The sequence below is a fragment of the Bos javanicus genome, chromosome 18, assembly GCF_032452875.1.
Source record: "Bos javanicus breed banteng chromosome 18, ARS-OSU_banteng_1.0, whole genome shotgun sequence".
Taxonomy (NCBI): Eukaryota; Metazoa; Chordata; class Mammalia; order Artiodactyla; family Bovidae; genus Bos; species Bos javanicus.
The window spans coordinates 11,298,671-11,436,718 of record NC_083885.1 but is presented as its reverse complement, the minus strand read 5'-3'; the positions used below and the strand labels follow the sequence as shown (position 1 = coordinate 11,436,718).

Here is a 138,048-nt window from a genome sequence, read left to right as displayed (position 1 = left end):
AATGGACACATGATAACAAAATTGACCCCTTCCCTTTTTTATTCCTAATGATTGTTATGAAAAAACTGAATTCCTATTTTTCTTATGTTAAACAGTTTATAGAGAATGCCTTTATATTTGGCATCCTGTTGTTAAACAGAGAAGAGCAAAACTTAAAATTATCTATTGGGGAAGAGGTGGTTCTTCCTAATGAGCCTGGGCTAGATCATTTGCCTCTCTGAGCTTCAGTTTCCACATCTGTCTTATGGGCCTGATGGCCAGTTCCTTGCAAGGATGTGTGCAGGGAAGCCTATGGAACACAGTGGGTGCCCAGCAAGCTGTATTTGTGGTCATTCCCCCCCCAACATGCAGCCCTCCTGGAAACTCACTCTGAAAAGTGAAGGCACCTTGATGCCTCAGTTTACCCTCCTCCCAGCCCCAAGAAGCAAAGGCAGCTGGCCCCAGGACCAGCGCCGGGGGAGGGTGTTCTGCCTTTACAGACAGTCTCGTTCCCTCCTGGGCTGAAACGCTTGCCCATGAGTTTCTCCAAATTTGGTCCTCCCCAGACTCTCGACCCTGTTTCCCGCCCCCACCCCCGCCACCGCCCCTCTGTGCTGGCCGCCACTGCTGGGGGCCCTCCCTTGAGCCCCCAGAAGCCGCCCACAGAGGAAATCCTCTTCCTTCTTACAGGCTGGAAACTACAGAATGTTTCTTTTGGAATTTTTTGACTTTCACATAGCAGAATGTTCTAGCCTCATCAGCCACAGGCTCCCTTTCCCTGCTGGCCGGCAATTCTTCTGCCAAAGACGTGCTTGGATCTTACCTCCCCTTACACCACCCCCTTCGCCTATGTTTGCTGCAAGCCAAACAAAATATGCCAAGGAGCCCAGAAGAACCAACCGGAAATGACCCAAACACGCCTACGACTGATCCTTTCCAAAACTAGAGAGGCCAGGGTAGCAGGAACATGACAGCTGCGGCCCCCGACATGACACAGGGCGGGAGGACAGGGGGAAATCAGAAGGGCCAGATCGGATTCTGCTGTGGCCTTTGAAAAGAAAAATCCAGTTCTTTATTCATTTAGCTTCCAACCCTCCCCTCTTGGCAGCAGAATAATTAAATATTCATGCATTTTCTCCTTCCCCTAAGAAAGTGATAAGTCAGATTTCTGCACACACACAGAAAAAGTGCCCCAAGGCAAGGGGCTGGAGCCAAATTTCAGTTGAAGACAAAGCCTCCACTTCAATTTACGAATGAAAACACCCTTCACCTTTGCTGCTGTGAATTTCTTAGATACACATGGTCAAGACAATCTGAGAATTATGAGGCTCCAGGACCAATTAGGGCTGTTTGTGTTGACGTAAAGTCTGGGGGAGTTTTTTTTCTTCCCTTTGCAAGTATTTATGATACTGACAGATGCAACAGGAAAAAAAAAAAATTCCCGAATGAGAATAAGCTTTGTGGGACAACGAGGATAAGGATTCAAGATGAAGAGCAGCCCAGGGCTTTGTTTAAGCCACCAGATCTATGCGCGCTGCCACGTGACGTGAAGGTGGGGACACAGCCACTGCCACGGGTGCCAACACCCCCCAGGCGCACTGCAGAGGGGTGGTTGAAGCTGCACAGCAAACCTGCAGGCAAGGTGTTCCTACCATTTCGCAGGTGAGGAAACTGAGGTCCTAAGCAGCCAAGCGTTTTCTGAAGGTGGCAACGCCAGGGGTGGGGTTTGAACACTGGCTCTCCCAGCGGCAGAGATGACCATGCAGTCTGGAATTCAGTCTATTTAGGTCCTACTACTGTGTGCAAAGCGCTCTGGGGTGAGGGGAGATGCAGTTGTGGGTCCTGCTCCAGAGGGGCCAGTGGGAGGCAAAGGCTGGCGATCTTGGGACTCTGTCCCAAAACAAACCTCTTCTGGGTACCAGCAAAGTCGGAAAAAGAGGGTGAAGGGGTGAAGGCTCCCATAAGACTTCGTGACTGACTTGGCCTCCCAGGGAATGTTGTCTCCCCACCGCCTCTCACAAAACTGCCTGGAGAGGAGCGCACAGGCACAACCCAGCACCTACTCTGTGCATGGGCACGTGCGGTGGCATAATAGGGTCTCCTCCTTTCCTGGACAAGCAAGCCATTGAACCCTCTGACCTCAGTGCACAAGGAGAAAAGCCTCGGGGAGGGGGATCTGAAGGACTCCCTGAGATGAGGCAGCACAGGATCCCATGGGTTTATGCACCCAGAGGCTTGGGTTCAGATCCAGCCTCTCTCATTCACTGTGTGACCTCAGGCCTGCAACTATTCCTAGCTAACCCTCTGCATCTCAGTTTCTTCATCTGGAAAATGGGATAGTAACAGTGCCCACTTGTGGGGCCGCTGTGAAGGTTAAAGGTTTCTAGTTTGTTAGTACATACATGTTTGTGCAGTTTTCTGTATCGTGCTTCGTAATGTGAAGACTGCATGTGACAGGGGAAGAGGGAAGAGGCATTGCACACAAACTCCTTTAGCACAGTCTGGGCATACAGTAAATGGTTAGGAAATGTAAGGGCTATTATTGTTATTATTCTATCTTGTAGGTCAGTGGGAGCCATGGAGAGTCTCAGAGTTGTGGTGGGGTGGTCCTCACTTAGCAAAGTTCTGCTTTAGGCATATAAGAAGTAAAGATACAGGAGCCAGGACCGTGGGTCCAGGTGGTCCTTGGTGTGTGTGAGGAAAAGCTGCCCGCTGAGTGGCAGAGCCCTGTGCCAGGGCACTCGGCGTGCAGGACACAGCCAGGTCCTCTCCAGAGTGAACCTGCCCAACAGCCCCCAGCAGCGAGGAAAGAAAGGGCTGGTTAGTGGAGGGGGTCCACCTCTGAGTGTCTTTGCCTCTTGGGCCAGCACCCGCCCCCTCCGCAGTGCAGGCAGTCCACACAGCAGATGGAAAGGCTCCCCAGCTGGCATGTGTGTGGGTGGGTGGAAAGGGGGCGGAGCAGCCACTTCCTGTGCCCCAATCCCAGCTTACTCGCTCCCTGACCACATTTTTCCACCTCACTTTTTTCCTTCTAAGATCTAGATTGTTTTTTGTGAATGGAATGTAACTGGAGAGCTGGAGAGGAAAGTCCCGGGAGGCCCTGCAGATGGAGAAGGTCCCCTCACTGTGAAAGGCTCCCTGGTGGCCCGGGCAGCCGGTGAGATGGACGGGGCCAGGTGGGGAAGGTCACGGCGCCAGCAAGGCCGAAACAGGAGAGGCCAGGACTCGCCCCCGCCCCCCTGCTCCCCTACCAGGCCAGAGGCCCCTCCAGCCCTGTTTTCTGGGTTTTGTGCTGATCAGACCCCAGCGGAGGACCACCCACGGAGAATCTGACCTCTGCTAGGATGGGGCACCTGGGGGCTGTGGCCTCTTCTATGAGGGGTCTGGTGACTTCTAGGGGCCCATCTTGCAGTCTCGGTCCAGCCTCCAGCACTGAGTAGCACTCATTCATTTATTCACTCATTCTTCAAGAAATATGAATTACATGCTTAGCACATGCCAGGCATTGCACTAGGCACTGGTACTGCTCTGAAGAGGACAGCTAGGCCCCTGCCGGCATGCACTAAGGGGGAAATACAACCAGCACAGGACTGTGAACCAGAGAGCTTCAACAATTTGCACAAGAACAGAAACAGCAAGGTTGGACATAGGTCCCGTTGACACCTGGCGCAAGCATCTAACCGCTGTGCTGCCCCAGGCTAAGGCCCCTCTACGCCTGGGGAGGCTTGGGGTGGTGGAGAATCCCCTGCTCCACCCAGCAGTCAGGCAGGGCCTGCTCTACAACAAGGCCAGGCTCCTGCCAGAGTTATACCGCTCCCAGCAGAGCTGTGAAAGGAGCGGAGTTCTCTGCAATCATGAAACTTCCCAAGGCCCTTGCCTTTATACAGTGAGGAGAACAACTCTCACCCAAGGGTGAGTGTGAAGATTGAACAAAGTTTATCATAGAAAATGAGCTCAGTACAGTTTCTGGTATATTGCAAATGTTCAATAAATGCTGCTTACACAGTGAACAACCTCCAATAGTACCTGGCAGTACCCTCGCTATTACCTTTCACTAAAAGGCTATATATACATTTAAATGGAGAGGGTCCAACAAGAGCTGGCTTTGAGGGGCAGAAAGATTTGAATGGTATTTTGACCTCCGAAGAAAAGCAAAGATGTGACTGCCTTAGACACCTCCACAGCTTCTGATATGACTGACTTTTCTGAGCACTTACTGTGCTCAAAATGTTCCGGCAACTTCTATGGACCACCCAGGCCACAGAGATAACCCCTAGCAAGAAGCAGGGGGCCACAACTCTGTGGGCTGCAACATTCTGGAAAGCTAAAAAGGGATGATGACTATCTTACATACTTTCGAGGACTTACAAGGGGGGAGATCCTTGAAAGATTGAAAGCCCTCACTTCCCAGCCCTTCTCTCTGCTTTTTTTTTTAATGTTGAGATATAATTCATATACCATAAAATTCACAATTTTAAAGCGTGCAATTCAGCAGTTTTTTTTTTTAACATACTCACGAGGGCATATAATCATCAGCACTGTGTAACTGCAAAACACCTTCCAAAGAAACCGTATATCCTTTAGTGCCACCCCCTCTGATCTCCCTCCCTCCAGCCCTGGCAACCGTTGATCTACTTTCTGTCTCTGTGAATGTCTCTGTTCTTGACATTTCATACAAGAGGACTCATACAATATGTGGGTCTTTTGTGACTTGGCTTCTTTCACTTAGTAGGATGTTTTCAAAGTTTACCTGTGCTTCATCCCTTTTCATGGGAGAGTAACATCCCAGTGCCCAGACAGACCACGTTTTGTTTACTCATTCATCTACTGATGGATATTTGAGTTGTTTCCACTGTGGGGCTATTGTGAAAGTGCTGCTGTGAACATTCGCGGACACATTTTTGTGCGGGCTTTTCCATTTGTCTTGGGTAGATACCTAGGAGTGGAATGCCTGGGTCACATGGTCACTCTATGTTTAACCTTTTGAGGAGCTGCCAGGCCATCCCTCCAAGCAGCTGCACCAGCAATGCGTGCGAGTTCTGATTTCTCTGCATCCTCATCAACACTTGTGACTGTCCATCTTTTTGACTGCAGCCATCCAGGGGGCGGGGGCGGGGACAGGTGATGTGGGTTCTTTCTGCTCTTAACTCTCTCTCCTGCCAGATATTCTGAACATAGTCTTTACCACCCACAAAAGTGCCAAGTAAGTTGCTCAGTTGTGCCCAACTCTTTGCAACCCCATGGACTGTAGCACACCAGGCTCCTCTGTCCATGAGATTTTCCAGGCAAGGATACTGGAGTGGGTTGCCATTTCCTTCTCCAGGGAATCTTCCCAACCCAGGGATCAAACTCAGCTCTCCTGCACTGCAGACAGATCTTTACTGACCGAGCTACAAAGGAAGCCCCCAAAAGTGCCAAGCTCTTGTTTAAATGGAGGCTCCCTCTAGACTGAGATACCAGGAACCTGGGGCACACACCTGTCCTGTCCACCGTGGTCCTCCAGGGTTTAGTCCAGAACAGCTGCTGAATAAGAATCGTCTTGAATGAACGGATGGCTTTATGACCATCCTAAGCACCCACATGGGAACATGGATCCTAATCGCATACTTCTCTGAGTTCTAAAGACCTTTGATCATTCAGAAGTCCAAGGAACCAAACCCAAACTGGTGTTCTATGGAAATTTCCAAGTTCTCATCAGGTTCTCCTCTGACATCGTATGGTCACTGAAGGCCCCACTGGAGTAGATGGCATCCTCAAAGTTACTGCCCTGGGAGGAACTTGGTCTCAGGCCACATTCCCCGCCCCACCTCCAATCTGAAGTTCTGCTCCTGAGAAGCACCCATCCCCCGAGTCTTGGCCTCTGCAGTGTCCATCCCAGCCAAACGTGGCAGATGTGCAATGCTGCCTTGGGAGGGAGGAAGCACAGGAACTCAGCACTTATTGTTCAGAGAAAAATGTTCTACAGAGGCAAGGAGGACACTGAGTTGTCCTTGTGGAATCAGGGCACCCAAAGAGAACTCACCCTCCAGTGCCTTGTACAGACGTGGTACAGCTTCACTGAAGCCTCAAGACAGTAGAGTTGATCTTGGCTGTCTTCCCACTTTGCTGGCTCATGTTCCCCCTCCTCCCCGTCCCAAGCCCAGCCAGGTCCCTGCTCCAGGTCTGAGAACAAAAGTGGCCATCACGTCCTGGGAAGTCACCCTCACCACACCCTTTCAAAGGGCTATCTTACTGTTCCTATTTTACAGATGAGGAAAATTTTACAGATGTGGGGCAGGTCAGACCTGGGCCACAGTCTCAGGGCTGGGAGGTGGAGGAGCTGGGATTCAGACCAAGCAGTTTGGCTGAGGTCATCCCCAAAAGGTAGACCTAGGTCATAGGGAGCTCAAAACAGAAACAAAACAGGGATCTGAGCACTTAGCACCTGTAAGTGTGAAGGGGCAGCTGGCACCTCGCCTGAGGCCATCTGTGTGTATATACGCAACGTACATCCGCGTGTATATACGCAACGTACATCCGCGTGTATATACGCAACGTACATCCGCGTGTGTATACGCAATGTACATCCGTGTGTGTATACGCAATGTACATACGTGTGCATGTGTGCTGTAGTATTCTTTCCTTGAACAAAATGCTGTGAAAGGGAGATCTCAGTTTTCTGGGCTTTTGATAAATGTTTCTGGCTGTGCCAAATAAAAAGGTGTCTTATCTGCATTCATTTACCCTAGATTATTATTTTTTAATTGTCCTGATTGGTGAAATCAAGATGCTATATGGATAGAAGGCACAGACTTTGGCATCCAACTCTGATTTCCCTGGGCACAGAACACAAGCCCTTCTATGCCTCAGTTTCCTCATTTGGAGAGCTGGAATAAAGGTGCCCACATCACATGTCCTAGAAAACTGTATCCCTGCAGCCACAAACATCCTTTCCCCTTCTCCCTCACTGACCCTGATGGCTCACCTGCCTCCCAGGTGACACTGCCCTTCCCCTTCAAAGTCTGGGGCCTGTGGACACTGGGACAGGCTGGACAGGAAGAAATTTAAGCTGCACACTATTCACAATCACTAAGACATGAAAACAACATTAAGTGTCCATCAACAGAGGAATGGATAAAGAAGATGTGATACCTATATACAGTAGAGTATTACTCAGCCATAAAAAGAACAAGATAATGCCATTTGCAGTAACGTGGATGGACCTAGAGATGCTCATACTAAGTGAACTAAGTCAGAAAAAGAAAGACGAACACCATACGATATCGTTCACATGTGGGCTCTAAAACGTGGCACAAATGAACTCACCTATGAAACAGAACGACAACAACAACACGAAACAGAAACCGTCTCACAGACACAAGAGAACAGGCTCGTAGCTGCCAAGGCAGAGCAAGGTGAAGGAGAGATGGACTGGGAGTTGGGGTTAGTTCCTGTGAAAGTCGCTCAGTCGTGTCCGACTCTTTGCGACCCCATGGACTATCCAGCCCATGGAATCTCCAGGCCAGAATACTGGAATGGGTAGCCTTTCCCGTCTCCAGGGGATCATCCCAACCCAGGGATCGAACCCAGGTCTCCTGCATTGCAGGCGGATTCTTTACCAGCTGAGCCTCACGGGAAGCCCTTGGGGTTAGTAGATGCAAACTATTATATATGCGATGGATAAACAACAAGGTCCTGCTGTAAGCACAGGGAACTCTATTCAGTGTCTTGTGATAAACCATAACAGAAAAGAATATGAAAAAGAATGTATACATATATATATATGTATGTATATATGTAACTGAGTGTGCCGTACAGTAGAAATTAACACAACATTGTAAATCAAGCATACTTTCACAAATAAAGGGAAAAAAGGATTCAAATTACAGATCAGAAAGCACGAAAGGGTCACCATGCCTTACTGTCCCCATCCTCTGTGAGTGTATGAGATAGACCAGATGGCGGTTTTCAGCTCTAACACATCATAGATTGATAATTCTACCTTTTCCCTAATTTCAGGAACCAGCAGAGGGACTGCCAACTCTTTGTTTTGTCAAGGAAGGACAAATTTTAAAGTACCACTTACAACCACTGGCATTTTGTACCAAACAAGAGACATGTTGGCACCAAAAGCAAAGGAAATCAACAGTCTTGGAAGTTTTTTAAAACGGGATCGTCCCCACTTTGTAAGTATGTTTCTGCATCTCCCATGTCCCTTCCTATTTGCTTTGGACTCCAAATGCTAACCAGGCCTGCTTTGGCATGTGTTCAGCCTTCGGGGACCACTGGCTGGACCCCACAGTGGTGGTGTCCTACACACAGCTGGTGGCTGTTGTGGAGATGTGGCTGAAAAAATTTGGGGACCATTTGGCACTCACTTCCCACTGGCTGGAGCATGCCCTAGTGATTCCATCCTGCTGAGGAAATCAGCCTCAAACTGATGGGCCAAAAGTCCCTGAAAATATATATAAAATAGATAACAAGGACCTACTGTACCGCACAGTGAAATCTACTCAATATTCTACAATAACCTATATGGGGAAAAAAATCTGAAAAAGACTGAACATGTATATATTATAACTGGATTTATAACTGAATAACTGTACACTATGATGTACACCTGAAACTAACAAAACTATATTGTAAATCAACTATATTCTGATAAAATTAAATGCACACACATACACACACATGAAAACCAAAAGTCCCTGTAGAGGGCTCCATCCATCCTGAGGGTGCTCTGAGCTCCCAGGAAGGCTGGGCTGCATGTCAGAAATCCTACTTCACCTGCTGGCTATTGGTTCCCTGACCTGGCTGTGCTCCCCCTGGAATGTCCACTCGGCAAACGCAGGGCTACTGCTCCTTGACGTGGCTCCAGTGCCTAAGAGATGACTGGGCACAGAGTAGCCACTTAATAAACATTTGTTCAGTCGCTGACTGAGTTCAGTACACATACTCTCGTGAAATAGTATACAGCCATTAAAACAAGGTCAGTGACTGGCAAACAGTAACAGAGTCTGAACCTGGATGGCGGGGACACAAACTATACTGTCCTATTTTTTTCCACTGCTGTGTATATTTCAAATCTTTCCTAATAAAAAGCTGGAACAAATAACCCCAAAATTATACCCATGCAGAGTTTATAAGAAACAACATGGACAGGCCTGTGATATGTAGAAATTATGAAATCATACAAATTATTTAGCAAAGAGATTATAAGGAAACGTACTCCAATGCAACTAATGGAAATTTCTGGATGTGGGTTACTGCCTTTTCCTCTGCACCTTCTACCTATGTTTCAGAATTTTGTATAATTAAAGAGGAAAAGCTTTGCAAGAAATATAAATAAGATGCATCTCAGGGTTTTCTTTTCCCACCACTCTTCCCTTTCTCTCTTCTCCTGGGGAGTTGCTAATTGCTCCCAAATTGTCTTCTCTTTGCCTAGGAAGGAACAAGGCTTTCCTGTTCTGGAAATGTTTGTGCTGCCAGGAGTCCAGAAGATGAAAGAAAATGGAGAGAGGCCCCTTTACATGGAGCTGGGGCTGGGCTCCCAGGAACCATGGGTTCCCAGGACAGTGCCGAGCTGTGGGCTGAAGGCATCTCAGAAAGCTATACAGGTCAGAGGGCAGGCTGTTCTGGCATACGGAACTGATGACAAGGCAGAAGAGTTAAGGGGATGCTGGGTCCTACCCTCCAATTATACAGATAGGAACACAAGATCTAGAGAGGGGAAGTGACCTGTCCAAGGTCACACAGCATCCAGCAGCCAAGGCAGGACTTGATCCCACAACTTCTGAGTTTTCCTCCCAGACCCCTCTCCCCATCCTCCAGGGCCCTCTCCCAGGAGTGCTCCTGAACTTTTCTGTTTGGTGGACCCACACAACAACTACTCCAACCCCTCCCAACATCCTGCATCACCAGGTTTCAAAATCACTCCTGGCTTTCCAAGGGAAACATAGTTTGGTTTTGGTTCTTTCTTTTCTCCCACTCATATAAGGAAATCTGAGAGCCCTTTCTAATTGTTTGGTCAAGACTGCAGACAGGCAACAAGGCATGCCACAAATAATATCCTGAGCCTGGGGAATCCAAGGCCACCACTGGCCTGGGGAAAGATGGGACACCAGGCCTGTCCCTGGTGCTTGCTCAGCACATGAGTCCCGAGTTCTTGGAACACAGCGGGGTGTTTGCCAAGCTTCCCAGATCCCTGATGTGGGGCCCTGTCAGGGAAGACTGAGGGAGTCTATACCGAGCCCCCGGAGGCTGAGGCTTTAGTGGCTGCAAGTGCAGACTGAGTCTATGCAGACTTGGCACCTGTGGGCCCTCCCAGAGTGGGGCCCTGCAGTCTAGCCTCTCTTGCAGCTAGGTGTGGTCATGTGACTAAGTTCTGGTCAGTGGGATATGATCACAAAGTGATGTGCTCAACTTAAGTAAAGACAGGGGCATGGCCTTCTTTGCTCCTCCCTTCTTGCTGATTAGATAGTAGATGTGATGACCAGAGTTCCAGCAGCCATTTTGGAGCCTGAGGTGACTCTAGGAATAGCAAGAACAAGATAGGAGAAATCTAGGCCCTGACATTGTGGAGTACCCCACGTGGGAAATGAATCTCCATCTTCCTTTTTTTTCTTTTGCCACACTGTATGGCTTGTGGCCCTCAGCACTGAAAGCTTGGAGTCCTAACCACTGGACCACCAGGAAATTCCCAATTTCCATATTCCTAAAGCCACAATTATTTGGCGTTTCCTTTGATTTGTGGACAATACTATTCTTAAGTAATGTACCATTTTTTGGCTGGGAAGTGAGTTGCGGTCATTTGCAGAGGGTCTATGTGTAAGAGGCTCAAGGAAGCTCTGTGATGAAACTGATAATTATTGTGTGTAAGAATAATCGCTGACGTTTATCAGTGTGTGTGTGTGTGTGTAAAACACTCAGCCCAGTGCCTGGCTCACAGGAAGAACCCAATAAACGTTAGTAACTGTACTGTCACTGTAGGTGATGAAACCATGTACCCTGGTGCACAGGACACAGAGCTGTCCGGGGAGGCAGCATCTGAACTGGGCTCTATAGATGGGACTCAGGAAAGCAGAGACTGGTGAGCAGTGATGTCACCAGGCGCTGGGGCCATGACACGATTTGGATTGTATTACAGATATAATTTCACATAATGCCTGCAGAGGGCTTCCCTAGTGGCTCAGCGGTAAAGAATCTGCCTACAATGCAGAAGCCACAGGAGACGTGGGTTTGATCCCTAGGTCGGGAAGCTCCCCTGGAGGAGGACACGGCAACCACTCCAGTATTCTTGCCTGGAGAATCCCACAGGCAGAGGAACCTGGCAGGCTACAGTCCATAGGGTCGCAAAGAATTGGACATGACTGAAGCAACTTAGCACAGCATGGCACGGCAATGCCCACAGAACCAAGTGGAGTAGGTGCGCGCCACCCGCATTACATGGTGAGGTAGCTGAGCCTGGGGAGGACAGGTGGCCCCCACCGAGGTTACCCGGCAGAGCCGAGTTGGGCTCTGCATTCTGGCGCTGTCTGTGGTTGTCCCCACTGAGGGTCTGTAGGCTGAGAACCAAGGCTCAGGCAATGGGAAGGACAGGAACAGAGGCTGCCCAGGAGAGTGCTGGGGTCCAGTCCAGAGCTTAGGCCCTGCGCCCAGGAGAGGGAAGTGTGAGAAAGGCCAGTATGTGTGGAAGGCGGGGTCAGTCAGCACCCCCATGAATCCTCTGTTCCCCCAGGGTTCACACTGGCTCTGTGTCCTCTGTGATCAGCCCCAGAGGGTGGATGAAAGGCCAGGATTTGAATTAAAAAGGAGTTTCCTGGGACTGCCGTAACCAAATGACCCCAAACAGCACACGTTTATTATCTCATGTTTTGGAGGCCAGGAGTCGGATCGGGAGCAGAATCTGGGGGGTGAGGGGTGAGCAGGATAAGTCCCGCCCTGCCCCCAACGCCTCCCATTGTGTGAACTTGGGACGCTGTTTGGCTCTTGACTGCTCTCTGCCATTCTGAGGCCTGGCACAGTTCAGGAACCTTTCCCATCTCCCCATCTAGCTGTAGCCCTCCCAGCTGGCCTGATGCCCCCCAGTGCCAGCCTGGCCAGGATGGAGCCATTTTCGGGGCAGGGGTCATCCCATTGCTTTCACCAAGCAGGACCCAGTGGGGCCCTCCCTGATCCCAGTCCCCCTGGGGCCTCCAGGCATATCCCCCAAGCTGGGTTCAAAGTCAGGAGAAACGCCAGCCTGGCAGGGCTACAAAGTCACTGCCACTGTGGGGTCTGCAGCAGCCCTGACTGAGCGCTCCTTTCCAAGTTTACATACCCACCTGCTGGCTTCGTGAACCCTGTGAAATGCCAGCTTGGTGTGACACGTCGGCTAAGAAAAAATTATTATTCAATCTTGAGCAGCACTAAAAGTGTCAGGGATTAGATCTGGGAAGGCAGAGCTCCCTGGAGGCAGGCGTAGTCAGACCTCTCATGGGAATGGGGCACTGGCAGCCACCCCCATCCCACCCAGGGCTACTGTGGCCAGACATCAAAGATCCCTCCCCAGCACCATCTCATGTCCTCCCTGAGGTTACCCTGTGAGGCTGGATGACGACTTACCCCACTGCCCAGATGAGGCTCAACAGAGTCCTGGCCTGCCTGGGGCCCAGCTCGGAGGAAAGGGCCTGGACTTGGCCCCTGGTCACAAGCTCCAGGAGACAGGGACCCATCTGCCTGTGTAGAGATGTGTCTCTATCCAGCCACCCAGGGCCAGGGGGCAGAGACACTAAGCAAATGCCCGATGAGGGATGGAAGATGACTGAACCCAGATCCTGGGCTCCCCAGGCCCTAAAGAGGCACAGATGGTGAGAGCCGGCGTCATGTGGGGAAACAGCAGAGGGAAAAGAGTCAGCTATGAAGACAGTCTCATAAAATGGGGCAGGGCTGTCTCTCAGTCCTCATGTCCAGGTGTGAGACCTGCATCCAACCCCACAGAGCTATGTGCCCCAAAGTAACTGCCCCCCACATCCAAAAGAAACATCAGAATTGTGCCAGCTAAGGACAGAGAGTGACCCTGGACTGGACCCTGGAGCAAGAGAAAATGATCTGTTTGCTTACGTACCAAAATGACATTTCAGGGACAAGTATGAAATCTGAATACAGTCTGCAGATTAGATAATAGAAGGAAAGAACATGTAACAGTGCAAATGGTCTGGTTTCAAGATTTGTCTGTGGCTGTGTGTGAGGCTGGTCCTGCTCTTAGGAAACATATAGCGAGTATTTGGGTAAAGGGGCATCGGGTCTGCAACTTGCTCTCAAGTGGTTCAGAAAATAAAACAGAGAGAGGGAGGGAGGGATGGAGGAAGAGAAGAGAATGATAAGGCAAACTCAGTAAAACGTTAACAACTGGAGAAATCAGGTGAAGGAATTCTTGTACTATTTTTGTACATCAGGAATTATTTCTGTTACAAACAGAAAGTCCATATCCTAAAAGGAAAACACCTGGGGTGCCATTCTCAACTCAACGAGAGCAAACAGACTCAGCAGGAATTGCAACACACCCCGAATCAGCAGGAAAACCAGCCACCAGTGACTTTGGTGGGACAGCTGGGGAAACATGATGATGCAGAGTGTTGGTTGCCAGCACCGCATCCCACTTTCCTGGGTGTGAAGGTCACACGAGCTCTTGCAAGACGACGTATTTGCTCTCTGGAGGTGCACACTGCATTTGGGGGCAAAGGGTCAGGATGTCTAGAACCGGCTCTCATGCGGCTGAGGATACAGCAGAGAGAGGGAGAGCGTCGTGGGCTCTCAGCAAGGGGCACACAGGGTTCGTGCCATTTTTCTCAAGGACACAGATATGCTTGCCCCTGCAGCCAAAGGCAATGAAGGAGTCTGTGCCCCAGCTTCTGCCGCCCAGTCTCTTAGCTTTTCTCTCTCTGGCCACAAGATGTCTCTGTTTGGCCCTTTCTAGAAGGCAGTTTCCGTTCTTTAAAGTTCATAAACGACCCGTTGCCCTTTCTCTCTGACCTGCGGCTCCTTCTCCCATCCTGCCTGAAGGCATGTTCTTCCTCTGCTGCGTTTCCTGAGGTCACAGCCCACTCTGCCCACCACGGGGGAATTCCTCATTAGGGGGTCTCTGCTGCCCTCTGGTGGTGTTGCTGAAAATATTGATCCCCCCCATCTTCCAGGAGCCCCAGAAACCTGAAATGGCTTTGTAGCCGGTCCTGCTCTCCTGGTCCTAAAAGAGCTGGGGGCTCCACAGAAACAGAATCAATCGAATGTATGAGGAGACTTATTTTCAGGAACTGGTTCACATGATGTGGGGGCTGGCAAGTCTGAAAACCACAGGGCAGGTTGGAAACTCAGGCAGAAGCTAATGCTGCCGGTTTGAGGCAGATTTCTCCATCTCCAAGAAAGCTCACTTCGCTCTTAGGGTCATCCAGTGACTGGGTGAAGCCTCCCCTCCGCCCCCTAGTCTCCTAGGGTCAGGTCATTTACTTAAGGGCTGTGATGCCCACCACATACTCCAAGGCCTTCCCAGCAACCCATGCATGTGTGCTGGAGGAAACCACAGGACGCTAGGGCCCAGTCAAGAAGACACAGAAGCCCGGCCATCACAGTCAGCTAACTGCAAAGGCTGCATTTTAAAGTGAAATGTCATGCCTCAAGTATGTTGTCCTGCTGATTCCCAACTCCCACTTTAAAAAACAAACAAACAAAAAAACCCCACCCTTTTGAGTGTGTGAGTCAATCAATGCAGGGCTCAGAGTAGGACGGGCCCAGGGCTGCCCCACAGGTATTGGTGTTATTGTTGTGACAGGAATTACCTCCATGAGTTGTTCATGAAGCTGGAAACAGACGAGCAGAGGGAAGGAAGGAGGGAGAGGGAGGGGTAGAGACAGCGTACGTCAGGGAGAGAAAGAGGCCCAGGGATGGAAATGAAGCTCTTCTCTAAACGTGCAGGGAGCGAGGGATGCCAGGCCTGGCTTGTGGCCACACCCCTCCAGGCTCGGCTCACTGTCACAGGGCTGTCTTCCCTGTGTGTGCCTCTGCTTCCTCTTCTTCTAAGACCCCAGTCATGGGACCACAGCCATCTTGCTTTGCTCCAGGAGGGCTCACTCAGCTAACAACAGCTGCAAAGACCCTTCTTCCTAATAAGGTCACTCTCTGAGGTTCTGGGTGGACATGCATTTGGGGGGACATTATTCAGTACCATGCAGCCTCCACAAGAGATGGAGCCGACAGCGTGTCAGCACAAGGAGGATGTGACCCCCCACATACACCCCAGCATGATACAGGCAAGACTCGCACAGTGACCAGCAGAGCCTCAGGGCAGCGCTGGTCAGAGGCACCACCTGGGGAAGTCGGGGAGGTGACTTGCTCCAGAAAGGAATAAGCCGAGGTACGTGAATGCATCGCTCAGGACCCACGGGGAGCTCTCGGCTCCCATGCAGAGAGACAGCTGGAGTGATAAAGGGACCATACAGGGATGCGGGGGAGGGCAGGTACCAGCACAGGACCAGCCACAGTAGCGCTGTCACCACCAGGGCCGGCAGACTCAGAATCGCCCTGGGGGCTGCCTGCCCTGTCCCTTTACTGCTGCACCAGGGACTCAGTTCTCCTAACAACAAGGCAAGGAAAGAGGGCCCTGATCCAGTTTCACAGGGGAGAAGACTGCTGCCCAGTGAGGTCAGGTGACTTGCCCCAGGCCACACAGCAGGGCTGGGGGCTGGGATCTGAATCTGTGTTTAGCTGACTCTAAAGTCCTCACTTTCAAGGTGTGGAGAAAAGGGAACCCTCGTACACTGCTGAGAGGAATGTAAACTGGTGCAGATACCATGGAGAATAGTATAGAGGTTTCTTAAAAACTAAAAACAGAGCTACCATATGACCCTGCAATCCCACTCCTGGGCATATATCTGGAGAAAACTATGATTCAAACATATACATGTACCACAGTGTTCATAGCAGCACTATTAACAATAACCAAGACATGGAGGCAACATTAGTGTTCATCAACAGATGAATGGATAAAGATGATGTGGTATACACACACACACACACACACACACACACACACACACACACTGGAATATTACTCAGCCATAAAAAAGAATGAAATCATGCCACTTGCAGCAACATGAATGGATCTAAAGATCATCATACTAAGTGAAGTAAACCAGACAGAGAAAGACAAATACCATATGATGTCACTTATATGTGAACTCTAAAATATGGCACAGAAGAGCTTATTTACAAAACAGAAACAGAGTCATAGGCATAGAAAACAAACTTATGGTGACTGAAAGGGAAAAGAGGGGAGGGGTAAATTAGGAGTTTGGGATTAACATATAGACATCACTTTATTTCTGAGTGCCAAAGAATTGATGGCTTTTGAACCGTAGTGTTGGAGAAGACTCTTGAGAGTCTCTTGGACAGATCCAACTAGTCCATCCTAAAGGAAATCAGTCCTGAATGTTCATTGGAAGGACTGATGCTGAAGCCGAAACTCCAATACTTTGGCCAACTGATGCAAAGAACTGACTCATTGGAAAAGACCCTGATGCTGGGAAAGAGTGAAGGCGGGAGAAGGGGATGACAGAGGATGAAACGGTTGGATGGCATCACCGACTTGATGGACATGAATTTCAGTAAGCTCCGGGAGTTGGTGATGGACAGGGAAGCCTGGCATGCTGCAGTCCATGGGGTCGCCAAGAGTCAGACACGACTAAGCAACTGAACTGAAAGCTGAATCACTCTGCAATACACCAGAAACTAACATACCATTGTAAACCTACTATGTTTCAATAAAAATGAAGTCCTTACTTTCATATACATTTTTAAAAAGATCACTCTTCATTATGAAGACCTCCAGGCATATACAAGTGAAGACTTGGGCAGTGGGTCCCCCATGGAAAGAGTTACCAACATTCTGCTTTTCTGCCTTCACCTCTTCCCATCCAATCTCTTATCATTGTTGTGGTTGTTAGCGTCATAATTCTTTAGGTAAGAATGGCAACCCACTCCAGTACTCTTGCCTGGAAAATCCCATGGATGGAGGAGCCTGGTGGGCTGCAGTCCATGGGGTCGCTAAGAGTCAGACACGACTGAGCGACTTCCCTTTCACTTTTCACTTTCACGCATTGGAGAAGGAAATGGCAACCCACTCCAGTGTTCTTGCCTGGAGAATCCCAGGGACGGGGGAGCCTGGTGTGCTGTCTATGGGGTCGCACAGAGTCGGACATGACTGAAGTGACTTAGCAGCAGCAGCAGCAGATGTACTGAAATGCACAAATCTAACAATTAGCAAAATGTATTTTACTTAGTACAACTTAATGTGTGCTGCTGTATCTGTTTCCTTTTGTGTTATCTTTGTTTTCTTACTTTCCTAACAGTAAAAGTAAGTTCTTATAAAGCTAAAAAGTGAGTTGATAACAAGGGGGAAACAAGCAGCAAACATGAGAGTTAACATGTTTAAGACATATTTATACCTCCCCTCCATTCAGCAACAAGTCCTCAGGACCCCCACATTCCCTCTGTGCTTTTTCACACACCTCTCCTGAGTAGCCAGGTCTCTCAGGAGCCTGGGAGGGCTGGGCGGCCTTCTCGTGGAGGTGTCCCAGCAACAGGACCCATGAACACAGCTAGGCCCAGGGCTGCATCCCAGGCCAGCAGCCCTAAACCCAGTCCCTGCACCTCTGGGGGAGCCCGCACACTTCCAGGTCCATAAGAACCTCTGTATTCACCACAGCAGGGGCCTCTCTGGGACCCTACCTGGACCAGTGCACGGCAGGGTGAGGCCTCCTAACCCTGCCTGGGGAGGCTGGTCCCAGGAGAGGTTGCCCTGGTGACCAGCAGAGGCTCCTCCCAGGGTTACTGTGGGCAGCCACGTTGCCCAGCAACCAAGTGGCAGCGTCCCTTGAGCCAGGACCACAGCTGCGCCCAGCCCTGTGCGACTTCTCCCAGGCCTGGGGGACCCCTGGGGCCCTGCCCTTATTCCCCAAGACCAGGACAGCTGCTGCCTCTGATCACAATGAACATCATTCTCTCCAGGTAAGCAGCTCCATGCTGGCCCCAGCTGAGAGGGAGGGGGGCGGCCAGGTTCTCAGGGCCAAATTAACTGAGACAGATGAGGCTGCCTGGACTGCTGAGGGGGTGGTGATAAGGATGCTGTCCTGCCCGCACCACACCCACCTCAAGGTCAAGGGACCATGGGGGCTTCCAGACTCGGGCCTCCATCTACTTCTCCAGCATTTTTGCCCACAGACCTGGGGTAGCTAAATTTACATGGTCCACTCCAACTTCTCTAGCTCATCTCTACCTAGGAAACCCCTTTATGCTTCAAAACCCACCAGGCATCATCCCTTCTGTGGAACTGTTCCCAACCCCACTGCCTGCAGCCTGATTCAATCACTGCTTTCTCAACTGCCTGTCCCTTAGCCAGCTGTTTCCACACCTGGATCCTCTGGGGATTGCAAACTCTGGACCACCTGATGTGTTTATTTACAAATGTAACCCCTGGGCCCCACTCACAGGGAGTCTAGGTCACAAGCCTGGGGGAGGGTGGGCTGGGATTCTGCAGGCTTAACTTGTGCCCTAGGTGATTCTGATTGAGGGGTTGAAGGACTCCACCTGGAGGGACAGAGAATGCAGCTGGCTGTGTGACCTGGAGCAAGGTGCTTCACCTCTCTGGCCTCCATGTACCTTGCTTGCAGGATCATGCACATGATGGGTACTGCACCAATTAGGGTTTCTGGGGAGGACAAAAAGCCCTCCTCCCAGCTTCCAGCCTTAGAGATATCATTAGAGGAATGCTCGGCTGGGAGGTTTGGTCAGAGGCGGCTAGGGCAGCAACCACCTGGGATGAGGGATGAGGACAGGGTGCAGTGGGGTGAGAGGGAGGTGAGTGAGGCTGTGCCACTCAGCTGTCTCAGGAAGACAAAATCCAGCAGGTCCTCACTCACTCCGCACTTCTTCATGGAACACCTTTGATGGGCAGGCTGCTGGCTAGCAGCACATAAAAAATGAGTCAGCAAGCCCTCGCCCCCCACCCCTCTGCACAACAGGAAGTGATAAGTACTGGAAAATGGTGCACCACAAGGACAAACAAGGTCCAGGGCTGGGAGAGGCAGGAGGGACCCAAGGCAGAGCACAGGGTCTTTAGGGCCGTGAAACTTCTCTATGATGCTGCGATAGTTGGAGACAGGGCATCGAGCATTTGTCAAAACCTATGACATATACCACACCAAGAGGGAACCTTCAGGTAAATGAGGGACTTTAGTTAATACGGATGTATCGCCATGGGTTCGTCTTTTGTAACAAAGGTCCTGCAGAAAGGAAGGCTGTTAATAATAGGGGAAACCACGTGCTAGGGAACGGTTTGCGGGAACACTCTGTACTTTCCACTGTTTTTCTGTAAACCTAAAACTATTTCCCCCCCAAAAAAGTTTATTAATTCCAAAAATAAAAAGCTTTATGATGCAGAGAAGGCAGAGAATTTCAACAGCTCAGGAAAAAGACAGAATCAGGGAATTTCATAGAAGAGAGGTCACTGCCCCTCAGGATGGCTGGAATACAGACCAACTCTACCAGGAAGATAAACCCCCTCTAAAGGATCTCACGGTGCGAAAGGCCAAGTTAGGAGCCAAACCCACGCTTGCATGCCTGCCTGGCCACTGACCAGTCCCATGGCCCCTCTGGCCTCTGGCATCTGCCTTGCTGACCTGACCCAGAGACTGTGGGTATTATCTTGGGGAGCAGGCACCTGGGCCAGGCCTGCCACTGAGGAGGAGGGCCGTGGGTGGGCGATCCCTGTGTCACCTGTGTGGGTGTGACCTGGCTGGGTGTCACTGCCCAGAACGGCCCCTCAGGCCCCTGCCTCCCCAGGGACAGCCAGGTGCGGGTGATGGAGGACACAGTGACCAATGCTGAGAAGTCCTTCGGCCAGTTCTGCTCACTGCTGGCCGCCTACACCCGCAAGACAGCCCGGCTGCGTGATAAGGCCGACCAGCTGGTCAAACAGCTCATCGACTTCGCCAATACAGAGAACCCAGAGATGCGGGCCACCCTGAGGAACTTCGCTGAGGACTTGGCCAAAGTGCAAGATTATAGGCAAGCTGAGGTGAGCAGGTAGCTCCGGAGGAGCCACTTCCCAGGGTGGGGGCCAGTCTGAGGGTTGGCACAGCCTGGTGGGGTTCACAGTTAGTGGATGCATCTCCTGCAAAGACAGCCCCAGAGGAGCCAGGGTGAAATCTTAGTTTATAGAACTGAGAGCCTGGAGGCTTGTGCAAGACAAGAAAGATGCAGGGAGTCAGGAAAAGAATTAACAATGGAAACTCCATGTGGTGTATATACAACGGAACACTACTCATCCATTAAAAACACCAATAACGCCATCTGCAGTAACACGGATGGACCTTGAGATTATCATACTAAGTGAAATCAGAAAGATAAAGGTAAGTGTCATAAGATACCACTTATATGTGGGATCTAATATATGACACAAATAAACACCTATGATAAAGACTCACAGATACAGAGGACAGACTTGTGGTTGCCAAGGGGGAAGACGTGGGAGAGGCATGGATTGGGAATTTGGGATTAGCAGAGGCAAACTATTACATATAGGATAGATAAACAACAAGGTCCTACTGTAGAGCACAGGGAACTATACTCGATATCTTGGGATAAACCATAACGGAAAAGAATGTGTAACTGAGTCACTCTGCTGTAGAGCAAAAATTAACAATATTGTAAATCAATGTTTAGGGATGGACTAGGAGTTTGGGTGGAGAAGGCAATGGCCCCCACTCCAGTACTCTTGCCTGGAAAATCCCATGGGCGGAGGAGCCTGGAAGGCTGCAGTCCATGGGGTAGCCAAGAGTCGGACACGACTGAGCGACTTCACTTTCGCTTTTCACTTCCATGCATTGGAGAAGGAAATGGCAACCCACTCCAGTGTTCTTGCCTGGAGAATCCCAGGGACGGGGGAGTCTGGTGGGCTGCCGTCTATGGGGTCGCACAGAGTCGAACACGACTGAAGTGACTTAGCAGCAGCAGTAGCAGGAGTTTGGGATTAAAAGTAAAATGAAATAAAATAAAAATAATAATCTCCAGCCAGCCCAAAAAAAATCCCCTCTGCTATGGTAGAGAAGACTAAAACAGCTTTTCTATCGAATAAGCATTAAACCAGAAGACAATGCATGTTGCAGGTGATCAGATAAGTGATGGCAAAAACAGAGAAACCTTACTCCCCACCAAGTGCACTCTCTGGAGATAGGAGATGACTGTCCTCAGGGAGGGGATGCCCTGAGAACAGGGAAGGGGACAGTGCCTCTGTCACAGAGGACTTCCTAATTCCACCCGGTGATTAGGGGGCCAACTGGGCTGGCCAATCATCTTTATCCAGAGCAAACTAAAACCTGTTTCTAACAAACAGGTAGGTACAGCCTGGAGCCAGGTGCCAGGCAAACTTCCTGGAGACACTGTCCTCCTGATGTTTACAGTTCAGAGATGACTGGCCTGGCCTGGTTATAAAACCAGCCAGAGGCTTCTTTAGCTTTTAAAAGGTTTACATCCATCTCAAAGGGACAGAGAAAGGATCTGTAACTGCCAAGTTTTTCCAAAGAAATGCTGTACAGAAAGGGAGGGGAAAATGTTCCTTTCCCTTTTGGCATTTGGGGAAATTATTATTTTTTTTTAGATTTGCATTTAGAAGAGCCACAAGCCTTGATGGAGGAGGAGGAAGGGGTTGGGTAGGGATTCCAGATCCCCTGGCCCATCTGTCAAGCCAGACTCAGATCTTATTAGAAAGGCATATTTGGGGGCAATGCCCTGGATGTGCTGAGTCAGAACCTCTGGAGAGGGGGTGGCTGGCGATCAGGGTTATAAGAAAAGCCCTTGGAGGGACCCCTATGCCTGCTTAGTGTGACATTCACAGGGTAAGCACTTAATCCATGCCAGCTTTAACTGGACTGTTACTATTACCGATAATGTTCACTTAAGTGTCAAGCGTTGGGCTTGCACACAGACACTGACCCAGGGGCGTGAAGTGTCCCCTCACCCACCCTGCCAGTCCCTGGGGCTTCCCAGCGCGGTCCACTCTGGGTTCTCTGCTAGTTTGTGTTCCAGGTGACTCTGTCAGCCTCCCTGGTGACAACTTAAGGCAGTCTGGAGAAATAAAATGCACTGCGTCCCACCCAGTTGCTAAGAAACCCTGGGCGGGTACACTCCTTATACCCATTTTACAGGCCAGGAAACGGGCTCATCAAGAGGAAATGTGTGACTGTGCTCTTGGGAGGCACAGCTCTGAGCCCAGGCTGGTGCTTGAAACCCCAAGGCTGGGGGATGGCCCAATGTACAGTCCTGGGTATGCAGTCAGAGCACTATAAATGCAGGCCAGGGACCGCACAGCCTCTCAGCATCTCTCTGGCTCCACCTGTTCTGACTGTGTGTGTGTTTACGTGCCCCCAGGTAGAGAGGCTGGAGACCAAGGTCGTCAACCCCCTGAAGCTCTACGGGGTGCAAATAAAGCAGACCCGGGTGAGCAAGGGCAAGGCGCTGCGGGGTGGGCCCCCACTCCCTGCGGGGTGGGCCACAGGGAGGGAGACACTGGCTGGGCTGGGCCTCGGGAAACCACCCTCCTCTTCCTTAGGCTGAGATCAAGAAATTCAAAAGTGTCCGGAACAATGAAATCAAACAACTGGAAAAACTGGAGAAACTGAGGCAGAAATCCCCTTCGGATAGACAGACCATCGTATCCCTCCCGAGGCAGGGGCTGGGGGTGGGGGTCAGGGCAGTATGTCACTGCACCCTCTGGGTGGGGGCTGCGTGGGCCACCCCAGGGGATGCTGGTTAACCTGGATCCCTAACAAAACCATTCTCAGTCTCAGGTGAGCGTCACAAATCTGTGTGAGGAAGGCAAGCTCACATGCAGGTAATGAATAGACTCACAAAATGGCAAGGTGAGCTCTACCTGGACAGGTGTGTGCAGGGCCCTGGGCTCAGGATGGGAGGATCAGAGGTGTTGGGAAAGCCATTGGTTGGGACTTGGGAGACCTGGGTTCTGTCCCATCAGCAATGCTATTCAGGCAAGTCGAGGAGTCACTCCTCACCACAGCCTGCTTCCTTGGGGTTACCTACTTACTGCTTGTAGAAGGCAGGCACTTGTAGATGAGAAAATGGAGAAAAGTGACTTGCCCAAGGTCACAGAGAGCTAAGGGGCCAACCCCAACTCACCTCTGTGTGTTCCTTCACGTGCCAGGCCTGCCATGGAGTCAGGCCATAGAGATTAAATCAAAGCAACCAATAAAGTAATCAACTAAAATCGTTCCACATATAGGAATTAATTATCAGCAAATGTGGAGTACCTACGGAGAAGGCAATGGCACCCCACTCCAGTACTCTTGCCTGGAGAATCCCATGGATGAAGGAGCCTGGTAGGCTGCAGTCCATAGGGTCGAGAAGAGTCGGACACGACTGAGCGACTTCACTTTCATGCATTGGAGAAGGAGGTGGCGACCTACTCCAGTGTTCTTGCCTGGAGAATCCCAGGGACGGGGAGGCCTGGTGGGCTGCCGTCTATGGGGTCGCACAGAGTCGGACACGACTGAAGCGACTTAGCAGCAGCAGCAGCAGTGGAGTACCTAACAGGTTATAGTTAGAGTAATAGCTCAGCTGCACCCACTCTTTCATTCTTGGAACAATCCTGCAAAGCAAGCCTTATTACTGACCCATGTTTGCAGGCAAGTACATTGAGACTCTGGGAGGTTAAGCCACTTGACTGAGGTCACACAGCTAAGTGGGTCTGTCCAAGTGGCAGCTGCCCCTTTTGCTGTGGTCCTACTTGGCCATTCCTTCGATGACCAAATTGGCAAGAGGTGCCCATTACACAGGACAGCTGGCCCAAAAGTAGGGCAAAGGAACAGAGAATGATCCAGAATGGAGTCCCCATGACACTTTCTATCTCTGGGGCCAGGCAGAGACCAGCGTGCAGAGGGCCTCAGTGGATGCCAGCCGCACCTCCCACCAGCTGGAGGAGACAGTGGACACCTTCCAGAAGCAGAAGCTAAAGGACATTCAGGTAGGGGTGATCGGTCCCTGGTCAGAAGTCCTCGGGCTGTTTCATGTGTGAACTTTGGTGTGTTTGCTCATGTATGTCTGTGCATTTGTGTTTGCACCTGTGTGAGTACACATGTGTTCCCTGTGACAGTGTGTGTGTGACCTTGTGCCCGCCCAATTCTCAGGGCCCTGACTCCCAGAACAGTAAATCCTGGCTTCATCCTGCCGTGGGTGGTAAGAGGCCGGCTGCTTGGGCAGCTGTCCTGCACAGCTGTCTGCCCGGAAGCCAGCACTGGCAGCCCTGCCTCTCACACCCGGCTGGCTCCCTGCCTGCCAGGAGAATTGGGCAGTCTGTCTCTTCCAGGCCTCTGCCTTTCCACACAGGGCCCTCAGGGCTCACCCTGACTGCCTCCTTTCCTCCGTAAAGCCAGCATTCCTCCTTCCACCGAGACCCCACCCAGAAAGGTCCAGCACCCCAGCTCTTACCAGAGGCCCCAGGGAGTCAGGATCTTTAAGGGCAAGATGGTCACAGAGGCCCCTGCACCCACTCTTGGCCCCTCCTTTAATCCATTTTCCAAATTGCAGCCATAGGAATCTCACAAAAGGCAGCTCTGATTGGTCACTGGTACGGGTTTAACACCGTTCTGTGCTTCCCTTGTTCCAAGAAGAAAAGCTGAAATCTTCCCAAGGTCCCAAAAACCCCAGTCCAGACGTCCAGCCTCATCTTGGACACACCACTCCAAGCCCACCTGCACCAAGGCCTTTCATAACTCAGGGCCTTTGCACAGGCTGTGTCCTCCACCGAGGAGCTCTGGCATTACTCTGCATCGAGCCCACACCTCCTTGTCCTTCAGAGAAACTCACCTGCACCCTAGACCTGGTTCGATCAACTGTTAACACACATCGATCCCCCCCTGGCCTGGGCAGGGGGCAGCACAGTTATTCCTGAGGCTGCGTTCATTGTATCTTTAATTCACTGGTGAACCTAACACATGTTGAATACGCACTATGTGCCAGGCACTATGCTTGAGGCTGGGACACCACAGCCAGCCAAGAGGGGCCCTGTCCTGACAGGGATGACACGTTGAGGGAGACAGATCATGCGGAGCCCTGATGGGGTGGTGGAAATGTCTGGGAGAACTTGCCATTCCATGCCTGCCTCCCATACAGGCAGGGCCCCTCCTGGGTCCTGGGCACCACCAGCTCCAGGGCAGGGCACTCGGCGAGTACTCGTAAACGTTTGGGAAATGAATGAAAGAACGAACGAATGAAGCGAGTGAAGCACTAATGAGGACTGCTCAAGCATGCGCGTTGCAGGCAGAACCTAAAACCATCAGCACGCCGCTTTTCAATACCTGATGCGGCCGCGACCGGCGCAAGCGCACACGTTTCTCCACGGTCAGAGGCCAGCAAAGCGCGCGGGGCGACGCGGGCGTCCTTCACATCTGGGGGATTCCATCTGTAAGACACTTCCCCGAACCAACAAATTTTCCAGAACTGGAAATAATCAATACCATTCTGTCGGTTTTACGTCACACTTCTAATGAAATATTTACAAATGAACTCTGACGCCGAGAGAACAGAAGCCCCGCTTCCAAGCAGGAGGGTTCGCTTACCAGAGCGGGCGTCAGAAATCTCCTGGAGGGCTCCTTAAAACGCTGCCGACGGGCCCGTCTCGGGGTCGCAGCCAGTGGGCCCCGGTGGACCGGGAATCTGCATCCCTGACAGGCCCCCAGGTGGGGCCGGCGTCGACGAGGTGCCCACGGGTCGAGGGCCGCGGCCCTGACAGAACCTCTCACAGGTCTCTGTGACTGGGACCACTCCTGTCCCTCCCGTGCTGACGAAGAAACTGAGGTTTGAGAGGGAACGTCATTCCCTCGGGGCCAAACGCCAGTGAAGGGCAGGAGGAGGCCTCGCCTGACCGCCAGCACTGCCTCCGGCAGGGCACGAGGGAAGGAGGCGGGAAGCAGGGATTTCCAGCCCGCTCTTTGCCTCCCCAGGCCTTTCTTCTCCCAGGTGGCTTTGTGGCCCCCGCTGGCCCTCCGCCTTCTCCCAGGTGGCTTTGCGGCTTTCTCTGGCCCGCCTCCCCCAGGTGCTTCCCCTGTGATCGGAAGAGGAGAGTTCCCAAACTGCAGAGTTCCTGCCTATACCAAGCATGTGCCCTGATGATGCTTCCCTCACAGTGGGAACTTGTACTGAACACAGCACGTAGGAGGGGCCTGACACACAGTAGGTGCCTCCTCTCGGGTCTGGTGCACAGTAGGTGCTTGTGCTGGGTTCATAGCACAGCAGAAACCCCCACTGGCGCCTGAGACACAATAAGAGACTGTGCTGGACATGACATGTAGTAGGAGCTTATCTGGGCCCTGCACAGAGGAGGAGCCCCCACCAGAGCCAGCAACGCAGCAGGAGCTCTGTGAGAGTTTACTGAGCCAAGCTGAACCATCTGATCTAGAGAAGCAAAACTCTTTATTACTAATAACATGTTGACAAAGTGGGGCATCAGGTTGTGGGGCCAGTGGGCCTGGCAGTGTCTTACCAGCAGCACCCCCTCCCCATCCTGTAAGGCCCACTTCCAGTCTGTGGGTGACAGAGGCTGCAAGTTTGTAGCTGTCAATTTGCAAACACCAATCCTTGGAGATAGAGAAACAAGGGCCGAGTGAGGAAGCCCAGCTGGACAAGAGCTGAGAAAACGACACCCTTCAGAAAGTTCACAAGACCTCACACATTTCTTGAACAACCCCTGTGCAATTTTTGAACCATGGGAATGCATTAACAGTTCAAACAAAAATAATTAGAAATAATGTATTGAAATTCCCCACCTAGGACTTGTCCCCTGGTTGGTCCACATCTGAGGTGAGCCCAGAACAGCCCCTCTGACAGTGTTACTTACGTGATCTGGGTTTCTCTCCCCACAGAAGATTTTTTCTGACTTTGTGACCATTGAGATGGTCTTCCATGCCAAAGCAGTGGAGGTGTATTCCAGTGCCTTCCAGACTCTGGAGAGCTATGACCTGGAGAAAGACCTGGAGGTGGGTCACAGACACCCCATCTCCTATTTATGGGGTGGGGCTGAATTGGGGGTTGTTTTTGTCTTTTTTTTATTGAAGTATAGTTGATTTACAATGTTGTGCCAATCTCTGCTGTACAGCAAAGTGACTCAGATGTACACACACATACGTTCTTTTTTAAAAATACTCTTTTCCCTTTTGGTTTATCCCAGGAGATTGGATACAGTTCCCAGTGCTATCAGTAGGGCCTTGTTGTTTATCTATGCTATATATAATAATCTGCCTCTGCTAACCCCAGACTCCCCATTCATCCCTCCCCCCTCCCACTCTCCCTTGGCAACCAGTCTGATCTCTATGTCTGTGAGTCTGTTTCTGTTTTGTGGATAGGTTCATTTGCGCCATATTTTAGATTCCACAAAGAAGTGATATCATATGGTATTTCTCTTTCTGGTTTACTTCACTTGGTATGATAATCTCTAGTTGCATCCATGTTGCTGCAAATGGCATTATTTAGTTCTTTTGTGGCCGAGTAGTTGGTTTTGTCTTGATAGAATCAGTTTTTGTTGGCAACATTTTGTAATTTCTCGAACTTTGAAGGCTTGTTTTAATGAACTCTTTTAAATATCTGCCCCTGGGCACAGAACCAGAGGTGGAAAATTTCCCCAACACCATCTTTATGGACTATTCGTATCACCATCACCTGGGTGCTTAAAAACAAATGAAACAACAACAGCAAAAAGCATCTCCAGGCTGATGCCTGCTGTGCTTTGCATGTAGACTAAGTGCTTATGGTCCTTATCTGATGTAATTAAGATCTAACATTAGCCTTCTGAGTTATCTACAACGTCCCGTGCCATGCCTCGTGGTCAAAGCAGCGCAGCGATTGTCTTCCACGATTATCTTCTGTGGTTCTAGGGTTGGCGGGTTCAGCTGGGTTGTCATCACTTGGGTCTTTCTGCCACTCTGTAGCTGGGGCTGGAGTGGTTTCAAAGGCTTTCTGGCTCATGTGTGGCTGTCATCTGGGTCCAGGACATGATTCACAAAGTTCAGGGCAAAATGAAGACACTGGCCCTTTGTTCAGTAATCATTAAGACTTCCAAGATAGCCGAGTCCTTCCGAGCTGGGAACCTTGGAATAGTGCATGAGCTGTACCCCTACAAGGCCCACCCTGTGTGGTCTGCAGTGGGGTCTGCGACCAAATAACTGCCCATGGCCCCTCCATAGGCCATAGGCTTCCTCACATCATGGTGGCTGATCCAAGGGTGAGTATCAGAGACAGAGCCAAGTGGATACTGTGTTGCTTTTATGACAGGTCTGCCACATTCTGTTTCTTAGAAGTGTGTCACTAAGGCCATATTCAAGGGGAGGAAAATTGTAGTCCAGCTCCTGATGGGAGAAGTCAAAGAATTTGTGGATGAGCTTTAAAACCATCATAGGAGGGTCAGTGAAGATTGGCCTGGCTCTGATGCCTTCACTCATCTCTATTTTGGTGATGGGGGGAGTGTGATCTCTAATCTTCCTGTGGGACTATGGACTTGTTACATAGCCTCTCTGAGCCTCAGTTTTCCCATCTGTAAAATGTGATGATAATACCCACTAATACCAGTCTGCTGCAGATCATATGGCTCCCAGATGGACCTGGTGCAGGTGGATGTCCTAGCAGTGACCTCTGCACCAGCCTTTGGGTTCTGCTGTCTTTCCTTCCCGCTCCCACCACTTTGTTCCCTGACCAGATCCAACCCTCCTGACAGGATTTTAGAGCCAAGATGCATGGAGTTTATGGGCGTTACGATGCTCGGCCACCACTCATGGATACCACCCTGTCCCCAGCTCTCCCATGGTCTCTTGCCCAGGTGAGTACTGGGTGGGGTGTGAAACCTGTGACAAGGTGAAGTGACTAGAGACCAGAGGCCGGCTGAGAATTCAGGTCTGAGAAGGAGGTGCTGCTTGCGGGGGTGGGAGGGTGGCCCTGAGTCTGACCTGGACCATCCTGAAGCAAACTCAGGGAACCACAGTGTGGGGACAAGGGGTGTCTCATGCTTTCTGAATAATTCTCTCCAAAGGCAGTGGAGGAAGTATGGTCCCAAGCCAGACTGCCTGGGTCCAAATGCACTGCTCCCAAGCTGTGTGACCCTGGGAAAGTTCCTTAACCTCTCTGTGCCTTAGATCCCTCACTTGCAAAGTGGGGCTAATGATAGTAACCCCTCAGAGGGTTGTGGTATTAGGTGAACACATCTACCTGAAGCACTTAGTAAATAATACTTGTCACCATTATTATTATTACTGCTATTGTTGCTGTGATGATGATTTTATTATTGTTGTTACTGTTATTCTTATTAAGAGTGCTCAGAGCACCATACGGAGCCAGAGAAAAGAAGCAGTGAGTGAGGATGACTCTGCTGAGGAGGACCCCGTGGAGGACCTCAGGGGACAGGCACAGAGGCTCCATCAATAGGACAAGAACTCCCCAGTCGGGAGATGGGGCTCACACTGGACCCTCAAAGGCTCTGCCGTGTGCAAGTCACATGTTTTCTGAGTCCCGGTTTCCTCATCTGTATGACAGGGATCATATCCCTTGGCTCACAGGCTGCCCTGGGGACCAAGGTGCCCAGCAGGTGCTCAGTAAACATGGCTGCCTCTCACCCTAACTTGTACTGGGTCTCATTTCCTGTCTTATGACCAGGGCTCCAGCGTGTTTAAGCCTGTGTTAATGTTGAGAGTTTGGTGTTACCGAACCAAACTCAGGTTCACTTGCCTGTGTGCGGTAAAGTCACTTTACTGACACCAGGCGGTGGTGAAGGAAAGTGAAGTACTTACTGCAGGTGCTTGGCAGAGTCCTGGGCAGCTGGTGCTCAAAAGACCTGAACTCCCCATGGCTTTCAGAGGAGAGTTTTTAAAGACAAAGGGAGGGAGGGTGGCTGTGGGCTGTGTAACCTTGGGACCAGGGACATATCACCAAAGTAGAGGGTGGGGTGAGGTCCACAGACTCGGCTGGCTACCTGCCAGAGCCCTCCGGGTATGTACATTTGGGGAGAAGACCCTTCATAGTGCGGGGGGGTCATCTGAGCGCTGGATCACTCAGGGCTTAGCATACCTCCTGCTGCCTCCTGGAGACCTCTGCTGGGGAGAGGATATCCTGCAGTCTCTCGGGAGAGACGCTTGGCTCTGCTGATTCGATTCCCCATAGGGGTACCACAAGCGCCTTGTCAGCAAAGTGGGAAAAATAAACCTTCCTTGTGGGTGTGAAGAAAAGGGTGGGAATGTAAGCTGGTGCACCCACTGTGGCAAACAATTTGGAGTGCCTCAAAAAACTAAAAGTAGAGCTACCAAAAGATCCAGCAATCCCACTCCTGGGCATATACCCAGACAAAACTCTACTTCAAAAAGATATATGTGGGGACCCCCTGGTGGTACAGTGGTTAAGAATCCGCCTGCCAATGCAAGGGACATGGGTTCAATCCCTGGAATATTCCAGATGCCACGAAGCAACTAAGCCTGTGCTCCACAACTGCGGAGCTGGCGCTCTAGCATCCAAGCTCCACAACAGGAGAAGCCACTGCAGTAAGAAGCCCACACACCTCAGGGAGGAGTAGCCCCCTCTTTACCGCAGGACTCTTTACCACACACTGCAGCTAGAGAAGTGCTGCGCACAGCGACTAAGACCCAGCATGACCAAAAACCGCAGAAGGTACATGCATCCCTACCCCAGCAGGACTGCTCGCAGCAGCCAAGTCAAGGAAACACTCTAAAGGTCCGTCGACAGAGAAATGGATAAAGATGTGGTACACATATCATCGATTGTATTATATATTATATATCATCACATTTTACACAGTGGAATATTATTCAGCCGTAACAAGGAATGAAATGCCATTTGTATGGCAATATGGATGGAACTAGAAGTTATCATACTATGTGAAGTGAAGTCAGACAAAGACAAATATCATATGATATCACATATGTGGGATCTAAAATATGATACAGATGAACTTATTTTATACACATATGTATAACTGACTTACCTTGCTATATGCCTGAAACACATTGCAAATTAACTATATTTCAATTAAAGTTTAGTTTAAAAAAAAACTAAAACCCTCCTCATGAGATCACCACAGGATTAACATCCTCACTAGTGACTTTTATTACCCCAAATCCAGCTTCAGGACACCTCCTTGGGGAAGCCCACCTTGATACCCACTCCAAAAATAACCAAAACATTCTGTATTTCCTGCATTACATGATTTATAAAATATCTTATCAGTTGTATATAACATCACACTTTACATGTTATCTCATACTTTTATATTCTGTGTGTGCACGTGCACACACAGACACACACACACACACACACATGCACCTTTTTTAACCTCAGCTGTCTCAACCCCACTTAGAGTTCCTGAAGGAAAATGACTTTGCTTGTTCATCTTGTGGTCCTGGAGCCTGGTGGTACCTGGTACATGGTGTGAGCTCATTAAAGGTAAATTGATGGCATAAGGGGCCTCTCCCCTCCCCTTCTGGCCCCAGTATGCCCGGAAAAGACCAATCGTTCCTAATTCCAGAGTTGGGCATTGGACAAGCTTCATGGGCTCTCTCCTATGAGAATAAAATTCCTAGCTTCCCTCCTTTGGGCCCAGGAGGTGGGAGGAGGGGTGAGCAAGGGCAGGAGCATAACTTTCAGGGTCTCTTATAATCAGAAAGTTGACCACTTCACCAAACACGCCTGTTGAACCGAGCTGTAAGAACCGACACGAAGGTGTCCTGCTGCTGTCAGGCAGGAGCGGTACCCATAGCCCTTCAGCCCCAGAGGCAAACAGTGAGGCAGCTGGGGCTCAAAGGCAAGACCAGTGCCAGCTGGAAGCGGGTGGAGGCATCCCGGGGGCCAAGGCTCCTCTATTCACTCACGCACGCCTGGCGGCGACGCAGTGAACACTGCTTCCGCCCATTACCCTTCCCACGAGACACACACACGTCTGTATGATACTCAGCTGCTCGACCTAAATGGGGAGAACGACTATTTGACCCCAGAAAAAAGTGTTTTCTTCTGAAAAGCCACTGCTGTCAGTGACAAGATTGCAAATTCCATTTTTAAAAGGTGCTCATGGGTATGTGAGAACAAAAATTCAACATCAACAGACTGACTTCCTTTTTAGAGATAATTTATTTCAGTTTCCACCTTTTGACAATCTGAGGTGCAATATATGGACTTTTTTTTTTCTTCACAGGAAACAGCTTTGATTTTAGCGCTGTTTTCAGAGCTCAATCTTGAAACTTTCTCCACCTGAAAACACAGTTTGTAGAACACAACCTCATGGGATATAAAACTGGGAAACCATACATATAACACACTCGAATCACTGACCCTGATTTCTGGGTCACTAAGGGCAATGTGTGGAAGTGGCCAATGGGATGTTTGGGTCCAAGACCAACGGGCGCGAGAGAAACAGGGAAAGCACGCGGGAGACCCTTCTGCAGCCCAGAGGCCATGGTTAGGGCCACGAAGCTCTCTCACCTACACATTTTAAGGCGAAGGGCCTGCCATCTGAGTGTGAGCATCTCCTTCAGTTGGCCTGTCCTTCTCAAGGTGTCCATGGGACTCCCAAGCCTCCAGCACAGGGACAGACCAGGGCCCTCATGTGGGGCCCGTGCATTGGAACAAAGCCCATTGAGCACTTCTGTTTCCACAAGCGTATCATCCTGGACCAAGGAGAGGACAGATGTAGCCCCGCTAAGGCTCCAAGGGGCATCACCAGGAGCCCTCCTCCGAGCTCAGCACACCACTCAGGAGGGTGATGAGAGACAGCACCCTGGTCTGACCCTGCAGGACATGTCAGGATGCAGGTCACCCCTCCTGCACAGAGATCCTGTGAGAAGTGATGGGAACACAGAAAACCCAGACCATTCTAACTAAGAACTCTACAACAGGAGCAGGGCCCCCTTGAATCCTGGGGACACAGCCAAGGGGAGGGTCCTCTCCCCAGCTTTCCACTCGTCTCAAGCTCAGACCGATCAGCCGACTTGGGGACACAGGCCAGAGCCAGGCCACCTAGGGACAAGGCAGACCGTGTCTGAGGCGCTTGCTTGGGGAGGGACAGCGGGGAGACAGCAGCAGAACAGGCCTGGGGAGCCATGAGGAGCATCTTGACGCTCCTGGATAGGTACCGCTGGATGGGAACCATCTGGAAATGCTCCCCATGTCTGCTCTCTGGATAACCCTCACAGCCCTGCTCCTGGCCACATGGCCACAGGGAGGTACTGTGGTGCGGCTCAAGGGAATTAAAGGGCTCTGGACGGGGGAACAAGAACAACCCTGGGGCAGTGGACCCCCAAACCCGCAGCTCTGTCCCTGGCTGAAGAAGTGAGTAGCCAATGGGGTGACCAGCCTGGGATGGCCCAGCTGCTGCCCCCTCCCCCGAGGCTGCTGCAGGGCCCTTCCCCTTCCCCTTCCTTCCCAGTCTCCCCACTCCTCTGGCAAATGACTCCGCCCCCTGGCTTCCCAGCTGTCTCAAGTTGTAGGTAATTTGGCCACACAGCTTATCTGACCACACACACGGGCCTGCCGGATGCTCCCTAACTGAAAAGCCAACCAGTCAGGGTGCAGTGAAACCCACCCAGGAAGGTCAGGCTCAAAGCTGCGGCCCTGACTTCTGGTTGTGGTCACCTGGGTTCAACAAAACCTCTGACAAACTCCTTTGTGGTGTGAACACATCTTTTTCTCACATCAGGAGACTGGGATACAGTGCTCTGGCTGATAAATTAACCCACTTAAAACAGCCTGCAGAAAAACACACCTCAAGGCTGCCACCTTCTCTCCACGGCAATGGACGTCACCATCTAACTGGGGAGGGACAGGTGAGCACGGGCTCCGGGAAGGAGAAAGAGGTCAGGCGGCGTCTCGAACTCCATCCTTGGGTCTCCATCCTTGACCCAGCGTGGCTCACCTGTGACCTTGACCCTCCGAGGTTTCACTGGAGCACAAATCTCAGAAATTGAACTCTCTTTCTAGTCCTTCTTTTGGTAATTTAAGAGCTCCTTGGCCTGGTTGGTTTTTTTTTTTTTTTGGCAATAGGAAAATCACGGTCTACTTCATTTCACTGTACAAATAACTTACAGTATAAGAACTTGGTTCTCCTGCCTTTGGTTAAACATGCATGCACAGCAGATACAATCTGAATGTTAGCATGTCCCTCTTAAACACCTATCAATATTGCTAGAACTCTTAACAAAGGCTGAAGACACAACAAAGCCACATCTCAACAGCATCCTGTTTGCAAAGCAGGGTACTTTTCACTTGGGAGAATCAGCTATTTGGGCTCATTGCATTCACAGAGCCCTGAAGGGCAGACAGCAGGAGACCCGCCATGTCATTGCTAACGCAGGCCTTTGAAGCTCCGGCTTGGAACACTGAACATGCTGGGATGGGAAACTCTCCTGTGGATGTGACCCGATGCTTCCTGCCCTGAGCCTAAGTTTACAGGAAGTCCCTGAGTGTACAGGAAGGGCCAGGAGAGCACTTTCAGCAGAGCCTCCTGGGCATGTGGCAGGTGAGACTTCTGCACACGCTGGCACCTCTGAGCACCCGCCTGGGGCTATCTGTTCTGGCCGGGCCTCACAGGGAAGATCAAGACAAAGAGAGGAAGTGTCAGCGAGGCAGCCGGCTTCTGCTAGGGACACTGTGCCTCCTCCGGGTGATACTGGCCAGACACCCTGAGGTGACATGCTCAGACAAAGACAGTCACCAAGAGGAGACAGCAGAGTAGCCTCCCAGTCACCTTGACGTCGGCCACTCCGTGAGGCCTGTGGTCTCTGGTGATGTCCCCTCATGGGGCTTAGTGTTTCAGGCAGCAGTTTTGGGGTCAGACTTACTCTCAGGAGTGAGATCTATTAATATATGAAGGGGAAGGGAAAAGACCCAAAGCCACCCTTGTTTCTACCTTCAACTGCTATTGCAAGAGACCTATACGGAAAAAAGAAAAAGGTCTCAGGATCATCCTGAAGTGAAAGTGCTTGGAAAAGCCTGGAGAAGTCAAAGCTGCATTTCCTTCCTGGTTTGCGTGGGTCCTCCTGCCCCACCCGGGATAAAGAGCCCTCCACTCCCCAGAACCCCTGGAAAGACCCAGAAGCTACTGTCTTCCTCCAGAAATCAGAGTGAATCACACTTCCACACAAATCTTATATATACAAGGATAAGTCTTTTGGGCACCTTAGAATAAAATGTTAATGCATTTCAACTAACCACTAAGAAAAAACTAAGAAAGCCAATGACACACAGTGGAGAGATGGCCCGTCGAGGGCCTCAGACAAGCTGGTCACTGGGCATGGCCCTGACTTCAATGGGGGTGCGGCACAGAGCATCAGGGGATTGTTGAACGTCTTAGGAGGGGCAGCATCACCCCAGGAGGCATTTGAGGAGGGCCTGCACACTCATGAGCTGGATGTTATTTCTCTGAACTGCATTCAGGAAAGACATATCTGATCACTGGGCCGGTTTCCAGCTGGCGTGACCTACCCCCACACAGGACAGGCAAACCAGCCACACGACTGTGCTTTGTTTAGTGATGTGGCCAGAGAGACTGCCAGCATACACACACAGACACGCACACACGGGTGTGCATGCCATCATGAACACAGCAGGGCTCCTGGAGCCCAAGCCCCCACTCCCTGACTCCTGGCAGGACATCTCACACCAGTGCACTCGAGTCCCGCGTGTTTCCCATCGCCTCTCTTAAGATCACCAGGACGTGCGTTGCTCAGCTCAACTAACACTCACTCTTCTCTGCAACGTTCCAGGGAGGCATCCCCCATGAGGGGACCTGTGATGTGCTGCCTGGAGGGCGGAGTCTCAGACATGTTTGTCATGTTACAGGAGGTGGAGCGAGAACACAGGATGGACGGCCAGGGCAGGAAGGACAGAGCCCCGCCGGCCTTGCAAGGCCAGCGCCCTGGAGCCGGGCTGGCCAGGGCAGCCAGCATGCTGGAGGCTTGCTGCCAGACTGCAGTCCCTCGGGCTAGGTGGCTGTGCCTGGACAGACCTGCAGGGAGGACCCCTGGTTCCCAGCACCTGCGACGGTGAGGGGGGTGTCTGCAGAGTCCTCGGGAAAGCAGCCTGAGGGCTCAGGCAGCGGAAGGTGCAGACTTCCCAGGTGGCTGGGGTGGAGGGCCTGACCCTGCGAATCACACAGTCCCCACCAGAAGCCACCTGAGCCACGATGCCTGTAACTGACACAGATTTTTCTGTCTTTTAAAAATAAAGAGCAGCACTGTTTGCTTAGAAAGGGCAGATGTCTTGAAGCTGCTGAAGAAAATTCTCTTTTCTGGGCTTCATCATGGAACAGATAGCCCCAGGGAGTGAGTGGTGGAAGTCTCTCTGCCCCAGAAGCAAGCAGTCAGCTGACCAAGGACATCTCAGACGCTTCACACAGACACCTGAGGGCCACGTAGGTCCAACACAGCCACTTGGAGCGTGACATCCCCGGAAGCCCACACCCCGACTGTGGCTGGGCCTTCTGCAGCCAAGAAAGCCGTCCACTGCCTCGGTCTCTCTCCCGCCCTGAAACAGAGGGTGTCTCTCTCCTCCTGGAGCTTCCTGTCACACGGAAAGGGCACCCAGTACCAGCCCAGACTGACACTGAGAGGCCGTCCCCTCTCTGCGTGGCTGTGGAAGGAACCCAGTCCCGCCCTGCAGGGAGGGGCCCAGATCCTCACTCCCAATTGCCCCGTGTCACTGGCATGGGACTGATGTATGCCAGCTCACATCTGCCCTTCCCTACCTTCCCACACTCCCCGTCTTCTCAGCAGGAGGCTGTGATGGACACGTGCCCACCTGGGACCCAGCATCCTTCCTTCTGTGCCCCCTCAGTCCCAGGTCGCAGGCCTGCCACTCGAGGGTATGGACAGTCACCTCGGTTTTAGCTGTGTAATCCCAGGGGCACTTTGGCACGCAGGTGGGGAGCAGACACAGGCAGAGGGAGGTGGGGAGGATGGGCAACCAGATTCTTCTAACCGCTACTTCTAGGGCGGCGTAGGTGCTGCCGATGTCATGCAGGGGGGGTAACAGCCAGCTGCAGTCCTCTGGGGGAGTCTCGGGCCACCTCCTGTGGCCTACTCGGCAGCCATCTGCTCGATGTGGTCGCTCAGCAGCTTGTACTGCTCTGCAAGAGAAAACAACATTATTCCTTATGAGGGAGAGGGCGACACAGACAGGCAGGGTCTTCTCACAGGCACGGTGAGTGCAAGCTTCCGCAGGTGTGCCCGCAGCCTGGAGGTGGGCTCCTGGGAACCAGGCTGCATCTTCCCACAGAAATGACGCTACAGAGGGTGGGCCAGTAGGCCCAGCAGCCTGGTGTGGGCGGAGGAACGTGTCACAGGAGCCAGGCTTGGGTCCTGGGGGGCCATGTGGTAGGGGCACGGTGCTATGCCCTGTGCTGGGTGACAGGGCTGGTGACAGCACCGTGAGGCTGTCCAGGGCACCTCCTGAGGCCGCCTGTCCTTGGCCCTCTTTGACTTGGTGCAGGGTGGAGTTTTGGACAATACTGGTCTAGCCAAATACATGTCTAAGTGGAAGGCTTTTCGGGGGACAAGGAAGAGGCATTTGGTACCCATCATGTGGGATGATGCAGAAAGGCCAGCTGTTTATTAGGGAAGTTGGCATCAGCAGTGCATCTCCTTTCATTACAGAAGTCAGAGATTCTAGAAAAACCAACCTCAGGACCTCCGCCCCTCCCCGCCCCCAGACCTCCCAGGGCAGTGTGGTTCAAGAAATCAAGGTAGGTCATACGCTGGTCACTTAGAAGGAGGGCAACTCGGGGCCAGAGTCTGTCCATTTTCTAGGTCAGAGTCTGAGTGCCAAGTTACATCTTTACTTGGACCCTGTCATTAAGCACTGACTGGGCAGAACCCTCCCCCACCCCCCACCAACTCCTACTTAGCAGAACTGGGTTTCCAAACAGAAGGACAAGTGTCCCACGCACTTAGGCAGGCAGGAACATTTAACGTCCCATTTCTAAGTAAAGTAGGGATAATTCTCTGATTGGGACGGGGATCCCACGTGCAGCCCACTTGGCTCCTGAACCCCCAGCTCCGCCGGCCTGGCCGGCACTCACCCTCATCCAGGTTGCCGATTACCGCCTGCTTCTTCAGAAAGTCATTGCACAGCTTCTTGTTCAGCCCGAACGCCAGCATGTTGTGCGTAAACGTGCTGGGGGAACATGGCCATGAGCTGGCACCCCTCCCACCTCCCGGGGCGGCGGGGGGCGAGGGGGAGGGAAGGGAGATGGGGCCCAATAAGCAGCCTGCCAGGAATCATTAGAAAGAAGGAAAAACTAAATCGCCTCCTCAGCCAGCCAGCTTCGCTCACCGTGAAACGGTGTGGAGGCCAAATGGAGTGAATAGTGTGCTTCTGAGACATTTAAGAACTCATGGTGGTAACAACCCTGAGTCAGGGGCATGTGACATCATAAGGGTGGCACTCCCCCAGTGGAGCCCCCGCCAGGAGCATCTTACCCGGTGACCCCTCCTTACTGAGTCTGGGCCTCAGTATCAGCACCCAGCCCCGCCTGCCCTGCTTTCTCGTCCCGGGGTGGTAGCACTCACCCCAGCTGCCCGAAGGTGATGTTCTCGTTGAACCGCAGGCTGTCATCCCGCTCCTCCTGGGTCATGTGGCACCACCGCTCCCTGCAAGCACAGAAGGGGCAGCAGGGGGCTTCAGGCCCGCGTCCCCGCCGCTCGGCCCTCCCCTGCTCTGACCTACAGGTGCTGGCCTCCCTGACACAGAGGGGACTCCTGGGCCAAAGAGCTGTTGGTGCTGCTTCTAGGAAGCCTACCTGAGTAGGGGGGAGCGATATATACACACTCATCACCTTGTCCTGGCGGAGATGAGACCCAGGGCCCTGAGACAGTGTGCACTTAGCGGTCACCTAGAACATTTGCTAGGAAATGAGAATCCTGTCCCCCACCTTTTTGAAGGTTCAAGGACAAAGGAGGCCACAGCTCATGTTACAGGCAGGGACAACTGCAGAGGCCAGGGCCCCATCGGTATCTGAGAAAAGTGGGAGTCAAGAACCCAGCAAGGAGGCCCTGGGGCTCCCCTCCCACTGTCTCCAGGCCTCCAGCTCTCCGGCGGGGTCCATAGCCTCTGACCACATGCCGCCTGCCAGGCTGGCCCAGCTCTGCCACTCACTCTGCTCCTGGCTTCCTCGTGGCCAAGGCCCGCCCTGCATGGCCACCCCAGGGCCGGTGACTGCTATCCTGTGACCTCAGTGAAGATGGCGCAAAGCCTCTATGCAAAGATGGGAAACTCTACAAGGAGGGACCATGGTGCAGGAGCATAGGGTCAGGGGTCAGGGCTCAGTCAGGGAGGGTGCTCTTCTGAGCCTAAGGAGCTGTGTCCACGAGAGAGAGCCCAGGCCACCTGACCCCGCAGGGCATCGGCCCCTCCCCTTACAGCAGAGCATCGCTAGTCTCCATGGGAAGTCAGCACCCCCCATCCCCTAGGCATGACAGCCCCATGGCCATCTGGGAAATGAGTAGATGCCTACTTCCCCTTAAGAATTACACTCTGGACAAGGAGTCTGATTAAAACAGGGTTGAGAGAAAAAAAGATAAAAGGGAGAGAAGAGGGAGTATGAGGAGGGTCAGGGTAATGGAAAAGCCAAAGGAAGTGGAACAGAACCAAGAACATCAACTCTTGACTCCTCTCCCTCTTCAGGCCGAGGGAGGCCACTGGTGCTGCTGCAGCTGAGTGGGAACCACAGGACACCAAGGCGCAGCAGAGGCAGGAGGAGGTGTCACTCCAGTCTCCTCAGGCTCGCAGAACAGCCACGAAGACACCTGGAAGGCGCTTCCAGGCACTATACTAATCCCATTCCACGCTCCTTCCCATCCCCTTTCCCCTGGTGGACACCCTTAGGACTGTCCAGGCATTAAATCCCCACACCACCACCCGGCTCGCTGGGTACAGTTGCACAGGTTGTGCACTGTACAACCCCATCCCATGTGGAAGTGGCTCCCTTGCAGTTGTGCAGCACAGTAGTCCTGACAGTAGATGCAGAGGTGACTTTTTTTGCTGTGGTGAGGACTAGAGCTGGGACATTTAATCTGATCTCTGACAAAATAGGCAGAAGGTCAATCAGGGGATGCCTACAATCAAATCAATTCTTTAAAACTGAGTCCGACGTCCAATATTGGTGGAAGTCTAATACCACAAGAGAGCAGGTCATGTGTCTAAAATGCCACAGTGAGAATCTGGATGTGACGAGCAGGTTACAGAACAGGAGGCCTCCTGAGAACAGAGAGGATGCTGATGGCATTGTCAGCCGACTTTGCCAGAGAGAAATCACGCTGGAGACGCAAGGTTGCCCAAGGACCCAGAGCTGAACTCTGGTCCCCCGTCTCAGGGCGTCGGGGGGCAGGTCTAGGAGGTGCATGGCCAGACCACACCTGCCACAGGTGAGGAGGCCTGTGAGGCTGAGACTCACTCGCCCTCACGAGGCTCAGAGGCCACGACGCTCTGACCCGCTCAGACCTCGGCCACGGTGCTGGGAATCCTTGCTCCGGGAAGGCTGGCTAATCACCCTATCCCTTAGAGAGACTGTGGGAACGCGGGGGCTTTTTATGAACGGAGGTAGCTGCTGTGCTTAAGTGCTCCTTTTAAAGCCATAATAAGGCTGTGTTGGAAAAAAAAAAAAAAGACAAGATTTCACATAGAACAATAAGCACTAAAAATACATCACTGATTAAAGGAAGCATGCTTTGGGAAATTTCCACCAAATTTAAAAAAAGCACTGTTATCAGAAATTATATTTTGAATAGGCAGGCCTTTAACTCTAAAAATATCTCAGGAAGAAATCTAACACATATCAAGTTCAAACAAAGTCAGAGCCCATCGTGGGCTTGCAGGAAGCAGCCAGTCCTCGACATTTGCCTTCAGAGGCCCCTTGACACGCACAGGCCCCACATCACTCAGTGGCCGGGGGCACGGAGCAGCTGTCCTTTCTCTGGGACCCTCAGACTCGTCCAACTGGGCGAGGGTCTGCCAGAGCCCGCACGCCTCTGGACATGACTATAGAGACAGGTCCTCTGGCCGCATTGGCAGCTCCAGCCAGGATCAATAACCAAGTGGGCAACAAGTGACCCCGAGGGTGTGGTTTCAGGGTCTGCTTGGAGAGCCAGAGCAGCCTGTGGAGGCTGGCTCACTCACGGTCAGAGCTGACCTTCTAGACCTCACCGTCCTCTCCTCTCAGGACACACACCAGGCCTTGCAGGGTTCTTGGGGGTTGTGTCTGCCTCCTGTCCATTTCAAGGTCTCTATCGTGGGTGAGCTCCCCACCATCACCAGCCTGTCCCAGCGCCGGGCCCACCAGCTGAGAGTCCCAGCTGCACCTGGGTGCCCTCCCCCAGTGGCCCTAGAAGGGGCCCCGCACTGTCCAGGGACAGGCACGTGGACACACACCTCTTCTTCTCCTCCTCTCCAGCATCCCCTCTGGAGCGGCAGCAGAAATAGGTAAACAGAGGAACATGTCAAACTCATGCAAGATATGTGGATGGAAAAAGAGAGCAAGCGCGGAAGGAGGGTTATCACAGCAGAGACGGAGATGGAGATGGGGTTCCGGGCAGGTGGGGGGCGCTGGCCGAGATGTCGGAGAGCAAAGCAACATGAGATCCCCCTCGCCTACAGGCGTTTCCTGCGTCTGCGTCTCCCAGCAGAGCAGAGAATTCTGTCTAGAATCCTAAGGAACGGTCCAGGACCTCTCCCGCCACGTGCTTCCCTGCTTACCAGGATACACAGCCACAGCAGGCCATCCCGCCCCCATGGAGGTTTACTGACTCTCCCCCCAAAAGAAAGATTTCACTCAAGATCCCCTAAGTGCCAGTGGACTGAAGTATTAACCAGCAGGCTCTGCCCTCTCTCCTGCTGGGAGAAAGGTTCTGAGGTCTCCCAGTGTTCGAGAAGAAAGGGGTTCATCTTATTAATGAGAAGAGATGCAGAGACTTCAAAGTCCTATGACTGGAGGGGCAGATAACGTGACCCAGGCCTGAGAGGCTGCTGCCCCTTCCCTGCCCTATTGCTGCACACAGCAGGCGCCAACCTTGGCTCGCTGAGCCCCAATGTACACTCCTCGCTGCTGATGGTTTACAAAGTGGGGACTCCAAAGGGGCCCCGGGGAAGCTGCAGCCCAGAGGAGGCAGCTGAAAGTAGCGACTGCCTTCCCCAGACATGAATCCTGCAGCCAGGGTCCCAGCTCAGGAGCCTGGGTTCTTACAGAGAAAATCAGAGTGGGTCCAAGGGAGCCCCAGGGGCTTCGTTCAGTGGGAGTTCGCATTTCTGAGGAGGGTCAGGCCAAGTCATGCCAGAGCCCCAGGAGGAGAAGCGCTCATGCAAGCTGGGCCCCCCAACCCGGAAGCTGTGCGCTCAGGACCCTTCAGGCAGCTTGCAGGGCACCGGAGCCAGAAGGGTTCAAGGAAGAAACACAAGACGCGAGGACTCAGCCATTCCGTCCCTCTGCTGTCCTCTTCAGAAACGGGACCAAAAAGCCTCTCCCTGGTCCTCTTCCCTGAGGCAAGGCAGGCCTGGACTTGGCTCCTACCTGGTCGTGGGAGACCGCTTTCTCCTCTCACAGTGGACGGCATCGAAAAAAGCTGCATTCCAGAACCTCAGCGTGTGCCTGCAAGACAGACAAGATGGGAACGCAGTGGGTCTCAGGCCCACGTTGTTGTTCAGTTGCTAAGTCATGTCCGAGTCTTTGCGACCATGGACTGCACACGCCAGGCTCCTCTATCCTCCACTATCCCCTGGAGTTTGCTCAAATTCATGTCCATTGAGTCACTGATGCTTTCTAAGCATCTCATCCTCTGTCGCCCCTTCTCCTTCTGCCTTCAGTCTTTCCCAGCATCAGGGCCTTTTCCAATGAGTCGGCTCTTAGCATCACGTGGCCAAAGTATTGGAGATTCAGTTTCAGCATCAGTCCTTCCAGTGAATATTCAGTGTTGATTTTCTTTAGGATGGACTGGTTGGATCTCCTTGCAGTCTGAGGGACTCTCAACAATCTTCTCCAGCACCACAATTTGAAAGCATCAATTCTTCAGTGCTCAGCCTTCTTTACGGTCCAACTCTCACATCCATACATGACTACTGGAAAAACCATAGCTCTGACTATATGAATCTTTGTCAGAAAATCAACATCTCTGCTTTTTAGCATGCTGTCTAGGTTTGTCATAGCTTTCCTTCCAAGGAACAAGTGACTTTTATTTTCATGGCTGCAGTTACCATCCGCTGTGATTTTGGAGTCCAGGAAAATAAAATCTGTCACTGTTTCCACTTTTTCCCCTTCTATTAGCCATGAAGTGATGGGACTGGATGCCGTGATCTTAGGTTTTTTAACATTGAGTTTTAAGCTAGCTTTTTCACTCTCCTCTTTCACCCTCATCAAAAGGTTCTGTAGTTTCCTCTTTAGTTCCACATGGACCGTAAAGGCGTATGTGCCTTCATCCTCAGTGGAGCTGGTTTCCTGGGCCTCGGCAGTGTGTCCTGGGGTCATCTGCATGTCTCCCAGGACCTATAATCTGGGAAGGCGGAACCTTCACCTATAGGACACGGATGAAACCACTTCCCCTTCTCAGTCTCCCCTGAGGCTCCCAACAGGAAGCAGAGGCCTCAAGGAGACTTGCTCTTCTAGAGCAGCGTCTACTAACGGAAATGGGAACCTGGCAGGGACAGGCCATGCGCAGAGAGCAGACACGCTTATAGGGTCGCACAAGACAGAACCATTCTTCCCAAAGATCAGAGTCGGCAAACCTATGGCACATGGGCCAAACTCAGGCCTCTGTGTCTGTGTAAATCAAGTTTTAAGGGCTCACAGCCATGATCACCCACTTACATCCTGTCCATGGCAGCTTTTGCACTATAGAGGCAGAGTGGAGTGGTTGCTGGCAAAGCCTAAAAGATTTATCACCCAGCCCTCCACAGAAAAGTGTGCTGAGCCCTGAAGCAGAAGGTAAGACAGTAGCCCAGCTGAGCCCAAAGGGGCCCGAGTTAAATCATGGACGTGGGCCCCAGGCTGGTGGGCTTCTCCCTGCTGCCACCCGAGCCTGGCCCTGCAGCCCGGGGCCACAGGCTTCCGGACAGCTGCAGCCCAGCTCTGGCCGGCCACATGTCTCCCACACCCTGTCCTGTTGTGCCAAGCTCTCATGCCGCTAGACTGTAATCCTCACGGGAGGGGAGCGTCTGACACCCTTTGGGTTCCAGATGCTAATCTGCCTCCAACTTGTGAGTAAATAAAATAAAACACGTGGACAGAGAGGCTTTGGAGGGATGAGGGTGTGCTCACAGCAGAGGGTGGGGTGTCCCCTGACCATGGGTCTCCCACTCCATGGCCTTCGAGTGCGTACGTTATTTATATAGGTAAAACATCTGGCTGCTGCTGCTGCTAAGTCGCTTCAGTAGTGTCCGACTCTGTGTGACCCCATAGACAGCAGCCCACCAGGCTCCTCTGTCCCTGGGATTCTCCAGGCAAAAATACTGGAGTGGGTTGCCATTTCCCTCTCCTAAAACAGCTGGACTAGGACATAATCACATACCAGAAAACCCACACTCTTAAAGTCTACAGCTCAGGGGCTTGGGCTGTGGTCTATTCGTGGACTTGTGCAACTGTGCAACTATTACCACTATCTGTTTCTGGGACATTTCATCATCTCATTCCCTGCTTCCCCCGGATCCTGGCAACCACCAATCCACTCTGTCTCCAGGGCTTTGCCTCCTGGACACTTTATGTAAATACACTGCGTGGTCCTTTGGGTCTGGCTTTGGTCATTTGGCAGAATGTTTTCCAGGTCCACCCACACTGTGGCGGGTGTGGGCGCCCCATTCCTTTCCGTAGCTGAGTAACAGCCCACAGTTTGTGCATCTGCATGGACGGACATCAGGTTGTTCCCACCTCTGGGCTCCTATGAACAGCGTGTCATGAACGTATGTGCACAGATTTTGCCTGAGTACCTGTTTTCAATTCTTTTGCTCATCTACCCAGGAGTAGAATTACTGGGTCATGGGGTAGAACTCTGTTTAACCTCTGAGGAACTGCCAGGTCGTCTTCCACAGTGGCTGCTGCCTCGGACAGTCCCACCAGCAGTGTATGAGGTTCTAATTTCCCCGCATCCCCGCCAACACTCGCTATTGTTATTTCTAATGGGGACGCAGGCGCTGGCAGCTGCTGCCCTCCAGGTGGAGGGTGGCCTTACCAGATAGGCTGCTGCTTCAGGTGTGTGTACAGGTAGATCTTCTCTCCTTTCCTCTCCTCCTCCGGGCTGCACACAGTCACTGTGGGACGGGGAGGGAGACTTGAGCAGGGCAAACCGCCCCAGCAGCCCTCCCGGCAGGCCCCATGTGCCCCCAGAGTCACACAGACACGCAGGGGAAATTCCAGGGCCCACACTGAGGCCCACATCAGTAACGGCATGCTCAGGCCTGGCCCTGAGGACTCAGTCCAGGGAGGGTCCCAGGAACGGCTCCCCCACCCTGGAAATGGTCCTTGACGTCCCTGGGATGAGAAGTTGGTCCCTAGAGAAGTGGTTTTTCCGTGGAAATTCAGTAAGAAATTACAGGCTGGAGCAGGAGCAACTGGAGAATCACACAGGACAGTGTCTCCTGCCATGGGGAAGCTCGAGCCCCAGATGTGTGGTCACCTGCCCGGAGGGTTGCTGGTTCGCTGTGGACTGAACTAAGGCCCCGAGCGGCTGCAGTGGTGCCACCCGGGCGCCCACAGCCCTGGGGCCCAGGGAGGCACTCACCGGTCTTCCGCGGCTTCTCCTGGGGTCTGCGCTCTTCCTCCCTTGGGGAGAGAAACCACAGAAGTGACAAAACAACCCCCAACCCCCGGTTTCCCAAAGAACCCTTCAAGATTGCTTAAACAGGATTATGTACATGTGTACATTTGGGTGGTTTTCTGAAAGCATGTGCATGAAATCAATGCTACGTTCACCAATCGCTAGTCTTTTAGAACTGAGATGTGGAAAACTCTGGAGGGCGGGGAAACAGCTGCGCTTCCCAAGAGTGGCTCTCAGGCCCCAACAACAGCCGAGGAGGCTGAGGTGCTTCTACCACCAGGCCAGGGAGCAGCCTCCTGGTCACACTCGTGGTCAGGGAGGGGCGCACACGGGGCACACTCACTCGCTCCTCCTGGCTGGGGGCCCCTTGGGCTTGGTCTCCAGCCCGAAGAAGCCCTTGACATTCTCTGTCTTGACCGATGTGTTCTTCAGCAGCCGCTCGGCAATGTCCTTCTTTTCTGCCAACCAGCTGTTGGCTGACTTCAGGTAGGAGTCGATGCTCCCAGTTGGCTTCTCCTTGGACTCTGTGGGGAGCGGGTGCGGTTTACCTGGAGGTGGGAGAGTAGGGATGAGAACCGACTGGAACCACAGAGGCTGGGTTCGCCGCCTCTGCCATCGCTGGACATGCTGATGGGAAGCAAGGGGCTCAGGGATGCCCTCGAGAAAGCACAGGGCCTGGGCCCCTGTGCTCTCAGATGGCCCCTAAGCACCTACTGTGTCCAGGTCAGCCAGGTGTCACCAGGGATGGAAGAGGAAACAGGCAGGGACCCAGCCCCAAAGAAGCACTGAGTCCAGAAGGCGGGTGTGCAGCGCACATAGGTAGAGGGTAGCACACAGAGTGTGCTGCGTGGCCGGGCTGGGCCTGAAACAGGAGGGTGTTGGGCACGGGAGATGGTGGAGGAGGGCAGCCAGGAGAAAGGAAGAATGTCTTTCCCCAAGGCCGCGTACCAACCAAGGTCCAGGCAGCCCCATAGGCCCAGGTTGCTCTCTCAGGCCAAAGGGCCCCAAGCTGAGGAGTCAAGCCCGCAGCTATAGCAGCGCAGAGGGTGGGGAGGACGGAGTTGAGACACAAGGAAGGGGATGCTAGAGTGAACCCACGGTGCCAGTGCTGCCCTGACCCAGCTCCAGCCCCTGGGTGGGCTCCCAGAAGCCCTCTCCTTGAGGAGGCCTGAACAAGTGTCTGTGGTTGCAGCTCAAGGAGCTTACCAGGGGAGCCCTCCAGCTGCGATGCACCGGGAGGCCCCAGGGCCACGAGCCAGCACAGGTCAACCTGCCCTCTGCTCAGAGGCAGCTCCAGCCCACAACCCAGCTGCTCCTCTTCACCCTTGTCACAGCTGACCCTGCATTCACGTTCACCGGGAACATGAGACCTGCACATCCTCACACCAGCCATCCGGCATCCACCCTGAAACATCCTGCCCCGTGTGTCCACCTTCTCGTTTCCTCACAGCTGGACCCTCAGCCTCCCGACCCATGCTGTGGGCCCTTCTCCTCCTGTTCCAGGAGCCTCCCTCTTCCTCGTCCCTATCCTAACACCAGCTCCCTTTGTTTTCTGGACACCCCGCAGCTTTGCCTTAAGAAATCCCCACCTGGGGACTTCCCTGGAGTTCCAGTGATAAAGATTCTGTGCTTCCACTGCAGGGGCTGCGGGTTCAATCCCTGGTCAGGGAAGTAAGATCCCACATGCTACGCAGTGCAGCCAAAAAGTAAAAACTAAGTAAAAAAGAAATCTCCACTCGATGGGCGTTGGAAGGTGAGGGTCTGCCCTCCCCGTGAGCCGCGCTGGGGCCTCACCGATGTGGTAGTAGGTGAAGCACATGGTCATGAGGTTCTTGGCGGGCCCAAAGTCGTCCATCTGGTGACACCTGAAATGAGAAGAGCGGTAACTGGCTAACGGGTCCTCCCACCCGCTTCCCTCTGCACCTTCCTGAGAGGACCAGCATACTCACAGGCACGTCTGTTACCTCACCCACCTGATGCTCTGGAGAAGCCACAGAAAGAGCTCCCCGAGTCCAGGGACACGGCCTGGGAGAAGGTCTGATTCTGGGTGGGAAGGCCCTCGCCATCCAGCTACCAGGCCTCTTTCACTGTCAAGGTGGGACAGCCAGGGCCCAGGAAGCTCGACCCCGCCCCGAAGGGCAGCCCCAGAACTGGAGGCTGGGCCTCGCATCTCAGGCCTATATCTGCGTCTGGCCCTACTTCTCGGGAAGGAGCGTGGGCTTGGGTGATACGCAGACGTGGGCAGCACCAGGACCACCTGGAGAGCGTGTTAGGATGTGGATTGCTGGGTCCACCCTGGAGTCTCTGGGTCATCAGGTTTCACGCAGGGCCCAAGAACATGCATTTCTAACAAACTGCCTTGGGAGGCTGATGTTCTGAGGCTCCTGGCCCAGAGACAGCACTTTGAGAATGACTAGGGATATGAATACCTGCCTACCCTATACCACTTGCTGAAAATCAAAGTAATCAATTACATACCAGAGCTTGCACTAGGCTAGAAGATGTCCTACAAATGTAAAGGACTGTACTTACTATATTGAGAGTATGAGATACACATGGATCCATTCAACTTAGCAAACAAAAAAAGGGGAAAAAACTTCAAAAACAGGACCTGCCTGCCCCTGGCAATCTGTAGTTGCAAAGCTATAAGGATGTCCACTGCTGCTGCTGCTGCTGCTGCTGCTAAGTCGCTTCAGTCGTGTCCAACTCTGTGCGACCCCATAGATGGCAGCCCACCAGGCTCCCGCATCCCTGGGATTCTCCAGGCAAGAACACTGGAGTGGGCTGCCATTTCCTTCTCCAATGCATGAAAGTGAAAAGCGAAAGTGAAGTCACTCAGTCATGTCTGACTCTTAACGACCCCATGGACTGCAGCCTACCAGGCTCCTCCATCCATGGGATTTTCCAGGCAAAAGTACTGGAGTGGGGTGCCATTGCCTTCTCTGGATGTCTACTGCAGTACCATGAATTAGAGAAGAAAAGGAGGAATCAGCTAAAGCCCGTTAACAGGGCAGATGCTGAGTAAATCTTGGTATAGTCATGCATTCATATATTACAACACCTCATAGCCATGACAGATGCAGCACTGGAATGCAAACGCACGGGACTGCATTTTTAGAAGAAGTATATCCTTGCTGGTGCGTGCATTATTAAGAGTGGGGTTATCACTAGGAGATGGACCAGAAGTGAGAGAGCCTTTCCGTTTCCTCTTAGGCTTCTGTGTCTTTCCATTCTGTTCCTTCATGCACTTTCTTTCCTGTTTAGTTTTTCACTTCAGATAAGCATTACTTCAAAAAAGAAAATCAACAGACATTATCTAAATAGTGGGATGCTACTACTACTACTAAGTCACTTCAGTCGTGTCCGACTCTGTGTGACCCCATAGATGGCAGCCCACCAGGCTCCCCCGTCCCTGGAATTCTCCAGGCAAGAACACTGGAGTGGGTTGCCATTTCCTTCTCCAATGCATGAAAGTGAAAAGTGAAAGGGAACTCGCTCAGTCATGTCTGACTCTTCGCGATCCCATGGACTGCAGCCTACCAGGCTCCTCTGTCCATGGGATTTTCCAGGCAAGAGTACTGGAGTGGGTTGCCGTTGCCTTTTCCGAAACAATAGGATGAGGGCCACTTTATCATTTAACATAAAAATAATCCAATAAATCTAAAAAGCTACATTTCTATAAATATTTTTTGCAACCATAAAAAAATATATGCTCACAAACAAAGTCATGGAAGGAGTCTGTGTTTAAAATTTAACTCCCCCAACCACCCAGTGTACTTATTTAAGGAATAATTGAAAGAAAAATGGAGAATCAGATAAGCATGTTATCATACGGGGCATACCATATATGACACTATCTATAAAAAGTATACATTCATGAAAGTTCCTATAGATACAAATGTCTGGAGGTTGAAGTGTCCTCAGGGCAGGAGAGTGTGCTGACCCCTGACCTCCTGGGGCTGCTCTGTGCAGCTCCCGACGCACCCCCAGAGAGTGTGGGCCCTCGACTCCCTCCACAAGGCCTCTCCACCCAGGCCAGCTCCCAGACCTGGATTCCTCCTGAGCACACCCGGAACTTAGCACATTCCGAGCAAGTGTAAGAAAAACAGGGGCTCTTTCTTTTGGCAATTTTCCTCCAGTCCATGCCCTGTGTTCATGGGGAAGAGAAAAAGGTGGGGAGACACGGGAAAGTGGCTACAGCCTAAGCCACAGACCAGGACCTGCTCCAAGGCCACACTGAGTTGATGGGGGCAAGTGGGTTTAAATGACGGTCAGATCAGAGTCAGGGCTTCCCTCTGTCCCCAGTTTCCCATGCACCCACCCCATGATTAAAGTCACTGCTTAGTTACCCCCAGGCAGACATGGCTCCTCCTGTTCATACTGCGGAGGGCATGTCCAGGGCGTCTGAATCAGGTCAAGAGTCCTAGAGCCCCAGGCCTCAGGAGCAGGAGCCCCACGAGTCATCGGCCAGCCTCCACAGCCACACGTTGGCGGGGGGCTTCCTCCCCAGCCCACATGGTTCAGGACACCCTCTGAGACAAAAGGCCCCAGCAGTGCCTCACTAGGACTCCGGGCAGGTGACATCATCCAGCCATCTCATTAGTGGGTGGTGAGAGTGTACAGCACGTCACTATAGGAAGTCCAGAGAACCCCGATCTGGGCTGGAGGAGGGCAGGGAGGGCCGTGGAATCACAGCCTGTCTCCAGACAGGCAGGGGGGACTGACTCACACCCAGCTGTGGCCCTCTCCCCTCCTGCCGGTGGGGGGGACTGTGCACTCTCCCTCGAGATGCTGGTCACGACTCCTAGCAGAGGCTGGGGAGCGCCAGAGCAACTGAGCTCACGACGCATGTGTGGGGCCGGTACTCATGACTGGGGTCTCTTGGGCGGGGATAGAGGAAAGATGAGCAGTTAGGACGGAGGCTCTGAGCTGCGATATCACTTACTCAAACAGGACCACCGCGAAGGACTGCACCAGGCGGTAGAAGGTGGGCTCCGAGACGCACTTGGAGTTGCAGCGCTGTCCAGGAAGAGGGCAGACAGTCAGGCAGCCGCTGGCAGGGCTGTATTCAGCTCAGAGGGGCTGCAGGTTCACCACAGTGTCTCCAAGTGCCGAGCATCTCTAAATGCAGCCCTACTCGAGCCCTGCACGAGCCCTGCTCCACAAAAACCCGGACTCAGCGAAGGGCTGCCCTGCCCCCAGACTGCCCCACATCATTCCCTGTGTCTCTTTGTGAGATTTTAAAAGCTAGGAACTTCACCCGCTCACCCACACATATGCAACCCCAAGGTGGCAAGGCTGGCTATTTTTTGGATGGGGGATTTATGGGCAGTTTTTCTACTTTTGCTTACCAGCATTTTCTAATTTTTCTTGTAAGAATAAATTAGTTGTGATAAAAAAAATACTTTTTAAAAAATTTTATTATCAGAGCATAATTGCTTTGCAAAGTTATGTTAGTAAAAAGTACTTTAAAAACTAAGAACTTCATCCATTTTACAGGAAAAACAAAAAAAGAACCTGTTGGCTATTTATAAAACTTCTCATCTGAGCTAACACGGCTGTCATTGTCTTAAATACTTTATCTTTATGAAAACTGAATGTTGTGGGTTCTTTAATAAAAACACGCAGGGACACAGCCTACGTGCTTGTCTTTAAAAAGACGAACATATCTGGAATTTCATGTGGCTGAGAGGCCAGGCTGCATCTTCCACTATTCTAAAAAGGCCTTTTCGAAACATTTCTAGATGAGTTTCACATGTTTTTCCTGTGGGGTTGTTTCTCCTGAGCAGGTGGGCTGCCCCACCCCACAGCCCTGTTACCCCCTTACCTGGGCGCTCACATACCGGGCAAACCATTCCCGGCCTTTCCCATTCTCACTGCTGCAGTACTCGCCAAACTTGGCTTTCTCCTCCTGGTCCAAGTCCTCCCTGCAGAAGAGGGCAGAGGGGAAAGACAGGAAAGCTTTAATCCTCTGGAACTAAAAGGACTACAGTCGGGGAAGAGGAAGGACAGGAAACCCTAAGTGCAGGCGACGCTGGACCCCGGATCCCCATCCTCGCCTCGGCTCCCCGATGGTACTGCACTCCATCAAGTGCAGAGGCACATCCCAGCCTCTGGGCAACCCCGAGAGGAAATGGGGTTATTGCTGTTTCCAGGATGAGGAGCCTGGCTCAAGGATCAGACACAACTGGGGAACAGCAAGCAGAGCCCCATCTAGACTTCCTGGCTCCAAAGCCCATGAGACTGCCCGTCTCAGTGAGGTTTGGGCACTCACAAGGTCCACAAGCCTCTGACAGCTGGGCTCTCCAACTCACCCGACTTCCCCTCATCTTTAGAGCTGATGAGGTATGGAGCCACCCACTGGAGTTAAGAATTCCTAACCTGCTCAGTTTCAGTATGACATATGGAGCCCATGGTCTGATGCCCCTCCAGCCATCAGAGGGCCTCGTTGCTTATTCCACTCACTTCTGAAGGGCCAGTCTGCTCTCTGATGCTCCCCGGCTCTGTGTGTGAGGGGTGAAGATCGGAGAGGGGGCCTCAGGCCTGCGAGTCACCACCCCCAGGGTGGACAACACGCTCACCTGATCTAAACCACTTCTAATCACCTTAGTTGGTGAGGGGGGCAGTACTCTACCTCCAATCTAATGACTAAAATAGGGTAGCAGAAGGCTGAAGGTCAATTGGCTTTTGCAATTTCGTTTATTTAAGGTTTCATAGAAAACATCTTGGCCTCATTGATCCCAAAATACCAACACCAGATGAAATGTGAGAATTTGCCAGGCATGTGCATGCAGCTTTGGAATGACTGCTCTTGACAAGGCATCTGACTCAGTTGTCCAGGTCCCATACTGCCCACAGACAGGCTGCCACAAATCGAACTGGCCTTCCTGGCAAGTCAGTGAGCTTCTGAGCTTTCTCCCCTTTTCATTAACTGGGTGTACTTGGAGAAAGCTGACTAATTTCAGTGTGAGTCAAACAAAATAAGTAGGAAGCCATCTACTGCTCTCCCAGAATGCACTCAAAATCACACATAAAAGCATTTGGGGGATGGACAATTATTAGGATGCTAATAAACTCTTTCCCTCTCCAATCGCAGAGAAAACTGAGCCACATCTGCAGGAGGTGGAAATCACCCTGCCAGTCAACCACTGAGGGGCTAAAGCACACAGGAAACAACATCCTGGCTGTGTGCGGTCAACAGGCAGAAATCCTTCTTACGCTGTAACGAAGCTGGAAAAGGGGCCCTTTGGCCAGAGCTCCTCAGGCCACAACATGTGCCCACCTCAGAGGCCTTGTTAAAATGCAGATTCTGACTCAGTGGGTCGGCTGGGGCCCAGGACTCTGCGTTTCTAACAATCCCATGGTGCTGATGCTGCGGGTCCTGAGGAGGGACCTTCAGCATTTCACGTGCTGCTGTGCAAAGATGTAAGACCAGCATCGAGACCTGAGGCCAGAACTGACCCCGTGTTTCCCTTTCCCCTGCTGAGCTGGTAACAGCTGTGAAACAGATTCCCAGGTCCAGCCTCTACTTCCGTGCAGCTATCAATGCTCCTGGTTCAAACCGTCAGGAGCCACCAGAGCGAGGCCGGGGAAAGGTGCGAGGGCAAGTCCCCATCCTAGCAGCTCTGTCAGGGTTACCAAGAGGATTGGTACCTGAAACCTTCTGGCCTTGCAGCACCCCTAATTCACTGTCAGCTACAACACTTGGAAGGCATGCCCATGGGGGCTCACCTCAGATGCAGAGGAAGCAAAGCCAAGCCCTGAGCGGGGGGATCTTCCCAAGGGGGTCTGCAGGCAGCGGGTGGGGCTGAGCCCAGGAGGTGCCAGCCGCGGGTGAGGGCTGGGGCTTACCCTCCAGAGAAGATCTTCTCCACGTAGCCGCGCATGAACTCGCGGAGCTCCAGCGGCTCCTCGTCCTTGGCCGAGTCTGCGCTCTGGTTGGAGGAGAAGGACTCGTTGGAGGAGGAGCGGCGGTACTGGCCCCAGGACGGGTGAGAGGGAGACTCGCCCATGTCGTTCTCGCTGTCCGCGGACTCCGTGGTCTCGCTCTCCGAGGCGCCCTCTCCTGGGGAGCTATCCCCATCCTGCAGCTTCGGGGGCGGCGCCTCCAGCGGTGAGGAGGCAGACGGCTGGGCCCCAAAGTCAATCAGCGAGCCCACAGGGACCTCGGGGGCCTCCATGGCTCAGGCGGGGGGCTGCGAACCAGGACGTCGGGTGGGGAGGCTGGGGTACGGGGCTCCCAGGTGCGTCAGCAGTAGCCCGAGGCTGAGCGGGAGCCCGCCGGGCGCATGTGCGCTGCTTGGGAGCTGCTGGCCGCTGGGACCGACTCCTCCAGATGGCCCAGGGGGCCCTAAGGCATCTGTAATGGAAGCAGAGACACATCATCGTTCTCACCATGACAGCTTCCCAACTTAGATGAAGGAATTAGGGCACTCCTGCCCCATCAGAAGAAGCTCCCAACTTCCAGAATTTGGGCCAGCTCTCTGCTGATGTCCTCTGCTGCTCCCTCACCATTAAACATCCGCCATACGATGGTCAAACAGCGAACAAACACACCAATCAGGCTTTCTCCAGACTAAGCAAGCAGACCTCAAGAGGGGCTGCTCCCGCCGGCCCGCTCCCCACTCCAGCTGACCAGGCCGAGGCCGATAAAACCAGAAATCACCCGCCACGGGCTGTCGCTAGATCAGCAGCCATGGAAGACGGTGTCCTCAGGCACAGGCTACGCACATGGGCTCCTCACCTCCAAGGCCCGAGGCTCACCCTTCCCGGTCCCCTTCTCAGCTTTTGCCGACTTAAGACCCAGGGCCTCCCTGGCTGTCACACGTGGGGTCATCATGACCCCTCAAACCCTTCCATGGTTTCTAAGGGGCATTTGCCAACCAGACCCACCTCCTCCTCCCTGCCCGCTCCCTGCACCAGGGCCACCCTGGACAACGGCACCCACCTCCTGCTGCCCATCCTTCTGACCCTTAGGCTGAGTGGTCCTCTCCTTTCCCCTCCATCTTCCTCGCCCCACCGGGAATTCTATTCATCCCTCTAGACTTGGCTGAGTACCACCTCTTCACAGACCCTTTGCTCAAACCCTGTGCAATCTATTTACTGATTCCTGTGTGGCCACACTGGAACCTTACTGACACTCATTTAATAAGTCTCCTTGTTTGACAGATAGATATTAGTATTCCTGCTTACCCCACTAAAGTATAATCCCCTGAGGGGTGGACCATGCCTCAGCCACCTTTGTAGCAATACGCGAGCACCCGGCACAGTTCAGTTCAGTTCAGTCCCTCAGTCGTGTCCAACTCTGCAACCCCATGAACCGCAGCACGCCAGGCCTCCCTGTCCACCACCAACTCCTGGAGTCCACCCAAACACATGTCCATTGAGTCTGTGATGCCATCCAACCATCTCATCCTCTGTCGTCCCCTTCTCCTCCTGCCCTCAATCTTTCCCAGCATCAGGGTCTTTTCGAAAGAGTCAGCTCTTCACATCAGGTGGCCAAAGTACTGGAGTTTCAGCTTCAACATCAGTCCTTCCAATGAACACCCAGGACTAATCTCCTTTAGGATGGACTGGTTGGATCTCCTTGCAGTCCACGGGACTCTCACGAGTCTTCTCCAACACCACAGTTCAAAAGTATCAGTTCTTCATTGCTCAGCTTTCTTTATAGTCCAACTCTCACATCCATACATGACCACTGGAAAAACCATAGCCTTGACTAGACGGGCCTTTGTGGACAAAGTAATGTCTCTGCTTTTTACTATGCTGCCCGGGACAGAGTCCTAACTAAGTGTCCACTGTATGTTTGCTGGATGGATGACCAGACCTGACTGTGAACATGCGCCGGGAGTCGGGAAGCTGATGATGCAGGCAGAACTGGGATTAGGATCTCTGCTTCTAACCAGGTCTCCACCAGTCAGTTCAGGGGTCACCTGCCAGTTCTGGGGTGCCTCCCCAGTGACAAGAGAGGAGCCCTCCTGATATGAGTCCACCTTGATCCTGGGCCCCTGTCCCTGTCCTCTGCCTCTACAGATCCCAAATATCTAAGACAACACCTGGCAGAGAGGTGGCTTCCCGTACCGTACAACTAACGTATCTTGTGAGGCAATTCAGTATCAAAACTGCATTTACTGCCTCTTAAGAGCTTAATGTCCATGGATCGATTACGGGCTCCTCCAAATTCCCCAGCCCAGGATATTTTCATATGTCCTGAGTCAGAAGGATGGGATGGCTGCCTCCCTGTCAATACAGAGGCAACAGCCCCCTTCAGGAGAGTCCTACAAAGACTGCCTTGGTCCAAAAAAGAGATACAGCATGAATCCCAGCTCGAAAGAACTTTCTGGGCCAGAAAAACAACACAAAGTGTGCAGAGAGTCTGAGACTATGGAGCAGTGGGCTGGGGTCGGGCCAGCCCCAGGCACTTCGTGCCAGCAGGGTGGGTGAGCTGTGGCCTCTGCTCCCTGGGCCGGGGCCTGGTCAGAGACATCAAGGGCAGGGGAGGGCTCTAAGGTCCTTCGGACAACCATGCTCTCAGCTCTCCAAAGAAGAGAAGATCACGCCTATAACGACTCAACAGATGTTAAAAATGGAAAATCACACTACTAGGGAAAATGTGTGCAGCTACTATGATAAGAAAAATTGAGTTAATTATACTTATGTGAGAAATTCACCCAAATCCAATTTTTAAAAAATCTATAACACTACTCAATTAGGCAAGGCATACAAAAGGAAGTTATTAAATTCTTAGACAATTCTTCAACCCATACTAATAACCACACATATAGACAGGCAAATCAAAACAATTAGGTACCAGCTTACACTACAACGTAAGCAAAAATTAGAAAACTATAAATTTTCAAAGCAGATGAGATTATAATAAAACTAATATTTTCAAACAATTCCAGCAACAGGGATAAAATTAATAAGACTTTAGAAAGAAATTTCAATAATTTTTAATTTTCTTTCCTCTGATCCAAGAATTCAAATGCTTGAAATTTATTCTAGGAAAGTAATTCCAAACAGAAAAAACAGTTATGTGGTCTGTAACAGTATTTATAATCCTCATAAATTAGGGGAGAAATCTAAATACAGTGAAGTGGCAAATAAAATCTAACAACTTGGTGCAATGGTAATCAGTGTATGATGCAATTAGAAGAATTCACTTTATACTCACATAAACAAATATTCTACAATCAACAAACGTTTACTAAATCCTATTGCATGCCAACCTCTGTTCTGGGTGCTAGAAATACTGAAGTGAATGAGTTTTAATTGTACTATAATTACAATCACGTCCACGTATGGAAAAGGACTGAAAAAGCAGACAGAAATGTATAATATGACAGTGCTGGCACTGAGAGCTCCCTTTTTTATTTTGCTATCATTAACCATGTAGTTTACAATGAATAAAAATTCAGAGGAAAAGGAAACAAGTATCTTGACACATTTCAGGATTCAGTCTGAAGGCTGCATCTTTTACCAAAGTAGAACCCGACAGCACAGAAGGGCAAGATCAGACCCTACTGTCACAGCTATTTCTGGTCAGGCCCGAGGCGCTTTCAGAGGCTGGTGGGAGCTCTCCTAGCGCCTTTCTAGCTTGGAAATTCGGGGCGTGCATGAGTCATTTTTTCCCAGAAGCCTCCTCGGTGGGCTCAGGAAGGAGGGGACAGGGTGAGGGGCCTGGCCCTGCAGGAGAGGAAGCAGAGGTGCAGGAGGGTCCTGGGTGCCATGCGGGCACCACGGGCTGCAGGGTGCAGGCCCCTCTGCCCGGGAATCTCTTCTCTCAACCAAACCTGCTCCCAGGGCTGAGATGCAGATGAAGCAGCCGCTTATGCTGAGGGCCTTGGAAGTACCCCACCCCGTTCCTTCTGGAAGGGAACAGAATTATGGGCCTCCATCCAGGACAAGGTGACGGTCACTCTCAACACACCAGGATCACACACCTCACTCAACTCCTGTGATCTCCAGCTAGAGAATGCAGAGGAAGTGGGCCCAGGGGTACCGACCACACTGTCCCCAGGTAGGGCCAGCCAGGGGTTATCGCTAAGGTTTATGGGCCCAGTGGGATCAGACCTAAAGAACTTTCTCTCTCAAAGTGCTGAAATCCACTTCATGAAATCTTCTATTTTATTTCAAAATACCTCTGGGCTAAAGAAGACATGTCCTCAGGTTGTATTCAATCCCTCTGCTTTGTCCTGCCTACAAGAAGGACCCCAGACCCACTCCAGGGCCACAGGTCTGGGTTTTAAATCAGAGTGGAATCTCTGCAAATAACATTGATACTAAAAATGCCTTCTACAGACTTGCAGCCAAATGGACCTTCCTGCAACTGCATCCTCACAATTCGCCTCTTAGGCCCTAGAGCAGAAGCCTCTACCAACCAACTGAGTGAACCAAACTAGACTAAAATCCTAAGTCAGCCTATGGCTCTAAGAGGAACCTTCTTCAGACTCGGGGTCAGAGAAGTGGATATCTGAGCCAAGATGGAAGACTCATAAGAACCCATAAGACTCTAGGGTCTTCTGAGCAGAAGACAGTGTCTTAGGGGAAGGAAGAGCCCACACAGGGGACCTAGGCAGCCATGACTTTGGAAAGTTCCAGACAAGGGAAGGCTAAGGAGGGAAGAGGTTGGTAGGGTGGAGGGGGCTGCAGATACCAGGACCCTGGGTTGGGTGCTCAGGGTGACTGGCAGGTAGCCATGGCAGCAGTGTACAACAAGAGCAAGGGGGCCAGGGGAGGTGGGTGCGGTGGGCGCGTTCTTCCAGGAGCTTTCCTGACCTCATGCGCCCCCCCACCCCTGCGTCCCACTGTGGCAGGAACTCGGAATCCTTCTGTGGCTGCAGACCACATCTTCTGGGGCTTTGCTCAAACCCTGATTTCCCTGCACCCAGGGCATCTGGAGCGAGCACTTCTCCAGCCGGCTGGCCCAGGGCAAGCACACAGGCTCCTGGGGGCAGGGGAGACTCCAGAACCTTCTGTAGCTCTCCCCTGCCATCCGTCTCAGGCAGCTCCCTCTCCTCCAGTGCCCCTGAGCCACCAGAGGTATGGCATCTCCCACCAGAAGAGGCAGCAAGCCTTGCTGGACCGGCACCGAGGACACGCTGGCTCCTGCTCCCTCCATGCCGCCCACCCCGCCTCTCACAGCATCAGGGACTCGAGGCTGGGGGGCGGGGAAGCAGTGGTTAGGGAGTGACCTGCACGTGGTTAGGGAGTGACCAGGCACGGAGTCCAAGCTCGGGTCAGTGTCGAGCCCAGGCTCTCTATCACTACGTGGTCCCTAGAGGGGCCTCTCCGATGCTCTCCTGTGGGTCAGTCACCCTCCCGAATCTACACCATGGCCTAGAAGGTAGGCCCAGGGCCACTCTTGTCAAATGCCCTCCCTGCCCCGGAGCAGAGAACCATGCAGGTCTTCACTGCACTTGCTAGATGGCTTCTCCCCTGCAGTCAGTCAAGCTTGCTTGAGGAGATTATTTCAGGGTTTCCCCTTTATCATAAAGATAAATTAGAGAAAGATCTGGAAACACAAGAGGAGGAAGAAAAAGCTGATCCCACCATGCCAACAAAACCCCACCTGCATCTGCACGGCTGCCCTCCTTGGTCTTGGTCAACAGGAAAACTCCTTTCCTACCACTGCAATGTCGAGAGAAATCCGGATGTGCGTCCTGCACCCAGCAGGGGCAACCCCTCCCGTGACAGCTGCAAACCTGCAGGTGACCCCAGTGAAGATGGTCTTGTCCAGTCCCCCGAGGGGTGTCTTATTTCAAACAGACCTCACGGAAGGTCAACTGACAGTCTGGGTTTGGCTGTAGGGACAAGGGGAGGGCAGACAGGCCCCTCCCTGAGGTTTCTGGTCTCTGGGGCTGTCTTGAGACAAGTGAGCTTGATCCATGATTAGACTACTGTTATCTCTTTCGGTTCAGCCATCAAGAGACTCAGTAATGAATGGTTTCCAGGAAAACTGCACCTCACTGGAATAGCTGGAGGAGAGGAGAGGGAGAAGAAATAGGGGACACCTTTCCCACGTGCTGCTGCATCCATCGCCCAGTAGAGGCTGCTGCAGCCACGATGGATGGTTCCACAGAGGCCCACTCCCCTCCCCGGGCACCCGTCTGTGCCCTGGCAGGGTCCCAGCAGCATGGAGCGTGGCAACCACTTCCACACCTGCCCAGCCTGCCACAAACAATCAGCCTCACAGCGCAGAAGTTCTTCCTGCGCTCCATCAGCATCTGTTCCACGAGCGCCCTTCCCCCTCTACAGTCCCAGGTCACAGAGAGCCCCCTGGGCTGGCCTGGGGCTGTGGGGGTGAGGAGGAGCCTCAGCCTGGCTGCAGAAGCCAGCCCCCCAAGCCCCAACCAGACCTCAGCCATTACTGAGGCTTGTGAAAACCTGCTCCATGTTGCTCAGAACCTCTCCCACAGCAAGACGACAGCAGAGACCTTCGTCCACTTCTGCAGGGGCTGACCAGCTCAGCCCCCAGCTCCTGACAGATAAATCCGCTCAGAGATTTCTGGCTGGGTGATAACTGACATTGTCCTGGCATCAGGAAGAAATGTGGGGCCATTTGGGGCTTTGAGGCAACAGTCATTCCAATGAATGAATACATGTCAAATAAAAAGTGTCAGGGCTGTCCTTTTAGATGTCAGCTGTTCAGACAGATTTATGCCCAGTCGATGTGGATCGAAGATGACGTCAGGCCAGGGGGATCAAAGGAAACCATTACTGCAATTGGGCAATTAATGTAGTGGAGCTTCCTGGCAGCCAAAGCAAAAGAGGGAATTATGCTCAGTCATAAGATTCTTTCCATTCTGATAAATTCATTTGTAGATGAACCTTATCGAGATACCGAATTTAAAAATCAACTTAACAAGAAAATCCTTGTATGAAGAGTGCTGATTATTACATTGAAAGTCTCTAATAAGTTTCTGCAAAAGATACATGCCAAAGAGATGCCAAAACACGTTTTTAAAATGACTCTCCAGGACTCCCCCGGTAGTCCAGTGGTTAGAACTCCGTGCTTCCAATGTAGGGGATGGTGCAGGCTAGACCCCTGGACAGAAAAGTAAGATCCTGCATGCCGCACGCATGGCCAAAAATAAATGAAATGACCCTCTAAAACCCAAAAGGTGTATGTTACATCCATTGGGAGCAGGTACCTGTCTGGCTGGAGCACGCTACGGGGTGAAGGTGAGCTCTCGGTGGTGGTTCCGGGATGGAGCATCACGAACCTGGAGACATCAGTTAATATGCCTGCGAGGGTCCCTCTCCCTCAAGTCCGATGTCACTTCAGGGTTTCTGGCCAGCCCCAGTCACCAACCATTCATGGCTGAACTCTCTGAAGAGCACTTGCACCAACATTCTGACTTGGTGATCAAAATAGGGCAATGAGAGCTGGAGGGGGGCAGGGCAGGGGCACCCTCAAGGCCCTGCTCCAGGCACCAGCTCAGGGTTTCCCATCGGGATGGGAGCCCACGCTGGTTACGGAGATGGGAGCTGAGCACCTGGTGATGACTCACAACCCACAGTGGGGAGTCTCCGAATCACATCTCTCACTGCTGAGGAAGCGGAGAAGATGGGTGGGGAGTGGGGAGGGGGACAAATATAACCGGGTTTCAAAAGGGAAGGCGGTGGACGCTGGGACAGAGTGAGAGCTGCATCAGGGAACATCCACAGGTCTAAGCAGGGTGGGTCTGTGAGCACAGGACCGTGAAGCAGCGAGGATGAAGTCAGAGCTGATGCCAAACTGAGCTCGCGCCGTGTGTGTGTGTGTGTGTGTGTGTGTGTGCGTTTCTTGCAGATTCATACACCAAGGCAATGCTGCGGGAACAGCACGTGGGCTCTAGCAAGGACCAGACAAATGCATTACAGCTTTGAGGACAAAACAGAAAAAGGTGGCCCAAACACTGTGTAAGTAGGTGGATTCACATTTCTTTGCATTTTAAGATCTCTGAGATCAGAGGTGGCTTAGCGCTGCTTCCAGCTAGGCCCATCAAGATACATTTGTCTCTGCTCGGAGATAAAATTGGTACCTCTTTTATTTTTTAAAATAGTTTTATTATTTATTTTTTTTGGCCCCGTACCACGCGGCATGCAGGATCTTAGTTCCCTGACCCCGAATTGAACCTGCACCCCTTGCATTGGCAGCTTGGAGACTTAACCACTGGACTGCGAGGGAAACCCCAGCCTCTGTCTTCGAATAACTCATAAATTATTAGTGAGGGAACCTGACATTCCAACCCAGAGTTTCACAAGTCCACGGTACGTGTGCCTCGAGTCAAGGGGTTTGATGCTGATGAGAACAACAAACTCAAAACTGACCTTCGGCTGCACTGTCAGAAGCACCCGATCCAAAACACGAGAGATAGTTTCACTCAACTCTGCCTCTGCTGGTCAGGCAGCTCCTGGAACATTCTGTCCAATCCCACACCCCAGAAGGAGTTGGCAGCTCCTCTTGGGGCAGCAAATCAGAGTAAACATGTCTGGAGACCCAGGCCTCATGCTCCCCAGTCATAGGGCCCAGAGCAGCCCAGCAGGATACATCAGTTTGGAAAAAGTAATAAACTGGCAAAGTATTTTAATGTGATAAATGCTTGTAAGACTTGTGGAAAAGGAGAAAGCTATTGAGAATCTGGAGTGTGCTTAGTCGCTCAGTCGTGTCTGACTCTATGCGACCCCGTGGACCGTAGCCCACCAGGTTCCTCTGTCCATAGGGATTCTCCGGGCAAGAATACTGGAGTGGGTTGCCATGCCCTCCTTCAGCGGAATCTTCCCAACCCAGGGATTGAACCCGGGTCTACCTACATTGCAGGCGGATTCTTTACCATCTGAGCCACTAGGGAAGCCCAAGAATCTGGAGGGCAAGCCCAAAATGATAATAAAAACAAAATCCTAAAAAAAAAAAAAAAATCCTACCTGATAACCGTGTCACGTGAGCAACAGTGAGAAATTCAAGGGGGATTTACTGAGGGGGCGAGTAACTTGGGAGAAGAGACAGCGGATTCAAATCTGGGAGGAGCGGCCGTGTGACCAAGCAATCAGACTGTCCTCTGTGGTTCCAGCAGGAAGAGCACATTCCCAGCAAGGCAGCTGTCTCCACCCCCAGAATGGACCCTCCAGAGTCTCCTTCTTGAAAAGGAAGTCGGAAGCAGAAGGTGTTAGTGGGAGAGGCCATGGGACCGTTAGGGTTTTGTGCCATTTCCAACCCGAGATAACACTTTATGACACTGAATGCAGGTTTTTCTCCATTGCAGCTGTTGTAATGGTTATATCCGAAAACAGTTCCTATTTTATGACCTCCAGGAAGAAGCAAAGGTCTAAAATATTCACAGTTCCCAGGAAAAAGAGATAAGGGGCCATCTGCTGGCTCCCTCACACCTGACCTTGGTGGGTCAATATTAAAACTGCCAGGATGGGCTAGGCACTGTGCTAAGGTGGGGAATAGGGTGGTAGAGGAGACAAGTTTTCTATAGTCTGGTGCAGGCTCCCTCCCTTGGTTCAGCAACACTGCAGAAGGCTCCAGGAATTCAACCAGCCGCAAGTGGATCAGGGAGGGAGAAAAAGGTATACGACGATTACAAACCAATGGCTCCTCCCCAATCTAAGTCTTTGAAATTTCTTAGTTTTTCCAAAGTTGCTCTAAGTCTCAACTCAAAAGTCATCTCTTATCAGTGCTTGGAAATACCTTTTGCACTTTACTGATGTCTAATTCATCCCAGGTAATTCCTCAATGAATTGGCGTTTGCTAACAATTCCCACCACTAACTTACTGGGTTGACTGCACTATAACCAAATGTTAGAACTTACAGGTACACCCTGTCCTTCCATGAGCACCTGCCCTTCTTTTTTGTTTTTTTTTTTGGCCGCACCTCAAGGCAGTTGGGATTTTAGTTCCCTGACCAGGGATCAAACCCACACCCCTGCAGTGGAGTCCTAACCACTGGACCACCAGGGATGTCCCAGCTGCACTTCTTTAGTCAAAGGACACAGCTGACAACTCAGTGACAGCTGGGTTCCATCTGGATACAGATGGACTTGGTTTTCCATCCTTCTGGGCAATTTGGCAAAATAACTGCCTCCTACCTGAGCCCCTGGCACAGAGACAGCTGCACTTTTTTGAACCAAAATAGGCTCCATAAAAAGATCTGATCCTTGGTCCTTCTAGAGCCCAAGGCAGGCGAGGGATGGAACTCAACAAACGTCCATCCTCTTTAAGCTCAGTGCTTTGCCCCGGCAGCCCAACGCAGGGCCAAGACAAAGAGCCGTGTGCACCGGCCACCTGTGCCTCCTCAGGAGGGTCAGCTCTGGGCAAGTCCTCCTGGACGCGGGCTCACCTGGAGGCCTCCTGGAGCCCTCGGCTTGATGCCGCGAGTGACTGTCACCGGTTGGCCATGACATCGTCATCTCTGGCTGGTGGTCAAGGTGCTCTGCCATCTGGAGCTGGTCAAGGCTGCTCATGCAGCTCTCCAATGGTCACACGCAGAGGGGACGCTGCTCTCATTCAAAAGCAACCCCACACAAGCATGAGGTTGTTGGTTTCTTCAAGATAGAACTTTCCCATAATCAGTCTATTTCCCTCTCTCTCTCTCCCCTCATCCCTGCCTGTCTTCCTCTCTTTCTGACACACGTGGCCTTTGCTAACACTTTCTTCATTTCCTTATACACACCACCCACCTTCCTCTGGCTAAATCTCTTGGCACATCCAACCCCGGCTCTGCAACGTGGAGAAATCTGAAAATTGTGGTTGTGTCACGCTGGTGTTCTCTCTAGGTCATCTGTGGTCTTCTGAAATCCTCCCTGGTGTTGAAATACATTTAACAATATTTTTAAAGCCTATCTAATTTATCCAAAGAAAATAGCCCCCAAAACCTCTATGCAGCAAGCTTCACAGCAGCAAAAGGAAAGTGAAAATAAACTAAACGATCAGCAAGAAAGTCGTGTCAACTTTGCTATTAATTCTGGCACTTCACTGAAATACGACAGAGAATAATGACAACATGGCACTGTGAAAATGCTTATGTTAAATGAAGCAGAAAATGAAAAACCAAGATGTAATACTCAACTATATAAAAATAATACAGAACAATGTCACAGCTATCCCGTCTGCCTCACACTGTTCTTATAAGGATCAAATGAACTAATAAAGCAAACCAGAAAAAAAAAAAAAAGTCAAATGGCTAAAGTATCGTATGAATTCTGAATGGTATTTGTATTAGGCATGTGAAGAGTGTTCAGTACATGAACTGACAGGGCAATGGGGACTTTGAAGATCTGATCAGTATCAGAGACCCTGGAGAAAACGGCCACTTCCAAAGTTCTGCCCTATGATTTTCAAATGCTCTTTGCTTTCATTTGTGTCAACAAGTGTAGACAGAAATTCAGTAACAGTCATTGGTATTAATGGTCCTCTCATTCAGAAAATCTTTTAAGAACGCAAGAGTTATTCTTGCAATAAAGGCTTTGCTTTACTTGAGTGAGACAGGGAGGAAGGGAGAGGGGGATGGGGGGTAGGGAGAGAGAGAAGAATCTACTTTAAGAGATTAATTCTTTATCAAGCCCAGGTCAGATTCTGTAGCACGAGGCTATACACATTGGTGACCACCTGGATACAAATACTTCAATACGCTAAAGATTCTCGACTCTCAGAGAGATCTTTCCCAGCTTCTCTGTGTACACATTTCCTAATACCCCAAACGGAGAGGAATACAGCTCAGGTGCCTATAGTCAAACCATCCCTTCAACCCGGCAACCTAATGAGTGTGCAAGGCCAGATGTGTGACGACGGGGCGAGGGGAGCTCAAGGGTTCCTTCCACCCGTCCTCTATGTGATGCTGCACATCAGGTTTTCCAAATCCTTCCAACTTTTATCCTTTCATTTTCCTCCTTCCCCACACGAACCACAGTTCTCCTGTACCAGCTTCATCCTGACTTCCTGTCTCTGTTTAACCCAGATTTCTTCACTGAATGCCTCTCAAACAGCTGTCTTCCAGCTTCCTTATGGTTCTGAGTGAGGAGAGTAATTAAGCACACACTCCATCCCATCTCACCCACTGAATGTGGCTATAAAACCTGGGCAAGATGGACAGGGCAGCTATATGAGGGCTCTGAAAAGCAAACAGTAGCAGGCTGAGGAGGGAAGATGATCAGAATTTGAAGTCCCGCCAAAGAGTCCTGCCTCCTCCCAACTCCAGGACCCCAGCCTGGACTGCATATAACCCAGTACCCAGAAAGAGGCCTCAGCAGAGCTCCAGAAGCTGCGTGCTGGCGTGGGGAGCAGGGAGGGGGTTGCCTAATTCTCAGAGGCAGTGGGCCCAAACCCAGGGCTTTTCCTCTCCCGTGCTTCTGTCTTCTTGGTGTTCTCATGTCCCGGTCCCCAGCAACCCCCCAGCTGCAGAGGGGTCCACAGGTGCCTAAAGCTTTGAGGCAGGAAGCTTCCTTTCCAACTAGAGGAGTCGAAGGAGGTGAAAACCCCACTGGACTTTTCTCTCTTGGTCATCCTCTTGCTTAGTTATGGATGTGAGCTAAGTCCCAGGAAGAGCGTAGCAGAGCAGGAGAAATAAGGCCCCTCCTTCCAGGATGAAAAGCCAAAGAAAGAGGCCTCTGGAACTGGAAAGGGCCGGGGAGACAGTGGAGCAGGAGACGCTCAGGAGAACAACCCCATAAAGCGGGGTAGGCACGCTCCCGGGATCAGCCCTGAGCTCAGCAACGGCAGATACAGGCCTGAGTGGCACACTGTGGCCTCAGAGCACCGAGCCTTGGGAGAGAACGCGGAGCCACGCTGGGGACACACGGCAGAGCTGAAGAGCATCATGAAGGCTTGGAAAACACAACTGGTGCGGAGACCCGCAGAGGGCTGGCAGGGGTCCAGAATCTGAGCTCAAATGGGTCTAGTGCTTGCTACAGCAAAGATGGCAGCATTCTCCACAGGATTTAAATAAGACCCAGAGTCTCATAACGCAATATTCACATATTCAGGATCAACCCAGAATTGCTCAGTATACAAAGAACCAGGAAAATCCTCAGCTCACATGGGAAAGGATCAGTTGATACCAGTGCCAAGATGACAAAGTATTAGAATTAATTAAGACTTCAAAGTCATTATTATAAAGCATACTCAAAGGAGTAAGGAGGAACATTCTTGAAATACAGGTAAAGACAAAAAGTCTCAGCAAAGAAAGAGAAGAAGTGAAGTGGAATCAAATGAAAATTTTAGAAGTATGAAACACTGTAACTGAAGAATCTTAAACCACTAGAAAGGCGCAACAGTAGGCTGAATATGATAAAGGAAAGAGACGGTGACCATGAAGACAGGTCAATAAAAATGATCTAATCTGAACAACAGAGAGGGAAAAAAAAGGTTTTTTTAAAAGTGAGTAGAGCCTTGGGGACTTGTGGAGCAAAACTGAAGGGTCTAACATCTGTGTCATTAGAGTCCCAGAAGAAGAGGAGAAAGAAGACAGTGCAAAAAATATACCTGTTGGCCGTGCCCTCCGCAGTGTGACGTTGCTGGGTGATAGACACACAGACAGTGAATCAGGACAGAGTCCAGAAACAGCCCCACACAAGGAGAGCCAACTGAGCTTTGACAAAGATCCAGAAGCAACTCCATGGAGCGAGGACAGCCATTTCAACAACAAATGGTGTTGGAACAACTGGACATCCATGAGCGAAGAAATAAGTAAACAGATAAACCTTGACCTGAAACCTTCACACCGTATTAAAATTATCTCAAATGGATCACAAACCAAATGTAAAGCTTTAAAAAGTTTTCAACTAAAACAATGTGAAGAGTTCCAAGATATGACATTTGAAAGCACAGTCCACAAAAGGAAAAGTTTATATACTAGACTCCATAAAAATTAAAAATTTTTCTCCGTTAAAAACACTGTTAAAAGAAAAGACAAGCTAGAGACTAGGAGAAAATATTTGCAAAACACATATCCAATGAGGGACTTCTATTCAGAAAACAGAAATAACTCTCAAAACCTAACAGTAAGAAAACAAGCCAACCTAACAAGGAGCAAAAGAACAGACATTTCACCAGAGGGGATACAGAAGGTAAGTAAGTATATGAAAAGGTATGTGACATCATTAGTCATGAGGGAAAGGCAGATTAAAACCATAGTGAGCCACCAATTGGGGTTTCCCTGGTAGCTCAGCTGGTAAAGAATCCACCTGCAATGCAAGAAACTCCAGTTCAATCCCTGGGTCGGGAAGATCCCCTGGAAAAGGGATAGGCTACCCACTCCAGTATTCTTGCCTGGAGAATCCCATAAGGGATTCCTCCTCCCCAGAGGAGCCTGGAGGGCCGCAGTCCATGGGGTTGCAAAGAGTCAGACATGACTGAAGCAACTTAGCACACAGCAACCAATTACATACCTGCTAAAATGGCTAAAATAAAAAATATTAGTCATATCAAGTGTTGACAAGAATGCTGAGCAACTGGAACTCTAATATACATTGTTGGTAGGAATGCAAAAACGTTTGCCAGCTGTTTTGGTTTTGCTTTTTAAGTAAACTTTGAAATTTTAGGGTAGTTTTAGATTTACAAAAAAGCTTCCTCAGTGGCTCAGATGTAAAGAATCAGTCTGCAATGCAGGAGATGTGGATTCAACCCCTGGGTTGGGACGATCCCCTGGAGAAGGGAATGGCAACTTACTCCGGTATTCTTGCCGGGAGAATTCCACGGACAGAAGAGCCTGGTGGGCTACAGTCCGTGGGGTCGCACAGAGACAGGCATGACTGAGCAACTAACACTTTCACTTTTCTCACTTTACTGTAGACCTACCATGTACGCCACATCGCTTTCCCTATTGTTAGCATCTTGTATTAGTTAGGTATAAGTTATTATTCATGAATCAGTATTAATCCATTCTCATTAACTGAAATATGTACTTTATTCATATTTGCTCCATCTCTTCCTAATGCCCTTTTCCTGTTCCAGGATCCCACATGACACTGTCATCCTGTCTCCTCAGGCTACAACAGTTTCTCAGATTCTCCTTGTTTTTGAAAACCACAATTCTGAGGTGTATTTGTGTGTATTTTGTAGAATGTGCCTAGTGGAGATCTGGCTGGTATTTTTCTCATGGTTAGACTGGGGTTATGGGTGTTGGGGAGGAAGACCCCAGAGAGAAGGCACCATTTCTATCATATCATTTCAAAGGCACATACTATCAACATGACTTCTCCCGGGTGACCTTGATCATCAGGCTGAGGTCACACTTACCAGGCTTCTCCACTGACAGTGCTCTTTTGTTTATCTCCCTTTCCAAACTGTGCTCTTTGGAAGGCTGTTGCTGTGGCCAGGCCCCCTTTAAGGAACGGGGAGTTATGCTCCAAGCCCTTCAGGGTGGAGGATATACAGACATCATTTGGAATTCTTCAGGATGGGAGATTTGGGAAGTTTCTTATAAACATATACTTGTCACACACACCCACTCCTAGATACGTACTTAAGAGAAATGAAAACTCAGGGTCATACAAAAATCTGTACACAAATGTTTCTAGCAACTCTATTCATAACTGTCCCAAACTGAAAATACCCCAGATGTCCTTCTCCGGGTGCATGACTAAACAAACTGTGGGGTACGTATGAGTCGACCTCTCAGCAATAAAACCCCACCACACGTAACAGCTTGGTGAACCTCAAATGCGTGATGCTGAGTGGAAAACACTGTCCTTGGAATTTCACCTACACCCTGACTCCACTTATAAGACGTGCTCCAAAAGATGGGGGTCAGGGGCTGCCAGGAGTTAGGGATGGGGTGCAACAAACAACAAAAGGAAACGTGGGGATGACGGAGAAAGTGTTTTGTCTCTTAACTGAATTCGTGGTTACACAAATCTGTACGTATTTTAAAATACACAGGACCGTACTCCAAAAAAGTCAGTTTTACTATTTGTTGTTTAGTCGGTCAGTCATGTCCAACTCTTTGCAGACCCATGCGCTGCAGCACGCCAGGCTTCCCTATCTTCCACTCTCTCCCAGAGTCGGCCCAAACTAAATTTTACTATATGTTAATTTAAAAAAAAGAGGTGGAAGCAGCGAGCCAAGTGCCTAGAACAGGGGCTAATAAGTAAATAGTAGTTCCCTCCTCTTTTAAAAGTGGGGCCCTAGAGACCCCAGACCCCACAGCGCTATGGCTGACGTTCATCCAGCCTACTGCATGACCTAGATTTCTTGGTTTGACCGGTACCTGTGTCCACATTTCTCCCAGGTGTCCATTTGGAACCACACACCCTTCCTGAAAAACAGGTCTGGACCTGAATCCTTGGAGAACAGGGTCAAACAAATCAGTCCTTTCCATCCCCGTGCCAGCCAAGCTTATGGGACACCACCTGCCTACATGTGGGCCACCCTTCCTCTGCAGGCAGACAGGGTCAGACACATGAGACAAGAGGTGGAGAACTGGGCGGGGCCTCGATCCCAGAGTCCCTCATTTTTCCGTGATTTCTCATCCTTTGTCTACATGGAGGAAGGGGCTAAGTAGGAAGAAAGCACTCCGGATCAAGTCCGTTTGGTTTTAAAACAAAACAGGTAGGGCAATGCTAGTAGAATGGCTGCACATCACAGGTGTGGGTACGCAGAGGAGACACACAGAAGAAAGGGTTAGTGAGAGAAACACAGAGACGACCTTCCCTGGGTTCTCTACAGGAAGCGCAGATAGCCAAAGGCCAAAGTAATGACAGTCAAGTTAAGAGCAACTCGCGGAGGCAGTGCGAGTGCCTTGCCCACTGGCCTCCCCAGGGCTGCGCACAGCTCCCCACCACAGGGCAGCGTCTCCTTTCCGACCCCCTCCCTCAGCCGCCGGCCACTGGAGGATAAGCCTCACCCGAGGCGGGTCCAGTCACGGGCCTGAGACAAGTACAAAAGCCCAAGCTGGACATAAGGATCAGGGTCAGCCACCTGGAGGAGCTCCATTAAGCCTAGTGAGCTGACCACTGGTCTGAGAAGGTCAACAGAGCCTGCAGAGGCTGGAAAACAGGCCCCCTGTGCCCCCAACACATGGGGCAGGGCTCAGTCCCCTCCTCTGCAGTAACAGTGACTTGGGATCACTGAATCTTTGAAATGGGACTCAATTTCAAGAGCCCCCTGCAACTGTCTTAAAATAGTCATGGGCCCTCTGCTTAAGAACCAAATGAAAGGATCCGCTCCGCAGAGAGAACTCTCATTTTACTGTAAAAGCCTGAGCAGCTCTGAGAGGACCCCAGCCCCTCTTTACCCACCCTTTCCTGCCGAGGAAACATCGGGGAACACATCTGTCTGTCAGAGATCATGCCCGTGGCTAGGGATGGACCCCCTTCTCAGTGGAAGGAGGTGCTGGGAGAGTTGGGGGTCTCATGCTTCTGCACACAGAAAATGCAGTCAAAGCTCCCCTCTGGGACCAGAGGGAAAGCCTGGGCTGGGTGACACAGGAGACCCTCCCTGGGGACTCAGGGCTCCTGACTTGCACCCCAGGCTCCAGGTCACCTCTTCCCTTCAAGTTCACACTATGGACTCAGCTTCCTCACGACTGACTGAACAAAGGCTGAGCTGCAGAGGCTGAATCAAGTGTCCATGCGGAGAAAAGACACGACTTCTGAGCTGCTGTGGTTTTCAGGAAACAAGAGATGGGGAAATGCTCATGCCTTTCTAAAAACATGTAGGTCCACAGAAGGCATCTGAGGCAGTTGAAGTCAGTCACACAGGGCAGAACCACCCAAGAAAGATGAGACCAGCTCTGTAGGGCAGCATCTGCTCCTGGAAGCAACGTGGCCGCCAGGGAGCGGGCCATGCTCTCCAGGCTCGGCCACGCCTGGAGCTCTGCCAGCCATCAGCCCATCCCTCCAACCAAGGCCCAGAGTTCAAGAGAACTGGGGCGATGCCTCTGGGTCCCCTGCCAAGATGAGACAGGAGACCTGCCTCCAGGCCGCCACCTCCACAGCTGGTTTTGCTCACTCCTTCCTGGAGTGACTGGCTCGTTTCCCTATTCCGTGTGTGTGTGTTGGGGGGGCGGGTGTTAGTCGTTCAATCATGTCCAGCCATGGACTGTCAGTCCACCAGGCTCCTCTGTCTATGGGATCTCCCCAGCAAGAATACTGGAATAGGTAGCCATTCCCTTCTCCAAGGGACCTTCCCAATCCAGGGATCCAACCTGGGTCTCCTTCATTACAAGCGGATTCCTTGTACTGTCTGAACCACCACCCACTGCTGCCCCCTTACTGAGCAAATGTGTCTTCCTAAAACTCCAGTCCAGACTCTCGTGTTAACAGAAGAGATCCCTTGCGCTCTTTAGACTGAGTATTCCTGAAAACATGACATGGAGGAGACTGTCATCCCATCAAGAAGACCAGACCTACGCTGGTTGTTCCAGTGACCAGAGAGACAGAAACAATGATAGAGACAGACAGATGGACACAGAGAGGGAGAAATGGGGTGAGACAACGGTCCAGCGCTGCGGGACCTAATGACAGAGCATCACCGATTCTATGAAGAAGTCTGAGATGTGAAACCAGAGTCTTTTATCAAACCTTTTCAAGATTCTTATACTACTCATGATAGAAGCTACACACAATTACATTTTTCTAAAAATTTTCTCCCCTTGCAAATTTGAATTTGCATAAAAGGATGGCATTTGCAGACATCGCAAAACAGATACTGCTCCCACCTCTCAGTAAGCACCGGAGACCTCTGGCCACACCTGAGCACTGCCGTGGCTGCTGATGTGACATGCCCTCCAGAAGGACTATTGCTTTGGCCAGCGACAACGGCACGAAAAAGCCAAGGTGGTTTGGATTGTCCTTTTCCATAATGCTGTGACTATTATTTAGCACTTTTTAATAATTAACTGATAATTACAATCAACACTCAGTGTATGCTCATCACACACCAGGCCCCAGGCTAGCACTCTATGTGGAGAACCTGCTTTAATTCTCCTGTAATACAGGAGCTAGGTTATTACTATTCCCATTTTATGGCTGAAGACACTTCAAGGCTTAGAGAAGCTGCCTAAAGAGCTTTTTAGATAAGTATTTTAAACTAACTGTCTAAGGCCACAGAGCTAAGAAAGTCTAGATAAGGCCCAGCAGAGTCTGGGTCCACGACCTTGCTGTGAGGCAAGGAGGTAGCTGCTCACTGAGAGACAGCTAAGCATGCTCCCGGCAGCTGTCAGCGACAGGAGTGGATTACTGTTCCCTCCCGGAGAAGATAAGCTATAGGTCTTCCTGTTTGGAAGTAATGCAGGCAATGTCAGATTTAGCAGTGTGACATTTTTTACAAAGCATTTAAAGAAGTTGTTTAATTCCTACTTTAGTAGAGACTGGCAAACACACAGGGCTTAGAGCTTTTCACCCACAAATGCTAGGTTTTCCTATTAGTTACTTGGGGCCTTAATTGAAAAAAAAAAAAAACTGAACGATTTTAAAATAATAATAAAAGAACAAAAGGAGATGTTGGGCTTCCTTGGTGGCTCAGATGGTAAAGAATCTGCCTGCAATGTACAAGACCCTGGTTTGATCTCTGGGTCAGGAAGATCCCCTGGAGAAGGGCATGGCAACACACTCCAGTATTCTTTCCTGGGAAATCCCATGGACAGAGGAGCCTGGAGGGCAACAGTCCACAGGGTCGAAGAGTTGGACAAGATTAAGCAACTAACACTTGCAAAGGAGCAAGAACAAAACAATTATGCATAAGTGATTCCAGATTTTATTTTACTCGAATAAAACCCCAAAGCGTTAGTGTCAGATGAGACTTTAGATTTCTAGAAGACAGTGGGGGCTGGCACAGACGGGATGGGGAGGGGCTTCTCTCCATCTCCAGTGGTTAAAGCAACATGCTTCCAAAGCAGGGGTCCTGGGTTCAATCCCTGGTTGGTGAACTAAGATCCCACATGCCGCTCAGCACGGGCAAAAGATTTTAAAAAAATATTTTTTTTTAATTAAAAAAAAAGGGATGGGGAGGCTGACAGAAAGCTCAGGGGAAAGGTGCAGACTCACGGAAGCAGCTCCAAGATGGGAAATGGTGACATAGCGAAGGGACAGGGTGTCAGCAAAGCCGCACAGCGGTGCACACGCAGCTGCGTCTGGAGCCCACACTTCTGCCCACAACAGCGCCAACTGAGTGAAACAGAGAACTAGGGAGAGGAGGGAGCACTCCTGCCCCGGGGCTGGTTTGACATCTCTCTGCTCAGTGCCGAGTCCTGCAACTTTCATCGTCGAAGGCCAAGGACACAGCCGCTGCCTCTCATCTCAGATGGAGGCAGTGCCAGCGTTGACAGATGAAACGTGTTATCCTGTAGAGTTCAGGTCATGTGTGTGACCATTTATTAAGTCCTTACCAAGTCATGGGAATTGCGATTAAGACACAAAGATGAATAGTATATGGGCCTTCCTTTCCCAGACACCATCTAAGAAGAGACAGACCTAAGTGAATGATTATAGCAAGGGGGGCCAGCGCTGTCATTCCAGGATGCAGGCGTGAATGGGAGACCAGAAGCAGAAGCAGGCGATACTGCCTGGGCAAGACCTGGACTGCACTGTTCAGGTGAGATCTGGTGGGAGCCTGCCAGCCAGGCAAGGGGAGACACTGCAGAGAAAACAGCACGGGGACTTCCGACAGTCTAGTGGTCAGGGGGTGTGGTTCTACCCCTGGTCAGGGAACTGAGATCCTGCATACTGTGAGGTGTGGCCAAAAAGAAAAGAGAAAGAAAAAAGAAAACAGCAAGAAGCAGCAGGCAAGAGACAGTAATAATCCCCAACACACACGCACGTGCACACATACACGCGTGCACACACACACAGAAGTTCAGACTTACTCAGACCTAGTCAGAGGACTGAGGATGAGAAAGATCATCAAGTGTAGCACAACACCACTTAATGTTTGCAAGTATTCTCTAAAAGTGTAAACCTGAAACTTATCATCAATCCCTTTTCTACCCACAGTAGTATGGGAGCTGAACTCTCTGATTTTGGGGGGCGTTCATATTTAACAAGAATTGAAACAGGTGTGACTCTGCAGTGCAGTCCTGCTTATGAGTGTAAGTACATGTCTGTTTGTTTGCTTGAAAATGTAGATGGCAGATGTTGACTTCAAGGTAGGTGGCAAGAAATGGGCTTCCGCTCTGCTTTGCTGCAAAGGTTTCCAAACAGCTTCCACGGGCGTAAAGCACACGGATCCACAGCTCTCAGCACGGTCTTCTCCAGACGTCTGCCCTGCAGAATTCTAATTTGTGCTGCAAATGCGGAGCGGCATTTTTTTTCATCTCAAAGGCTTTAGCTGGAGGCAGTGCCTGTTTGGTCTGCCCTTGTAGGAAAAGATATGCTAAGTAGGGGTGGGTTTACATGAAAGGGAGACAAGGGAATAAAAAGATGGGGCCGGCACAGAACCTGTCAAGTTTCTGGAGACTAATAACCTCCTTGACGTTACCAGAGGCAACTCAGAAACGCAGCCAACAGGAAGCCACGCTGATCAACAGCAGGGCTCCAGCAGCACGCATGCTGGATAATTCTCGGCAGTGGGGGCTGTTCTGCGGGCTTGGCAGCATCCCTGGCCTCCACCCACGGATGCCTGAAGCACCATCCAGCTGTGATGAGAAGGTCCCTAGATGTTGTCCCCAGTTGAAATGCCTGATCTAGATTAACTCTGAGCACTAACACCACCACAGAGCCTCAATCCTGTTCACTGCTTCCTTTTGAAAATCTTTTTCTTGGTAGTATCACCGTCACCCTGCAAATAAGCTCAGTAAAGAACTATCGCGATGGGCCTGTGACATACCCAAGTCCCGATATGAGGCAGTTAGGGACTTACGAGAAACAGGAAGCCTTGTGCATGAAGTTCCCCTGATTAAAGGAGGCTCTAAATGGCAGTGACAACTATTCAGTTGCCTCTGGGATGTGAAGAGGAAGAAGTGGTTCGTTTGTTCGATCATGTGTATGTTTGATCACTCAGCAAACATTCTTGAGCATCACAGGGTGCCAGGTGCTATGCCAAGTGGACAAGGCAAACAAGCCCAGGCGTCCAGGAGCATGTGCTCAAATCAGAGAACAGAGGTAAATAGGAGGCAGCATGCTCCCCATCGCAAGAGCAGTGATGAATGAAACAAAATGAAACAAAAGCACAAGCGGGACAGGGCTGCAGCCACTGTCCCTGCGTGGTCACTGAGCCAGGGAACGCGATTCACTCAAACTGAGATGTGCCAACCACGCAGACCCCAGACTAAGTGCTGGACGAGAATGTAATTGTCTTGCTAACAATTTTTATATTGATTAGATATGTCAATGATCATGTCCTGGGCATACTGGATTAAATAAAATCTACTATTAAAGTTAACTGGGACTGTTTCATTGACTTGTTTGTGCGGCTGCTAGAAACTGAAGCCCATATGTGTGGCTCACCCTGCCCTTCTATTCCTTCAGCCTGAGGAATCCCCACTGCCCACCAGCAGCCCGGCCCCAGCAAATGGCAAGTTCACAGGCTCTGTGGTGGGAATGAACTTGGCCTGGTTGAGGCTGGTGGGGTTGCCACCTGCTAGGCAGGGGCTTGGGAGCCAAGTTAAGGAGTTTGGGTTTCACCCCAGGAGCACTGGGAGAGGCCTGGAGGGTTTGCCTCAGGGGAATGCCACAATCTGATTTTAACTGTGCCAAGATGCTGTGCTCTGGTGACTGTGCAGAGATGGGACAGGTGAGGACAGAGGAGGACCACTGGGCGGGAGGGGTCAATCCCTGGGACCCCTCAGGTTTTGGCCCCTTGGGGTGACCTGAGAAATGGAAGTCCGAGATTCTGCTTCCTTCATGGGGCACAAGGGTCTTACTAAATTCCCTATACGTTACATTTGATTATGTGGACAACCTATACTCCACGACAACAGGAAAATGAAATTTTTTCATCATCCAGAGCAGGCCTCGGGCTCCTGAGAGTGATCCTGTTGCTTCTCGAAGTCCAGCATAACCTGCCTCTCTCCAGAGAGGGAAGTGGACCAGTTTCCCTCTGTGAACTGGTTTCCTATTTCCTGTGCATCGCCACACGAATTAAGCTTTTCACTGTCCAATCTCACTGAATTCTTTGACTTCATTCTTAGCACTTACTAAGGCAATGGCACCCCACTCCAGTACTCCTGCCTGGAAAATCCCATGGATGGAGGAGCCTGGTGGGCTGCAGTCCATGGGGTCGCTAAGAGTCAGACACGACTGAGTGACTTCACTTTCACTTTTCACTTTCATGCATTGGAGAAGGAAATGGCAGCCCACTCCAGTGTTCTTGCCTGGAGAATCCCAGGGACGGGGGAGTCTGGTGGGCTGCCATCTATGGGGTCGCACAGAGTCGGACACGACTGAAGTGACTTAGCATACAGTTCAGTTTAGCTTTCTTCTCTTGTGAGGGTTTCCCCCCGACACACTTTTCCTGGGTTCTATTTTTGCATCTTAGCTTCCCTGTTTCACCCTCAAAGCCCCTCACTCAAGGATGTCAGCTGAACAGTAACCCTCCAAGCTCACTAACTCTGGCATTTTCTGTTGGTGCTGCTCTTTCTAGATTCTCCTTTTCCCCTGCCTGTTGGTCATCACTGCCACCAGTGAGTCATCGGCTCTGAGTCATGCCTGGGTGGGCTGCAAAGGCCTCAGAGCACACCTGTCTGTGCAAGGCTGGCCCTTGGGAACACGGCCCGCACCCAGCACGAGCTTCCATACATGGATTCAGTAACGAGGAGAAAAAACAATTGCCTTGACTCTCTTTTTTTCCCTTCCAGATTTACCATTTCTTTCAGCTTTTGGTGGAGATGATTCCCACACTGCAATGCATCTTGATCATTCACTTTGCATCTTCAGAGGCAGAAGGAAGTTTCCAGAATGAGCCCAGAAGGCCCCAAGGATGAGAGGCTTTTCTTCCATGACATCCCTCCTCTGTCACGGGACACGAAGTGTCACCCCATGTGCCACGCTGGGACCACACCGCCTTTTGAGAGCTATAAAGGTACCACCAAACTGTGCGTAAAACACGGAGGATGGGCCCCACTCCAGACCAGGAAACGGGAGAGATGAGCTGCAAACACAGCCTAGTACTTGGACCAGACCTGCATGAACCTGAGAGCCAGCGCTGCTCACAGGCTGTGACGGGAGGCACATAGGCCTCCTCGCCAGGGCTAACCCTGAAGTTCAAGGCACCGGATCCGAACCCACAAATACAAGCTCTGCTCCCACACTCCTCCCTGAAGGCCCCATGCTCTACCATTACAGATTCCTATTTTTCTAAGCATCTCCCTTCTAAATATAAAACTCTTGGCAGAGGTGTTGCCATCAGCTCTTAGCACCTGGGAACAGACCAGCCTAATAGGTCCCCACAGCAAGGGTTCTGAAAAGGCAAGAGGCATGAAAAGTCAGGATGGGAGTGCAGTGTGTGGGATGACATGGGGTGGGGTGGGGGTGGCACTTGGGGACATTAAAGGACTTTCAGTCTCTGCAAAGAGACACAGAAATGGGCAGAGATGGTGCCCCTGGGAAGGAGACGGGAAGCCAGGGGAGGAGAGGTAGAGACAGAAATCACTTTTCCCTGGACATCCTCCCATATCATTTGAGTTTTGTACCACCTGCATGAATTACCCAGCCAACAAAAAATTAAATAGGGAAGAAGTGGGTATTGGGTATCTGGCTGAGATGAAGCCAGCAATAAAAAGACCTCTGAAGGCGAAGGGACAGGTTACACTGGCTGCTCTGCTCACAGGCTGCCCTGCTCTCATGACCCTCAACCCCACTCTCCACCTACCAGGCCCAAATCACAAGTTTTTCTAGCAACTCCTGCATGGCCCTTTTTCTGAACCTTTTTCAGGGTCAAAATCTGAGACACTGAAACTCAGAATTCTCAAAAGCCTTACTTAAAAGCCCCTCAGAATCACTGGGAAAGTCCCACAAAGGAAAAATGTGACTGCTCTGATGTTGTGGCCTCTGGCTCCGACCGGCTATGCGAGGCCTGACACGGGAACATCGTGTCCAGTGGCACCGTTTATCTCGCCACCAGGGAGCCAACCCTTCGTCACAAGGACGGGGACAGAAGTGTGTCCCCAAGGGAGCAGTCATCCCCCCAGGGCCTCTGGAGCTGTCAGGGAAACTCTGCATCCTGCCCCAGGCTGGAGCCACCAGGGAGACCTGGCCACCAGCGGTTATGGGGAGAGGCCACCGGCTCTGCAGTCAGTCGGGAGGTTCGTGCGGTCCTGGATGACCCTGCGCAAGTCACTCTATGAATCAGACCCTCCCTCTCCTCGCCCGGGACCCACCTAGAGCACAAGCTGTAAGTTGTAAGGATCACAAATACTTTAGGCATAAACATCCAAATCCATGTCATTAGCCCGAAAAATAATCCGGCCCCCTCCTACCAGTTTTACCCCTTAAAATGTTACTGGATCTCGAAGTTAGAAGGTGTTATGCTTTGAGCATCCCATGAATTGAACCATGGAAAGAGATGCTGAGGGACCTCCCTGGTGGTCCAGTGGCTAAGACTCTGTGTTCCCAACGCAGGGGACCTGGGTTCTAGATCCCACATGCCACAACTAAATATCCTGCATGCCGAAACTAAGACCTGGTGCAGCCAACTAAATAAACATTTTTTTTTTTTAATCATAAAGTCATAATGGAATAGGTTGGGCCCCAAATCCAATTTGACTGGTGTCCTTATAAGAAGAGACAGGGAGACACACACAGAGGGAAGATACTGTGAAAACACATATACATACACACAGACACACAGAAAGAAGGTCATGTGACCACAGAGGCAGGGATGGGGGTCATGCAGCTGCAAGACAAGGAACAGAAAGGGTGGCTGGAAACCCCCAGAGGCTGAGAGAAGGGCAGCAACAGACCCCAAGAAGGAACCAGCCCTGCTGACACCTTGATTTTGCACGTCTTGTCTCCTGATCTGTAAGAGAATAATTATCTCTTCCCTAAAATCCCCCAGTTTGTGGTACTTTGGTACAGCAGCCCTAGGAGACTCATAAACTGATCTGGTTTTACTGTCTGTCTAAAGCTTAAAATTCTCTGGCCTGACAGTCAGCTGACCAGCCTACCGATGGCTGTTTCTAGTAAGAGAAGACTAACTTATTATCTACCAATGCAGCAATCCCTCTTATCTTTGACAAGGTCTGTTATAAAAATCATTCATTTAGCAAATATTTACTGAGCACCTACTACGTGTCAGGCACTCTTTGGGGCTCTGTTGATGCGATGTTAAACGGGGAGCCAACACTAAAAGCACGTACACATATGGCCATTTCTGATACCAATGATGAAAGTAAAACAATACGACATGTGCAAAGTGGGTTGGGGACCAGGATGAAATTATTTAAATTGTTAGGGGAGCTTCCACTAAGCTTGTGACACTGGACCAGTGACCTGAATGACAAGGAGTCAGCCACAGGAGAATCTGGCTGGAGGAACAGCCAGTGCAGAGGCCCTGAGACAGAGCAAGTTAGACCCAGTCAAGGCCCAGAAAGAAGGAGGGACTTTTGTTGAGGGAGGGAGTGGCAACTGATGAAGCTGGAGCAACAAGGAAGGTCAGTCAGTCCTTGCATAGTGGGCCCAGGTAAGAAGCTTGCATCTGATCCCAAGACTACTGAGATGTCACTGGGGAGAGACATGATTTGATTCAAAGTTGTTTTTGTTTTAAATCACTCTGGGACTTCCCTCTTGGTACAGTGGCTAAGAATCTGCCTGCCAATTTAGGGGACACAGGTTCAATCCTTGGTCTAGGAAGATTCCATATGTTGCTGAGCAACGGAGCCTGCAAGCCACAACTACTGAGCCCATGCTCCTCAACACGAGAACTTTCACCTTTGTCCTTCCAGATCTACACAGCCACTGATGCACCCCAGACTGCCTTGACTTTTTAAAAATTGTTTTGCACCACTGACCTGCTGAAACACACTCAGATAACCTCCTCTGGTGTCCTTTTTCAGATCTAGATGCTCAGAGCTAGAAAATGGGATTCAAGCTTATTCTTCCCTAATGAGAACAGCTGTGCCCTCTTTAAAGAGGAAAGGGAAAAAAAAAAAAAAAAAACACATCACCATAACGCAAACAATGCCATGTATAAAAAAAACTGGATAAAACAAACAAAAGTACTGGGTCAACTCCTCAGGTTTCACAACCACTGCATTTTTCTTCTGGGTGGAGGACAAGGAAAACGATTATGGCAAGTGTCCCTAGAATTGCCTTGGTCTGTTGCATCACGTGGCTGAAGACACCTAGACTATTAGGAAACTCTGAGCGCTTGAGCAAAACACACTCCCTGCAATCATACTTCCCACTAGGTTTCTCAAGGACCTATAAACAAATCTGAGTACACGCAGACGCTCAAGCCTGGGGTAGAAGGAAGTGGTGGAGAGCGTCTACGCTCGAGAGCCATGCTGCCTTAGCAAGCAGGGAAAGCGGTGGGGGACAGGGATGCTGGGAATCCCGCGGGCCCTGGGATGTGTGTGTCACCGGCCCGCATCCTGCATCCTGCTCAGCGGAGCGGTGATGGGCCACTGCATCTGGTGTCAGACAGCTAGGCTTAACACTGCTTTGCTCCTACTAGCTAAGTGACCATGGGCAAGCCATTTAGCCTTAGTTTCCTCATCTGTGACATTTATGAAGATCAGTTAAGATTCTGCGTGTGAGAGCCCTTTGCAAATTACTCTGTGGTGTAAAAGTGAGGGGTTATCATTGGCAATAAGGATTTTTACTCCTCCCTTTGCATGTCATATGGGTTGACTTTCCCTGACTTTCTCTCTTCCTAGGCTGCTTTTGCTGTTTCTTTTCACTTGATTATTTCCTTTTGAGAGAAGGGAAGAGAGACAAAAGCAGGTAGCATGATGACTCATTTCACCTTAAACCCTTCCGAAAAACTGTCCTAAAAAATGTGCTCTCAGAGCCATTTTGTTGCTGCTCAGTCGTGTCTGACTCTTTGCGACCCCATGGGTACCCTGCCAGGCTCCTCTGTCCATGAGGTTCTCCAGGCAAGAATACTGGAGTGGGTTGCCATTTCCTTCTCCAGGGGATCTTCCTGGACCAAGGATCAAACCTATGTCTTCTGCATTGGCAGGCAGATTCCTTACCAATGAGCCACCTAAGAAGCCCCTCAGAGCCATTTGGGGCCATCCTAAAGCAATTTACCTCCAAAGAACCAAAGCTATTGTCATGCAAAAAGGACCATGTCTAATATCTGTGGATATTCTGCACTGTCTGGAAATCTGTAGCAAATAATTCAAGGTTTGTGATTTACTCAGGTTGCTGAGTAGTTTTTCACTGGCCTTAGTTGCTGTGTTCTCAAATAATACAAACTATCTTCACATTAACCCACACAAGCCATACAAAAGACAAAGACGGAAGAAAATCACAGGAATGTATTCCAGAACCAAATGAGAAGTTAGAGATAATCTGCCCAGTAAAGTGCATATTCCTGACTCCTCAGCCATCTTCATCTCTTTAATGGAAAAAGAACCTCATGAGTCAACTTTCTCATTGTGAGCTGATCTCAATAGCCAGCCGATCGCCCTGTGCTTCAAATGCGTAAGCAGTCCTATTTCTGCACCAAGTGGAAATAAAAGCCAGTGACAGCCCAAGGGAGAGAAGGAACAAGGGAAAACACACACTTCTAAACAGAACCACGGAAAGATGGAAAAAAGCGCTCAAGCGTAATACAACTGAATTTTTTTTCTTTGCTTAATTCGGTGTTAAGCATCTTGGTTGCCCTGGTTTAGGTTGAGGGAGGGGGTGCCTTGAATCAAATGAGCTCCAAACCTCAGCTTTAGGTGACAATGGTCTGGAGAGTCGCCTGCTCCCTGACAGCTGTCAGCTTGCCTCTATCATTTACTCACCCCAGCGAGTCAAGCTGCACGTCAAGCTTCTCACCTGTGCCAGCTCAGAGGTGAGTTCCTGCCCAGTCTGCAGGCTGGCACCCTGGCCTCACACTTAACCAGAGTCACAGGAGCTGCCCAGTCCCTACTGACAAGTCCTCTTCCTCCTCCCAAACTCAATCAACCTATAACCCAGAGAAGCCCAGACCCCAAGCAAGGCGAAACTCCCACCCAGCTCCAGAAAATCCCCCATCCTGTCCTTTCCAAGACCCTGGTCCCTGTGCCAGGCCACCCTGAACCAGCTGCTCTACACAGCTGCTCTACACGGCCCCACGGCAAAGCTCCTCTTGCTCCCGACCACCGCGGGGACGAGGGGGTCCCGGGGAGGCGGGTCGAGCCCTTCTCCTGTGCCCCCACACCGCCCCCGCTGCCACCTCAGAAGCAGAGGGGCAGCAAACTTAAAGCCCAGCACGCAGCACAACTCACCGAGTCCTCCCCATCCCGGTTCGAGGAAGCCCCTCCCCAGCACGCTCGTCCAGGAGTCGGGGGGGTTCCTCCCCCAAAACTGGGGAGCCGGCTCCATTCCTAAGCCACCTGGCGACACCGTCAGCCGCCAGGGATGGGGACACCTTTTCCAGCCCCTCCACCCCCCAGGGAGCGCCCTGCTCCCCATAAGGTGGGCTCTTGGCCCCCTCCTCCCGTTTCCTCACCTCAGCGCGAGCCGAGGCCGACCCCGCAGAGCCCCGGTCCCCACCCGACCACCCCTCACCCGCCGGTCCGCGGGCGCTCCGGCTGTCGCCCCTCGGAGAGCGAGTCCCCGCGCCGCCCACAGAGCCTGGCACGCCGTTCCCCTCACGGGCGCCAAAGGGCCCCCCGCCCCTCTCACCGCGGCGGGGGTTGGACGGCCGGATGGGCCCGGGAGCTAGCGCGCGGGCGGGCGCCTTTGGGCTCGGCGGTGTGGCCACTGCACCGGCCCCGGAGCCGTGTCCTTCTGAGGCCTGCCCGCGCGAGCTGTCAGTCAGCAGCCCGGGCCCGCCCCCCCCGCCCCCCGGACTGCGCAGCCGCGGTGCGGCCCGGAAGCAGCGTCACGTGCTGGGGTGGGGCCGCTACCCGCGCCTGAAGCTCCGAGGCTCTCGGGCCCCTCCGGCCCCGGCTCGCTCCGGGCTGGGGCCGCCTTTCGGATGCAGGCGTCGTCCCCCGCCCCTGGGAGCACTCTAGGGGACTTCTAACAGAAGGTCGCTGCAACCCCGTTTCCTGGATCTGCTCAAAAAACTAGGGTGTTCTCCCGGGCCGAGCAGAGCTGTGGGGTGGGGGGTGGGTGCAGGCCGTTCTGTGGACAGATGAGTGAATTACTTGGTGATTCTGGAGGTGGGGGAGCCCAGGAAGGGAGTATAACCTGATTCGGGTTGCTACCCCGCCCTGGTGTCCGCACCTTTAAGACAAGGATCCCCTTATGCCATTTCCTGCTCGTCTGTTTCAGTTAGGCTGAAGCCTTGACTTTAAGGAACGTACTTGTGAAACCAGTCAGGCAAGGATGTATGGAACGGAAGGGCACTGTGAGGCCGATTGATTTTTTTTGAAAGGGGGCATCTTAAAAAGCTGATGGATTCCACTTTCTTGAACTCCTACGCGCATCAGCATCTTTTCACCAGATACAGTAAACACAATTTTCGAGCTGTCTGGCTTGGGTTTCTTCCACATCTCTTCAAAAGAACAAACCAAAACCACAAAAGGTAAAAAATGTGTGTGCTTCGGACACTTATTTTTTTTAAAAGCTTTTTATTTTATATTGGAATATAGCTGTTTAACAATGTTGTGACAGTTTTGGGTGGACAGCAAAGCGACTCAGTCATACATATACATGTATCTGGGATTTTTCAGTTCAAGAGCAAGCATAGGAATGTAAATGGACACCCCCCCTCCCAAAAATCTTGGGGTTATGGCAAGCTTGGTTCTAACACCTAGGGAAACAGACTGTGAATTCTGACACTGCAAATTCTCTGAAGACAGTTCCAGAGCTACACTGCAGGGCTATAGAGCGCCTTTGGGTGGGTAACTAAGCTGTGTCCAACTCTTTTCAACCCCGTGGACTGCAGCCCTCCAGGCTCCTCTGTCCATGGGATTTCCCTGGCAAGAATACTCGAATGGGTCACCATTTCCTTCTCCAGGGTATCTTTCTGACCCAGGGATCGAACCTGCATCTCCTGCATTGGCAGGCAGATTCTTTACCACTGAGCCACCAGGGAAGCCCTAAAAAGCTCTGCCTTTAAATAAATGCCCTGGCATCTGAACTAGGGCAGAATGTCAACCTCAGAAAACTGGGGCAGGGGTTGTTCTCTGAAGTCTTAGGAGTTAGGCAGGAGGAACTGGAGTTCTGCCACTTAGAAGAAAAGACACCTGTGGATTGACGATCAAGTGTCTTTCTTGTGCCCCACACGTGGAGCTGCTGGTCCCTGGGAAAGTGGACTGTTCAGACTTGCTTGGGAAAGTTGAAGGGACCAACGGGAAGGAAAGAGCTGGGAGCTGCGATTCTACAAGAGGCATGGGGCCTTCAGCACCGCAGCTGCTTCTGGTCCATTTCTGATTTGCATGACCAGCTCCGTGTAGTCATCATTTGTGAGAAACCAGATCTCTGGGTATTTTAAGCTTCATGTGAATTCAGAGAAGTGTAAGTTATGTGGGCACTACAGATGCGGGGGGCGGATCCTGAAGGCTACAAGAGCATCACGAAGACTGTATGGAATAGAGGAGGATCGTATCTGTGGCTGGAGGAAGTCCTCCTTTGGTTCAGTGAGTGAACCCAGCACCAGGAGTAGACTCTTTCAGCCTTGTCCTCACTGTGGTGATACCAACTATTCAGGAAAATTGGAAAATGAGGGTTCATTCAGGGTCAGACTCCATTTGGGGGAAATATCATTTATCTTCAAGAAGATTCACCTATCTCTCCAAACTTCATAAAAGATCATCTGAACTTGCCAGAAGGTTGGAGAGAAACACATGACATGGCCATTTTACTTAAAAAGGGGAAGAAAGTAAATTCTGCAAACCACAGACCAGTGAACTAGACATTGGGCCTGGGAAACATTCAGGACAGATGACTCATGAAAAACATCTGTGACCCCGCAGAAGAGGAAGCACCAGTGGCAAAGATCAAGTCATGCTGGGTTAACCATGAGATTTCAAGATATGAAATCTATACTGGTAATTCGAGGAAATACGATAGAACTAGTGTATTTGGACCTGGAACGTGTATTTACCAGAATGTAAATGTGTAAGTGACAAAAGGCCAGGCAAACTGGTTTTTCAAAAAAAGAGGGCATATAGGGACTTCCCTGGTGGTCCAGTGGTTAAGACAGCTTCCACTGCAGGGGGTGCGGGTTTGACTCCAGGTGGGGGAACTGGGGTCCTGCATCCCTCAAGGCACAACCAAAAAAAAGAGTGGTGATCATAGGAATACTGTGGCTTACATGACTGAAAAGTTCTGGGGTTGGCCCAGCAGGATCCAGGGGCCAAGTGATGTCATCAGAACTTGGTCTCGTCTCTCTTGCCTTCTTGACTGCTTCCCTTTGAGGTGGGCTTCATTCTCAGATCAGGTGCTTTTTTTCAGGTGTTTTTCCTTAGTATCTTTTTATCATTGCTTTACAATGCTGTGTTAGTTTCTGCTGCATAACAAAATGAATCAGCCATGTGTATACACCTTTCTTCCTGTAGAGGGTGCTTCAGGAGTAGGAGGCTATGAGCTCCTCTCCCACTTGTATGACCCTCAGCACACTCCTTAAACTCAGTGGGCCTGTTTCTTCATCTGAACAAGGGGCCAACCGTGACATGTTCATTCGTTCATTTGCTGTGTATTGCACTGTCGCAGGAATGGAAGAGAAGGAGGAATTTTTGATAATGTGCCGGGGAGGAAGACATGCTGAAGGGCAGGAGAGGGCCAGCTTGGGATTCCAGGGAACGCAGAGCCCAAGGCACAGGCCTGCTGCCCTCGAGGGCTCTACCTGCAGCTGGAGGTGAGGTGACCCAGTGAAAAGGAATTCAGGAATGTGTCACACCACTTTGGGTTTAGACTTCCTGGGCCTTGTTCAGCACCTTGAGTTGGAGAGCTTCAGCCTTCTGGCTTCCCTGATCTGGCTGATGCATTCAACATCACAATCTCAGTGGAAAAAATAAGAAACCACCCAAACTCCCTTCTGAAGAAATTTCTGATTTTTCCACTGTACAGACCTTGGAAGTCTCTTTCTCTCCCACTGTTAAAATACCAGTATACAAATCATAAATGTACAAGGCTGAATTTTTACCAAGTGAGCACCCATACAACCAGCACCCAGCTCAAGAAATAGAATATTACTAGGCCCCAGCATCCCTACTACCGTGGTAATCACAGCCCTGCCCTGTCTTCCTATACCAAAGGTCAGTTTTGCCCGATTTTGAACTTTTACTCAACATCCTATTTGTGAGATTTACTTGTGTGTAGTGTGCACTTTCATTCTGTAGAGTCTTGTATTTCACTGTATAGGTAGACTACTATCTGTTCATTCTGGCTCCACACTGCAAACAACCTGAATATCCATGAACAATGCTGTACTGTGTATTGTGGGAACATCCTATCACAAGTCTTCCGATCTGTCTTCAGCAGGTACTCCTAACGGTCCTGCCGGGTGGTTTAACAATCACATTCCTGCCCCCGGCAGTGAAGTGGATGGAAGCCCCAGTTTCTCTGCATGCTCACCAGCACTTGGTGTTTTTTTCATGTTAGCCATTCTAGTGGGTGTGTAAATAGTATTTCATTGTGGTTGAAGTTTGCATTTCCCTGATGACTAATGAAAATGAGCATTTTTTCATGTTTGGATTTTCTTCTGTGAAGCACCTGTTCAAGTGTTTTGCCAATTGTTCCATTGGGTTGTCTCATTTATTTTAAATTTTTATGTATTTAAAAATGGATACCTGGTTTACAAACTTAACAAGTTACAAACCTATTCCTTGTACATTTTCCCAGGGATTGTATATACAAACATATATATGCCCCAGATCTTCTTTTTCAAATACAGTTTTACACTGTAGTTAGCTGGTAATGGACAGGGAAGCCTGGCGTGCTGCAGTCCATGGGATCGCAAAGAGTCGGACACGACTGAGCAACTCAACTGAACTGAACTGACACCATAGAGTTAATATACCTCAGATATCACTGCACAGTATTCCATTCGTATGTATAACATACTCTACTTCATATACCGACAGCATATAGGGCGATGCATTTTTATGCTTCTACAAACATTCTACTATAAATACTGAAGTGCAAACATCTTTGTGTGCATGAGGGACTCTATCTGGAGGATAAATTGCTAAGTTGGGTCAAAGGGTAAATACAATTAAATTGTTTTGATTCATACCTCTATCTTGCTCTGCAAAGAGCTGAATAAAGTGACAACTGTACCAATTTGGTCTTCCTGCCAACACACAGAATCGCCAAACTTTAATGTTCATCAACTGACTAGGTGAAAAATGGGAGCTCTTGATACTCTTAAATCTGGATTCATTCCTTTTACTTTGAATGAGGCTGAGCATCTTTTCATGTGGTTGAACGGAGGCTCCACTTTAAAAGAACTATTTCGTGGGATGAGTGGTTAGCTGCACACTAGCTCCTGATGGATACACAGAACTGATCCTGGAGCTGAGATGTCCTCATTCCTGTGAGGACATCCAAGGGTAGGTGTTTGGTTCTGTGGGCCTTATGAAATAAAAGAGAGACCCAAAAAAAGTGTGTTGAACCACTGTCTCAAAATAGGAAGAAACCTTGGAAATCAAGTCTAATCTTGTATTTTTTTAGAGAGTAAAAAAAAGCCGAGGCTTAGAGAAGGGAAATGACTTGCAGAAGACCACATACCAAGTCTGTTGAGAAAGATGAAAATCCTTGATAAGAGTTGAATTGTTTTTGTCAACTGCTGTCATCCTGTTAGATATTTTAATGAATGATTTCATCATGCTACTTCCTTTAGCAACAGGGCAATTTTCAAGTTACAGTAAACAAGCCCGTACAGGTGTGGGGGCTGAGGAGAATTACAAGTCTTTTTGTGAAAGACTTTGAAATGGGTCACAAAGTCAGCGTGTGTCTTCAACGGGCAACTAGGTGTTGTCCTGCACACCCTTGGATTATCTGGGTCTATGGATCTTTTTCTTTGCTTTAAGCTATTTCTAACTCCATAGGTTTTTTTTTTTTTGGCAGCATCAGGTCTTGGCTGCAGCCCTAGGGATCTTTCCTTGTGGTGAAGGGACTCAGTAGCTGTGGCATGTGCAGGCTTAACTGCCTCCCAGCACACGGGATCTTAGTTCCCAGGCCAAGGATCGAACCCATGTCCCCTGCACTGGAAGGCGGATCCTTAACCACTGGACCATGAGGGAAGTTCCATTCTATAGGTTTAAAATTTATTTATTTATTTGGCTGTACTGGGTATTAGTTGGCAACACTTGGGATCTTTAGTTGCAGTGTGTGGGATCTAGTTCCCTGACCAGGGATCAAACCTGGGTATCCTGCACTGGAAGTGTGCACTCCCAGCCACTGGAGCCAACAGGGGTGTCCCAACGCTATAGATTCGAGAATAGACAGCAAGGCCAGTGATTCTGTTACCAAGGCTGTTGCCCCAGAATCTTACCCTTGCCCCTCCTTCAAATGAAATGTGTGTTTTTTTCTTTAATTTACTTAGTTTAAATTTTTGGCTGTACCATGTAGCATGCAGGATCTTAGTCCCCGACTAGGGATCAAATCTGTACCTCCTACAGTGAAAGCTCAGAGCCCTAACCACTGGGACCACCACAGAACTCCAAAACCAATTATTCTTATCTAAGGAAATCCCATGGACAGAGGAGTCTGGTGGGTTACAGTCCATGGGGTTGCAAAGAGTTGGACATGACTGAGCAAATGAGCACCCACAAGCATGCAAGTTTCAGGAGGAAGATGCAAAGAGAAAAAGTAACAAGAACTGATGAGAACAAACTAGGCCAAAGAGTGGGGAAGATGTGGCTTCCAGTGGACCTTGAGTCTCATTATCAGCTCACTGTAATATATTAGCACAGGCTAAATGACACACTCATCAGCGCCAGGACAGCTGACAACTGCCAGGACAGCAACTGAAAAAGCCCATAAAGCACTGCAAAGGAGAGGCGCAACAGTTCTGGGTCCAAACCACACCCCAGTTCTCCAGTAAGTCATGAATATTCTTTCCCCTCCTGCCAATTCCTTCCTTTTAACCTTGACCTTCTAACATATTTGGTGGCTCCACCAGATTTGGGTTGAGAGCTGATTTGCAAACTAGGTTCCCCCTTTCCATTCTTTGGCTATTGAATATAGCTTGTGTGATTCCACTCTCAGCACCAGTTTCAGGAAAAAGACAAGAGGTCTCCATGCAAGTCCAGCTGACCTGCTTGGTAACAATTCCTGCCCACTGATATCTGACATTTAAATGAACCTTGTCTGGCAGAAGATCAACTGACTTCCCTACTATAGAAGCCAGTTTTGATTTGGTTCAATTAAGCAAATTCTTTTTTATTTTAATTTTTGGGCCACACTGGGATGTGGGATCTTAGTTCCCCAACCAGGGACTGAACTCGTGGCCCCTGCATTGGGATGCAGAGTCTTAACCACTGGCAGCATTCCTGACTGCCTACATGTACCTGTCTTTTGGATTCATCTTTGAACCACTTTTATCATTCATCGTACCTACTTTTCCCCTCATAAATTAGTGAGTTAAATCTTTGACATGTGTATGAGACATAAATCTTTGGCATATTTGTATGAGAGTCATGATTTAACTTCCAAAATTTCTCAGATCTGTTTTGTTGTGTTTATTAACTTTTTTTTAAAGATACTTCTGTGGGGAAGGATAAATTAGGTTGGGATTAACATATACACACTGCTATATATAAAACAAATAACCAACAAGGACATACTATATAGGACAAGGAACTATACTCAATATTTTGTAATAACCTATAAGGGGAAAGAGTCTGAAAAAGAACATATACACATATATGTATAATTCAATCACTGGGCTGTATACCTGAAACTATATTGTAAATCAACCATCAGATCAGATCAGATCAGATCAGTCACTCAGTCATGTCCGACTCTTTGCGACCCCATGAATCACAGCACGCCAGGCCTCCCTGTCCATCACCAACTCCCAGAGTTCACTCAGACTCACGTCCATCAAGTCAGTGATGCCATCCAGCCATCTCATCCTCTGTCGTCCCCTTCTCCTCCTGCCCCCAATCCCTCCCAGCATCAGTCTTCTCCAATGAGTCAACTCTTCGCATGAGGTGGCCAAAGTACTGGAGTTTCAGCTTTAGCGTCATTCCTTCCAAAGAAATCCCAGGGCTGATCTCCTTCAGAATGGACTGGTTGGATCTCCTTGCAGTCAAGGGACTCTCAAGAGTCTTCTCCAACACCACAGTTCAAAAGCATCAATTCTTCAGCGCTCAGCCTTCTTCACAGTCCAACTCTCACATCCATACATGACCACAGGAAAAACCATAGCCTTGACTAGACGAACCTTTGTTGGCAAAGTAATGTCTCTGCTTTTGAACATGCTATCTAGGTTGGTCATAACTTTCCTTCCAAGGAGTAAGCGTCTTTTAATTTCTTTAATATAAAAGAAGATATCTTTTAACGTTGTTCATAGCAAGTGTATCTTAAGCATAGCAGCCACTTGCAGTCTCGACATTATCCAAAGACAGTCATCCTTTCTTTCAGCCTATACAAAAGGAATTGCCCACAGATTGGAAGCCTACCTCTCTTTTCTTCCTTGTGGAAATAAATAAGCCAGGAGATTAGGAGGGCTTCCCTGATATCTCATCGGTAAAGAATCTGCCTGCAATACAAAAGACACAAAAGACTCTGGTTCAATCCCTGGGTCAGAAAGATCCCTGGAGGAGGAAATGGCAACCCACTCCAGTATCCTTGCCTGAAAAACCCCATTGACAGAGGGTTAACAGTCCAAAGGTTCACAGAGTCGGATACAACTGAGTGAATAAGCACAGGAGACTCAATGAGGATTGACTGAATGTATGAAAGTGAAAGTCGCTTAGTCGTGTCCGACTCTTTGCGACCCCATAGACTATACAGTCCATGGAATTCTCCAGGCCGGAATACTGGAGTGGGTAGCTTTTCCCTTCTCCAGGGGATCTTCCCAACCCAGAGATCGAACCCAGGTCTCCTGCATTGCAGGCGGATTCTTTACCAGCTGAGCCACAAGGAATGTATAGCACCATATTAAATGCACAGGCACAGTAACAAAAATCTTAAACTTTCAAAAGTTGGAATTCAATGACTAATGCACCTTTTACTTCCAAAAGCTTAGCTATATAAGCATATCTGGGAGCAAGAATGGTAAACTGTGAGAAGGTGGCTTGCAGACAGTGAGATTTCTATCCTTCATCCTCAATGAGTTTTTATCAATCTTACAAGTTAGTGGTACTTAAAGAATTTAACAACAAACACTAACTGAGCGCCTACTCCCCAGCCCTGAGGAAATTGTTCCCAGTATAGGAAATACCCGTCCCCCGCGCCCCCCGCCCACCTCCGCCAACCACCACACACACAAACAAAGCTAACCACGTTTCTACCTTCGACAAACTTAGGACTCAGCGTCTGGAAGGGGTCGCTGGGACGCTGTAGTGTCCACGCCGCCTAGAGGCCGTTAATCGGGAATCACGCATACAGCGGCGCTTCCCCTTCCCCCAACGCGTTTTCCGGCCCAGGCGTCCCCCTGGCGCTTCTCCACTAACCCGTGATCGGATTTCTCATCCCCGCGCGCCGCACGCACAGCTCGCACCTCTCGCTGGCTTCACCCGCGCCGCCGCCGGCCCCTGGACAGGCGGGTCCGAAAGCCTGTGGCAGCCCGTAACCCCCATCCTTTCTCTTCCCCAGACTTCAGCTTGCACGGATCGCTTTATTTTACAAAGCGGACCTTGAGACTAAGGAGGGCTACCTTTCCCTGGGAACAGCCAGTTTTTAGGACCCGCGGTCCCAGAGTCACAGAAACCCCACCCCCGCCCCCGCCGCGGCGCGGCCGGATCTGCGCAAGCGCGGCGCCGTCGACCCCGCGCGGTTCACTTCCGGGAGCCGAGCCTCCGCGCTTCCCGGGCCGGCCTCCGGGTCTCGTGTACCCCTGGACGGCCGACCCCCTCCGACCGGCCCGGCGGGACCGGGCCGAGCCGCGGGGCCCGCCGTGGCCCGGCCATGAGCGCGGCCGCATGATGCGTCCCTGCCTCGGCCGCTGCAGTCGCCGCCGCCGCCGCCGTCGCCGCCGATCGGGAGGAGCCGCAGCGCCGGGCGACCCCGCCCGGGCCTCGGGTGAGCGCGGCGGGCCGGGTCGGGCGGGCTGCTGGCACCTGGCTCTCCCGGCCGCTCCGGGGCCCCCCGTCCGCCAGTCTCGGGCCCCTTGCTCCGTCCTGCTCCACCGCGCCGCGCCGCACCTGCGACCTTCCCGAGCGCCTCTCGGGGGCACCTCTGTGCCGGCGCTTGACTCCTTCCTCTGCCAGGTGTCTCCTTGTCACTCCTTGGTGCACCTCTCGGGGTAGGGCCCGAATTGCAGCCCCAGCTTGTTGCCTGACCTTGGGCGTGACACTCAGCTCTCCCAGGCACAGTTCCCTCCTTTTGATAGCTAATAAGGGGGTTGTTGTTAGGGCCTGAAGACACTGTAGCTATAAACCCTTTGTAAGCTGTAAAGAGTAGTTTATGGGCAAGCATTACAATGGGCTTTCTTAAACATCGCCTATGGCTTCTCAAATGCGCCGGTTCTTCACTCCTTTATACGTTTTTAGCTTTTCTTGTTCTTTGCCCAGCTCCCTCCTCTTCTCTTTCTCTGCCCAGGATCTTTTCGGGGGTTACCTACCAGGCCATCTGGGACAGTCAGGTCAGCCTTCAGGGCAATGTTGAATCTTGCTGCAGCCAGAATCATCTCTCCTGAGGAGTCATTGCTGCTGGAACTAAGTCTCTCTTCGCTGTTGGATGGAGACACTTTATTGGCTTGTGGGTAACTGGTTTTGTGAGTGTAAAAACTGTCCATATAGCTGCTCTGTAGCTTCTTTGGCTGACCAGGTCCTGTAAAGTGCAGTCCAATCAGTGCTACAGTGTTTAACATTTGCAGTCTGCTTAGCATTTTTACTTAATGCACATAGATTTATCTATTTTACTGCTACTGTCTCAAATCTCGGTCTGGAAAGCTATAACCCGGTCCGCCAGTCTCAGGCCCCTTGCTCGAGGGTCTAGAAATCTTGGTCAACATATATTCCTTCTTAGACTATTCACCTCAAAGACGGTGAATTGAATCTTCTGATACTTTTATAACTTTAATTTTTTTCAAAATCAGACCTAGTTTTTTGATACTGTCTTACAACTTTTACGAAACTGAAGGCAACTTTTAAAAGTCACCTTGTTAAATTTGCTTGTTAGTAAGTTGGGATCGGAGAAGGCAATGGCACCCCACTCCAGTACTCTTGCCTGGAAAATCCTATGGATGGAGGAGCCTGGAAGGCTGCAGTCCATGGGGTCGATGAGGGTCGGACACGATTGAGCGACTTCACTTTGACTTTTCACTTTCATGCATTGGAGAAGGAAATAGCAACCCACTCCAGTGTTATTGCCTGGAGAATCCCAGGGACAGGGGAGCCTGATGGGCTCCCGTCTGTGGGGTTGCACAGAGTCGGACACAACTGAAGTGACTTAGCAGAAGTTGGGATACTTGATTAAAGAGAAAGTCTCTGGGGGTATTTGAAAAATGGGATGGAACACACATGTTAAATCACATCTCTTGAACATTCTGGTAAAAATGTAAGGGTCGGAGTGATGGACACTTTGGATTGTGTACTTTCCGGAGTGAAGCTGGTAGGTTGACTTTTGAGTTGTGAGGTGGAGCAGAATGAGACTAAATGAAGGTAATTTGCTAAAGAATTCATAAAACAACAGCTGGAACTCTGTGCACACATCTCATGTCAAAGTCAAGTGAGTAGACATGTATACAGAAGTTTTTTTGTTTTTTAAACCAGTGACTCAGAGCCTGCCTTGATTACAGTGAGTAAATTGGGAAATACTGGCATGACTAGAATGACCTCAGTGAGAGAGAGAGTACTGAAAGGAACTCTGTATAAGAACTGTCTTGAGCCAGTCAAACGTCTGGACATGTCTTTCCACTTTTACTGAAACTGTTCCCTGCAGGCTTGGACCCTTTGGTGACATAGTAATATCATCTTCGTTAATTTGAGGAACTGGACCGAACAGTAAGTTCACATATGAAGTTAATGCTTGGGATGAATTGAGTAGTAGTTTTCCTGACAATTCCAGACCTTCCCTGCTCCAGACCATGCTGAACAGCTCTAAGGATAGTTTTCTTGAAGCAGCTTTTTGGGGGTCAGTCAGTTCAGTCGCTCAGTCGTGTCCGACTCTTTGCAGCCCCATGGACTGCAGCACTCGGGCTTCCCTGTCCATCACCAACTCCTGGAGCCTACTCAAACTCATGTCCATTGAGTCTGTGATGATATCTTACCAGCTCATCCTCTGTCGTCCCCTTCTCCCGCCTTCAATCTTTGCCAGCATCAGTGTCTTTTTGGCAGGTATGTTTCTTTAAAGTAATATTTTATTTAATTTTTTGGCCACACCATGAGGCTTGTGAGAACGTAGTTCCCTGAATCAGGAATTGAACCCATGCTCTAAGCAGTGAAAGCACAGTCCTAACCACTGAACCGCCAGTGAATTCCCCAAAGTAATGGTTTAATTATAAAATTAATACATACTTGTTTTGTTAAAAAAAAAAAATCAAACACTAGAGCAGAGCATGAAATACAGATTCCCAAACACTTACTCTTGCTCCCTTTTGTCCCCAAAGCCAGTGTCTCGTTAACAACTTGTGTGTGACCCTTCAGCTTAGCACCGAACAAGAGAGCCACCTGCAGAGCTGGCCAGCTACAAAGTCGAGAGGGAACAGTTTCATGTGTCTGTACTTTGCTCTGCCTGTTCTGGGATGGCGTTTCATCAGTCACTTGCCTCTGATTTTTTTTCTCTTTCACCCACTTCTTTGCCTCTGTCTATAGACATGTTCTTGTCTTGATTACTGCTTGATTGCATTCTTGAAAAAGCACCTGTAGAATTTTATTAATTGTCTGATAAAATCCAGACTCCTCATGGAGCCATAATGCCGTATATTGGTACAGCACCTCATACTTTTGAAAACAACTTTGTTATCCTGCAGTGTTTTGTGTGTCTTGGGTGCTTGGTAAATGTTTGATGAATGAATGATCTTGCTGGGCAGAGTGGGAGTCTTCTACACGGAGGAGACAGCAGGAGCAGAAGCACGGGGCCAGGGGTGGGGGGGTCAATGGACACAGCAGGGAGACAGCGGGAAGGCTGGGCGAAGAGCCGGGAGAGGCCCGGGAGCCAGAGTCAGTGGAGCCCTGAATGCCATGGCCCCAAGGTTTGGCCCCTGTGTCGGTTAGGATTCTGCAGAGGGACAGCCAAAGGTGAGGGAGCCTAAGCCTGGGTTGTGGGAAGGTGGGCAGGGAAAGGGCCGAGCGGTAACGGAAGTGTCAGCAGCTCCTAGGAGGAGTGACGGGGAGGAGGACTTGGGTCTCGAGGGGAAGGTGCGTAGTAAAATCCTGGGTGTGCAGGGAGCATTATCAGTTAATGGGAGGAGAGGCCCGCTCTGTTAGGCCGGCGGTTTAGGTCGTTGTGGGAGAGGGCACAGGGCGTGTGCAGCCCCAGTAATTAGCAGGAGCAGTCAGGACAGAGAGGCTTCCAGCTTCTCTTGAGACAGGCTTTTACAGCGTTATCTTGGTTGAAATGCTTTTAATTCTTAGCGTTCTGTATTTCCAAAACTCACTCTGTTACAGAATGTATTTTCTAAAACCAAGTGCTCTGGGAGGCTGTGTGTTTTAATGGAAGAACATGGGCTTTGGAGTCAAAACTCCGAAGTTTTTTTTTTCTTAAACAGACCCCCCACTTGACTGACAGGCTGTGGCTGTGGTACGGGGAGAAAGGTGGGAGCTTTGGTATTTTGTCCATGTGGCTTCGAGGCTGCTTCATGCAGTCTGTGCACTCCTGGTGACACACCCAGAATAAACCCTGCTACTGGGGGTCTCTCCCTCTGTCCCCCCCACTTCCTAAGCTGTCCACATTACTCGCACCCCGCCCACCATCTGACCCCACCCCAGGCTCCCACTTTTGACCCTTTTCCCTATTCCTTTCATGTTTCTGTGGGCTTCATTTTTGCTTTCTCATCTCACTCAACAGGTATTTGCAGAGTTCAGGGTGTGCCGGGGGTATGAGTAGAACATTCCATTGAGGTGATGACAGCTGAACAAGACAGCCGGGGTGGAAGGGAGGTGAGAGGTGAGGTCCGCAGGCCCCAGGTGGTAAGGCTGTGCAGCCACACGGGAGGCCTGGGGGTTTTGTTCTAACTGTAGAGGCAGCCGCTGGCTGGTTTTGATAGACCCAGGAGTGGCAGGGTCTGACTTATCTCTGTTAAAACTGGCTCCAGATGCTGATTGGGGAATGGGTTAGGGGCCAGGGAGTAGGTTGCGGGGTTCGCAGAGGCCACGAGTATATAACAGTGCTGGATCATGCAGCCCAAGTGAGGGCTCCTGAGCCTTGATCCGGCTAGGCAGGCTGGTGGAAGGTGGCTCACATCTAGGCAAGTTTTGAAAGTCAAGCCCACAGGACCTGCTCATGGGTGAAGTGTGGGGAGCTGGGGGAGGAAAGTGAAGTGAAGGGTGTGTCTTGATTTTTGACTTTGGCAACTAGATGGTGGGGCAGGTGCTGTTTATCAAGATGACAAGGTGGGATCCCAACAGTCTGGCGGGTGGAGGGGTTTCTGCTTTGACCTGACTGTGGTCTTGTTGAGTAACCAGTCAGAGACACTCAACAGCACATTCTTCGTTTGCGGGTTTCCCACATGCGTCTTCTCTAACTTCACGGAACTGAGCTCTTGGAGATCATCTGGAGAGCACACAGCCAACAAGGAAACCCCAAGACCCCGCCTGAGCACCCCAACTCTGAGGCGTCTGTGGAGAAGGGCCTGCCAGGAGTCTGGGAGTGGCTGGCAGGGAAGGGAGGGAGCCAGAGTCGCCCCCCCCTCCACCGAGAGCCTTGGCTCCCTCTGTTTTCTCGGTTTGTCCTCTTTTGTTTTAGTATGAGAGGCCTTCCGAGAGAGGTTGCGTGAGTTTACTGTTCACAGGATGGCTGATGTGGCAGCATACCTCTGAGACTTGGCTTCGGTCCGTTGTTTTTTTTCCCTCAAACGTTAACATTCCGTTCTTCAGCTTCAGTAATTTGAGAAGAAAATAGCGGTTCATATGGCATATATTATTGGTCTGGTTTGAAAGCCCGAACTAAATCTTTCATGATTGCAAATGGGTGGGAAGAACAGTAAGAGCATAATGGCAGTTGCGGTGAATGCACGGGGCCGGGTGATCTGCACGCTCCCCTCCTCACCAGCTTCAGCGAGCAGCCGTGTCTGTCGTGTCCCCGCCTCACCCGGGCCTGTGCCGCTTCACTTACACCGGGCTGCAGGCGTGCTGCCCTTCTCCTACGCCTCCCCTGCCTCGGAGCAGCCCATTTGCGGGGCCACGTGTGACATCTTCCCGTTATCCCCAGTGATGGCACCTCCTTGGAGTTCTTAAAATTCTCCCTGGAAGCTTATTTTTTGGTCATAATTATTTCTCTTACATCATAGTAAGTTGAGAAAATAACAGGAAATCCAGAGGATGAATTTTAGACCAAATGATGGAAAATGTGCCAGGGCGGATCATTAAAGAGGATAAGTCACACACACACGTGCCCCTGCTGAGCCAGCCTCAGGCCCACCTGGCTCCCGAGCCCACCCTCCAGGCCTGTGTGTGCTGACTGCTCCAGCCATCGTGTGCCTGCCCCCATCTGCTCCCTCCTGGCCCTGCTCTGGGTCCTGGCAGTCCCTCCTGGTTGCTTGCCTTCCTCCTTCCATCCAGTCATACTTTGTCAGAGATGGCTCTAAAACATCTGTTTACCAAAGCCCCAGTGTTTCCCTTTGCAGCAGAACAAAGTGTGGAATTCCAGATGCCCTAGCCTGGCCTTTGGGTGCTTCACGGGCAGCCCCAGCCTCCTTCCCTGCCTCCCTTACGCTGGGGGTGGGGGGGGGGTGGTGGTGCTGCAGCCCGTGGGTTCCCTTTCCTGCCTCCCCGCCTCTTGCACCATTGCCTTCCTAGTGGACATCTTTCTGTTCTCTGGACAGGATGAGCTGTTGTCAGCTCTTTGCGTCATCACCCTCTGCCTGTCACTGGGGGGAAACACTGAGACACCACTTAGCAGGCTGGTTCCCATTTCTGGTGTGTGAGCCCTTGTGGGCCGGGGACCTGTCTGTGGTCGAGCATCCTGAGGGCCTTGCGTGGAGTCCGCATCTTGGGGGCCTGCCCCCACGTCTGAATGCTGCAGATCTCGGGCGCCGCGTCTGTGCCCAAGGCAGAGATTTGCTTACTGCTCTTGTTTATAGGTCAGCAGTGGGTGTCTGAGGAGTAGAACAATGCTGAGTGTAAAAGCAGCGCTTTAATGTAAACATGAACACCAGACTCTAGGGTAGACATTCCTGTTCCCACAGTAGCAACCGATCACCAAAGAATACTGATGTGTTTTGCTTACTTGTTTTCAGTTTGTTTATGAGACACGTTTCCCATTTATAGGCATGAGAAAACATTAGGGGAAGAGATTATCAAGACACCTGCCCACAGATACTGTTAAGGGTAAAATGAGACAGGGCCTGGCTCAGAAGGCGGTGTCTGCAGGGAGAGCGCCTAGAACGCGCTGTTTCCACACCCTTCACACCTGCACAGGCACCTATGCTGGGCATTTGTCTCTTCATTTTTTAGTTGAGGAATAATTCATGTAAAATGAAACAGACAATTTTAAGTGTATACTTTTTTATTTTAAAATATGTATTCGGCTGTGCTGAGTCTTTGTTGCGGCATGCAGGATCTAGTTCCCTGACCAGGGACTGACCCCGGGCCCCCTATCTTAGGAGTGGCATCCTAGCCACTGGACCACCAGAGAAGCCCTTACTGTCCTTTAACAGTTTGTTGAGTTTTGCCCTGACACCACAGGTGTCTGTGTGGCCTGCTGCCCTGTCCACGTAGGGGACTTTGCGTCAGATCAGAAAGCTGCCTTGGGGTCTCCGTCCTTCCCCATTCTGCGTTCTTTCAGAGTACATTAGCTTGGCTTGGTTAGAGGGCCATGGAGATTGACTCCTACTGAATACATTCTTCTGTGTCTGGCTTCTCTCACTTAGCCACATTGTTGCATGTATCTAACCTCCCCCCATTTTCTAGAATGAGTTGTATGAATAACCATGGTTTGTTTGTTCATCTCCTGGTGAGGGATTTGGGTTTTCTGGTTTGGTGGGTAAGATGAACGGAGCAGCTGTGGAGCAGCTGTGAACAGTTCTGTACATGTTTTGTGTTCACACTCATGCGTGTATGCTCAGCCACTCAGTTGTGTCCGACTCTGCAAACCCATGGACTGTGGCCCACCAGGCTCCTCTCTCTCTGGGATTCCCCAGGCAAGAATACTGGAGTGGGTTGCCATTTTCTTCTCCAGGGGATTGTCCTGAACCAGGAATCAAACCGGCATCTCCTGCATTGGCAGGCGGATTCTTTACCGCTGAGCCACCTGGGAAGCCCGGGTCCCATTCACCTTGAGGTGAATGCCTAGAAGTGGAATTTCCAAGTCACAGGGCGGGTGTTGGTTCAACTCGGAGGAAGTGCCAGACCACTGTCCAAAGTGGTTGCTGTGTTGGTTACTTTTTAAAATTTATGAAAGTAACTGGGGATTTGGCCTCATTGTAGAGATTTCTGCTTAAGCCTGAGGCCTGGGATGCGTTGACCTGTGTTTTGCAGAGTCAGTTTTCTTTTAAAACAGTGCTAACATAAGCTCATTTGAAGATCCTCAGAATGAATGTGAATGAAAAGTGGAAAATATTACTAAGCATAATTAGGCATTACTGGTTCAGCATGTTATTCAGCTTTTAAAGTTGCTGGCTACTGCATAGACATTTGAATAAAGTTATTATACGTAAATGCCATATTTTAAAAGTCACCTCTGGGCTTCCCTGGTGACTCAGTGGTTAAAGAATCCGCCTGCCAATGCAGGAGACATGGGTTCCATCCCTGATCTGGGAAGATCCCTCATGCCGTGCAGCAGCTAAGCCCGAGCACCACCACTCCTGAGCCTGTGCTCTGGAGCTGGGGAACCGCAACTGCCGAGGCCCACATGCAGTAGAGCCCTTGTCCCGCAACTAGAGAAGCTGCAGCAACGGCAATCCCATGCACCCCAACTGGAGAGTACGCCCTGCTCTCTGCAACCAGAGAAAACCTGCACAGCGATGAAGACCCAGCCCAGCGAGAAATAAAGACTTAAAATTATAACATAAATGCAGTTTTCAAAAAGAAAGTCACCTACTTTAGTTTAAGCAGCTTGTGGTTCACGGCCGCATTTGTTACTAAAAGAGTTCCGAAGGGACTCGGTCACAGGTGCACCAGAGAACCTTGGTGTGCGGGCCAGCGCTGGCCGTGGGCAGGAGGTTGTCCAGCTCAGCGTGGAGGGCGAGCAGGGGAGCCTGACCTCAGAGCCGGCGCAGCAGAAGGGGGCACGTGTGGCCAGGAAGCGGCGAGCAGCCCCCGGTTCCTGGGGGCTCAGAGCCCGTCCCGTGGAGACCACCAGGGGAGCTTAGCCTGCCTGGTCCCCAGTTCCACCAGTGCCCCGTCGCCTCACTGCCCTCCTCGCCAGCCCTCTGGCACCTCTGTTGTCTTGGTTTCAGACAGCAGACACCAGCCGAGGGTTTGCCCAGCAGAGCGGTGTTTCGTTGGTAGGACACTGGATGCAAACGGAGTGGACCGGCCCTGAGGCGCCGGGGCCGGTGCAGCGGTAGAGCCGTGCTAGGGAAGGACGCCTTGGTTGGGGGCTGCGTTCGCCAGACATCCCGTTGTTTGGAAGTTGGTCCTCTGATTCCTGTTCTCTCCTGTGGTCTTTCTTTTTTTTTTCCAGTTTGTTTTTTAGTTGATCTACAGTTCTGTGTCAGTTGCAGGTGTACAGCAAAGTGAGTCAGTTATTGTATGTATATGTATGCGTGCGCATGTGTGCATTCTTTTCCAGATTCTTTGCCATTATCATTCTTAAAAGGTGTCAAATGCAGCTCCCTGTGCTATAAAGCAGGTCCTCGTTGCTTGTCTAGTTTCTATACGGTAGCGTGTATCTGTTAATCTCAAACTCGTATTTTCCTTGGCTCTTTTCTGTTTAGTTCTCCTTTCTGGGAGGCTTCCCACTCTCTCTCCCAATCCTGTTTTTAAGAATTTAAAATCCTATCATATTTCTATTTTTCAGTAAGTAGGGGTCCTCAGAACGCTCCTCTTTGTCTCACAAACGCAGTCTTGTATTTCTTTGGTTGTCCTCCCTGTGCATTGTACCTGCTCTCAACTCCTGTTTCCCTCTGGCTTCTTTCTGGGGCTCTGTCTCTCATGAGACCTGGCTGGGGCTTCCTCCAAAGTATCTGACTGTCGACTGTTCGCTCACATTTAAGCCCGAGACCTGCCAGGCGCGTGGCAGGGGCCTTGCCCGTGGTCAGCCGTCCTCTGGCGGCCCTGCTCCTGGGGAAGCCTGGCAGCAGTCTGGCCTCTCTGGGGGAACGCCCCTACCTCGTGCTGTCAGCCGGCTTTTCTTCTCGGGCCAGACGAGTGCTTCCCAGAAGGCTGTGTCTCCTCGCCCACCTGCCGGTGCCCAGTGGGAGACACCCCCAGGATGCTCCTCGCGCCCCACCTGCCCCTCGCGCACTGTGCCCCCTCCCCCGGGGCCCTGGTGCACCCCTCACCTCTCACTCCGGTCTTCGCTGCAGTTCCTTGGCTGTGCCTGGTAAAACGGTGACCTGTTGAAATGCAGGTTGACTAGATTTGGTCTGGATTATCCCCAGGGCTCTTTCTCAAGGGATTTTGGCTTACAGGTTTTCTTTAAAACCGGGGCTAAAGTAACAGGGGGATAAAATGGACAGGTTTATAATTTTCAGGATTCTGTCAATTTACTAGTAATGAAAACCTACAGGAGTCATGATTTCATAAAGATAGTTCTGAATGCCAGAACAAGCAACTTTTCTAATTAGATTTTATCTTTCAGATCCTGTCACATAGGACAGTATGCACCTTAAGATCCTGAAGAAAAGGCACAAGATGTTCAAGTAATGTCTAGTAATAATTTGTGAGGTAAGTGTCTCCTTAGGTATATAATTACTGTTTCCTCTCTAATTGCTCACACTAACTTGTACCCTGTTGATGGTTAATGGTCACCTCCTGTCAGTGGTTTGCTGACCACCTACTCTTAAGAGGAGAGTGTGTCCCGGAGCAAGATCCCGATTATTAGCAGGAGTTACAAGACGAGGGGGAGAAGGCAGTGGCATCCCACTCCAGTACTCTTGCCTGGAAAATCCCATGGACGGAGGAGCCTGGTAGGCTGCAGTCCATGGGGTCGAGAAGAGTCAGACATGACTGAGCAACTTCCCTTTCACTTTTCACTTTCATGCATTGGAGAAGGAAATGGCAACCCACTCCAGTGTTCTTGCCTGGAGAATCCCAGGGACGGGGGAGCCTGGTGGGCTGCCATCTATGGGGTCGCACAGAGTCTGACACGACTGAAGTGACTTAGCAGCACAAGACGAGGGTAGGTCTCCTGTCTACATGACTGGAAAGGTTTTGCTTGGATGGCTGTCCCTTAAACAACGGAGATGTGCAGTGTTGCTCCTGGTGTTCTGGGAAGCGAGGCTTGATTTAACACGAGGAGAAACAGGTTCAGGGCTGTAAACAAAATCCCATTAAACTAGCCATGGAAGTAGAAAACCGACGATGTGACATCTGCTTGACTATCGGTCAGCACACTGCTTTCGGGTCTCTCTCAGGCAACCTGAATACAGAGCATCCCGCGGAAGACGGTGTAGAGTGAGGCCGCGCCCTCGCCCTGGGTCGCGGCGCCAGTGCTGCACCGTTTGCTGTCACGTTCCCAGTGCCTGTAGCTGAGTGAGCGTGAGGGAGCGGTTTCTTCACTTCCTCCCCTCCTTTCCTGCACTGATGCGGCGTAGGTGCTGTGACTCAGCAGAAGGCGCCTGCGCTTGGTCACAGAGAGCCCAGTGTGTGCAGCCCAGCCCCCCACATTCGTGGACTGCTTTCTTGAAAATCTTGAAGTAACTGTGGGCTATCAGACTATCTGATGGGTGGGTTTTACACACCTGGCTCTGAGGCACACAGCAGGACCCTAACGTGCTTCTGTGGCGATCCCAGCCCACCCCTCCGGCTCCCCTGAGTTGGCGCGCGCGCTCCCCTCCGGCTCCCCTGAGTTGGTGCGCTCTTCCTCAAAGTCAGAGCTGCCTTCGGTGCCCCCATTTCTGGAGCAGACAACCGGGCTCTGACAGAAGGCTCCTCCATCTCCGGACGCACGGCCCTGCGCCCTGCCCAGCACCCAGGTGCCACTTCTCACAGCCTGCGTCCTGCCTGAGGAGCAGCCATGCAGCAGAGGCAGTCTGGCCAGAGGGCTTTCTCAGCCTTGGTGGACTGGTATGACCCACTAGGAAGCTGTGTGGAGATCACCAGGCCACTCAGCAGATCTGAGAGAGGGACCAGCTTCACGCTGTTGCATCTGGTTGTAAGTGAGATGAGAGGAGGTTATGGGGTAAAGCAGCAGCAGAATGCTTACGAGGAAAAGTGCAAGTTTGTCTTTAGTCTCTGACCCTACATGTTCTCATCTCTCAGGGAATTTCCCAGTTAACGGGGGAGGGTTGTCAAAAGAACAGGCCAGTGAGTGAGGGAAACTGTCGAAAGAATGAGAGAGGAAGGGCATTCTAGGAACAGCATAAAGGAAAGATGGAGATTAAATGGGAGCCTGCCTTGGAAGCATGCTCACCCACCGTCCAAGAGTTAGGATGCGGGGAAAGGGAGAGCCCATGCAGAGCGAGAGGAGAACCATCGGGCGAGAGCCCTGAGCCGCGTCGGGGGCCAGCGTGGACGCCAGCAGCAGGAGTCACCTGTTCGCCAGCCTCTCTGCCGCTGACCCACACGGGCAGTGGGGCTGCCCAGGCCTCGTCCCCTCGGGCTCGGAGCCTGGCCCTCGCCCTGCGTCGTCCTGCTGAGGCGTGGCTGGGCAGCCTCGGTGACCGTGTGTCCCCTCGCCCCTTCCCGCAGGGAAACCATGCCATCCTCAGGACACCGGCTGCGGGACGTCGAACACCACCCTCTGCTGACCGAGAATGACAGCTACGACTCCGCGGCCTCCTCTCCCGCCGAGGCCGACGCGGCCGACAGAGTGTGGTTCATCCGCGACGGCTGTGGCATGATCTGCGCCGTGCTGACCTGGCTACTGGTTGTGTACGCAGACTTCGTGGTCACGTTCGTCATGCTGCTGCCCTCCAAGGACTTCTGGTACTCCGTTGTCAACGGGGTGGTCTTCAACTGCCTGGCGGTGCTCGCCCTGTCGTCTCACCTGCGGACCATGCTCACCGACCCCGTGAGTGCCCGCCCTCACAGGGCTTTCCTGCCAGTCTGGGCTGGGGAGACACCAGCAGCTGTGGCTGGAGGGCCTCACACTCCGTGGCCTTGGGGTTCAAGTTCTTGGGCACAGGCTAGCAGCCTGGTCTGTAGCATCTCTGGAGCACACACAGCACCCAGATGGAAGTGCTACTGGGGTCTATTCAGGGAGCACAGGTTAGAGGTCGGGCGCCAGAAGAGGCTGCAGGGAAGCTGTCAGGAGGGCTGTGCCCCGGGGAGCGCCCAGGCTGCACTGGGGTAGGACGCAGGGCTGGGGCCATGGTTCTGGGGACATAGCAACAGAAAAACATGCCCTGCAAATGGCTGGAATACGAACGTGAGCTTGAGGAACGTGCCTCAGGTATCCAGGAGGTTTCTTTGGTGGGGTGAGGAGCGTAGGTCACCAGTTGCAGGGACCTGGGGGAGTCATCGGGCAGCCCCAAGGGGGACCAAGGCAGCTGCCCAGGGCTCTGAGCCGCAAAAAGGACCAGAAAATGCGTTCATTTCCTCGCCGTCTGGTCACCACGTGTCGCCTGATGTGTCCCCCCCTCGGGTTGCACATCTGTCCTCTGAGCACGTAGGAGTGCTCTTAAGTGGGTGGGGGGTGGGGGTCGCTCGCTTACTGTAGGGCAGCGAGTGCGTGTCCGTGAGAACTACGGTGCGGCGCTCCTAAACCTGGTCCCTTTCTTCTTACGGGACCTGGGACCCTCCCCCTATCACTTCCTTCCAGCGATAGAGCGGTCTGCCCGGCTCCTGGGCACCTTGGAGCCCAGTGGTCCTCGGCCTTCACATGTGCGTGCTGGGCTTTGCAGATGTGGTGTCGGCCCAGCCGCGCAGAGCTGGGCTCGGCCCCTGCGTCCCCAGCAGCTTTCTCTGACTGTCTTTACTCCTGCTGACGGCGGTGCCCTTCCTGTCCCCACACACCTGCTCTCCCCTCCCTAGTGGGGCTTCTTCTCCAGAAACGTATTTCTGTGTGAAGGACAAGCCCCATGGGGCACAGAAACAAGACCCAGGCTTGTTCCCAGTCCACACAGCCATGGCATCCAGAATGGTCTCCCCGACATGATCTTCACTGCCTGTGTCCACTGCCCAGAGAGCAGACCCTCCGCCCTGCAGCCTGTGGCCCATGGCCACCCAACACACAGGCCCTCTGCAGCTCCCCGTGCTGGGGGCTCGCGTGGATGCCCTGTGAGAGCCCCGCTGCCACTCCCACCCCTGGGGCCGGACACCTGGGGGCCAGGGGCCCAGGGCCACACTCCCCAGGCTCGTCTGTGATAGGTCTGCAGGGAAGCATTCATTATGTAACTTTAAAACACGAGATAAAGTCCTTTTTCAGACTGTTTTGTTCAGCCACCCCCTGTGCAGCTGATAGGAAACCTGTGGGTGCTTATCAGGGACACCCTGCCCAGGAGTGTGGGCAGAGCCGGCTGCCCAGGGTGGAGGGGGAGTGGCTGAGCAAACACAGCCAGCCTCTGGCGTGTCCTGCGTGAAGTTGGAAAAATCCAGGTGACTCGCCAAATTATGAAGGATAATGTGCTATTTGAGTTCATTTTATAGCTTGTTTAATTTTCATGAAAACAAAACTTGTGGTCCTATGTTATACGAGTAATAGCTGTTCTTCACAGTGATATAAGTGGCAAGGACAGCATTATAAATAACACCTGAGTCTAATTCCTAAATTTACTGGGGTTTTTTTCTTTCTAAAACTTCCTTCCTCCCAGCTAAAATACATTGCCATTAAACCGTAGGGGGCGGTACCCAAAGGAAACGCTACTAAAGAGTACATGGAGAGCCTGCAGCTGAAGCCCGGAGAGGTGATCTACAAGTGCCCCAAGTGCTGCTGCATCAAGCCTGAGCGCGCCCACCACTGCAGGCACGGCGGCTCCGCCCTGGGGGGCCGCGGGCCCCGGGGCGGGGGAGGGGGGCCTGAGCGCCCACTGCTGATAGCAGAGAACCCGTTTCCAGGCAGCCTGAATACCCACCACTGGAGGGACCCCCATCCTTAGGGCAGCCTGAGCAACCCCCCGCCAGGGCCACTTTGAAAGGACATCCTGAGCACCCACCTTCCCTGGGGCAGGATCTCCCGGGTGACCTCTTAGCAGAGCTGTTTTCAATGGGTGGGGTTTCCTCAGCACAGAATAGTGAAAAGCTAACTTCTGCTTTTCAGCATTTGCAAAAGATGTATTCGGAAAATGGACCATCACTGCCCGTGGGTGAACAACTGTGTCGGAGAAAAGAATCAGAGATTTTTTGTGCTTTTCACTGTGAGTAAAGATACTACTCCTGTAGTGACTTGTGTTGAGTCTTAATTCTTTATATACTGTCTTACCTGGAGCGAGGGTACGTTTATTCTGACATCAGACCTGCAGTCAGTCCCTTCTCTGGGGTTCAGGTTACAACTGTGTTGTTGCTGGTGGGGAGGCACCCAGCAGTGAGTGTGGGTTGCCCGTTGCTCCAGGTGTTCGCTGTGACTTAACTCTCTCCTGGATACCTTGACCCACCGTTGTCACTAAAACGTGTTTCCCTGTGGTCGATTAGTCTGCGAGATTACGGTCCTTGGTCCCGAGTGACCCCAGGGAGGCATGTCACCTGCTCCCCTCACTGCTACTGCCCACCTCGCACACCCTCACTTGCGCCTGAGACGCAGCAGTGGACGCAGGGGTCCTGGCACCGTGCTGACCAGTGTCTCCCTGCAGATGTACATCGCTCTGGCATCCGTGCACGCGCTGGTCCTCTGCGGGCTGCAGTTCATCGCCTGCGTCCGAGGACAGTGGACAGGTAGGCCTGGGGGGGTGGCTTCTCTTGCTCGTGCCGCGGTGGGTGGAGAGGGAGGAAGGGGCCTCCGGTTTCAGAGGAAATCCTCAGTTCCATTTGTATCCTGCAGACCTTTGAGACTGGGTCAAAATTCGTATTGTCCCCTCAGGCCTGGTGTGTGCTCTGGCCACTGGACAGGCATCATTCAGGGCCATCGGATGAGGCAGGACGAGCCGTGCAGCATGGACTCGTGTGTGCGTCCTGCTCACAAGTGTAGGCACAGGCAACTCCCATCTTTTCTGGCTTTAGTTGTGTTTTAATACACAGTTCTGTACACGAATACAGTCTCAACAGAAACCTGGGGAAATTACGGGGTATTTCAGATCTGCTGACCAGGCCGTGGTGGTGTGAATGCTGGCCTGGTAGGCCGCCCTCTGCCCCGGGTGGACAGCAGGTGCGCCTGTGAATGAAACGAGCTCACTTCTCTGTGGACAGTGGCGCAGAGGGGCCCTTCCGCGAGCTGGACCCGTGCCTGAGGCTTGGGACGCTGGGGGTGCTCCGCCGTCCCGTCACACGCCCCTCTCGTTCGCAGAGTGCAGTGACTTCTCCCCTCCCGTCACTGTCATCCTGCTAATCTTCCTGTGCCTTGAGGGTCTGCTGTTTTTCACTTTCACCGCGGTGATGTTCGGCACCCAGATCCACTCCATATGCAATGACGAGACGGTACGCCCCTCCTCCGCTGGGTGTTTCTGGCCTCAGTGCACAGGCGTGGGTGGGCAGTGGGCGCAAGGCCCGGTGTTCCCCAGGGGGTGGGCGGGGTGCCCCGGTGGACCGTGACAGCATCACTGCCTGTGTCCCTCTATCCGGGCACAGCTCGGGGCTCAAAGGTCCCTTTGATTTGAAAGTCAACAGAGCCAGGCAGGTGGAGCCAGCAAACGCCCCATTTCTCGAAGACCCTGCCCTCGGCAGCTGAGTGAGTCGCAGGGACTGGATCGCCTTCATGCCTTTCAGCTGAAGGCCTCGAGCAGGCACTTGACACGTATTTGTAAGACCCGGAAAGAAGATTGGTGCCTGGACTGGAGGACCGGCCCCCTTCGCGGCCCTGGGGCTGCCTGAGCTTTGCACCCGCCTGGAGGCCGCTGCCCAGCCGTGTCTGACGTGGTCTGGCCGGCAGCTGCAGCCCGGCCATGTGCACAGGGGCCCGCAGGACCGGCACCAGGACGTGTGGTTCGGGTGGTGCCTCCCCCGTGGCGACCACTCACCTGCCCTTCCTGCTCATACCTGCCCAGGGTTTTCCCAGTGCTGCCGCCCACTTGCTTTTCTTCCTCCCAGGAGATCGAGAGGCTGAAGAGCGAGAAGCCAACGTGGGAGCGGCGGCTGCGGTGGGAAGGGATGAAGTCTGTCTTCGGAGGCCCCCCCTCGCTGCTCTGGATGAACCCCTTCGTCGGCTTCCGGTTCAGGCGACTGCAGACAAGACCCAGGAAAGGGGCCCCAGAGTTCTCAGTGTGAGGCCCTCTCGTCACTCCAAAACTTGTCGACGGACTTAATTTATCTGGGGTTGGAAAGGGTATCAACAGCTCCCCTGTGACCCCAAGGGCGAGTGGCCCAGCGGCCTGCAGCGAGCGGGGCTTCACACGTTCACAGTCACAGACGGCAGGTTCCCCACGAGTGACGTCACTGTCCAGTAATGGAGGGATGTGGCCGCATGGAGAAGCCAGATGTTCCCTCCCTGCAGTCAGGAGTCTGTCAGCACGCTCAGCGTTTTCTAGGAAGCTGTGTGGGCCGTCACACGGGTTGTTGGAATCCTACGTGCTGAGCTGCTTGCCTCAGTCATGAAGAAAAGCCAGTCCAGTGGACAGAACGCCACGGTCGGTGGCCCTGGGACTCTTCAGGCCCCCTCGGTCCAGGAGGGGTCTGGACGCAGGAGCCCGTGGGGGCTACGGAGCAGCAGGGCCGTACGCTCACTCCTGGCCTGGGGCCGGTGGGCCCTGACCCCATGAGCAAGTCCTCGCGTGTCAGTGTGTGTGCGTGCACGTGTGTTTTAAAGTGGGCCGTGTTGTTCAGGCGACGTATCATGGGGGTGTGCTGCAAACAAGCTATTTTTTAGAAACCAATGTTTCAGGGAAGAGGGGCAAGCTGTGCGGGGTCCCCTCCCGTGGGGTTTACATGAATGTATTGCATACTGGAGAGTATCGAGATCCAAAGAACAGTCATTCCTGTGTGGTCCTCTGTTGCCCTCCTTCCTGTTTTCAGTTTATTTTAACAATCTGGAGTGTGTTGACAGGGCTTTGGAACCGCACTGTGTGGTTCCAGCTGGATCAGCGGCGCGTCCCGGCCCCTCTGTGGCCCCGGGCTTGCGCAGCTGACCCTGCGGGAGGTGGGTGAGGCCCTGAAAAGGGGAGGGGACCTGGAGGCAGGAGCCCTGTGGACCTGGCCTGCAGACAGTATTCAGGATGGCAACAACTGGTTTGATTATTTTAATTTGTACCTTTTTTGGGTATCATTTTGTTTGTTTCTCTACCCATGTCACAAGTGATAAAATAGGACCCTTGGTGCAGAGCTTAAAATTATGCCAGAAAGCAAACAGCTCCCCACCCTGGGGATTCGCCTTAAACTTGCCTGGTCTGTCCATGTTTTATGGGATTCCACCATCTCTGACACAGTCTGGGGTCCCGAGCCCCCTTCCACGCTGAGAAGAGTGGGCGTCTCCCGCCTGGTCTCCACGCCTCTCTGCTCACCCATGAGCCATTTTGCTTTTGTTTGAATTAACCCATCTATCCTGATCAGGGCTGGCGCAGAACCACAGAGGGCCTACCCTGACAACAGACGGAGCCGAGGGGCACGGGCTGCAGGGTGGAGGCGAGGTGGCTTGGTCACTGCAGAAAAGGAGGGTCGGGGGGGCTGAGACACAGCCGAGGACAAACAGGAGACAGGAGTTCCCGAGATTGTTCTGCACACTCATTTGCACATCTGTCATTGGGGTTGGATGTGTGTACTGAGCTTCAGTGTGAGGCTTTTAATATGTATATCCTGGTTATCAATAAAAATTATCGAAGTGGTTGAATCCTGTGAGACTTGGCAAATATGTGCAAATCAAGTATACTTGACTTTTCAACCTCTTCTTTCAATGTAACTTTTGTAAGAAATAAAGTCACCAACTGACGTTGTCCAGCAGTCTGTCCAGTGGCCGGTTCTTGGTGGGCTGTAGGCATGTTTCCGTGCTCAGCTTCAGCGCCTGAGACATGTGACTCAGCACCGAGGTCACGCTCACACAGGTCGCCGTTTCCACATTTTTCATTTTACTCTCAGTCGATGCACCTCGTCTCACTTAGCTTTGCCCTAAAGCTTCCTTAATTTTTTAGTGTGCTTGGAAATAAAAACAGTTTTAAAAATCCCTTAAGTGCTTGCTGGGATTCACCAGTGAAGCCATCTATTCCTGGACTTTTACTTGTTGGGAGGCTTTTGATCACTGACTCCAATCTCCACATTAGTTATAGCTCTGTGCAGATTTGGTAAAACTAGAAAGACTATACGTTATAACCGACGCCAGAGGAAGATCACGAGAGACCACTGTGAGCAACTATGGCCAGCAAGCTGGATAACTAAAAGAGGGGGATCAATTCCCAGGATCAGAAACCTACTGAGACAGGCACCAAGAAACAGCAGCCACTGGAAGACGCCAGCAGAGGTGGGCGCCACGGTGTGCTTGGGGAAGCGTGGCCAGTCATCACTCTGGTCATCACCGCTCTGGGGGACGCAGAGGCAAGTGTCAGCGGCACATACTTTGAGGAATTTGTGGGGGCAACTTGAGACCTCAAATCGCTGAAGAAGCAATGTTGAAATCAAATGAAGCATCTGGGTTTAATTTTGCTTCTTCCGTTGCAGCTCCTCGTTCTGTCACCCTTGAGGACGCCGTGTGGAACAAGTCAGGAAAGGAGACGGGGGTCCCCTTCAGAGTCGGCGCCTGGCTGAGGGCTCTGGTGAGGCCGCGCAGGGCGGGTGGCCCTTGCGGGTCTGCCGTCTCGGAACAGCTCTGCTACTTCCCCCACCCCGGCCAGCCCAAAGAGGGGTCACCCTGCCCGGAGGCCAGCGGCAGGTCTGTCTGAAGGCCTGGAGGCATCATCGCATCACCAGGTGCTGTTGGGCCCACTCTGAAGGGGACGTGGCCCTCCGGGTGCAGAAGCTCTGACTTGCTCGCAATACAGGCGCAGCAGCCCTGAAGGCCTCTTCCTGACAGGCCCGACATGGGATGGCCAAGCTCCACACGCCGTCCAGCCACAGGTCCACCAGGAAACTCAGACTCAGGCAGCAACCATTCCTCCAACACACCAGCACCATCCCCAGGCTGGGAGAACTTAATTGAATTCCAAGAAAAGCCCCAAATAGATAAATAATGGTCATGATTGCCAAGATGTGATTTTGACATTTCCAGTTTCCAAAGTGCCTTCCTCTGTGACCAGATCACATGTTCCCTATGATCTTCTAGGCTGGTAACAGTGCACCCATTTTATAGACCAACAGACTTTCCAAGGTTCTCACAGGGAGGAAGAAAGGAACGAGTCCACATGGACGTTCAGAATAAAAGCACTTTTTTCTAACCTAGATCCGTCTGTTTTTACTTTTTAAAATACTGAGTTCAGGGACTTTCCAGTGGCTAAGACTCCGCACTCCCAATGCAGGGGCTCAGGTTCGATCCCTGGTCAGGGAACTGATCCCGTATGCCACATCCACAACTAAAGATTTCCATGTGCCACGGCTAAGATCTGGCGCAGTCAAGTACATACAGGTATTTTAAACATTTAAAAAAGCACATTTAAACATTTAAAAACAGTAATAACTTCTTGAATAAGAAGGAACCGAAAACAATAAATTAAACCTTCACTGATCGGAGGTAGCACAGGGCTGGGGACAATGCTGAAAGCAAAGAAGGGTCAGTCCTCAACGTGGCGTTGGCATCGCGTCCACCAGAGGGCCCCATTGGACAGCAAATGCACCCACACTGCACAGTGCTGAGGCAACAAAAATCCCTGCACCATTGTCTCAGCCAGCCAGCCAGTCCACAAGTATTTACTGAGTACCTACTATGTGCCGGCAAGGCCTCTGCCCTCAGTAAACACAAACACAAAAAACTGAATGTGTCATTATATCCTGTGATTCGTGCTAAAAAACAGAGCAGCAGGGAGAGGGAGCGTTAGTGTCAGTGTGATGGAGAGTGAGCATTTGGGGAAGGGCTGGGGCCGGGAAAGGTGTGGTGCTCAACTCTGAATTGCAGCTGGTTAAAATCGGAGAACTCGGGGTGGAAGAGCCGGTGAAAGTCGCGTGTCAGCCTGCTGGGCTCAGGGAAGAGGCTGAGGGGTTAACACGTGTGCAGACGCCGAGGTCATCCCCTGGGTGGAGCAGAGGTTCATCTTAAGCAGATTTCTTAGACACGGGCCAACCACCTTCCCCAAAGTCCAGGAGCGAAGCTCTGAAGACAGGGTCTTCAGAGACATTTCCATCCTGGGTGGATTGTTAGGGGGCCTCAGTGGGAGCAGGGTTGGCCTCTGCTGTGGGAAGCTAGCCCAGCGTGGTGCAGGGGCGGGGGTTTAAGTGGCTGGGAGGGGTCTGCACATGGCCTTTCTCTGGCCTCGGCCTGGGTGATAGTCTGCTATCTGGTACCAGAGGAGAGTCGCTCACTGGGTGGCTTCGCAGGCTGGCTGGCACACACGGGGTTCTGTGTCCCAGAAAGCTCAGTGACCAAGCAGCCTCCGTGAGGGTTACGTTGTGGGCAGATCTGGCTTCAGCCTGCGTGGCTGTGAGACATGGTTGAAAGACATCCCTGCCACCTCCCAACTATGTGACCTGCACCCAGTGCCTTCACCTTTCTGGCCTCAGTTTCCTCATCTTTAAAACGATGCAACAACATTTCCTGCCTCATGCAGCCTTTGGGAGGATTAGAAAGGAGGGACCATAGAGGGCTGACCAGGAGGGCTGGTGCATAGTAGGCACGCCAGAAACGGGGGTAATTGTGACGGCCTATCCACTGAAGGGCTCTGCAGCCAAGCAGGACCTCAAGCCAGACCTGCTGTGCGGGGGCAGGCAGGTTCTTCGTCCATCGTGTCTGCCCTTTCTTGGTTTGTTTGGACTAACATGGAGTCCTCAGTTAAGATCCTGCAAGATTTTTTTTTTAACCAAATAAAAACATAACCAACTAAACAAAACCAAGTCCATTTATAACAAAGTCCCACCAGGGCAAACATTTGCAATCTCCCCAGAAAGCATTTTATCCATGGCAGGGAGGCCTGTGGAATTTTAAGAGGCTGCAGCTCGTGTCTTTGAAAACCACCAGCATCTTCGTGTTTGTCTAGGACTCTCTCCCCGCCGGGGTACTTTTCCATCTGCCCTCATTTCCCAGCAGAGCCTGAGGCCTGTGGGCAGCCAGCAAGGCGCTCTGCACTCTGAGTGATGCTCTGGAGCAGAGGCTGCAGGCTGGTGGCCGTGACCTGGATCCAGCCCCCACGGGTGGCTCAGATACCACGGTCAGTTGCTAACATCTGCAAATCAGGAGATTTCACCTAGAAATGCAGAGTCACAGCCGCCTGGGCCCCATTCTTCCTGGCCAGGTGCCTGGTGCCAGGGCAGCTGTCCCCACACACACAATCGTCAGGACAGCATTTGAATTCTTTTCAAAGGATTTATGGGGGCAAAATTCACATAACATAAAACTGACTATTTTAGGGCATAACCCTCCCAGACTTCAGACAATCCTACAAAGCTACAGTCATCAAAATAGCATGGTATTGGCACAAAAACAGACATATGGATCAATGGAGCACAACAGAGCGCCCATAAATAAACCCACACACCTAAGGTCAATTAATCTTTGACAAAGGAGGCAAGAATATACAATAGGAACGACAGTCTCTTCAGCAAGCGGTGGTGCTGGGAAGGCTGGACAGCTGCATATAAAGCAATGAAGCTGGAACACACCCTCTCACCACGCACAAAAATAAACTCCAAGTGGCTTAAAGACTTAACATGAGATGGGACACAAAACTCCTAGGAGAAAACACAGGCAGAACACGCTCTACTGTAAACTGTATAAATGTTTTACTAGGTCAGTCTCCCAAGGCAATAGAAATAAAATAAAAAATAAATAGGACCGGATCAAACTGACAAGCTTTGGCACAGCGGAGGAAACCATAAACAACCTACAGAAGGGAGACAGTATCCGCCAACAGCGCTACTGGTAAGGACGCAATCGCCAGAACACATAAACAGCTCGCACAGCTCAATAACAAAGAAACAAAAATTCAATTGAAAAATGAGCAGAAGACTAAATAGATATTTCTGCAAAGAAGAAATACAAATGGCCACAAAACACACGAAAAGATGCTCAACACTGTTAGTTATCAGAGAAATGCAAATCAAATCTACACTAAAGTACCACGCTTCACACCAGTCAGGACAGCCATGATGCAAAAGATGACAAAGAACAAGAGCTAGAGAGGCTGTGGAGATGAGGGAACCCTCCTGCACTGTTCGTGGACATGTGAGTTGGTGCAGCCACTATGGAAAACGTACGGAGGTTCCTCAAAAAACTAAAAACAGGATTGCCAAATGATCCAGCAGTCCAATTCTGGGCATATATCCAGACAAAACTATAATTCAAACAGATACAGGCACCCAAAGTTCACAGCAGCAGTATTCACAATAGACAAATCACGGAAACAACCCAGAGGCCCACTGGCAGAGGAATGGATAGAGAAGAGGTCGCACAGAAAATACGATGGAAGATTGCACAGTCATGAAAAAGAACAAAACAACGCCATCTGCAGCAATGTGGATGCAACTAGAGATTATCATACAAGTGAAGAAAGCCAGACAGAGACAAACAGCCATGTAACATATGTGGAATCTAAAACAGGATATAAATGAACCTATGAAACAGAAACGGACTCGCAAACATAGAGGAGACTTGTGGTTGCCAAGGGGTTGGGGCCGAGGGCGGTGGAGCGGGAATTTGGGATTAGTGGTAACACTCTATCATATACGGAATGGATGGATGAAAAGATCCTATTGTATAGCACAGGGAACTATATTCAGTGTCCTGTGATAAACCATCATGGGAAAGAACATAAAAAAAGAATGTGTATGCTCGTACAACTGAATCACTTTGACGTACAGCAGACATTAATACAACATTGTAAATCAACACTTCAGTAAAAGAAAAGAAAAACAGCTGACCACGTTCAAATGAACAATTCAGTGGCACTGGGCACACTCACACCGCTGTGTGACCACTGCCTCTTCCTAGCTCCAAAGCGCTTCCATCATCCCCCAGGACACCCAGCATCACCCACCCGCCTTCCCCAGCCCCTGGCGACTACTCATCTTTGTCTACAGACTTGCCTATTCTGGATGCTTCCTGCGGATGGAACCACACACTACCTGGCTTCTTTTACTCGGCGCATCTTTGAGGTTCACACATGGGTCAGCACACGCTTGTATGCAAATTGCAAGCGTCCACTTCCATGTCACACGGCAGCCCCGAGGTGGGGCAGGGTGGGCATTCACTCCTGCCTTGCGTGTCTGCTCTGGGCCTGTCCCCTCTTCCTCCTGCCCTGCTGGCTTCTACAACCCATGGGCCACTCAGATTAGCAGCTACATGCTCCCAGGAGCAGGGTCTCAGGTAGGCAGCTGCTGAGTGATTTGGCAGTCCCTGCCCTGGGTGTTCCCTACGTGTACTCACACACTGACACATACACACATATGCAGCGTAACAGCCCCATCCTGCGGCTTGGCACTTTGCTGCTTTTCACTTAATATATCCTGGAGGTTGTTCCATCTCCTCTTGTTCTCGGCTGCATACCACTCCACTGCGTGGTTCTGGTTCCGCACAGAGCGAGGGCCCACGCCTCTCAGCCCACATAGGGACAGCCCTGCCAACACTCAGACACCCAGTCTGGCCCCTGCAGCCTGGCAAGGGAAGTCTGAGATGCCCTCTCTGCTTTCTTGGTCTCAAATCTCCTTGGGCCAACACTTGATGTACCTTTATTTTTCCAACACCTGACGTAGCATTTGTACTCCACAGACGTGTCACAGATGCTTGTTAATCACACAAATGAAAAAAGAAACTACTTTCCACGCATTGTTTAAGGTCTGGCTCAGATACCACTTCTTCCAGGAAGCCTTCCCTAGTCACCCCTCTCTGAGCCCACAGGCCCTGTACTCCCATCACAGTACTTACGCCTACCATCTGTGACTGTCAACATCTACCCCATCAGCTATGATTTCTCTGGGTATTGCCAGGAGTCGGACGGACACGCAGCACAGAGCAGTGAACGGACACCAGTGCTGTCAGCGTCAGGTCTCGAGCACGCCTAGTGGGCTCAGGTTCCTCCAGGCCCAGGGAGGTGGGAGGCAGGTGCAATCACACCCACTTGACAGATGGGGAAGTGAGGCTTGGAGAGGCTCAGCATCTTACCTGAGGCCACCCAGTTTCCCACTGGGGGAGGGGCTGGTGACCCCACCTCTCCAGCTCTCCCCCACCCCAAACTTTGCTCCCACCCTCCTTAGGGCTGAAGGGGACCCACAGAGCAGAGCATGCTCTGGATCTTGGGGAGCAGGAGGAGGTTCAGGGGAAGTCTGGGGGGGCAGGAGGTGGGCAGTGTCTCCAGCACCCTGGTACTCTCAGGACCCCAGCAGGGAGGTAAGGACGGCAGGGGAGGAAGAGGTGATCCGCGGGGGAGTTCCATGTGAGCACACGTGTCGGCCCCAGGGCCCTTTGAGAACGCTGGGAAAGAGGCAGTCATGGAAGACGATAACTATCAGTGCCCCTTCCCCGCCGCACCCCAGAGCAAAGGGCTGGCCTGCCTCCGGTGGCTGGGACCACCGTGCTGGTTGGGCCACAAAGTTCACAGTAGACTCTGCCCTCTCTCACCTCTGCTGTGGGAGAGTAGGAGGGAGAAAAGAACACATTCGCTGAGGGGAAAGCACAGAAGATATTAGGAAGCTTCATCTCAGGGAGACGTGATGGAGGTCGGGGAGCTCGCGGCAGTGAGGTGCACACACGGCCACATCTCCGCCGGGTCCCCACCAGGTAAACAGCACTTTGTCTTTGCTCATTCAGCTCCCTCCTGCCCTGCTTCCTGCTGAGAGCTGTGCCTTTCTCAGGTGGGTTCCACGCTGCAAGCAGAGTTGGGCAATAGGGAGAAGGAAACAGGCCCCACAGAGGCTGGATCCCCCTTTACTGTAGAGACTTGAGATCTGGACAAGACCATGAGAAAACAAGCAGAACTGGGCACTTCCCTGGCGGTCCAGTGGTTGAGAATCCACCATTCAATGCAGGGAGACAAGGGTTCCCTGGTCAGGGAACTAAGATCCCACAGGCCGTGGGGCAACTGAACCCACATGTCACAACCAGAGGAGCCCATGCACACAACAAGAGCTCCTGCCTGCCTCAACTAAGACCAGACGCAGCCAAAAATAAGTAAATGTGTGCATATATAAAAGAAAACAATCGAAACTGCAGATGAAGCTCATTTCCATGACAAAAGCCAAGCAGAGGGAGTGAGTGGCAACTCTGAGATCTGAGGTTGGCAGCAGGGCTGCGGAGGATGGCAGGGGAGGGATTCTGGATGGAGTCACTGCAGGATGCAAAAGACACAGGGAGGAGAGAGAATTTTGAGAAATCGTGGGCTCCCCTGGTGGCTCAGTGGTAAAGAGTCTGCCTGCCAATGCAGTAGACACAGGTTTGATTCCTGGATCCAGAAGATCCCCTGGAAAAGGAAATGGCAATCCACGCCTTACCTGGAAAACCCCATGACAGAGGAGGCTGGTGGGCTACAGTCCACAGGGTCGCAAACAATCAGACACAACTGAGCAACACATACACACACACACACACACAGCCCACACAACTGTGGGCTAAGGAGTGGATTCCTCCTGACGTTTGAGAGAAATGCAAGTGAAGATGTGGGTTCCTTCCGAATCCTTTTTGGTGGCTGGACCACACCCCTCTATGATGTTCTCTGGACTGGGCCACCTGGAACCTCAGTTCTTATTAGGGTTCCATCCGCAAAGCCCTTTTCACAACAAGGAAATGATCTAATCCCCATCAAGAGAGAGGGGCAAGGGCTGTCGTCACCCCACATCAAAGATGAGGAAACTGAGGCACAAAAAGGTCATGTGAATTGCCCAAGGTCACAGCACTAAAAAGGGGCCGAGTCAGGACAAATCCTCAACGTTTTCCTGACTCCGAATCCTTAACCTCTTTTCTCTCTCCAGCTCTGCCCCAGGAGAAGGATCCTATGACACTGAATCGTCTCTTTTTCAGGGTTTAATATTTCGGGCCAGATCTGAGTGAGGTTTGCTGTTTCCTCCAAAATTTGGCCTGACCTCAGGGCACCGCTGCCCGGACACTGGCAGGAGTGCCCTGTTGGCAGCTGTGGGCTGGTGGGCAAGCTGCTCTTGGCACGACACAGTGGAAACTCAGACAACTCAAAAACTCTATTTATCTTTGTGGTCAAAACACACAGGGCAATTTTATAGATGTCAAATAGGACGACGGCCAGTGTGGGCACAGATGGAGAGTGGGCACTGCTGCTCTGTGTCAGCTTTAAACCCGTACGACCTTCGGGCGAGCAGTCTGGCACCATGAATCCCATGTCTTAAAAACTCGAAGCCTTTGACCCAGCAAGTCCACTTCTAGGAACACAGCCCAAGGAAACAGTCTACTGGACACTACAGTGTTCTCACTGCCACCGGGACCGACCTCAGACTGGGCTCCTACGGGGTCAGGAGCTCACGCTGACAGCCTGACTGGAGCTGGTTCACTAGAGCAGTTGTTCCTCCCCGGCTTGTTCTGCTCCCCCTATAAATGCAAGAGCATTTTGACTATATTGAAAATGAGCGTCTAATCAGGCATACATATTTCTATGTATTTCATGGCTTGGCTTCAATTCTGAAAGCAACACAGCTTTCAGTCCAGAGGGGACATCAGGGGTCTTCTAGTGCAACATTGCCCGAAGTGGGAGGTGAAAGGGTGGGTGGAGTGGGTGCCTGTGTGCTTGGATAAGCTTGGGGAGATGGGCACGTGCTTCCTCGCGGGCTTCTCAGAGCCTTTTGCTTGATGGTGGGCACTGCAGTTTGCACGAGACAGAGGCAGCAGCAGCAGACTCCTGGAACAAACGGCTACGCCCTGGGTGATGGCGAACGACAGCAGTACCCTGCCTCGCACCTCTGGAGGCCAAAGGTCTGAAGCCGAGGTGTCAGCGGGGCCGGGCTCTCTCTGAAGGCTCTCAGGGGGAGCCTTCCTGCCTCTTCCGCCTTTGGGTGGACACAGGTGTCCTTGGCTTGTGGCTGCATCTTTCCCACCCCTGCCTTTGTCTTCACATGTGTCTTCACTCAGTGTGTATCTGTTCAGTTCAGTCGCTCAGTCGTGTCCGACTCCTTGCGAGCCCATGGGACCGCAGCACGCCAGACTTCCCTTTCCTTCACCAGCTCCCGGAGTTTCCTCAAACTCATGTCCATTGAATCAGTGATGCCATCCAACTATCTCATCCTCTGTCGTCCCCTTCTCCTCCTGCCCTCAATCTTTCCCAGCATCAGGATCTTTTCCAGTGAGTCGGCTCTTCGCACCAGGTGGCCAAAGTATTAGAGTTTCAACTTCAGCATCAGTCCTTCCAATGAATATTCAGGACTGATTTCCTTTAGGATGGACTGGTTGGATCTCCTTGCAGTCCAAGGGACTCTCAAGAGTCTTCTCCAACACCACAGTTCAAAAGCATCAATTCTTCAGCGCTCAGCTTTCTTTATAGTCCGGCTCTCGCATCTATACATGACCACTGGAAAAACCCTGACTAGACCATGTGTCTCACTGGGCCTAAATTCCCCTTTTCTTCGAAGGACCCCAGCCACCTGACTCCAGTCTGACTTCATTCTAACTTCATCATGTCTGCAAAGACCCTAATACAGTCACACTCACAGGTCCACGTGGATATGAATCTGGGGAGGTGCTCTTCTCCAAAGCATTGATGGAAGCTTCGGGGAGGGGGTTGCCGAGGAGCCGACTGATGTCAAGATCTCCCAGCATCCCTCAACCTGCTGTGCTGGGAGAATGGGGGTGAGGGTGGGCTCAGGGTGAGAGCAAGTGAGACCACTGTGCCATCCAGACAAGAGGAGATGGCAGCTCGGAGCCAGTGCAGGTGGTGAAGCGGGTGGCCTGGGGCGTCCCTTTGAAGGTGGAGCAAAAGGTAACTCTGCATTTGGACGTGAAATGGGAGAAAATGAGGCATCAAGGGGGAGCTCCAGGTTTTAGCCGGAGACACCAGGACAGCGGAGTTGCCATCAGTGCAAAGCAAAGAGCCAACTGGTTTCCCGCACACTCGGGCAGACTGACGTGGACCAGGACGGAGGGACTGGCCCTTCCGGGGGAGCATGGACCTGGGTGCAGAACCGCCCCTGCCCCGCCCCATGACCGTCAGTCCTCTCTGTGTTTCCAGGAGCAAGTCCACACCCACCGTGTGTGCACTGGCCTCAACACCTCCCGCCAGAGCCACCTCCTGACGCTCCGGCCCCACTCCCTCTCCCACTTTCTGTGCACCCACCACCTCCCTGTCAACACGGGAGGCTGCAGACCTTGGGGCCTCGGTGTCTGCCAAGGCTCACAGGTGGTCTTGTGGTTCTGGGGGAGGGGCAGGACCCTGCCCACACCCACCAGCCCCAAGGGGCCTTCCCAGCAGCTGGGGTGCGCCCAGAGTGTCCTAGGGAGGGGTGGGCTGGCCCTTCCCGGGAGGGGGCACCGCCGTGGGCACTGCCAGCAGACAACAGGGGCTGCCCAGTGCAGGAGAGGTCCCTTAGGTGGGGACTCTTGTGGCTTTCAGTGACTGTGTGTCTCAGGCTGGGCTGACCAGCTGGCCTCGGAGAATCCTGCGGGCACAACCTCAGAACTGGAGTCCGCTTCTGTTTCATCGGGGCCAAGGGTGGTTCACACTCATGAAAAAGGGTCTTGCTGCCCAGGCTGAAGGCACTCGCCAGCCGGCCGCACCACAGAGTCACTTCTCAGGTTTGCCACAAAGCAGGTTAGGGAGCCACAGTCCACTGTCCTAATTTGAGCTCTGAAATGTCTGTGGACCTCTCCCTTTTGCCGGGAATTCAAAGGACCTGGTCCAACATCTGGGCAAAAAGGAGGCTGGCCCAAATTCCAGGCAACCGCCTGGCCTGGGCAGCAGAATACGTGGCGATGAACTGTGACAAATTCCTCAGGCAAGGGGTAGAGCCCTCGGAGCCTCCGTTTTCCCGTCTGTAAAGTGGGATGTCGCTCCCGTATGTTCCGAGGGTGGGATGGCCCCACGGCCTCCAGGCCTGGCTCGGTGGAGAAGCCTGGGCGAGGGTGGAGGCCCTCCTGCCTCCACTGTAGCCCTTCCTGCCTCAGCCAAAACAATTCTGGTCACTCTTCCAAGTAAAAGCTCCCCACCAGGATGTGCAAAACCCACTGGCCAGTGGTTCGGGATCTCATGGCTCTGATTCCGGTCTAGGGCCCTTTGGGTTGCTGTAAGAGTCAGCTAGGACCTGACTGACCACCTTCCTTTCTAGCTGTGCTTCTCTCCTATCAGTCATGTGCGGCTGGGTAAGCTGCCAGTCACAGGGCCCCACCACCGGGCATACACGTGATTCAGGCCTGGCCAATCAAAGAACTCCTGCCCTCCAGCCACAGGGATAGGACTAAGCCTTAGTCATGTGACTAAGGCTAGCCAATCAAGATTCTTCCCTGGACTACCAATATTCTGAAACAGGAAAAGAGATGTGATCCCTTCTCTTTTTTCATCAAGCTGGAGGACCTAAGCCTGAGTTCACATCAGCACCGTTTCTCACTGCTGGGAGAAAACCTGTTTACTCTCAGAGAAAATGAGGTCCTTATTTTCAATGGGGAAAGTCAAGAAAGCTCACTTGGCAGCAAAGTTTCCGGAGAGGATCTTTAAGTTTCTCAGGGGTTAATGTAAGTAAGAACTTTGCTTTTATTTATTTATTTAGTGGTGTCCTTCCCTGAAAAACCAAAGAGTTTGCAGCATCCAGACAGCACTTGAGACAGTTCAAGGGATACAGAGAGGGCAGGCAGGAAGAGCGAGCATAGAGCTGAGCCAGTTTTAAAGGGACTTGGCAACTGGCCAAAAAATAGTCACGCTCTAACCCTCTTGACGGAAAAGGCAATGGCAACCCACTCTAGTACTATTGCCTGGAAAATCCCATGGACGGAGGAGCCTGGTAGGCTGCAGTCCATGGGGTCGCTAAGAGTTGGATACGACTGAGCGACTTCTTTCACTTTCCACTTTCACGCATTGGAGAAGGAAATGGCAACCCACTCCAGTGTTCTTGCCTGGAGAATCCCAGGGACGGGGGAACCTGGTGGGCTGCCGTCTATGGGGTCGCACAGAGTTGGACACGACTGAAGTGACTTAGCAGCAGCAGCAACCCTCTTGATGGCAGGGAAGACTCTGAGGGTTTAGGTGCCCCTCCAAAATCACACACAGGGTGTTTGAAGCACTCTTTTAACTCCAGAACACACGTCCCCAGACTTGTGAATTTCGTAGAAATTTAGAAAAAATTTTTGAGAACTAAAAAGGATCAATAAAGTTCCACAGCCATCTCTGACCAGCATCCCTTCATAAAATGATAACTTAACTCCCAGCAATGGAGGAAGGACATGAGCTGTGAGCAAAGGTCAGTCCTCTTGTTTGAATTTTGTTCGGTTTGGAGGGACACTTGGTGATTTTCTCACGTTTCCTCAAAGCACCAACTACTGGGAAACGGACGTGAGCAGGCAGTGGGTGTGCAAGTACCCTGGGGCTGCTGTAACAGCACCACAAACTAGACGACTTTGAAACAGCAGAAATGGGGCTTCCCTGGTGGCTCGGTGATAAGGAATCTGACTGCCAAAGCAGGAGGCACAGGTCCGATCCTGATCCAGGAAGATCCCACGTGCCTCGGAGCAAATAAGCCTGTGCACAGCAACTACTGAGCCTGTGCTCTCGAGCCTGGAGCTGCAACTGTGGAGACCACACGTCGCAACTGCTGCAGCCCGAGTGCCCCAGGGCCGGCGCTCCACGATGAGAGAAGCCCCTGCAGTGAGAAGCCTGTGCACCTCGACTAGAGAGTGGCCCCTCTCCCTGCAACCAGAGGAAAGCCTGCCCAGCAGTGATGGCCCAACACAGCCAAAAGTAAGTAAAACTAGTAAAATCAAACAAAAAACTCAGCAGAAATGTATAGTCCAGAGCCCTCAAGTCTAAAGTCCAGGTGGCAGAGACTTCCCTGGTGATCCAGTGTCGAAGATTCTGTGCTCCCAACCAATGAAGAGGCCCTAGGTTTGATTCCTGATCAGGGAACTAGATCCCACATGCCGCAACTAAGACCCAGCACAGTCAAACAACAAAGAAACAAAAATTTTTAATTTAAAAAAGTTTAAAAATATCAAAGGCGTCCACAGGGCCAAGGGCTCTCTGAGGGCTCCAGGGAGGATTCTGTGGCTTGTAGAAGAGCCACTCCCATCTCTGCCTCCATCTTACATGGCCTCTCCCAGGTGGTCTGTGTCTAAATTCCCTTCTTCTGACTGAATAATGGGGTGAAGCACTGGCTTAAGATGAGAATAAACTTATATTCTGAGTCATTAACAACAGTAGGGAAGAAAGTGTTTGAGCCAGCTTCAAGTGGGGTTGTAAAGATGAGTTTTGCTTTGGATATGTTATGTTTGCAATGACTGTAATACAAGTATTTGTGATTATATCCTGTAAACAATCATGAATGTTAAGCCTGGACATATTTGCTCTTAAGGGCTGTAGAGATATTTGAAGAAAATAATAAAAATGAACTGCTTTAAAAATAAAGAAGTCAATAAATTCCCCTCTTCTTATAAGGACACCAGGCATTAGATTGCTGCTGCTGCTGCTAAGTCGCTTCAGTCGTGTCCGACTCTGTGCAACCCCATAGATGGCAGCCCACCAAGCTCCCCCGTCCCTGGGATTCTCCAGGCAAGAACACTGGAATGGGTTGCCATTTCCTTCTCCAATGCATGAAAGTGAAAAGTGAAAGGGAAGTCGCTCAGTCGTGTCCGACTCTTCGAGACCTCATGGACTGCAGCCCACCAGGCTCCTCCATCCATGGGATTTTCCAAGCAAGAGTACTGGAGTGGGGTGCCATTGCCTTCTCCGAGGCATTAGATTAGGGCCATCCTAATCCAGTAAGAACCCGTCTTAACTTGATGATATCTGCAAAGACCCTATTTCTAAACATAAGGTCACATTCACAGGTTCTGAGGGGCAGGACTGGCATAGATCTTTCTAAGGGACATCATTCAAGCTGGCTGAGCAGGCCAGCATTACAGGGCACCTCCACCCTCGAGGCCCTTCCCATGCTGACAGCAAAGTGTAAGAAAGATGGATCTGAGGGACGGTGCCCTCCCAGCTTGGGGAGAAGGGTTGGACCGCCAGGGACAGCTGGGGACCCCTGGGCGGACCCAGCTTCCCTCACATGTTTCCGTTCCAAGGAGTAACTGTCTGGAGGGCAGCCAGTTGGCAGCTGGCAAAGCCAGGCTAAGACACGGACCTTCAGTGCTGGGCCAGGGCTGGACTGTTACCTGGGCATGTTCCTGGGGAAGAAGCTCAAAGCCTCAGCCCCAGGCCAGGAAACCGGCCCCGCCAAGGGGCAGATTCACAGCAGAGGGATCCATGCCGTGGCCTTTCGGATGGCAGGAGGGCTTGACTCTGCTGCGAGGGCCCTTCTGTGTCCCCCCAGGATGCATGCAGAGACATGGCAGCAGCCACCAACCTGGCCTGACCTCGGTCCTCTGGATGCAGACCAGAGTTTGCTCACAGGCTCCCTGGAGGCTGACACTGCAGGGAGGACTTGAGTCAACCAGAACTACACGCTTCCGAGAGAGGGGTAGTAACCAGCCTGAGGTCACACAGAGATCATTCAGTGCCAGCGTGAGAGAGACCTGCCTCCCAGTTCTGCCAATGCGAGCCTTTTACCCACTGAGGTGGTTCTATCAGGGGAGGCTTTCGCCCCTGGGAACCAGGGTTGACTTTATAATGGTTTTACAGTATTGTCAGGAAGAAAGTGTCACCCACTTCAAAGCCAGGCCTGCTGGACACTTGATCTTTGGAAAAGGAGAGAGAGAGAAGCAGCTCTGACTAAACACCTACTGTGCACCAGGTGCTTCACGCTCCCATCCCCCATCTTGCCTGTGAGCAGCAGGAGGCGTGGGGTGGCTGGAGCCATCCAGGGGCTCCTGTCCCCTCTCACACCATCTCAGCATGCCAGTTGAGACCTCAGACCTCGCTGAGGCTCAGTTTACTCATCTGTAAAGCGAGATCACAAGCTCAGCGTCACAGGTGCTCACAAGGATTAGGGATCCCATCCCAGGAACGGGCACATAGTAGGTGCTCAAGAAAGGTGACGTTCGCTAATTATTAGAGAATGCGGATCCAAACGACAGTGATTTCTCACACCAGTCAGAATAGCCATCATTAAAAAGTCTACAAAGAGGACTTGCCCTGGTGGCGCAGTGGATAAGGATCTGTCTGCCAACGCAGGGAACATGGGTTTGATCCCTGGGCTGGGAAGATTTCATATGCCGAGGAGCAACTCACCCACGCTCTAGAGCCTGTGCCCCACACCAAGGGAAGGCACCGCCATGAGACGCCCGAGCACTGGAGCCAAGAGTAGCCCCTGTTCGCTGCAGCTAGAGAAAAGCCCGCACACAGCAACAAAGACCCAGTACAACTAAAAAAAGTCTACAGACAACAAATGCTGGAGAGGGCGTGGAGGAAAGGGAACCCTCCTACACTGCAGGTGAGACTGTGGACTGGTGCAGCCACCATGGAAAACAGCTGGAGGTTTCTCAAAAACCTAAAAGCAGAGCCGCCATGTTATCCAGCAGTCCCCTCCTGGGCGTATGTCTGGGGAAACTGTAACTGGGAAAGACCAGGCACCCCTATGTTCACTATTTGCATCAGCCAAGACATGAAAGCAGTCTACGTGTCCATCACCAGACGAACGGATAAAGAAGGCGTGGTACAGGTAGAGGGTGTAAACATCACTCAGCCGTAAGTAAGATTCACGACGAAATAATGCCGATGCAGTGACACGTTTGGACACAGAGACTATCACAGAAAGGGAGGCAGCCAGAGACAGATATCACGCGGTGTCACTCACATGCGGAATTGGAAATATGACACAAGTGACCTTATCTACAAAACAGACACAGAGAGAACAGACTTGCGTTTGCCAAGGGGAAGGGGAGGCGGGAGAGGGGTGGCGTGGGGGTGTGGGGCTAACAGATGCAAACGGTTACACAGAGAATGGATAAACAGGTCCCACTGTATAGCATAGGGAACTACATTCACTATCCTGTGATAAAGCTTAATGGAAAAGAACATGAACAAGAATGTATGCAGATGTGTAACGGAAGCACTTTGCTATACAGTAGAAATTAACACGGCACTAAATCAACTATACTTCAATAACTTAAAAAAACACACAAAGAAAGGTGGCGTTTTAACTTTCCACTGCTAATGGAATACTTTTCTGCAAACTTTACCACTTCAACAGCACATGCTCAGTGTCTGCTGTCTGGGGTCAGAAACTTTTAACCCGGTCTCACTGGGTCAAACCGAGGTGTCAGTGGGGCCCCTGAGGTTCTGGGGACAAACTGTCCTTGCCCCTTCCAGCATCCAGCAGCGGCCCCTCTTTCTTGGCTCATGGCACTGTCTCCATCACCAAAGCCAGAGACCCTGCGTCTCGGACCCACGTCCATTGCCTCCTCTTTCTCTGACCACAGCTGGGAAAGGGACTCTGATTTCAAGGACCTGTGATTCCACGGGGCCCACTGGGATCACCCCAGGACCATCCCTCATGACAAGGCCCTTCACTCAATCACGCCTGCCAAGTCCCTTCTGCCACACCAGGTCACACACACGCAGGTTCCAGGAACCAGGCGAGGGCGTCTTGGCTGGGGTCGGGGCGGGCAAGGGGCGGGCGGTACTCTGCTGACCACAGGTGAGCCGAGTTGAACTCCATCGAGCAAGGGAAACCTGGGCTGGTCCTGGCAGTTCTTCCTGAAAGAAGAGGATTCCACTACACCCGGCTCACTCAAGGGCCATTTCCCACCCCTGCTGTTTTTGACTCTCTTCAAAGAAGCTCTGTCTAGCCAAGGAGACGGGGTCAGGGCTGCCAAACCTTTGCTTCAAAATAAACCTACTTGGAAATTTCCACCGGACCAGGCCCTTTCCCCCTCCCAGACCTGCCCGAAATCCCAGACCAAGCAGGGCATCTTACAGAAGGACCATCAGACTCCAAGTTCTCCTGAGAAGGTGTCTGTTGTTGTTTGGGTGTTTTCTTTTCTTTGGTTTGTGTGTTTTCCCTGTCAAACTAAACAGCACCCGGCACACTGTCACGCAGGAATGATGAACTGGTTAGGACATTACCCTTGACTTAGGAGAGGGTTTTACAGTTGTAATCGTCACAAGGATCTTATCTGTTCCCCCACCCAGCTTGTATCCTCCAGGGTCCCTCCTTGCAGCCTTCAAAGAGCACACAGCTATTTCACAAGCTCCACACATTTACAGGGAGCGTATTTTATGCCGACACAGAGGCAGGCACATATGTCCCACTTGTCTAACACCCAGCATCTTTTGGTTTGAATGGATTCGCGCAGGAAGTCACTCTCAGGATTAGATGTTTCACATGAAGACGCACACTTGTTTTGGATTTCCAACAGGTTCACATGTCAGCTCATGGATTCCCACCCCAACAATTCTGGGGTCCCTGATTTCCTGACGAGGAAACAGGGTGGGAGAGAGAGGGGACATGGGCCCTGTCACTTAGCTGGTAAGTGGCAGGGCTGGGTTTGAGGCTGGGTCCTCGGACTTCAGATCATCCCAGCTGACTGTGGCCACACTCACTTCTCTTGTGATACCGTGACAGAATAAGAAATACGTGCATGGTCTTCGTCCTGGTTCCTGGGACAAAAGCTCCTAGAACCCGTGTAATCTGCCGACGGAGAGATAGGAGTGTCCTTGGCTACTCCTAACAAAACCCTCTCAACCGTGCCTGAGTTTATGCTAATGAGATGACTCTTGGTGCCCCCAGAGAGCTTCACGTGGGGGCTGGTTGTGGGGGGAACCAACCATCTGATTAGAGGGCTGGAACTTGCAGCCCCATCCCCAACCTCCAGGGAGGTGACTGGGGAAAGACCGGTGGCGAATGATTTACTCAGCCCTGTCTATATAATGGAACCTCCATGAAAACCCTTCTGGGTGGGTGAACACATCCATGTGTCCAGAGGGTGTGCAACAAAGATCAACAAAGATCAGACCTGAAACTCCGTGGGGACAGAAGGTCTGAGCCCATTCCAGACCTTCCACTATGTACACTTTTCCATCAGTATCCTTTACAGTAAATGTAAAGGATTCATATTTACAATAATAATAAATGTAAGGAGGGAATTCCCTGGTAGTCCAGCCATTAAAGACGCCATGCTTTCACTGCTGAGGGCTCAGGTTCAATCCCAGATCAGGGAACTAAGATCCCAGAAGCCACGTGGTTTGGCTAAAAAAAAGTAAACATAAGGAAAGTATTTTCCTGAGTTCTAAGAGCCATCATAGCAAGCTATTGAATGGAGGAGGGGACTTATTGATTTGTAGCCAAACCATAAAGAAGTGGGTGTCACCTGGGGACTCACCACTTGTGACTGGCATTTGAAGTGGAGGCAGTCTTCTGGGACTGAGCCCTTCACCTGTGGGGTCTGCTCTGACTCCAGGCAGTTAAGTGTTAGAACTGAATTAAGTTGTAGGACACCCACTTGATGTCCATAGAGAATGAGAAAATTGCTTGTTGTGAAAAATCTACATATTTGGTGTCAGGAGTGTTACACATGAAACACAGACCTTCAGTTCAGTTCAGTCGTTCAGTCGTGTCCAACTCTTTGCGACCCCATGAATCACAGCACGCCAGGCCTCCCTGTCCATCACCAACTCCCGGAGTTCACTCAAACTCATGTCCATCGAGTCGGTGATGCCAGCCAGCCATCTCATCCTCTGTTGTCCCCTTCTCCTCCTGCCCCCAATCCCTCCCAGCATCAGAGTCTTTTCTAATGAGTCAACTCTTCACATCAGGTGGCCAAAGTATTGGAGTTTCAGCTTTAGTATCAGTCCTTCCAAAGAACACCCAGGACTGATCTCCTTTAGGATGGACTGGGTGGATCTCCTTGCAGTCCAAGGGACTCTCAAGAGTCTTCTCAAACACCACACCTTAGCAGTAACTATATTCATTCATACATTAACTCATTCAATGTTTAACAAGTTGCTTAAGTCAACTCTGCACTGTGGTAAGTGATGAACAAGAAAGGCGCATCCTGAACTCACAGAGACGGGACGCACAACCTCCAGATCACGGTCTCTCCACCCGCTGAGCCCAGGGCTGTGTGATTTACTGACAGAAACAGCAGAGTCTAATTCAAGTGTGTAGGGTGGGGTCATCGCACTGGTAACTTAAAATTTCCCTTTCAAATTTAGTTATATAACAGGCTGAATAATGACCCCCCATCGTATCAGGTCCTGATCCATGGAACCTATAAATGTTACCTTCTATGGTAAAGACCTGCAAATGTAACTAAGGATCCTGAGATGAGATAAGTATCCTGAGTTATCTGGTGGGTTTAAATGCACACTGGTGGTCCAGTGGCTAAGACTCCATTCTCACAATGCTGGGGGTGGGGATGGGGGTGGGGGCTGGGTTCGACTCCTAGTCGGGGAACTAGATCCCACAGGCCACAATTAAGCGGTCGAGTTCACATACCGAAATTAAAGATCTCGCACGCGGCAACAAAGATCAGAGATCCCGAGTCCTGCAACTAAGACTTGGCACAGCCAAATAAATAAATAAGTATTTGAAAAAACAATGAAAACAAAAAGCAAACGCTATCACATGTATCCTTATAAGCGAGGCCAAGGAGGATCTGACAACCACAAAGCCTACGGCAGAGTGGTGGGAGGAGCAGAGACACGGGTGTGGCCACAAGGCTGCCAGAAGCTAGGGGAGACAGGGGCCCTCCCGGAAGCCTCCTGGGGGCACGCAGTCCTGAAGCACCTGAGCTTGAGCTTCTGGGTCCCAGAACTGTGAGAGGATACAGTCCTGATTTGTTTTTTGCTTTGTTTTTTAATCACCAAGTCTATGGTAATTTATTACAGCTGTCACAGGAAATGAGCTCAAGGCATAACCTTCACAAATCCGAAGTGCACAGCACGATGAACTGCCGCACCCACACAGCACGCGTCACCCTGCAGACCAAGACAGACGTTCCCAGCACCCCAGGGGTCGGGCACTACCCTCCACCCTCCCCAGGAGCAAGCCCTCTGCCCGCCTCTGCCAGGAAAGTCTGGTCTTCCCTGCTCTCGAACTTCACATACAAGGGATCGTACGGCACAGACTCTTGTGTGAGGTGTCCTTTGCGGAACTTAGTGCAGTGCATGCATGCTGATGGCTTTTTCTCTCTTCCTTTTCCTACTATAGGACTCTAACCTGTCTGTCTAGTATCCTATGGATGGACACCTCGGCTGTCCCCGCCTTCAGCTATCAATAAGCTGACAGGAACGTAGTTCCACGGTTTTGTGGACGTGCCTCCTGTCTCATTCCCGTACCTAGGAGTGGCCCTGCAGGGTTTGGTTTAGTCGTTTTCTGTAATTTCCAGGTGATTCAAATGTGTAAATCAGGTGTGAGAACCACTCTCCAGGCCAGTGGCTCTTGACCAGGAACAGTTTTGCCTCCAAGGGACATTTGGCAAATCGGAACATCTCGGCTGGTCACAACTCAGAGCTATGCTAATGGTATCTCGTAGAGCGAGGCTGGGCTGCTGGTCAACCCCCTGCAGTACATAGGGCACACCCTACCCACCCACCCACCCACACAACAGGGATTATCCAGAGCCCATGGTCAAGAGACCTGAGGGTGAGAAATTCGACTATAGTCATTCACTCAAGACCACACGTATGAATAACCCACCTGCAGGCCACGGGCAGCTCCCAGAGTCTGGCCCTGCTCAGAGGGTGGGAAGGGTGATGATGGTGAGACCCAGAGGTCTGAGCCCTCCAGAGAGGCAGGCTGCTCTGCTGAGGATGTGGGCCTTTAGCGGAAGCTCCCAGGTGCCCTCCTGCCCCACGGACAGTAGTGTGGACTTCCGCTCAGTCCGCCCTTCCTAGGTCTGTCAACTCCACGGACACAGAAAGTCCCCAAGGGTGGGGACCATGTCTTAGCCGGTCCTCCGTTCCAGGTGGCCCTGTGGGGGGGCGGGGTGGGCACTGAAGTGAGGCTGTCCCATGGGACCCAGGACATGGGAACCAAGTTCCTACAGGAAGGCTCCCCCCGCTCCATCTGTGCTCCTTCCAGAGGTGACCCCATGTCCCTTCATGAGCTCCTCAACCTGCCCCCTCAGCCCTAGTCCACACTCCCCACTGGGGTACATGGCATTCCTCAAGCCCTCACACGCCACACACATGGGCCACGAGAAGGTGGGCTCTTTTCTCAAGCCCCAGTCTCCACCATTTCTAGTCTATCATTTGGGGCCATTTTGGAGGTGGTGCTGTGCTGTGGAGTCCTTCAAATCCCCTCCAGCTCTCCCCTTGCTCTGTCTGGCTTCTCCGCTCTTCCATCACCTGTATCATCAATTCCCTGCATTCAGTACCCTCTGCTGAAAGGCCCAGCAGGGTGTCGGTTTCCTGGGCTGGACCTCAATTGCCCCGTGGGCCCACAGTGAGGCTCCCTGCTGCGGTCACACTTCTGGGCCCACCAGGGAGGGCAGGGAAAGGCCGAGCGGGGTCTTTACCCGGGTCTTCACCTCCCCGGGGTCGGGCTGCGGCCAGGCTCCGTCTCTCCCACCTACCCTGTCCCCCGGCTCTCCTCCCCCTCAGCTGCATCTCACATCCCCCTGCTGTGATCTGATTCACGCCGAGGTGAGTCCTCGTTGTGCGACTCTTCATGGGAGACGGCCCAGAAGTGGGAATTCCAGGAACGGTTACTCATGCTCGAAAGCCCGGCTTTCGAGACCACTATTTCACCAAGGATTAAGAAGACAACTCAAAAAAGTTACTTTCCTGCTCAGAGCTGTGTTTAGTCCTCTGCAGTCATTCTCCTCTGCCCTGAGCAACAAGCCACATCTGTGGCCTGGTTGGGATAACAGAAGGGGTGCCACTGGGGGCACCTCAAAAAAGGCACTGGGCTATTTCAAAATCTTCTTCCCCTAGAGAAGTAAAGCCAGTTCAGCCAGCAAAAAACAGGCTGTTTTTATGGGAGCAAAACCTCTGTAGAAACTGGTGGACCCTTGGTTGCTGCTCTGTATCTGGTGTTTCTGGAACGGCAGATGAGAAGGTGGTGAGAAGGGAAGTGGGACTCCAGGGTGAGAGGGAGACTCAAGTGCCCTTTAGCACAGTCACACTTCCCAAGAATGAAGGGGGAAAAACACCTCCCCTCCCTTTCCACAAAGTTCAGTTGGCTCAACCCATCCTGTCTGAAAATAAAGAAGAAAAGCAGCTGATCAACGTCTCCTGCTTGAGGCCGTCCTTTGAGGAAGAACCCAAGCCATGACTCATCACTTGCCTGCGATAAGCATTTGCAGTTTCAGGCAGAAACAGGCCACAAGCATGCCAGGGAGGGTGGGGGAAGCTGCTGCGGGGTCCAGAACTTCTGGCTGGCTGGGGCTTATCTGCCTTTGGTAATGCAGGGGGATCTGAGTTGCCATTCCATCGCCCCTCACTGGAAGGGTGTCTGTCTGTTCGAACACTCACAAGCACACACCCATGTGAGGTCCAAGATTCCCCAGGATGGGGGTGGGAAGGTAATCAGGCTCCCTTTCATCCTGTCTGAAGTTAGACCCAGACCAGGCACCCCGCTGGAGAAAACCCAGGCCGGCCAGACCTTTCGCTGTCTGGGTCTGCTCCACGAAGTGCTGGCATGTCCGGTTGGTGTCTCCTGGACAGCATGCCTTGGTGGCATGCCATTTTGGAGGCCGGCCCCTGTGAGCCGTGTCCACTGGCGTTAACGGGGCAGGCAGTCTCAGAAGGACTGCATCTCCAGGTCCGCAGCAGAGGATTAGAACCAAGCCCAGGACAGGTCCTGGCCGAGCGCACCGAAGCTGCGGCTCCTCACACAGCCACCAGAGGGTGCCGTCCAGCACCGCCCCTCCACTCCCCTTCTGAAACCCTTCCGAGGCTCCCCGCAGTTCCCAGGACACAGGCCAGCTTTGTAAACCCACTGACACGGCCGTGACCGTGATCTGGCCACTGACCTTTCCAGCTTCACCTTGCTCTCCCTGCCCTGTGCTCCAGCACGAATGGCTTTCTCCCCATTCCTCGAGAGGACACTTCCTGCATCCATAGGCTTTTGCGATCACTGCCCACTTCTCAGAGGCTCTCCCATTCATCTGCACCAAGAGAACCCCGGTGGTCTCTCAGGTTTAATAAGCATCAGCTCAGGTGCCGAGGGAAGCCTTCCAACACCGCGATGAGGTTACGTGGCCCTTCGGCGCCCTGGTGTCCTGCACTTCTCGACAGCACTTACCACGGATGCAATTAGACCATTAATTCTGCCGTGGCTCGTCCACTGTGTCCCCAGCTAGACCACCAGCATCTGAGGTGCCATGTTCACTGCTGACCCCAGGCCCACCCAAGGCCCCACTGCAGTCCAGTCTCTGGACATCACTCTCGGCACCTGGGAGGGCACGTCATGGCACCGGTGAGAGCCTGTAATTGTCAATGTGACCCGAGCCTCACAGCCCAGAGGGCAGCTGCTCCCTCACCTGGGGTCCCCTGTGAGGGACACAGGGAAGGAGCAGTCCCGCCACCTATCATCTGTGTGACCGTCACCCGTTCCTCAAATGCCCCCACACACCTCGACACACGCAGAAACACACAGGGACACGCAAAAACACGTGTGCGGACATTCCTACCACCTAGAGTAGTACCTGGCACACAACTGGTACTCAGTAAATATCTATTTAGTAAAATAATAACTCATTGAATGAAAAACGTGACTAAGTCAATGATGCGCTCACTATGCTGGGCGCTGGAGGAAACCCCCAAACACGCAAGTGTCTTGGCTTAGAGTCGTCACCTCGTACCCCCGAGGGGAGGCCTTGCAGGCAGGCGATACGGGAGGGCCTGGGAGTTGAGGAGCAGGACGGGACAGGATGAAGCCTGAGAGCGTATGATTTCATGCCCAGTCCTGGCCTCAGCCTGATCCAGCTTCGTGTGTCACATGCACGACTCACACGTGATACGCACGAAGTGCTTAGAAGAGAAAAACACCTTAACAAGTCTGCCCTGCATATGGAAATCGAAGGGAGAGGAAATTACGTGGCCAGTTCTGTTAGCATTGGCCAGAGTCTGCGGGCCTCAGTTTCCCCTTTACAGATGCACAATGACCCAGGGCCTGGCCCGCGAGGCCTGCTGTAAGCCTCAAGCAGGGGACTCACGCCATCAGTCATGACCATCAGCCACCATGCTGTGGGCACGCAAGGCTGCCCTGGTACAGCTTCTTTCTGGTTGCTGTGGGGGCCTGTTCATGACATGAAACTAACCACATACCTTTCTGACTGAGGCAAGTGGCATTAAAGTACAATCGAGACGAAGAGCCACCCTCTGGCCAAGGCCATCCACCACGCTTACTCTGCCAGTCCCACCCAGCATCTGCCCCGCAGCGAGGCCTCACTGCTCCGCTTCTGGTAAATGAGAGCCGAGTACCCACTGCGGGCGGGAAATGGCTTGCAGATGGCAGGTGGGCCAGAGATTGCTAAAAACGGGCCACATTGGGGTCATTGAAAAGGCTCAGTACGTTGAAAGCCTTGAGCTGGCCAAGCCCAGGCCACAGCTGAGAAAGCAAGAGGCCGGAAGTGTGCACTGGGCTTTAGGGGCTGGACAGCGTCTTTTTAAGTGGAAATGTCAATTGGCTTCGAAAAGAAGACTCAGTTCTTGGAGGGAAGCCGGGACTGACCAACAGCCTCAGGGCATGAGCTAGCCCAACGGGGAGACCTGCTCCTATGTGGAGTAGGGACTCAGGGGCCTAAATGGGGCAGAAGAGGCGCGATTCCCCCTTGCCTCCCTCCATCCACTCACCCTCTCTCACCTTGTTTTTTCCTTCTTTCTTGACACCTCATTTTTCTTCCCTCCCTGCTCCGCCTCCCTCTCTTCCTGAGTTTTCTCTTCCACCAAATATTTATTAAATGCCTACCATGTCCCAGAGACTCTCCTGGGCACTGGGATTCAGCAGCGAATGAAAAGAACAGGACAATCCTGCCTTTGTGGAGTTTACAGTATAGTGAGAGATGAACAAGAAAATGAGTAAAAACACGTTTTTAAACAGCGATCTGGGAAACCAGTAAGGAAGAAAGGGGGATGTGGTCTGGGGGGTGGGGTGGGGTGGGTGGGGAAGGTGGCGAGGAAGATTGCTGGAGAGGGCATTCCAGGCAGAGGGCGCAGCAGCTGCAAAGGCCCAGGGCAGCAGCGCGCCTGGTGTGTCTGAAGAACAGCAAGGCAGGGTCTTCCCTGGTGGTTCAGCAGCTAGGAATCTGCGCTTCCTCTGTAGGGGGTGGGGGTTCGACCCCTGGCCGGGGAACTAGAGCCCACCTGCCACAAGTAAAGACTTCACAAGTGGCAACGACGACCCAGCAAGGGGGAATAAGTGAGAACAACAGCAAGGCGGCTCGAGCTCAGCCAGGTCCATCCTCTGGACGGCCACAGAACACTCCTTTTTGTCCTGCTTGCCTCCTGGTTCTCTCTTGGGGACTCAGGGATGAATTCTGAGCATCTACTTCACGTACAAGTCTCTGCTCCATGCTGGGCATTCAAGTGGGAAACTCACGCAGGGTCTGCCCTCAAAGAAGGCGTGGACAGATGTGGGTGCCTGAAAAAGTTAACACAGAACCACCTTACGACCAGGTGTGTGCCCCCACACACACGTTCGGAAGAACTGAAAGCAGGGACGCAAACAAACCCTCATACACGCGTGTTCACAGCATCACAGTTCCCAACAGCAACAGGTGGAACAGCTCAAGAGCCAGTGAACAGATAAACCGAGGGTGGTCTGTCCTGACAGTGGGGTATAATTTGGTCAGAAAAGAGAGGGAAGCACTGACAGCAGCAGCAACACGGATGAGCCTGGAAAGCCTAGTGCCAGGTGAGAGGAGCCAGACACCCAAAGTCACAGATCGCGTGGCTCCCTTTATGTGGAATGTCCAGAAGAGAGAAGCCCACAGAGGCGGAAGGTAGGTGGGTGGCTGCCAGGAGCAGGGGGAATGGAAAGAGGGAGAAACAGCTTCCTGGGTGTGGGTTTCCTCTGGGGTGAGGGAACATTCTGGAACTGTGTAGAGGTGGTGGTTTATAACGCTGTGGACGTGCTAAAGGCCACTAAAGCGATCACTTTAAAAGCGTTAATTTTATCTGATACTACCTCAATAAATTAAACAAAACCTACCAAAGTGCGCAAGGCTGAACTCCAGAGAGACCAGCTGGAGGTGCTGCTCAGAGGCCGCGGCAGAGAGGTGCAGGCAGGGCGGGGGTGGGGGAACTTGGGATGTGCTGGGATTTCAGAAGGACGCCCCACCCCCAACAAACGGAAAAGGAGGAGTAGCCCCGGCTTCTGTAGGCCTGGGTGGATAGCGGGGTTCATCAGCGTCTGGAGCACAAAGCCCCCGGAAGCTTCAGGAGGAAAAGTGATGAGCCATCTGTGTGTCGGGTTTGTGGTGCCTGGGCGCCTCCCAGGGTGGAGGTGTGGGGTCCACAGCATCTCCCACCCAGTGAGTCGGTGGGAGGACTGCTAACATCTTTCTGGAAAGACAGGCTGTGGGTCCTGTTTTCTGGAGCCGGCTCTCCCCACCCCACCTTCTGGGCTGAGCCCTGAGATCAGAGTGGCTGCTGTCAGCTCAGTGGGCATCAGATGGGGAGTGTGTCTGGGCTGGGTGTGGCCCTGGAGGTTGGGCTTCTCAGGGTGACAGGGGGCTATGCTCGCGTCAGGGGCATGGCCGGGGTCTTCCCAGCTCCACCAACCTGATGAGCCCCTTCCCTGGGGCTTGTGGAATTTGCCTT

The 138,048-nt window shown here is 51.7% G+C and overlaps 3 protein-coding genes across 10 annotated transcripts; 2 read left to right on the top strand and 1 right to left on the bottom strand.

Annotated features, from left to right (window-relative positions):
- The first annotated feature begins 17,836 nt into the window (after positions 1-17,836).
- On the top strand, positions 17,837-29,656 carry CIBAR2 (CBY1 interacting BAR domain containing 2). The gene is made up of 9 exons (XM_061386915.1): positions 17,837-17,997; positions 19,831-20,065; positions 22,417-22,485; positions 22,598-22,699; positions 22,830-22,835; positions 23,921-24,025; positions 26,922-27,035; positions 28,766-28,867; positions 29,356-29,656. Exons 1-9 carry the CDS (start codon positions 17,978-17,980, stop codon positions 29,467-29,469), a joined length of 867 nt encoding a protein of 288 aa, XP_061242899.1. The 5' UTR covers positions 17,837-17,977; the 3' UTR covers positions 29,470-29,656.
- Positions 29,657-32,156: 2,500 nt separating this feature from the next.
- Positions 32,157-92,660, bottom strand: KIAA0513 (KIAA0513 ortholog). Of its 6 annotated transcripts, none has more exons than XM_061386908.1 (13): positions 92,402-92,660; positions 53,682-54,189; positions 51,658-51,757; positions 50,776-50,849; positions 47,625-47,695; positions 46,174-46,378; positions 45,795-45,835; positions 45,246-45,324; positions 42,599-42,676; positions 41,464-41,493; positions 38,607-38,687; positions 38,117-38,211; positions 32,157-37,165 (listed from the first exon to the last, which is right to left on the bottom strand). In XM_061386908.1, the coding sequence occupies exons 2-13, from the start codon at positions 54,008-54,010 to the stop codon at positions 37,116-37,118; spliced, it is 1,233 nt and encodes a 410-aa protein (XP_061242892.1). In that variant the 5' UTR covers positions 54,011-54,189; positions 92,402-92,660; the 3' UTR covers positions 32,157-37,115. The 6 variants fall into 6 exon arrangements, with proteins under 6 accessions (XP_061242892.1, XP_061242893.1, XP_061242894.1 ...); XM_061386909.1 differs by lacking the exon at positions 92,402-92,660 and adding an exon at positions 83,508-83,615; XM_061386910.1 differs by lacking the exon at positions 41,464-41,493 and having other exon boundaries at positions 92,402-92,652.
- A 68-nt stretch (positions 92,661-92,728) lies between these two features.
- On the top strand, positions 92,729-111,112 carry ZDHHC7 (zinc finger DHHC-type palmitoyltransferase 7). Of its 3 annotated transcripts, none has more exons than XM_061386912.1 (8): positions 92,729-92,969; positions 102,795-102,880; positions 104,846-105,167; positions 106,936-107,060; positions 107,355-107,451; positions 107,884-107,965; positions 108,534-108,664; positions 109,274-111,112. In XM_061386912.1, the coding sequence occupies exons 3-8, from the start codon at positions 104,853-104,855 to the stop codon at positions 109,448-109,450; spliced, it is 927 nt and encodes a 308-aa protein (XP_061242896.1). In that variant the 5' UTR covers positions 92,729-92,969; positions 102,795-102,880; positions 104,846-104,852; the 3' UTR covers positions 109,451-111,112. The 3 variants fall into 3 exon arrangements, with proteins under 3 accessions (XP_061242896.1, XP_061242898.1, XP_061242897.1); XM_061386914.1 differs by lacking the exon at positions 92,729-92,969 and adding an exon at positions 93,033-93,647; XM_061386913.1 differs by lacking the exon at positions 92,729-92,969 and adding an exon at positions 94,160-94,894.
- The last annotated feature ends 26,936 nt before the right edge of the window (positions 111,113-138,048 follow it).

Excerpts from the sequence above, each read along its gene's own strand:
- CIBAR2 (XM_061386915.1), top strand. The coding sequence starts at position 17,978 with ATGAACATCATTCTCTCCAG. Across the intron at positions 17,998-19,830 it reads ATGAACATCATTCTCTCCAG|GGACAGCCAGGTGCGGGTGA; the intron begins GTAAGCAGCTCC and ends CTGCCTCCCCAG. Across the intron at positions 28,868-29,355 it reads TCCCATGGTCTCTTGCCCAG|AGTGCTCAGAGCACCATACG; the intron begins GTGAGTACTGGG and ends ATTCTTATTAAG.
- KIAA0513 (XM_061386906.1), bottom strand. The coding sequence starts at position 54,010 with ATGGAGGCCCCCGAGGTCCCTGTGGGCTCGCTGATTGACTTTGGGGCC. Across the intron at positions 47,696-50,775 it reads TTCGCGGTGGTCCTGTTTGA|GTGTCACCAGATGGACGACT; the intron begins GTAAGTGATATC and ends TTCTCATTTCAG. Across the intron at positions 42,677-45,245 it reads CTGAAGCAGCAGCCTATCTG|GCACACGCTGAGGTTCTGGA; the intron begins GTAAGGCCACCC and ends TCTGTCTTGCAG.
- ZDHHC7 (XM_061386912.1), top strand. The coding sequence starts at position 104,853 with ATGCCATCCTCAGGACACCGGCTGCGGGACGTCGAACACCACCCTCTG. Across the intron at positions 107,452-107,883 it reads GATTTTTTGTGCTTTTCACT|ATGTACATCGCTCTGGCATC; the intron begins GTGAGTAAAGAT and ends GTCTCCCTGCAG. Across the intron at positions 108,665-109,273 it reads CCATATGCAATGACGAGACG|GAGATCGAGAGGCTGAAGAG; the intron begins GTACGCCCCTCC and ends TCTTCCTCCCAG.